Source organism: Lolium perenne, chromosome 4 (genome assembly GCF_019359855.2).
Source record: "Lolium perenne isolate Kyuss_39 chromosome 4, Kyuss_2.0, whole genome shotgun sequence".
Taxonomy (NCBI): domain Eukaryota; kingdom Viridiplantae; phylum Streptophyta; class Magnoliopsida; order Poales; family Poaceae; genus Lolium; species Lolium perenne.
In genome coordinates, this window is record NC_067247.2 from 278,253,096 (window position 1) to 278,382,926 (window position 129,831).

The 129,831-nt window shown below is 45.4% G+C and overlaps 9 protein-coding genes across 10 annotated transcripts; 5 read left to right on the forward strand and 4 right to left on the reverse strand.

Moving 5' to 3' along the window:
- Positions 1-5,231: 5,231 nt before the first annotated feature.
- Positions 5,232-6,692, reverse strand: LOC127347654 (uncharacterized). Its single transcript, XM_051373821.1, has one exon. It carries the CDS (start codon positions 6,690-6,692, stop codon positions 5,232-5,234), a length of 1,461 nt encoding a protein of 486 aa, XP_051229781.1.
- A 22,608-nt stretch (positions 6,693-29,300) lies between these two features.
- LOC139830166 (uncharacterized) lies at positions 29,301-32,583 on the forward strand. Its single transcript, XM_071818168.1, has 5 exons — positions 29,301-31,121; positions 31,211-31,303; positions 31,378-31,479; positions 32,116-32,397; positions 32,500-32,583. Exons 1-5 carry the CDS (start codon positions 29,358-29,360, stop codon positions 32,581-32,583), a joined length of 2,325 nt encoding a protein of 774 aa, XP_071674269.1. The 5' UTR covers positions 29,301-29,357.
- A 19,268-nt stretch (positions 32,584-51,851) lies between these two features.
- LOC127347655 (uncharacterized) lies at positions 51,852-52,298 on the forward strand. Its single transcript, XM_051373823.1, has one exon. The coding sequence runs from the start codon at positions 51,852-51,854 to the stop codon at positions 52,296-52,298; it is 447 nt and encodes a 148-aa protein (XP_051229783.1).
- A 2,084-nt stretch (positions 52,299-54,382) lies between these two features.
- On the forward strand, positions 54,383-57,439 carry LOC127295498 (uncharacterized). The gene is made up of 3 exons (XM_051325456.2): positions 54,383-55,242; positions 55,365-55,436; positions 57,112-57,439. The coding sequence occupies exons 1-3, from the start codon at positions 54,676-54,678 to the stop codon at positions 57,190-57,192; spliced, it is 720 nt and encodes a 239-aa protein (XP_051181416.1). The 5' UTR covers positions 54,383-54,675; the 3' UTR covers positions 57,193-57,439.
- Positions 57,440-57,479: 40 nt separating this feature from the next.
- On the reverse strand, positions 57,480-61,596 carry LOC127295497 (uncharacterized). Its single transcript, XM_051325455.1, has 10 exons — positions 61,371-61,596; positions 61,108-61,279; positions 59,307-59,467; positions 59,127-59,213; positions 58,976-59,032; positions 58,819-58,899; positions 58,335-58,369; positions 58,102-58,191; positions 57,852-58,008; positions 57,480-57,749 (listed from the first exon to the last, which is right to left on the reverse strand). The coding sequence occupies exons 2-10, from the start codon at positions 61,232-61,234 to the stop codon at positions 57,633-57,635; spliced, it is 912 nt and encodes a 303-aa protein (XP_051181415.1). The 5' UTR covers positions 61,235-61,279; positions 61,371-61,596; the 3' UTR covers positions 57,480-57,632.
- A 634-nt stretch (positions 61,597-62,230) lies between these two features.
- On the reverse strand, positions 62,231-63,014 carry LOC127295500 (probable E3 ubiquitin-protein ligase RHA1A). Its single transcript, XM_051325457.2, has one exon. It carries the CDS (start codon positions 62,909-62,911, stop codon positions 62,366-62,368), a length of 546 nt encoding a protein of 181 aa, XP_051181417.1. The 5' UTR covers positions 62,912-63,014; the 3' UTR covers positions 62,231-62,365.
- Positions 63,015-63,269: 255 nt separating this feature from the next.
- Positions 63,270-67,779, reverse strand: LOC127295501 (14 kDa zinc-binding protein). Its single transcript, XM_051325458.2, has 5 exons — positions 67,620-67,779; positions 65,485-65,542; positions 64,342-64,431; positions 64,100-64,217; positions 63,270-64,012 (listed from the first exon to the last, which is right to left on the reverse strand). Exons 1-5 carry the CDS (start codon positions 67,673-67,675, stop codon positions 63,945-63,947), a joined length of 390 nt encoding a protein of 129 aa, XP_051181418.1. The 5' UTR covers positions 67,676-67,779; the 3' UTR covers positions 63,270-63,944.
- Positions 67,780-70,052: 2,273 nt separating this feature from the next.
- On the forward strand, positions 70,053-71,007 carry LOC127295503 (uncharacterized). Its single transcript, XM_051325459.2, has 2 exons — positions 70,053-70,209; positions 70,317-71,007. Exon 2 carries the CDS (start codon positions 70,345-70,347, stop codon positions 70,681-70,683), a length of 339 nt encoding a protein of 112 aa, XP_051181419.1. The 5' UTR covers positions 70,053-70,209; positions 70,317-70,344; the 3' UTR covers positions 70,684-71,007.
- A 31,408-nt stretch (positions 71,008-102,415) lies between these two features.
- On the forward strand, positions 102,416-107,670 carry LOC127295504 (uncharacterized). Of its 2 annotated transcripts, none has more exons than XM_051325462.2 (5): positions 102,416-102,684; positions 103,333-103,687; positions 104,204-106,154; positions 106,471-106,677; positions 107,054-107,670. In XM_051325462.2, exons 2-5 carry the CDS (start codon positions 103,356-103,358, stop codon positions 107,387-107,389), a joined length of 2,826 nt encoding a protein of 941 aa, XP_051181422.1. In that variant the 5' UTR covers positions 102,416-102,684; positions 103,333-103,355; the 3' UTR covers positions 107,390-107,670. The 2 variants fall into 2 exon arrangements, with proteins under 2 accessions (XP_051181422.1, XP_051181421.1); XM_051325461.2 differs by having other exon boundaries at positions 103,336-103,687.
- The last annotated feature ends 22,161 nt before the right edge of the window (positions 107,671-129,831 follow it).

Below are 129,831 nucleotides of genomic sequence, written 5' to 3' on the forward strand. Positions count from 1 at the left end.
ATTCCGGCTTATTTTAGCCAATAATTCTTCAGCTTCGTCTGGAGTTCTTTTCCTGAAAACACAACCAGCACAACTATCCAAATATGCTCTAGATTCAATGGTTAGTCCACTATAAAATATATCAAGTAGATCATTCTTTTCTAAATCATGTCCAGGTCGAGCTCTGATAAGAGAACAAAATCTTGCCCATGCCGCAGGCAATTTCTCTTCATCTCCCTGGTCAAACCTATAAATTCTCTGTAAAGCAATATGTTGAGCACTAGCAGGAAAATATTTTCGAAAGAAAACATCACGCAAATCAGTTGGACTTTTAATAGAACCAGGAGGCAAATTGTTATACCAAGTTTTAGCATCATCATTTAATGAGAAAGGAAAAATTTTAATGACAAAGTAAGTACGCATCTTGTCATCATCAGAAAACAAGCTACTCATAGAAGAAAGTTCATTCATGTGTTCTACAGCACTTTCTTTTTCAGTACCACAAAAGGGTGCTTTCTCTACAATAGCTATATGAGATAGATCAAGAGAAAAATCATAATCTTTATCCTTAATGCATATAGGAGATGTGGCAAATTTAGGATCAGGAGATAGCTTATGTCTAATGTAAAGATATTGTGTAAGAAACTTTTTAATTTTACTTGCATCAGCAGTAGCATTGCATCTATTAATAAAATCATCATTAAGCTCCACATAATCTTCATCAGGATCATCACTAGAATAATCAAGTTCAGGTGAACTAACAGGTGTAGTGGCATTTTCATTAGGAGTTTCAGCATTTTCAATTTGTCTAGACCTAGCAATTGTAGCATCTAGAAAGGATCCCAATGAACCACTATCATCAAGCACAACAGAAACATTATCAATATTATGAGAGTTTTCAGATTCAGCAGTAGTACCAGCAAGTGAAGCTTGTGGCGGTGAAACAAGTTGACTTATCACAGATGGTGAATCAAGAGTAGCAGAGGTACTTAGAGTTGTACCTTTTCTTGTAGTGGATGGTAATATGGCGACTATAGAATCGCGAGCTTTACTCATGATGGAGAATTTGCAGCGAACAATATCAATCCAAGTGAACTTCCAAATAAAGCTATGCTCCCCGGCAACGGCGCCAGAAAACAGTCTTGATGACCCACAAGTATAGGGGATCGCAGCAGTCTTCGCGGGAAGTAAATCCCAATTTATTGATTCGACACAAGGGGAGACAAAGAATACTTGGACGCCTTAACAGCGGAGTTGTCAATTCAGCTGCACTTGGAAACAGACTTGCTCGCAAGAGTTTATCGAGTAATGCTTTTATAGCAAAGAGTAGTGAAATAACAAGAAGAGTAACAGAGACAGCAGTAGTGATTATAGTAAACAGCAGGATTAAAATACTGTAGGCACGGGGACGGATGACGGGTGTTGCATGGATGAGAGAAACTCATGTAACAATCATAGCAGGGCATTTGCAGATAATAATAAAACGGTGTCCAAGTACAAAGCAATCAATAGGCATGTGTTCCAATTATAGTCGTACATGCTCGCAATGAGAAACTTGCACAACATCTTTTGTCCTACCAGCCGGTGGCAGCCGGGCCTCAAGGGAATCTACTGGATATTAAGGTACTCCTTTTAATAGAGCACCGGAGCAAAGCATTAACACTCCATGAACACATGTGATCCTCACATCACTACCATCCCCTCCGGTTGTCCCGATTTCTGTCACTTCGGGGCCATTGGTTCCGGACAGTGACATGTGTATACAACTTGCAGGTAAGATCATAAAACAATGAATATCATGATGAAACAATAACATGTTCAGATCTGAGATCATGGCACTCGGGCCCTAGTGACAAGCATTAAGCATAACAAGTTGCAACAATATCATCAAAGTACCAATTACGGACACTAGGCACTATGCCCTAACAATCTTATGCTATTACATGACCAATCTCATCCAATCCCTACCATCCCCTTCGGCCTACAGCGGGGGAATTACTCACACATGGATGGGGGAAGCATGGCTGGTTGATGGAGAGGCGTCGGCGGTGATGATGGCGATGATCACCTCCAATTCCCCGTCCCGGCGGAGTGCCAGAACGGAGACTTCTGGCTCCCGAGACAGAGTTTCGCGATGTTGCGGCGTTCTGGAGGCTTTCTGGCGACTTCGACTTCTATCCGTGCATTTTTAGGTCGAAGGCAATAAGTAGTCCGAAGGAGGGCGTCGGAGGCCGGCCGAGGGGGCCACACGATAGGGCCGCGCGGGCCCCCCTGGGCCGTGCCACCCTATGGTGTGGGGCCCTCGGGCCTCCACCTGGCTTGTCCTTCTGGCTCCGCCAATATTCTGGGAAAATAGGGCCTTCTGCATAAATTCTGAGGATTTTCCTGAAAGTTGGATTTCTGCACAAAAACGAGACACCAGAACAGTTCTGCTGAAAACAGCGTCAGTCCGTGTTAGTTGCATCCAAAATTCACAAATTAGAGGCAAAACAATAGCAAAAGTGTTCGGGAAAGTAGATACGTTTTGGACGTATCAGTAAACATGTAGCAAAACAGTAAATGAACGGAGATTCGATGTTTGGAAACAAGGCCTAGGGATCATACTTTCACTAGTGGACACTCTCAACATTGCAATCATAAAGGAATATAAATAAGCACTTCACTATGCTATTCTGAATTACTCTCTGGCAAGATAACGAACACTAATTCATCATGTAGGCAAACCTTAAAGATGTATTCCCAAGTACTAATAAACACCCCACGCTGTCACTGTGAGCATTCATAGGAGGTACTAACACACCACAATTTCATAGAGACATCCAACTCAAATCATAACTCAGTGAACAAGTATTCTGTGAAATATAGCCTAAGAGACCCACACGGTGCACACACTGTCACCTTTACACACGTGGGACAAGGAGTCTCCGGAGATCACATAAGTAAAATCCACTTGAATAGCATAATGATACGTCTCCGACGTATCGATAATTTCTTATGTTCCATGCCACATTATTGATGTTATCTACATGTTTTATGCACACTTTATGTCATATTCGTGCATTTTCTGGAACTAACCTATTAACAAGATGCCGAAGTGCCAGTTGTTGTTTTCTGCTGTTTTTGGTTTCAGAAATCCTAGTAAGGAAATATTCTCGGAATTGGACGAAATCAAAGCCCAGGGGCCTATTTTTCCACGAAGCTTCCAGAAGTCCGAAGAGGAGACGAAGAGGGGCCACGGGGTGGCCAAACCCTAGGGCGGCGCGGCCCCACCCCTAGCCACGCCGGCCTATGGTGTGGGCCCCCCGTGCCGCCTCTTGACTTGCCCTTCTGCCTACTTAAAGCCTCCGTGACGAAACCCCCAGTACCGAGAGCCACGATACGGAAAACCTTCCAGAGACGCCGTCAACGCCGATCCCATCTCGGGGGATCCAGGAGATCGCCTCCGGCACCCTGCCGGAGAGGGGAATCATCTCCTAGAGGACTCTACGCCGCCATGGTCGCCTCCGGTGTGATGTGTGAGTAGTCTACCCCTGGACTATGGGTCCATAGCAGTAGCTAGATGGTTGTCTTCTCCCCATTGTGCTATCATTGTCGGATCTTGTGAGCTGCCTAACATGATCAAGATCATCTATCTGTAATTCTATATGTTGCATTTGTTGGGATCCGATGAATAGAGAATACTTGTTATGTTGATTATCGAAGTTATATCTACGTGTTGTTTATGATCTTGCATGCTCTCCGTTACTAGTAGATGCTCTGGCCAAGTAGATGCTTGTAACTCCAAGAGGGAGTACTTATGCTCGATAGTGGGTTCATGCCTGCATTGACACCTGGGACAAAGTGATGAAAGTTCTAAGGTTGTGTTGTGCTGTTGCCACTAGGGATAAAACATTGATGCTATGTCTAAGGATGTAGTTGTTGATTACATTACGCACCATACTTAATGCAATTGTCTGTTGCTTTGCAACTTAATACTGGAGGGGGTTCGGATGATAACCTGAAGGTGGACTTTTTAGGCATAGATGCAGTTGGATGGCGGTCTATGTACTTTGTCGTAATGCCCAATTAAATCTCACTATACTCATCATGATATGTATGTGCATTGTCATGCTCTCTTTATTTGTCAATTGCCCAACTGTAATTTGTTCACCCAACATGCTGTTTGTCTTATGGGAGAGACACCTCTAGTGAACTGTGGACCCCGGTCCAATTCTCTTTACTGAAATACAATCTACTGCAATACTTGTTCTATTGTTTTCTGCAAACAATCATCTTCCACACAATACGGTTAATCCTTTGTTACAGCAAGCCGGTGAGATTGACAACCTCACTGTTTCGTTGGGGCAAAGTACTTTGGTTGTGTTGTGCAGGTTCCACGTTGGCGCCGGAATCCCTGGTGTTGCGCCGCACTACATCCCGCCGCCATCAACCTTCAACGTGCTTCTTGGCTCCTCCTGGTTCGATAAACCTTGGTTTCTTTCTGAGGGAAAACTTGCTGCTGTGCGCATCATACCTTCCTCTTGGGGTTCCCAACGAACGTGTGAGTTACACACCATCACATAACGACATCTAGATTACAAAGCTCATCATATGGATCTCAATCATGTAAGGCAGCTCATGAGATCATTGTATTGAAGTACATGGGAGAGAGAGATTAACCACATAGCTACCGGTACAACCCTCAGCCTCGGGGGAGAACTACTCCCTCCTCATCATAGGAGACAACAGCGGCGATGAAGATGGCGGTGGTGTCGATGGAGATGCCTTCCGGGGGCACTTCCCCGTCCCGGCGGCGTGCCAGAACAGAGACTTCTGTCCCCGAATCTTGGCTTCGCGATGGCCGCGGCTCTGGAAGGTTTCTCGTACCGTGGCTTATTCGTATCGAAGATTTAGGTCAGGAAGGCTTATATAGGCGAAGAGTCGGAGTCGGAGGGGCCACGGGGCCCCCTCACAGTAGGGGGGCGCGCCCCCCTTGGCCGCGCCGCCATGTGGGGTGGGGCCCCCCTGGCTCCCCTCTGGCCCCTCTTCGGTGCTCTGGAAGCTTCCGGGAAAAATAAGATTCTGGGCGTTGTTTTCGTCCAATTCCGAGAATATTTCCTTTGTAAGATTTCTGAAACCAAAAACATCAGAAAATAGGAACTGGCACTTCGGCATCTTGTTAATAGGTTAGTTCCAGAAAATGCATCAAAACGATATAAAGTGTGAACAAAACATGTAGGTATTATCATAAAACAAGCATGGAACATAAGAAATTATAGATACGTTGGAGACATATCAATGTCCCTTTCGCCTTCCTTCGTGTTTAAACGTTGGTAGAGGTCCTCATACGCCCGACCCCTTGCTTCACTCACCGCCCGCTTTGCAGCCTTCTTCGCCACCTTGTACTTCTCCATGTTAGCTGCACTCCTGTCCAGATATAGGCATCTGAAACAATCCTTCTTCTCCCTAATAACATTTTGGACCTCAACGTTCCACCACCATGTATCCTTAGCTTCCCTTCTACTTCCCTTAGTCACCCCAAACTCCTCTACAGCGACCTTCCGCAAGCAGGTTGCCATAATCGTCCACATCATGTTTGCATCGCCTCCTTCCTCCCAAGGGCCCTCCTTAATAACCCTCTCCCTGAAAGCCTGGGATGCCTCACCCTTGAGCTTCCACCACTTTGTTCTAGCGACTTTGGCGCGCTTACCCCGCTGGACACAGATCCTGAAGCGAAATTCAGCAACCACCAGCTTATGTTGAGGGACAACACTCTCTCCAGGTATCACCTTACAATCAATGCAGGCGCGTCTGTCTTCTCTTCTAGAGAGGACAAAATCAATCTGGCTAGAGTGTAGACCACTACTGAACGTCACTAGATGGGATTCTCTCTTCCTAAAGAGGGTGTTAGCTACGACCATGTCATAGGCTAGAGCGAAGCTCGGGACGTATTCTCCTTCTTGGTTCCTGATGCCATAGCCAAAGCCCCCATGCACCCTTTCAAAACCTGTGTTAGATGTACCCACATGGCCATTGAGGTCTCCTCCTATGAAGAGCTTCTCACCAATAGGTACCCTCCTAACCAAGTTCTCCAGGCCTTCCCAGAACTCCCTCTTGGTGCTCTCATTGTGGCCTACTTGTGGGGCATACGCGCTGATAACATTGAGGACTAAGTCCCCAACAACCAGCTTGACAAGGATCATCCGGTCCCCTTGCCTCTTGACGTCCACAACTCCATCCCTGAGGCTCTTAAATACCAAGATACCTACCCCATTTTTGTTTGAAGTTGTCCCCGTGTACCACAACTTGAAACCGGTATCCTCCACCTTCTTCGCCTTCTGTCCCTTCCATTTGGTCTCTTGGACACATAGGACATCAACACGCCTCCTCACCGCCGTATCAACTAACTCCCGTAACTTACCCGTCAAGGACCCTACGTTCCAGCTACCTAAGCGTATCCTCCTAGGCTCGGCTAACTTCCTTACCCTCCGCACTCGTCGAGTCAAATGCGGAGACCCTTGCTCATTTTTCACTACACCGGGGCGTCGGTGCAGCGCGCCACTAAGGATGCGGCGACGCGACCCTTGCTCACTTATCACCGTATCCAGATCAAGATACGGCGCACCACCAAGGGGGTGACGGCCCGGCCCTTGCCCATTTGACACCACACCCGGGTTCCGATGTGACGCGTCGCTAAGAGGGTTACACCCCAATGAGGTTCCTTTGGGTTTCATCTCCATAAGAGTGGCTGGGTTTTTTACGTTGGCTCGCCCCGCCTATCACAACCCTCCTCCTTTACCCGGGCTTGGGACCAGCTTATTTTTGCCGGTGTCTTATTTACGAAAAGAGATCTCGTATCGATATACTTTAATGAGCTACTCCTCTTTTTGAACATGGTGGAAGTGTTACCATGTCACTGAACATACCTCTCACACCGTCACACGTGAACTGTCAAAAGAATGCTATGTTGATTTGATGCCATCAGCTACTACTTCTGCTCCTACTTGACAACACTTATGTATTACCTCAAGATTCACATAATAATATGTTTATGCGTAATAATACACCGTTCACTATTGGTAATCATTAAGCATTTACTTATCTTGTGATTTACTAACTTGTTAGCAAGCATAATATAATCAAGTGCATGTTGATGATGAAAATGTTCTGTCATAACATACCAAAATGTGATTTAGTTTCGGATTCCTTGCAAACGAACTCAACAAAATAGACATATCTTGAACTAGATTAGCTTTCAAGTTTTGTATTTAGTATGGGATGTGTTCAACAATTATGCATTTTGGTTATCTGGAGAACATGATGTATCAATAAAGAAAAACGGGGTGCATGCCAAGTTAGAATATCTCCATGCTCTAGCAGAAAATAAGTGATTTAATGTTTCATTAATTTCTAACGTATCTCGCAAGAAAATAATTTAAATATAATTGTCTAGTCTAATTTATCATATCATGCAATTTCAGTTGATATGAGACCTACAAGGTCCTAGGTTTAAATCCTAACCAACGTGGTATTAAGATCTAATGATCCACGTCTAAGGCCCGTTCGAGTTCTAAAAAGGAAAAAGGTGTGTTGAATATCTCTTCCATCAGATATATCTTTTGATTGAACTGGTAGCAAAGTATTTGGATTTCGCTAAGAAAAATTGGTACGTTTGAACTTGCTGACTAAAAACCTATGATATCAATACTCTAAAGCAGGAATTTTCCCGACAAGGCGGAAAGTCTTGCACCTTTTGATCTTGGGGTCTCGAGTGATCAATGTTTTTGTTGTTCAGTTTAATTTTATCCTAAGAACAAAAATCGCTAAATATCCAACCTGCACCAAACAAGATGGTCGTAGTGGACAAACCATTAAGACAATTAAGATCTTATGAAATATGATGCTATATTTATTTAAATCCATTTTGTTTGTGTTAAAGTTATTAATTAAGATTGAGATACTTTTTGTTGATTCGTCTGTAATAAGTTCTGAAATGATGAACGAAAAAAATTAAAACGATTCCCCCCCCCCCCCCCCCCCCTCTCATGTCAGCACGTAACAAACCACCATGTGTTCTGGAAGTATTCCCAGTGAATCAGGATATATAAAGCAATGTTTTATACCACATGTACTGGATATAATAAAGTTTTTTTTTGCCTCATCCATTTATTAAGCAGAAGGTGCCCGATTTTTAGGAGAAAACCGAGTAAAAACCAACAACAACTGTGCCATAGCACACCCAAACTACACACACCGCCACAAGGGCACACCCAGCCACCCTGGTTACCCACAAAAGCTAAGAAGCTCAAGCAGGCCTATGCCAAACAGATGGCTCTTTGGAGAGAGACCGGCAGCTCCGCTTTTGACGACGAGCCTCGGAGAGGAGATGCGCAAGACAAGCGCCGAATAGGACCTTCACCGGACCGCCCCACGCAGGTCATCGTACACCGCCCGAGGGTGGCTTCGACTTCACAGCAAGAAGAGATCACCACGAAGTCATTCGAACACGCCAGAACGGAGCCGACTAACATGACCTTGCCGCAACCAAACCTTGGTCACCACCATCGTCGTTGCCTCACAAGACTCCACCCGGAACACCCGGACCTCCGGTTGACCTCCTGCCAACCCAGAAGCCATGTGTGCCTACCCCGCCAGAGTGCGCGAAGGGGGTCACCACCTTCAAGACGACGCCCTCAAGAGGGGACACGACAAAGAATCGACGCCGTCGTCTGATCCCATAGGATCAAGGCTTTCACCCGAAGATGTGAACCCGAGGCAGCGAAGGTCGTAGAGCTCCACGATCGCCCCCCAAGAAGGACGGCGACATCCACAGACGCCACGCGGTCAGGCTTTCGCCCGGAGCAAACGAACCACCACACCCTCACGCGGCCGGACAGCGAGACGAAGATCGAAAAACGCTGTCAGCCCGCAGTCCGCAGACACACCTCATGTGCAGAAGCGGTGCCACCGCCACACACAAGCCACCACCACCACACACAAGCCACCACCGCCACCTCCACCAGACCAAGGAGCTCCGCGAGCTCGGCTGCCACCACCCGCACCACGCGGGGTTGAAGAGCCGAGTCGCACCATTACTGCCGACCAACTCACCGAGAAGAGCTCCGCGGACGCTGCCAACCGCCACAGAGAGGGAACTTCGACGGACGCCAACACGGGGGGTCCAAGGCAGAGCCGTCGGCCGCAGCAGCGCGAGCCCCCGGTCCAGCCACCATGCCGCCCTCGTGGCCACAGTGGCCGCCAACCACCGACATCACACCTGCAGGGCCGCCACCCCGTCATCCAGCACCGCCCCCACCCCTGCAGCAACGCCGGTGAAGGCCGGGAAGAAGGGCGCCGCCTCAGCCCCGGCATCCACGGGCCGAGCCAGCGCGAGCAGGGGCGATCCCGAGCAGGCCCGCCGGAGCCCATCTGGGCCCGAGCGTGCGCCGCCATGCCCCGCCCCGCCAGCATCGCTGCACCACCGCTGCGCCCCGCCCACGCGCCATCACGGCCGCCTGCGACACCGTCATCGCCCAGCCGCCGGCCCCAGCGCCTGCCGCCATGCCCTGCGCCCGACGAGCTCCCTCTCGCCAGGGAACGCGGGAGGGAAAGGAACCGCCCCGCTGCCACCTTCCCCGGGGAGCACGCGGCTTTGCCGGCCCCCTCCGGCGGTGGCGAAACAGGGAGGAGAGGTGGAGGGTGGCTACAGGCGGCGGTGGGTAGGGTTCCCCCTGGCCGCCAGAGGAGGGCGACGCGGGGGGGGGGGGGGGAGGGAGTAGCTGCTTTTATGGATACTAGGACAAAACCCGTGCTTCGCTACGGAGTAAATTATAAATCTATCCCACTGGGTTGTATTATGGATTGTCACCTAAGACACAAACATTATCCTTCTGCTAGCACTCATCACCCATGTCCAAGGTTATGTCATACACTCGTACGTGTTGTGCCTTTTGTTGCATCGTTCTCTCATTGTTCCTGTTGCACCACCCATCGAGAATTTATGAAAAACTAAAATGCGAAGCTTTTAAAAGAAACAAACAAAAGTGGCCATGAGTTGCATTGGGAGAAACAAACGCTCCATGAACAATGCGCGTAGTGAGGTGCCGACCACCATAACCGCCGCGAGAGTGGCCATCTAGCAGCTAGCCGTGGTTGACTCCAATCCGTGTCAGATTGACACAGCAGCCGCCTGAGCCGCGCATGCTGGACCACGCAAGTCGAGGTTAGTGCCCTTGGCTCTCTTTCTCCTTCCTTGAAAAATCGCCACTTAATCTCTCCCACGTGCTCTCCTTCTCCTTCCTACCAAAATCCCCACAAAATCTCTCCCCTGTGCTCTCTTTCTCCTTCCTGCCAAAATTCCCACAAAATCCCACGCCGCTGGTGACGGCGAGGTGCCCGTTCTCGGCAGCCTGGTTGTTCTGGTGAGCAACAGCACGCCCCTTTTGGTCGCGTGCCCCCTCCTTTTCGTCGTTGACCTCTCCGGATCAATTTTGGTCCCTGACTCTGGGTAATCAGGCCGAACGCGTTGGCGTCAGCACACATGTTTCCCCTGCTGGTGGCGCTTCCTCCATCCCCGCCGCTAGTCAGGCAGCGGCAGCAGCGGTGATGGGGCGAGCGGCGCAGCAGTCAATGGCAATCAGGGGCAGGTGGCGGCGTTTGGGGAGAGGAGAAACAAATAACCAACCGCTGTATTATGTGATTTGGTGGGAGGACAATTCTGTCTATAAAATGTTGGATGAAAAGTTTAGCAGAAACCGTTACAACGGGTGAAAGAAAAAAAGATACACTAACCACATGAGTAGGACTAATAATCGTGCACCACTCAGATCTATATCCTCTATATCACTTTTTGTGCGTGTTCTTTTTATTGCAATAAAGAACAGCATATTACAAGCTAAATTTTTTTTTCCAAACGATCCACGTGGGATCGAATTTTCATTACCATGGAGATAACGAAAATACAACATCAGTTTTCAGAGGGGGGGGGGGGGGGGAGATCGCCGCCTAATGCTAACGTTCAGGACAAATATTATAGAACCAGGAAGTATATTACATGAAAACGACAACCTTGTCAGCGACAAGGGAACAACTCAAAAGAGCGCAACAACAAGAGGACTGGGAACAGCCTAGATCGCACAGCAAACGACTTCAGGAGGTTGAGTCTTCATGAGTATCATCAGAGTTCTTATCCTCCAGGCGCAACTGATTAGCTCGTCCAGAACTCCTCGCAGGTGGATTTCCATCTCCCGCCGCAGCAGCAAGGCGCAGTAGTCCATCAGCTCCAGCACGAAGCTCCAAGGCATCCTGCTCACCATGGAGACCTGACCAATAATTCATGAAAACAGCAGCGTAACTGATGATATCAATCGGCGAGCTGATTAACTTTTTTTCAAAATAGGATTTATTTCTTAGTTTCCAAATGGCCCAGCAAACAGCAGCCAAACCAGCAATCTGAGTGTTACGACTAGCATGAGAGAACTGAGGGAACCACCAAAAAAATTGGGAAAAACTCCCAGGTCGAGTAGGAGCTTTGATAGCAGTGGCTATTGCACTCCACACAAACTTGGCAGCAGAACAGCCAAAAAAGAGGTGGATGATGGATTCATGTTCATTACAGAACTGACAGATGGGGTCCCCAGGCCAATTGCGTTTAAGCAAATTATCTTTAGTGGCAATAGCATTATGCCAGATCAGCCAAAGCCAAATTTTGATTTTTAAAGGGACTTTGCTTTTCCAGAGATGCCTAAAGGATCTATCTCGACCTCCACCACTGATCTGTTTATACACAGATTTTACAGTGAAGTTGCCCTTTTTAGTCCATTTCCATCTGGGGGAGTCCTTCTCCTGAGATAATTGAGATTGATTCAGTAACTGAAATAAGCCAGCCTCTTGAATAATCAAATCAGGAGGTAGCCATCTTCTGTAAGAAAATCTCCAACCCATATTGGCTGCATCAGCAACAGTGATGTGTTGTTCATTGCAGATATCAAACAAGGCAGGGAACATATCCTTAAGAGGATTGATGCTGCACCAAGAATCTCCCCATAAGCTAGTTAATTCCCCATTCCCAACTTTCATTCTCCTGCCACAGAGATAAAGATCTCTAACTTTCAACATATCACTCCAGAGGGGAGAGTCTCCAGGTCTGTGTTTTGCATAGTAAATGCCTTTGTGATTCAAGTATTTTAATCTCGTAAAATCTTGCCAGGGACCAGTGTCATGCTCCAATTTCCACCACCATTTGCACATCAAACTAATATTGAATCTGGATAAATCCTTTACTCCCAAACCACCTTTCTGTTTGGGCTTACAGATCCATCTCCATCTAACAAAGTGATATTTTCTTTTATCAGCACTACCAGCCCAGAAAAAAGACCTGATAGGCTTATCAATTTGTTCAATAGTTGATTTATGCAAAAGTCTCAGTGACATCTGGTACACAGCAGTGCTAGCAAGGCAAGCATCAATCTTAATCAACCTCCCCCCAATGGACATGGAATTTCCAATCCAGCCACTCATCTTTTTCTTGGTTTTCTCTCCCAGGAATCTCATGTCAGCTACTGAAGCTCTTCTGGCACAAACAGGAGTCCCCAGATACCTGATGGGCCAAGTACCTTTCTGACAATTGAATAATTCAGCATAGAAAGTTTGTTTAATATCATCCTCCAGAATCATCATAACTTCACTTTTCTCAAAGTTAATTTTCAGACCTGACATAGCTTCAAAGATATAGAGCAGGAGCTTTAAGTTAACAGCTTGTTGAGCATCATCTTGCGGTAGCAAAATAGTGTCATCTGCATACTGAAGAATTGCAGTGCCCATCTGCACCATGTTATCTGCCAGCCCAGTAATCAAGCCATTGGATTGTGCCAAGTGCACCACTTTGGCCAAGCTATTAGCAGCCATATTAAACAGAAAGGAGGCAAAAGGATCACCTTGTCTCACACCTTTATGACTAGTAAAATATGGGCCCACCTTGTCATTTACTTTGACACTAAGGGTCCCACCAGCTACAGATTTCTTGATCCAAGTCAACCAATTATCACTGAATCCCTTCTGTTCACAACAGTCAAACAGGAATCCCCAGTCCACTTTATCATATGCCTTTTCAAAGTCTATTTTCAAGACAATCCCCTGTTTTTTCCTGAATTTGCTCTCTCTCAGAACTTCTTGAAGCAACATTACTCCATCAGAGATGAATCTCCCCTTGATGAAGGCAGTCTGGCATGGAAGTAGAAGTTTACTCATCACAGGGTTTGCTCTAACAGTCAGGACTTTTGTTATTATCTTGAAGAACACTTGGAGCAGACATATGGGTCTAAATTTTTGAATAATGTCAGCATCAGAAGATTTGGGAATCAAAGTGATAATCCCATAATTGATCCTACTCAGGTCAATTTTGTGCTCAAACAAATCTTTGAAAACATGCAAGACATCAAACTTGACAATGTCCCAGCAATGTTGATAAAATTCAATGGGAAAACCATCAGGGCCAGCAGCTTTATTTTTCTCCATGTGGTCAATGACATCTTTAATTTCCTCCAAGGAAAAATTCATATCCAACCCAGCTCTATCAACATCATTCAGTTTTTCTTCATCAGACCATACATCTCCATTTAGCCTGATGCCAGAATCATTCACAGGACCAAACAAATCCTTGTAAAAATCAGTGGCATGCTCCAACAAAGCAGCATCACCAAGAACAATAGAGTCACCTTTTTTCAAAGAGAAAATAGTTCTCTTTCTTTTACACCCATTAGCAGCTTTATGGAAAAAAGCAGAATTGCTATCCCCATAAAGGAGCCAATTCTCTCTTGATCTCTGTCTCCAAAAGGATTCCTCATTATCCAGCACTTCCAACAAATTAAGTTGGAGGGAAGCCCTTGTTTCCCTTTGACTTGGAGATAAGGGTCCCATTTCTTCCAAATCCTCAAGTTCTTTTAATTCAGCAGTTATATCATTTTTCTTTTTAATATCTGCCCCTCTCAAATTGGCACCCCAACCTTTTAAGGATTTTTTGATATTTTTCAGCTTTTTAACTATTCTGTCCAAGCTGTTACTGGCAAACATCTGCTGTTCCCAACATCTCTTCACTCTGTCAAGGAAGCTGTCCTCTTTGAGCCATCTTTTTTCAAATCTGAAGTCTCTTTTTTTAACCTTGATATCAAGAGTGTCAAGAATTAATGGACTGTGATCAGACATATCTCTCACCAACTTGTGAACAGTTACAAGAGGAAAAAGATCTTCCCATGAACTGCTCATCAAGAACCTATCCAATTTCTCCAAAGTGGGATCACTGTGATTATTGGACCAAGTAAACTGGCCACCAGTCATGTGAATTTCTCTCAAGGCACAAGTGTTAATGATGGAATTGAATATGTCAGACCATTTATTATGAGTCATAGCCTTATTTTTCTCACTGGAAAATCTCAGAAGATTGAAATCACCCCCTACCAAAATTGGTAGAGTTTGATTACTACAAATATTCCCAAGTTCCACCAAAAAATCCTCTTTTTCAGAGGCTTGAGCAGCTCCATAGACTATAATCAAGCACCACTTCACATTAATCTTCAGGTCAAGCAAAGAAACCTTGATGTGAAATCTGCCCACTGAAGTATCACAAATGGTAAACCTGGATAGCCTAAAACCACCCAGGATACCCCCACTTCTACCCACTGAGCTGATCCATTTCCAATCAAAATCACCTCCAGGGTCAATTCTCCTGAGAAAAGCAGGAGAGTAGTCCTTTTTGATGGTTTCTTGGAGACCAATGAAATCAAGCTGTTGGCCCTTAATCAAATCAGCAAGATAAATGCTCATCCCTTTCTTCCCAACCCCTCTGCAATTTAAAGAGGCACCTATCATAGATACTTTGGATTTTTCTTCCTTCTCCTGGTTCCAGCCACAATGCCACACAAAGGGTGGTCAATGTTGGCTTTCACCTGGGCAGCACTTGATTTTGACTGTGCCCCCACAATGGTATCACTTGATTTTGACTGTGACCCATTCCTTCCAACCTTGCAAACCGATTTATTGGCTTTCTTCTTTCTTCTGGATAAAACAGGAGTGAAATCATCCTCCTCCAGATCCCTGTCACTCTCACATGAAATATCACCAAGACCCAGCAAGAGAACTTGGTCTGATATCTCAGAATTGGTATGGACAGAAGATTTTTGCATATTATTTATATTATGTCTAGCAATTTCTAGATCTTTCAGGTAACTAACTTTTTCAAGAGAGAAAGAAGCAGGATCAACACCCATCTCAAGAGCCCTAGACATGATAGTTTCATCATCCAGTAAAGCAAAAGAATTAAAGGTGTTCAGATTTGTACCTGGGATGTTAGAAGATTCAACAGTCCCCATGGTCCTAGCACCAATTCTGACAGTGTGAGTGCCCATAGATTCAATTCTGGAGCTCATCCTAGGTGCAGGCTGCTGCTGATCACCACCAGCATTGAGAGAGATGTTGCCACCTGAAGAGACATTATCAATTAGAGGATTATCAACCTGAGAGAGAGGGTCCTCTTGTGATTCTGGTTCAGGCTGGGAGCCATCAACAGGAATAACTACAGCAGTTCTTTCAGTTATAAGAGAAGGAGCAGCCAAAGCCAGAATCCCCTGTCCCTGTGTCAGATAAGGTGTATCAGACCCCTGTGAGTTATCACTGCTGCCATAGTCAACCAGCTCTTCAGAGGAATCATTATTTTCATTCACATTTTCCACAATAGGATCTAGGAGTTCCTTGTACTCTTTCTGAATTGTAAAAGCCTTGTCACTGCCAGATCTTGCCAGAGAGGTGAGGAACTGCTTATAAGAGTCAGCTGCCTTCTGAGAGGAAGAGCTTTCACCAGACTGAGATGGAATGGATGCAAGAGCACCAACCACCTCTTTGTGCACATCAGTAAGAGAGGAAGGGCTAGCAGTGGCACAAGAAGAGGGGTTCTCATCAGGATAGCAAGTGAGCTCCCTTTCAAATAGTTTCCTTTTGCCTGTATCTTTCCTAAGAACTTGAGAAGCTTGCATAGATGATTGTCTGTGTGACCCAATATGAGTTCCAGAAACCTTTGGAGGAGCTGATTGGGAGCCAGCATCTGAGTTTTGCAGACCCATTCTCTGTCTTTTAGGGGTGCCTTGATCACCCTCAGTGCCTTGGACATCAATATGAACAGCTGGTTTGTTACCAGTATTAGAAGATGGCTCAAACAGCTCTCTGGAATATTGAAATTCATAGAAACCTTTCTTGATCTCACCAATCCTGGAATTGGGAACCAGAGATAAGTCCTGGCTGCCAATCTTGACTCTCACATAAGCAAAGTGTCTGAGGTAATTCTTGTCAAGAGCTAGAGGCTTGCCAACAAGACTGGCAGCATAATAAGCTGTGGACTTGTTTCTGAACTTCATAGGGATCCCTTTTATTCTGAACCAAGCTTCTTGCATAACAGAAATAGGTTCAATATCCCCAGCCCACTTCTCCAGACTGATAATAGCACCAGGGACAGTTCTCATGAACAATTTCCCAAAATGGGCAAGTTCTTCAATTGCTTTTGCTAAAGGAAATCGAGTCCTGAACTCTGTAGCCGAAACTTCTTTAGCAAAAAATCGCCAGTTGATCTTCATCGATTCTGCCCAAACATTGAATTCATGCTCTATGTTTCTGCAATTCACCTCACCTTTTTCAACTGTAATGTGGGCATAATTGAGTTGTTCGACCGAATAATTATCTTCCTCAGGAACAGGAATGGAGTAGAACCCAGAGCCAAATTCCTCACTCCCGAAGAAAGGGGCATTGTATTCCCATGGATCACGTTCTTGACAAATGGAAATGTGATGATCTCCTCCGCAAACAAAGCATGCAAGATTTCTAATAGGAATATCAGGCCTTCTACTTGCAGAGGGCATGGATGCAGGAACTGGTGGTGGTACAGAGGACCCCACCGGCTCCGGCAGAGAGACAAGAGATTGAGAGCTGTCCGCGACCATAGCAGATCTATGCTGAGATTGATTTTGAGAGCCAGCTCCTAACGCATCTACATCAATAGTATTAGATGATGGCAAGGAGGGGGCTACAGGACTTACATCAGCAGATCGGGCGGAGTTGGGGTTGGAGGAAGCTCCAGGAACCATCTCGGAACGGTGCGCCCATCTATCACGAGCACGCAGATCATCTTCCTTGCGAGATCTTTCAGCCAGAGCACATTCACGCGCGACACGCTCTGAGATGCGAGTCGCTTCACGTTGACGCTCATCGTCGAGACGACGACGCTCATCAGATCTTCTGCGTTCCTCAAAGCGGAGACGCTCTTGATCCGCCTGTCGCCGCTCTTCATCACGACGCCGGATCTCCTCATCACGACGCCATTCTTCATCACGGCGACGCTCCTCTTCCCACCGGCGTTGTTCGTCTCTTCTATCAGCCTCAGATCCAACTCGAGGACGGTAGCCGAAGTAGTTGTTTCTCCTCGGAGGAGATCTGCGCGGCCCTCCGAACCGCCGATCCATCCGCGGAAGAGCGGTGATCTGCGCGTAGGATCTGTTGTCGCCGGCGACCGTTCCAGACCAGCGGCGGAGAGGCGGTGGTTGGGCGAGGTCACATCTGGGGGAGGGAGGCGATGCAACGAAGACAACTGCTCCGGTGCCAACTGAACTAGGGTTAACACGGACCCTCTCCGCATCTCGGTGAAAAGGCGATCCACCTTGAACAGTGTTGGGCTGAGGCCCAACAGAAGCCGCCATTGCCGCATCTGAAAAAGCTCCAGATCCATCGCGCGATGAAATCCGCGTGCAGCTGCGGACCGTGTTTGAGCGAGAGCGTTGGGCTCGACCCAGAAAAATTCGGTCCAACCCACAGCCCAGACTCGGACCAAACAAAATTTGGACGCCACCGAATTCCCGCGCGGATCCGATCGGGATATCTGCAACATTGAAATCAACTTCAGAGATGAAATTACGATTCAGATCGCAAAATCTAGCCACCAAAGAATCCCAGATCGCTATCCCCGGGGTTCGGATGATGATCCCATCACGAACAAATCGAAGGATCGCAGCTCGCTCGACAATCGGTCGCGAATCACCAGAAACCTGCGGAGCAGAGAAGGGAGGGAGCGGTTGTTGCTGTCGGAGAGGGGAGGCGGCGGCGATGACTGGAAGGGCAGGGGCGGCGGCGGTGGGCGCCGTGGAGGACGGCGGCGCTAGGTTACTTGGGGAGACGTCATCCTTCACTGACGATCCCGTCTTCTCTGCACAACAATCATTGGCTGAAAATCATGCCGGCTCCCTTCTGAGCTGGATGAGGATGGATCAGATCAAACCGAGATCGAGAGAAGTGGAATGGCTTCTTGGCCGCATTACAAGCTAAATGAGGAGTAACTAAAAATTGCCACAATATTCTCACGATTTGCATAATGCAAAAAGGCTATGGAAGCAAATAATAATACCAGGCAAGTTTGATCTGATTTAACATGAGTCAATGCAACCACAATGGAGAAAACCAAATAACTATGGAATGACGCTAGCTATGCAACCACAATAAAAAAAACTATGCCTATAGAAAATCGATTTCGTAAGCATGAAAACATTCGCTTGAGTAAATATATAGATAGAATATATAGATTAGGCCAGAAAATGTGAGGCAACCGGCACTATTCTTAGACAACAATTGTGGTGTTTTTTTTGCTTACTGGCTTTTTCCCTAGCATCCAAACCTCATATTTTTCCATGTTCTTAACGCAAAAACACTTACAAAAGGATCAATACCACATGAGCGAAGGTAGGTGCATATTTTAGGCCGTAAGTAGGGCTGAAAATGTGAGGCAACCGGCACTATTCTTAGACAACAATTGTGGTGTTTTTTTTGCTTACTGGCTTTTTCCCTAGCATCCAAACCTCATATTTTTCCATGTTCTTAACGCAAAAACACTTACAAAAGGATCAATACCACATGAGCGAAGGTAGGTGCATATTGGAATTAGATAGCCAGCGAATTACCTGACCATGGTGCGTGTTTGTGGTCGTGTTCCCAAAAAACGTATGCATCTATCTGCACTTCCTCCACCAAATGCAAGAAGGCCATTCAGATGAACTCACAATCCTGCCTGTAATAAAATAGCTCACAATCCAATCTGTAAAGAAATAGTTGACACATCCACATAATAAAACTGAACTTGCATCTGCACTACAATTGAACAGCTTTCAATACCGTATTAAAAATGAACTGTCTCTCAATCTTGTCCAACGACAGCGAAATTAAAGATCCATCTGTATTTTAAACCAAACTCTGTTTTCCCTTCTTTTCACAGCCAAAAACATGCGACAGAGTCTCTCAAGAAAGAATTGTCAATTTCCTCTCATAAATTCAGATAAGTTTACAGTACCATATATGCTACTGTCGATTCCTCTCACTGGGCTCGCGGTAGCCTGGCCATGGAGGAACGGATCTGGTTACACTCTTCCGAGGACGGCGAGCATGCGGAGGATGCTGATTGAATCGAATAGAGCGGCGACGATGGCCAAGACCCTCGCGACGGGCTGTACTCCTCCGCATCCTCCCTGGTCATGGAGGTAGGGGCTCTCCCTCTCCTCTCTCTCCCAGGCTAGCGCTACATGCTCCGCCGCCGGCAGCCTCTATATTCAGCTTCCTCTGCCTCTGCTCGCCACCGGCGCGGTCTGGACAAGCCACCGGCCAGAACTGCCATCAGAGCGCGCCCCTGATACGAGGAGGTTGAGTAGGCGCGCCCCTGTGCAGCTCGAGCCCTCCAGCAGCGGCGTGGTTGCGGACTCGCCACGGACATGGATCATAGCAGGCAAACAGTTAACCTCAACTCAAAGTTCTGAAATCAAAACATCAAAGAAGCACTCCCATCAGACAGGGAACTTTGGGCGCTCGGTGGCAGCACACAGTCCTCTCCGCGTGGGCATCACCATCGCCATGGTTGGCCATCCGGACGCGCTCCATCGACAGCGCGCGCCTTCCGCTGTCAGAAGCGGAGCGCCGTCGAAGGAGGCGTCGAGCATGATGGAGAAGCCTCCGAGGCCAGGCCGGCGCGGGTGATGATTTCGGTGTTCCGGTCGCCGCTCGATTGGATCTTCTCCGTTCAGTTACATGGACAGCGCTTACTCGATCGACCGGCTCCGAGCAAGAGAACTCTCTTGACGTACGGATACTCGGATAGTGGAGGCTTCATAGTCCTCAGGCTAACCATGTTGTCGTCCTTCTCATCATCTTCTTCGCAGGAGTGCCGGTCCGTGGTTATGACAGGGGGCAGGTGCCGAGTCCGCACACCAGCACCGGCGGCGAAAGCTACATTAAGCGAATAACTCCTTGGCAGCGGCTAGAGGCTCGGCTACGTCCTCCCCATACACATCCTTGAACATATCATCCGCAGGCCTGCAGCATGAACTCCTGCACCTCGGTGCCAAAGAGTACGCCGCCACGAACTTGGGTTCAATCGTATCCCGACGAAAAAGACCCTAACAGTAGTTGGAGAGTATATATTGTTTCAAAAAAAAAAAGTTGGAGAGTATATAATGACACGACCTGTACGGGCTGGGTACGGACTCCTGGTTAAGAACTGCCATGGGCCACGAGACTATTTTGTGGAAAAGAGATCGATCGGCTACGTGAGTGGACGAGGTATGAAAACACCACCAACGCGACGGACACGGAAGAAGGCGTAAACAATGTTGGACGAAAGCGTAAACATGACGGACCAAACCAAGGAAACGCTAGCTCCTTTATTATTAGGTATAGATATAGATATAGATAATAAAGTGAAGCTCGCATCAAAACAAAACCAAGAAATAGAATCCGAATCCAATATGTTTTTAAAAGATCCGAGTCGTACATGTTGGTGGTAAACGGAATAAATGCTTCTATGTGACGGCCTTTCAATGATCAAACTACGATGACACTTTATATAATCTGCCGAAAAGCTTTGCGGGAGACTCCTAAATTGAATAAGAAAAGAGTTCACATACCAGCTACCGAATACACTGCTCGTTAAAATGCAATATCATTGTTATGCATTAATCCTCTCTGCCTAATTTCGACTGACAGGCATGGCAGGCAGTATTACTGGCACTGAACGGGTAAGGTATCATCATCGCACAAACAAAACAAATTTGTTTACTTTACCATGAAGAAGCTTTCAGGAAAGATGGTGCTGCTGATAGATTTTACTTCGCTTTCTTCCTAACCACCCCAAAATTGACCGATAATATTCATAAGATGAAAGACAGCGACCAGCTTTGTTATCCACCTCCTTAATTATCCAACGACCAATATATTACTGTCATCCTAGTCAGCGTATTGGTGCACTACAGCATACAGAGCTGTCTAAGTCTTTTCTTTTCTCAACAAGAGTAAGTTCGTCTCCAGCGATCTAGAGTGAGGGCATCATTGGTGCGATCCAAACAAATCGATGGGCATGAACCGATCTATTTATGTCTTAAATTTGGTCTAAAATGCGTATCCATGCGTTCTCTCCGGAACCACTTGGCAGTGACCCAGTGCCCGCTCGTCTTCCGTGTCGCCATTAAGGGCACTACCGCTCGCCTATGACGTTCGCCATTCATGCTAGCCGCGTGCCCGTCTTTCCTAATGTTGCTTCCACCTCCAGCCACCCACATACCCTAGTTCCCTTTGGTCGGCAGCCGCAATGGAGAAATGCTCATGGCCATGGAGAAAGGGCGGCTGCAACGACCACAAGGCTGAGTCCTCGTTGGGACCTCGCCGCCGCGACCGCAACCGAGTCTATGTCACCATGGAGGTGGCTGGCTCGCACCTACAGGGAGGCAAAGAGGCCGGTGGCATGGCCAAATGCCAATCTCCCTCGTGGTTGGCACCTGAATCGGGATAGGATCATGGTGCCTCTAGTGCCACCAAACGGGCGGGGCACCGCCACGAGATCTAATGCTGACAACTCTATTATCGATGGATCTGCGGCACAACCCCACCTACAGCCTCAACTCGCCCGTGTAGGATAGGTGCCTCGAGTGGGAGCATGATGCACGGCGCCACGCCTACTTCCTGGGCTATGCTCCAGCTCCCAAGGAGTGGAACACCGACGAGGACCTGGGCCACGGTGAGGAGCAATAGGAGGACGTTCACGATTACACTGATGACTATGCGGCCCTCCTCCCGTATGGTCAAGAGCCGGAGGCGGTGGTTGTCAAGCAGGAGGAGGTCCCTTGCAACCGCCCGAGCTAGATGAGAAGGAGGACCTCGAGCTCACCTTGGAGCAGTTCGAGCTAGCTGGAGGAGCTCGGCAAGTGGTTCAGGCTGGCGGAGACTCTACGCAATCGGCGTTGGTGCAACAACGCACTGCCATGCCTCCGGTTGCACCGCAACAGCTGGTCCTAGTCCAGCCGGTCCGCCTGGCCACTGGCCACCCCTGGCTGCGGGCTGCAGCCCGGCGCTTTTGCCTCCTGTGTGGCTCCTGTTCAACCGGTTACCGTGATCCCTCTTGATTTTCACTCTAAATCGCTAGATCTAGCGATAGCGCGGAGGTTGGGTTCACCTCCGCAGTTGGGTTCACCCCCGACCTAGACGAACGAGAGAATAAACATGACCCCACTTTCTATCCGTGAACCGCTCCAAACAAACGAAAGTGAATACATTTGGTGCGTGAAATGGATTGCCCCGGCGACCATCACAGACATGTTTGCAGATCTTGCGGGTCTGTTTTCAAAAAGAAACTCACGTTGGTCGGTAGAAATCACACTCTGGAGTCCCGGATTTGATTTTTCATCAATATTTACCCTTTATCCACCCAAAAAAAAACACAACCTTTTTCTGGTGAGAGACATTTGGCTGGTGCACGAGTTTTATTTACTGTGGGTGGACATGCGGACCACCATGGTGGCCCGTGCAGCTAGAGGTGCAAAACAACACATAGAGCATATTTCCAGAACTCAGCCATGCATGTTCACACGATCACAGTCGTGGAACAGTTCATGAGTCGAAATGTCAGTCGATGCGGGCTTCCGGGCAAACGTTTAAACTTAGTTAAAAGCTTAGAATCAAAGGTAATTTTAGTAAAAATCTACTTTCTCATTTTGTCATTTTTTTGAAAAACATAGCAAATGGCTGTATTACTTGGATAAATTTCAACTAAATATCTGTTATTGTCTTTTATAATTTTACAAAACATAAAATGTGTTTTCCTAAGATTTAGAAAGTATAATTTTACAAAGCTATCTTCATTATTTGTTTATTCATTAGGAAGGATCGCCCAAAGGGAGCCCACATGTCCGTATGATCAGATTCACAATTCTCGACCAGACGTCTATATGTAAGCTTTGAATTCGATATACTAAGTGAAAAATTTGTTTTCATAGGGTCTGAGAGGTTACCCGGCGACAAAAGCGGGGTGGTGGGGTGCGGTGACCCAGCATACCACTACATGTTGTAGTATACAAGTTGTTGATATGATCTCCATGAAGAGACTTCTTCACAAATATCACATCCCTCGGAGTGGTACAACAGAAACATTGCAGGTCATAACACTCGAGATTATATTTCAATCACAGCCATAACAAGTTGGTATTCTCACAGGTCCGATGAGAACACCTTAAGATACTACTTAAGTTCATTACAAACCAGCAGAAATAGTAAAATGAGCTCAGCACAGTTTCTACGCTGCTCGGCTCAATGCTACTAGGGTATGTCACTACTCCTCCTCCTCATTGTTGTCGGGCCCGTAGACTATCCCATAGTCCACGCTTTCCACTCCTCCAGACAGATCGGGTTCTTCATAGACCAGTTCGTAGTCGCCTTCCGGTGCTCCGTCAGTGGTCTCCACTTCATTATCACAGTCTAGCAAAGGTGTCGAAAGAAAGTGAGTACAGAGGTACTCAGCAAGCTCAAAAGGAAAAATGTGTTTGATGCACTAGCTACGACCATTGATCAGGAAATCTCCGGTCAATGCATGTTTCACAAACATTTCTTCAAAAGGTTTATTTTATTCGGAAAACTATGCATGCCAGTCTTCACAGGTTGAACAGAACTTCATGGAGTTCCTTTCCTGCCGCGTTCGTAGTTCTCTTCCCGGAACAAGGAGTGACTGCCATAGTTTGATACCCTCTGCAGAGGTGCATTACTTTTTCCATAAGATAACTTATCCTTGATACCAACCGAGACGCGTTTCTCGTCCACACTTCCTTGGTCTGGGGCTAGGTGTAAGATCCAAGCCAATCACTGCCTTCTCCGTGACCTTGCATACCCACCCTTTTGTCCACTCGTACATTCCTGGTAGACATCTCACAATCATATGGCTTTACCCCCGATGTACGTCGGACAATCCCTCATAGACGATAGAGCCTCTCATCCACACAGATGGGGATTTTAAAGGATTTCCCAACCTACTGCAGTGTTATCCCAACACCCAGCCAGGCTCCACCAGGTCTGTTGATATGCAAGAGGGAAAAGATACAGCTGACTTCCCCAGAGCCATTATAAATCTTATGGTTAACGCGAATTGTACGACGCTAGAATCAGTAGACAACATTGGTGATTAGTCCTAGATTAATAGATCCCTTGCAATGGAACCTCCACCATATCAACACATATCATGGTTCCATTGCCCACCACATAGTCATATTCATAATTGGAAAAGTAACATTTTGCTTTTCAATGCAAGAAAGATAAGTGTAGTACTTTTGCGGTAAATTCATAGAAAATAATCAAAGTGACATGAGAAAGAGTGAACTTGCCTGGTGACTGCGAGATAATGCAGTTCGAAGTGTTGGATTGAACCTGAACCTCGGGTTCTGTAAAGAAGCATCATTGTCCGGTAAACACAATGTTATAAGATCCAAATGATGCATGTATGGATGTATTATTTTATGTTGAATCCCTTACCCCGACAAGGTTATTACAAATTTAGGGTTTGAGTTAAGGATTGGTGTCTTTGGCGGTACTTTATAAATATTTAAGTACTTTAACATGATTTGCTTTTCTAATAAGAAAAGAATGAAACATAGTTGATATTTTCCTTTGAAAAATATTTCTTTCAAATAAAGAATTTGAAAATTAAGGTTTCCCATATTTGGGAATTATTCATGAATTTGGAATTCTTAAGATTTTCCCTCTTTTTGGAAAATCTTGACTTTGAAAAGGAATAATTTGTAATAATAGAATTCCCTTTGAAATTATTTAAATAATAATTATTTGAATTTTCCTTGATTTTTAAATCCAAGGAAAATTTGTAATTTAAAATTTAGAATTTAAATTTGAATTCAAAAATTTCAAAATTTGAAATTGTATAACAATTCTCATTTCTTATTTTATTCTTGTTAAGAATATTTTATTATTCATTAATCATATTTTTCTTGGATTTTTAGAGGTATTCGTCATTTATTTTTATTTGGTAGAATTCACAAGTTATTTGTAAAAACAAAAAGACAAAAATACCCTTGCCTAATTGGGCCAACCCACCATCTTGGCCCAATTGGTCGGCCCACTGAGCCAAACCATAACGGTTCGGTGGAACCGAACCAGGTCAGCCCACCTCACTCTCTCTCGTTCTCTCCTCAATCGCGAAACCCTAATCCTAAGGCGATTCGATGGCGACATCGCCGCCACCATGGTCGCCGCCTGCTCCGGCCATCTCCGGTCGAGCTAGGTCTCGTTGTGGTGCGTAGATGAACCAGTGCGTGACGACGCGTCGATTCATCAGTCTCGATTCTTCGTTTGCGTCCTCGGTAGCTCGAGCGCGTGCGTGTCGCTCACGGTCGCCGATGAACTGGTGGCGATCTCCGGTGATCTAGGGTTTCTCGCCAACCCTGGATGCTCGCCGCTCTCTCTGGTGTTGTGCGAGGCTTGGCCTGGCTTGGCCACGGTCTGGCATCGCCGTGGTTGGCCGTGCCACCGTGCTGCCATGGCCGCCGCTTCACCCTTCACCAGGTAACCCTTCTCCTCGGCTACCACCTCTTCTCCTCCTTCTCGATCTATGCCTCTGGCTCTACTGCGTATGCTGCTGCTATGCTGCTGTGTTGCTCTGCTGCTGTTCTTGCTTGCCTGTGCTATGCTGTGGTGCTGCTGCGCATGCTTTACTCTACCCTAATCCTACCGATGTCATTCCTATGCCGATTGCCTTTTTGTGTTATGCTCAATCCATTGATTCATGCCCATATGTTGTGCAAATGGTCACTGGTCTTTGTGTAAATGCCTAATGGTCTTGTTCATATGCTTACTGACTTGCTCATCGGCTTACTAGTTGACTCATATGCTCAATGAATTGCTATTGTCCTAGGTTTGCTTCACTGACACTTGTGGTGTCAGTGATGTTGCTGTGTTACTGCTTGTGCTATGCTGCTGTGCATGCCATGCTATTCCTAAGCTTGTTGATGCTATCCTATGTTTTTTTGACTTGATCCAATGCTTATTGGACGTGTGATTGTCCTAGGTTTACACTACTGACACTTGTGATGTTAGTGATGCTCACCTATGGCTTGTACAAGCTTCAGTTGATCCACTTCTTGGCTGACTTGTCTGTGATGCTCTGCTTGGTCTTATGCTTAATCTACTTGAGCAATTATTTGCTAGTGGCTTACTTATTGGTTAATTCCTTGCTATATGGATGAATTGCTAGATGTTGTAATTACTGATGCATACTACTGATGCTTATGCATCTGAACATGTGTTGCCGTTGCTTTACAGTGATGCCTTGACATAATTCATGCATGGATTTGTTATGTATTCCTTCCTGGATGAATGGATTATTGATGAACTACTTATGCAGTGATGCTTAAGTGTTTTGCTATGCATGATTTGATATTTCCATGGATGATTTGGAAATGAATAAAGTCTGAATCCATTACTGGATAGTGATGGCTATTTGCTTTTGGTAAATCGATGGATTTGTGTTTGTTGTGACCTCAGTAGCCTTGCTACTGACTGGTTGCTCACACAATTGGATTAATCTTGTTGGCTACTCATCTCTGCTTGCATAATAGGGAATCATAGTTCATATGAAAGCCATTATGCTTGCCTGTGAAGAATTTCTAGGGTTTCTGATGGTTTAATTGCCTAGGATTTCATTGGGTAGTCTTTCACTACAACAAAATCAGCGTATAGCCACAGTTTAAGAGAGACGGGTTAACAAGTGCGTGTTAACCCAATCCCACCAAATCCCCCACCTATCCTGTAAAGACGAGAACATGCCACGACCTGACCACACCGTCTCTAGCGTTTCACATGTAGTTATATTCGAAAGACCGTACTTTTTTTAGGCTGAGCGTTTCGCGAAATTCAACCAAACTATAGACATAAAAGATACGGGCAAAAGCCCAACTCTACCGAATTCCCGTGGCGCGCGTCAGCGAAGGAAAAAAGGCGCGCCAAAGAAAGCTTTTTAGCGCCTAATATTGGGGTGGTTATGATCTAAAAATCATTTATCTCAGAGTACCTCGAACATAGCTTCGTTTCATAGAAACCTTCTTCCCTATTCTATCGCCACCGCCGCCCTCGCGCCGCCATCCGTCAAGGCCCTGGCTGGTCTGCAGCGGCACCGCGCCGTCGCAGGACTGGGACGATCCTACATCTAACAAGCTCCCGCAAACGAACCCTCCCTTGTGTGCGACGGAGCCACGACCTGCGCCTGGCCGGAAGGGACCAATCTACTTCAACCTCTTCAGCGAATCATCCAACACGAACTGGGATCCTCCTGCATATCCTCCCTTGTAAGTTTGATCCCCATCGCTGGCCCCCTCTGATCCCACAATATCTTGGATTAATCGCTGCACCCCAATTCTGAACCTAGAGGAAACGCAAGGTAATGCTGGCACAGCTTGAAGACAACGTTTCTCCACTTATTGGTTTCAGATTTCTTCCTTCTCTGTATTCTAATTATATCTGCATTAGTATATTTGCTAGTGCACACCAAGTGTTTGATACTTGTTCTCTCTGTATGGTTTAGAAATTCAAGGGTTGCTAAGGGGATAAAGGGAGTTGTTTCAGATCGGAATAATCTTCATCAAGGTCTCACCTTACCTCTCTAGTGCTTTTAAATGCTTTTATGTCACCTTTTATTTCCCGAAGTTTGGTACTTGTTCCTGTAGATGGTGTCCCTTGGTTTAGTCAAAGTTTTTTTTAAAGATCTGGTAGCATTTGATTTTGAGAAAGTACGTGCAGTTCTAAATCTAGGTCCAAACACAATGCTTAATTATCTCAAGTAATATTTTTTTACCAGATTGGCCAGATTAAACGACAAAGTTTAGTTTGTGTATTGTGTGTTCTGTACAATAGATACGAGCTATACTAGTATAGCGCCTGGCCTGGCAGCACTGGCTAGAGTTTCAAGCATGTCTAAATCCTTGTTAACTTGTCTGCAAACTGTACGTGCATCTATTGCAAGTTACTGTAAACCTCTTGCTGAGATTAATATATGAGGGCATGTTGATCCCTCATAAAATAAAATCATAAACTATTTGGTTGTTGGAAGCCAATTTTTCATAGAATAAGTAGAAAATAATGCTTCCTAGAGGAAACCTTTTTTTATCGAAACAACACAACTCGTTACCCCTCAACTGGCGAATCAGAAGTGCGGATTATAGTTTTTGTACAGTTGCACATACTAAGACACTGAGTTACTTGAGTTTTCATTATCAAACAATGTTCATCTGCGCTTCCATTGTATTCTAATTCCCATGTTATATATCTTTATCATTTCAGTTGGTGAGTACGGAATAATGGATAAGTCTTGGATTCATAAACCTAGAACTAGTATTGAATACAGAACAGGTGTTTGCCAATTCCTACTATTTGCATTCCGTGATGTGACAAACAAAGGAAAAGTACTATGTCCTTGTGTTAATTGCGCAAATTGTCTAATGAAGAGCTACAAGGAGGTTAGTGAGCATCTTAGGTGCGATGGATTCTTAGAAGGATACACGATATGGACTTGTCATGGTGAAGATCCACCATCACTCTCTACTAGTGATTTCACACACACAAATTTTGATTATAGTGAAAATGACAACCTTCAAGAGGATGACATGTCTGGTCTTGTACATGCAGCTTTAGGAGTTGTCAATAAGCAGAATGTATTAAATTCAACTGGTGATGACATAGATAATCAGGAAATACTAGTTCATGATGTACCTGAACCTAACAATGAGTCACAAGCTGAAGACAACACACTAGTTAATTTACTTAAAGATGCAAAGACAGAATTGTACCCAGGCTGCAAAAATCATTCCAAACTCTCTTTCATTGTGAAACTATACCAAGATAAATGCACATACGGATCAAGCAAAGAAGCATTCACGGCACAACTGAAGATGTTTGCTGAGACCTTGCCAGATGCGTCCAATGTTCCAGCAAGCTACTACCAAGCAAAGAAAATAATCAAGAGTTTAGGCTTAGACTATGTGAAGATTCATGCATGTCCAAATGATTGCATGCTTTATCGTGGTGAGAGAGAAAACCAAGAGTCTTGCCATATCTGTAAATCGTCTCGTTGGGTGACTAAGAAGAAAAAGGGGGTGATAGGCGAAGTCGTAGAAGGTAAGAAGAAAGCAGCAAAAGTATTCCGTTATTTCCCTTTGATACCAAGGCTTCAAAGAATTTATTCAACAGAGAAAACTTCACAAGATGCAAGGTGGCACGACAAGGAGAGAACAAATGATGAAAAACTGCGTCATCCAGCTGACGGTGAAGCTTGGAAATTTTTTGATGATCTATTTCCAGATTTCAAAGCTGATCCTCGTAATATTCGCCTTGGACTTTCGACCGATGGATTTAACCCTTTTGGAATGGCAAGTAGTAAGCATAGCACATGGCCAGTAATATTAGTTCCTTATAACATGCCACCTTGGCTGTGTATGAAGCAATCAAACTTCATCATGTCAATGTTAATTCCAGGTCCAAAAGGCCCAGGAAATGACATAGATGTATATCTCGAGCCATTAGTGGATGAGCTAATGCAGTTGTGGGCAGGGGTAGATACATATGATGTGGTCACTAAACAAAATTTCTTCCTACGTGCTGCATTGTTGTGGACTATGCATGATCTTCCTGCATATGCCTATTTGGCTGGCTATGGCACCAGTGGAAAATTTGGATGTCCAAACTGTGCTGAGCACACATCATCTAAATGGCTAAAAAAAGGCCGCAAGTATTGTTACATGGGTCATCGTCGTTGGCTGCCAATAAATCATGTCTTCCGTAGGAAGAAACAACCATTTTATGAAGATGTTGAACATAGGACTGCCCCTGAAATTTCAAGCGGGATAGCAGTCCTTGCTAAGTTGCGTGGAAGAACTTTCATTTTGGGAAAGCTGAATAAAAAATCAAATGTGGCAACAAATCCTAAGAAGAAAAAGGAGAAACAGAAAAGAAAGAGGAGTGGTGAGGGAGAGAGTTCAAACACTAGAGGTGGAGAAGGAATGAGTTCAGAGGATTCTAATAAGGAAAAGGATCCTAAGAACTGGTGGAAGAAGGAAAGCATATTTTTTAGACTACCATACTGGGAGTTTTTGAAATTGCGTCATAACCTTGATGTGATGCATATAGAAAAAAACGTTTGTGATAATCTCACTGGAACTCTACTAGGTGATCGAAAATCAAAAGACAATGTTGATGCACGTTTGGATTTGATTGACTTAGGAATTCAACCTGACCTTCATTCTGAAAAGTTAGACAATGGCCGCTACACAATGCCTGATGCTTGCTTCACAATGTCTCGAGAGAGTAAGGAGATTCTTTGTTCAATCATCAAAAGCATCAAGATGCCTTATGGATATGCCTCTAATATCTCAAGATGTGTTGACATGAAAGAATGCAAGTTCACTGGTCTAAAGAGCCATGATTGCCATATTTTAATTGAACACCTTCTTCCACTAGCATTGAGAAGTTGCTACCCTAGTGAAGATGTCATGTTTGTTGTTGTCGAACTATCCAATTTCTTCAAATCACTATGTTCTAAGGTGCTAGACAGTACTAAGCTTGACACGCTGAAAGCACAAATTGTGCTCACACTATGTAAGATGGAGAGATTATTCATCCCATCCTTTTTTACAATAATGGTCCATTTGATTGTGCACTTGGTGGATGAAGCTAAATTGGGAGGTCCTGTGCACTATAGATGGATGTATCCATTTGAGACTGTTGAGGAAACGCAGTGGAATACACTTGTTTCATATTGGTACTCAGAAGAGGCAAAGGTAATGTTATCTAGGTCCTTTCAATAGTTGATTAGTAAATTTTCCATTCATAGCATGTACTATTAACACATACTATGATGAATGGTCAGGCAATCAGCAACAGAAATAAAGATAATTCAAAGAACATCAAGTATCCACACACACTAGGACGAAAAAGTTTTGCTAGGAAGAGGAAGGAAGTGGTAATTATTGATTGCAGAATGTGTATTTCTTTTCACTTCTTTTGTTGCATACTTTGATATTTATATTGTTGCAGGAAGATGCTCTTGGAAGAGAGGTGGATCGAGCAACTTTCTTTGATGAATGCCATAAAACTAAGGATGGTGTGTATGTGAATGCCTTAACAGAGGAAAAAATGGTATTGACTCTTTTCTACCAGATAACTATGCACAGTTTGGTATTGTCTCACATTTCTACAAAACTAATTCTGATAATGGTGCCGAAAGTATGCAAATAGTTGCCCACATGTTTTCTTTTGGTTCCGTACTATGCCTTGTGAGATGGCTCCTCTAATCTCATGTGTCCTCTTACTGAACCATGAAACTAGCGTAATTCACTAATCCCAAAGATTTCTTTGTTTCACATATTGTATTATCGAAACTTAAGCAGAATGATGTGATATACAAAAGCAAGAATGTGAATATCCAAACTCATTATTAAAAGAACTCGTGCCATGTTTATTTTTTGGACACTGATGTAGCTAACCTATATTCTACACACATACACACGTGCCATGTTTACTCACGAGCAGAAGTATATGGCTCATCTTTAAATTAGTGCCCACATAAAGTAGTTTTCTTACTACACTAATAGTAAACATGCGAATGATTATGCTATACTATTTCCTTGCTGGATCTGATAGTCTTGACACAACTTGTCCATTATATAATCTTTTCAAGAGCATGTACATGGTTTTTCACTGTTTACTGTAATAAAATTGGTTGCCCTCTAATTAAGATATTTTTAGAATGAGGTATATATGAAATTGGCTTAGAAAAAGTTAGATGGGCATGAACTTACGGAGCAAGATTATGAAAAATCCATGAAAGAAGCATTTGGGAAGGACCACCCTGGCCGTGTTCGTGGAATGGGCCCAACAATTACTGCATCAAAATATTTTGGTGGGAGGTTTTCCACTTTGTCAAGAGATGAAGCAGGAACAAGCAGTAGTAGCACACAGGATGGACTCATGAAATTTGTGTTGTCCTATCTCGCTGAGAAGTACCCAGAAGATGACCTGCTTTCGCGTCTACCACCACATCTTAGAAGGCAGCTGGTATGTACAAACTGAATTATTTTTATGCTGACGTGGAAATGCATATTTTCTTACACATTTACAAAATCAGACAAGTAAAATGATTTTTCTTCTGAATGGTAGGTTGTTGACAGAAAGAGGATTCAACTAGAACATACCAGTTCGACGCCGTCTCCTGGAGAGTCGCCTGAAGCAAGTCAGGAGTAGAAAATATATATACCTAGAAATTTAATCATGGTAGTTCAGATTGCAGATATTTATTAGAAAATTCATGTCTGGTAGTCAAGAGTTTGCATTTGCGATGTTAACTTCTTTCCGGAACTATTTCTTTCTACGTTACAGATTTGATTTGTGTTGTGACTGAATATATTAGTAAAATTATCATTTTCTCTCTCAGTGTTCAGTGTCTTATATGATTTTGCTGATGTCACATGATGGGTTGTTGTGTGGATACAAATTGTGTGGGATATACCTATTGTGCCTAAATTATATTGATAAAGTAGAGACAGGTGTTGGTGTGTCTAGGGGAATAAAAACACCATCTCTAATAGTAAAATTGTGCATGTGCTCACATATACTAGAGACGGGTGTGACCGTGCTAAGCAAATGCATTACGTGACTGTTCTTTGGGCTAGACACAAAGAACCATCTCTACCAACATGATAGCCATCTCTAAGTATTTAATCTCATGTTTCACATTTCAAACTAGAGATGGGCATAATTTGAACTAGAGACGGCTTTTGTCATGTCAAGTGGATTGTATTGGAATTTGAATTCACAATGTAGCGACGGATTTGACCGTGTCTAATGATCGTCTCTAGTTGTAGACACGGTTATCAAAACCGTCCTTATATGTTTGACACGGAAGCTATGGCATCGCCCATAAGACGGGTGTTTCAACCGTCCCTATACCTTGTAGAGACGGGTAGAACCGTGGCTACAGGGCATAAAAACCGTCGCTACATGCAGTTTTTGCTGTAGTGTTTGGTAGCTATTTCTAACCTGTAATCATCTACAGGTGCTATTTGTGCATGTGTGTGCACATATGTGCATGTGTTCTAGGTTTATATGCACAAAAATTGTGTCTGGATGGTTTAGGTGCTATGGCTCCCTTTGTTTCTGCCAGTGATCCTTGGTCATACCAAGTGATGATCACCCCTTGAGCATCTGCTCAATCCCATGACCTATGTCATGCATAAATAATGGATTTTATCCAAAGGATCCTCTCCAGAAACTTGGTATACCTTGTTCCAGCTCCTAGTAAGAAATATTTGGTTGATGAAGTGCTTCTGGATGGTTTTTTGATCATAGCCCTTCTCCTCCTAGCTTCTGGTTGATCTCCTCCCTAGGTCATCATGGTTTCTGGTTGATTGGTTGGTGTTTTTGGATGAATGGTTGGTTTCTGTGATGGTTGGTGTTGTTCTTGAGCAAGTACAGGTGATGAACACTTGATGTTCTTCACTGGTTGCCTGATGAATGCTTATCTGGTCGACTATGCATAATTTCTAGGGTTCTGCCCTATTTATACCCCCATTACTTGTTCTCTGGCCATGCCACACAAGCCTGGTTTGGCCTGGTGACTAGGTTGTGCATTGCCTTGTTGTTGCTTGCACAACAACCATGAGCTGTGAGATCCTTTAGTGAAACTTGAGTCCATGTGCCTTGCTCAGTTTTGGTCTGTTGGTGATCATATCATGTGCTGTCCCTAGTTTGGACAAGCACAAGTGTCATTGACACTTGGTTCTCTGGTTTGGACAAACACAAGTGTCCTTGACACTTGGTTCAACCCTGGCTAGTGCTGAATTGTTTTACTAACCCCCTTATACATCATTCTTTCTATTTTGCAGGTTTTGAAGGTGAATATGACCACAAGATCAATACTTCCAAGGCATTAGTTTTAGGATTTAGTGTAGAATCAAATATTGTAATCTTCTTTTTATTTATTTACTTATTCATTCAATTCTTGTAATAAAAAATAATGTAAAGACATTGTATGTGTGTGTTATCAATAAAGCTCAAGTTTTACTTATGAGCTTATTTGTATTTGTATAATTTACTTATAAACATTTGTATATTCATATTTCAATTTGAAAGCCAAATTGACTTGTATTTATAAAATGTGTTTGAAATATGATAAGTATTTGAGTTCTAATTTCATAATTCAAATTCTATGTTGTTTATCATTAACTCTTTAGGTTTTGAAATTCAATGACTTGTCAAATCAAATCAACTCACAAATCAACAAGATACAAAATAGATCATGTCAAAATTCTTAATCTCTCGATGCCTAACCCTAATTGCAGTTGAGAGAGAACCTCGATCCCTCTTAGGTTTAGTTGCAATAAGGCGTGAAAATTTCCCCCGTTTTGCGATGAAATGCACATCCCGTTTCTAATCTACCCTTCGATGTTCCTATGTTGTGGGTTATTACACGGGGGCGGGGGTGGGGGAGTGTGGTGACCCTGCATACCACTGCATGTTGTAGTATGCCAGTCGTTGACATAACATTCACGAAGTACCATTCCGCAAATATTACATCCCTCAGAGTAGTACAATAGAACATAGCAGGTCCATAACTCATTCATTTATTATTACAAGCATAATGTACATATCATCTCGGAGCTCCTCTTGGGTCCTAAGAGGGATACTTGATGTCTACTGGAGCTTCTATTCTTGTAGACAGTGTTGGGCCTCCAAGAGCAGAGGTTTGTAGAACATCAGCAAGTTTCCCTTAAGTGGATCACCCAAGGTTTATCGATCTCAGGGAGGAAGAGGTCAAAGATATCCCTCTCATGCAACCCTGCAACCACAAAGCAAGAAGTCTCTTGTGTCCCCAACACACCTAATAGGTGCACTAGTTCGGCGAAGAGATAGTGAAATACAGGTGGTATGAATAAGTATGGCGCCAGAAAAGTGCTTGCTGGCATGTAGTTGATGGTGGTAATATTGCAGGCAGTAGAAACACAGTAAAACAGTAAACAAGCAGCGATAGCAGTATTTAGGAACAAGGCCTAGGGATCATACTTTCACTAGTGGACACTCTCAACATTGATCACATAACAGAATAAATAAATAGATGCTAGACTCTACACTCTCTTGTTGGATGATGAACACCACTAACTGTGTAGGATTACACGAACCCTCAATGCCGGAGTTAACAAGCTCCACAATATTCGATGTTCATGTTTAAATAACCTTAGAGTGCATGACAGATCAACACAACTACACCAAGTACTAACATAGCATGCACACTGTCACCTTCACGCTACGAAAGGAGGCATAGATCACATCAATACCATCATAGCAATATTTAACTTCATAATCTACAAGAGATCACAATCATAGCCTGCGCCAAGTATTACACGATGCACACACTATCACCATTACACCGTGCAGGAGGAATAAACTACTTTAATAACATCACTAGAGTAGCACATAGAATAGTAGTGATACAAAGCACATTGCAATCATAAAGGGATATAAATAAGCACTTCACTATGCTCTTCATAATAGTGAATAAGTATTCTGTGAAATATAGCCTAAGAGACCCACACGGTGCACACACTGTCACCTTTACACACATGGGACAAGGAGTCTCCGGAGATCACATAAGTAAAATCCACTTGACTAGCATAATGACATCTAGATTACAAGCATCATCATATGAATCTCAATCATGTAAGGCAGCTCATGAGATTATTGTATTGAAGTACATAGGAGAGAGATGAACCACATAGCTACCGGTACAGCCCTTAGCCTCGATGGAGAACTACTCCCTCCTCATGGGAGACAGCAGCGGTGATAAAGATGGCGGTGGTGTCGATGGAGAAGCCTTCCGGGGGCACTTCCCCGTCCCGGCGGCGTGCCGGAACAGAGACTCCTGTCCCCCAGATCTTGGCTTCGCGATGGCGGCGGCTCTGGATGGTTTCTCGTATCGTGGCTTTTTTCGTCTCGAGGTTTTAGGTTGAGGGCCTTTATATAGGCGAAGAGGCGGAGTCGGAGGGGCGAAGAGGCGGTGAGGGGGTAAGGCGGCGCGGCCAGGGCCTGGGCCGCGCCGGCCACCCTCCTGGGGCCCCTGTGGCCCAACTCTGGTCCTTCCCGGGTGTTCTGGAAGCTTCGTGTAAAAATAGGATGCTGGGCGTTGATTTCGTCCGATTCCGAGAATATTTCCTTACTAGGATTTCTGAAACCAAAAACAGCAGAAAACAGGAACTGGCCCTTCGGCATCTCGTCAATAGGTTAGTTCCGGAAAACGCATAAATATGACATAAAGTGTGCATAAAACATGTAGATATCATCAATAATGTGGCATGGAACATAAGAAATTATCGATACGTCGGAGACATATCAGCATCCCCAAGCTTAGTTTCTGCTCGTCCCGAGCAGGTAAACGATAACAAAGATAATTTCTAGAGTGATATGCCATCATAACCTTGATCGTACTATTGTAAGCATATGTAATGAATGCAGCGATCAAAACAATTGTAAATGACATGAGTAAACAAATGAATCATAAAGCAAAGACTTTTCATGAATAGTACTTCAAGACAAGCATCAATAAGTCTTGCATAAGAGTTAACTCATAAAGCAATAATTCAAAGTAAAGGTATTGAAACAACACAAAGGAAGATTAAGTTTCAGCAGTTGCTTTCAACTTGTAACATGTATATCTCATGGATAGTTGTCAATGCAAAGTAATATAACAAGTGCAATATGCAAGTATGTAAGAATCAATGCACAGTTAACACAAGTGTTTGCTTCTAAGATAGAAAGAAGTAGGTGAACTGACTCAACATAAAAGTAAAAGAATGGTCCTTCAAAGAGGAAAGCATCGATTGCTATATTTGTGCTAGAGCTTTGATTTTGAAAACAAGAAACAATTCTGTCAACGGTAGTAATAAAGCATATGTGTTATGTAAATTATATCCTACAAGTTGCAAGCCTCATGCATAGTATACTAATAGTGCCCGCACCTTGTCCTAATTAGCTCGGATTACCTGGATTATCATTGCAATGCACATGTTTTAACCAAGTGTCACAAAGGGGTACCTCTATGCCGCCTGTACAAAGGTCTAAGGAGAAAGCTCACATCGGATTTCTCGCTATTGATTATTCTCAACTTAGACATCCATACCGGGACAACATAGACAACAAATAATGGACTCCTCTTTTATGCATAAGCATTCAACAACAATTAATTTTCTCATATGAGATTGAGGATATTTGTCCAAAACTGAAACTTCCACCATGGATCATGGCTTTAGTTAGTGGCCTAATGTTCTTCTCTAACATTATGCATGCTCTAACCATTAAATAAGTGGTAAATCTCCCTTACTTCAGACAAGACGGACATGCATAGCAACTCACATGATATTCAACAAAGAGTAGTTGATGGCGTCCCCAGGAACATGGTTATCGCACAACAAGCAACTTATAAGAAATAAAATGCATAAGTACATATTCAATAACACAATAGTTTTTAGGCTATTTGTCCCATGAGCTATATATTGCAAAGGTAGAGGATAGAAATTTAAAGGTAGCACTCAAGCAATTTACTTTGGAATGGCGGAGAAATACCATGTAGTAGGTAGGTATGGTGGACACAAATGGCATAGTGGTTGGCTCAAGGATTTTGGATGCATGAGAAGTATTCCCTCTCGATACAAGGCTTAGGCTAGCAAGGTTATTTGAAACAAACACAAGGATGAACCGGTGCAGCAAAACTCACATAAAAGACATATTGTAAACATTATAAGACTCTACACCGTCTTCCTTGTTATTCAAACTCTTTACTAGAAATTATCTAGACCTTAGAGAGACCAATTATGCAAACCAAATTGAATTAGGACATACTTCTCATGCATCCAAAATCCTAATTAGCTCCTTGTGTTTGTTAAAACATGTGCATTGCAATGATAATCCCCGGGGTCATCCCATCCATGTCTTAAATCAGGAAATAGAATAAGAAGCTCATTGTCATCCATTATGCCTTACTAGTGTAAACAAGAAACAAAAAGATGCAATTGCAGGATCTAAAGGAAATAGCTTCGAGCACAAACACAATGGCGCTGTAAAAGCATTACACTGAACCGGAGTATGAGTGCCTTTTACCTTTCCTCCCCGGCAACGGCGCCAGAAAAGTGCTTGATGTCTACTGGAGCTTCTATTCTTGTAGACAGTGTTGGGCCTCCAAGAGCAGAGGTTTGTAGAACAGCAGCAAGTTTCCCTTAAGTGGATCACCCAAGGTTTATCGATCTCAGGGAGGAAGAGATCAAAGATATCCCTCTCATGCAACCCTGCAACCACAAAGCAAGAAGTCTCTTGTGTCCCCAACACACCTAATAGGTGCACTAGTTCGGCGAAGAGATAGTGAAATACAGGTGGTATGAATAAGTATGGCGCCAGAAAAGTGCTTGCTGGCGTGTAGTTGATGGTGGTAATATTGCAGGCAGTAGAAACACAGTAAAACAGTAAACAAGCAGCGATAGCAGTATTTAGGAACAAGGCCTAGGGATCATACTTTCACTAGTGGACACTCTCAACATTGATCACATAACAAAATAAATAAATAGATGCTAGACTCTACACTCCCTTGTTGGATGATGAACACCACTAACTGTGTAGGATTACACGAACCCTCAATGCCGGAGTTAACAAGCTCCACAATATTCGATGTTCATGTTTAAATAACCTTAGAGTGCATGACAGATCAACACAACTACACCAAGTACTAACATAGCATGCACACTGTCACCTTCACGCTACGAAAGGAGGCATAGATCACATCAATACCATCATAGCAATAGTTAACTTCATAATCTACAAGAGATCACAATCATAGCCTACGCCAAGTATTACACGATGCACACACTGTCACCATTACACCGTGCAGGAGGAATAAACTACTTTAATAACATCACTAGAGTAGCACATAGAATAGTAGTGATACAAAGCACATTGCAATCATAAAGGGATATAAATAAGCACTTCACTATGCTCTTCATAACAGTGAATAAGTATTCTGTGAAATATAGCCTAAGAGACCCACACGGTGCACACACTGTCACCTTTACACACGTGGGACAAGGAGTCTCCGGAGATCACATAAGTAAAATCCACTTGACTAGCATAATGACATCTAGATTACAAGCATCATCATATGAATCTCAATCATGTAAGGCAGCTCATGAGATTATTGTATTGAAGTACATAGGAGAGAGATGAACCACATAGCTACCGGTACAGCCCTTAGCCTCGATGGAGAACTACTCCCTCCTCATGGGAGACAGCAGCGGTGATGAAGATGGCGGTGGTGTCGATGGAGAAGCCTTCCGGGGGCACTTCCCCGTCCCGGCGGCGTGCCGGAACAGAGACTCCTGTCCCCCAGATCTTGGCTTCGCGATGGCGGCGGCTCTGGATGGTTTCTCGTACCGTGGCTTTTTTCGTCTCGAGGTTTTAGGTCGAGGGCCTTTATATAGGCGAAGAGGCGGAGTCGGAGGGGTGAAGAGGCGGTGAGGGGGTAAGGCGGCGCGGCCAGGGCCTGGGCCGCGCCGGCCACCCTCCTGGGGCCCCTGTGGCCCAACTCTGGTCCTTCCCGGGTGTTCTGGAAGCTTCGTGTAAAAATAGGATGCTGGGCGTTGATTTCGTCTGATTCCGAGAATATTTCCTTACTAGGATTTCTGAAACCAAAAACAGTAAAACAGAAGCGGCCCTTCGGCATCTCGTCAATAGGTTAGTTCCGAAAAACGCATAAATATGACATAAAGTGTGCATAAAACATGTAGATATCATCAATAATGTGGCATGGAACATAATAAATTATCGATACGTCGGAGACGTATCAATACTCCTGGGTTCGAGGCGAACCCATCTTAACTTACAATATAATAGTCTTACTAGGTGATACATTTATTCCCACGAGCAGTTAAGTACTTAGAGTTTGTACTGCTCGGTTACTACTACTACTTATCGGTCTAAGCTTGCTCTCCTCCGGAACCCTCTCCGGTTCCGTAGACTATAAGGTAGTCTACACCTTCGACACCTCCAGAGAGGTCTGGTTCTTCATAGCCGATGATGTCGGCTCCTTCAGGGTTGTCGTTGTCCTCCTCCAGATGGTTCAGACAATCTAAGCAGGGGATTTAAGAGTGGTATGAGTACGAGCGTACTCAACAAGTTCATTATAGAAAAGAGGTGTTTAATGCACTAGCTACGATATTAGACCAGAAAGTCTAATACCAATGCAAGTTTTGATAAAAATTTCTTCAAGAGGTTGCTTTTATTTCAAAGAACTATGTCCGTCAGCCTTCACCGGTTCACTAGAACTTCATGGAGTTCCTTTCCGGCAGCGTTCGCAGTTCCAAATCCCGGAACAGGGAGTGACAGGTCACGATTCATTACACTCTGCAGAGGTGTGTTGCTTTACCCATAAGAGATCTTAACCTTGGTGCCAACCGGGCAGCTTTCCCGTCCACACTTCCTATGGTGTGAGGCCCGGTATAAGGTCTAGCCAATCATGTTCCTCCGCTACCTCGAACACCCACCCGTTGTTGCAATCTCCGACCCTGGGTCCTCGCCGGTCCTCTTACACCAATTAAGGATGGACCCCGACCACGACGACAATGCAGAGCTCTATCATACATTCCTTCGCCGACAGTTGCAACCCATCATAGACCACATTACCGTGGGGACTTCTACGGGTTCCCCCTGCATCTTGTCTCTCGAAATCAAGTGCACCCAGTAATGCGCATCCGTTGATGAACGAGAGGTGGAAACACTTTTGACTACTCCGTCCCACTCCAGATCTTATGGTTAACACGGGTATTACGGCACAAGAATCACTGGACGACATTTGTTGTTTAATCCTAGATGGATATAAACCCTTGCAATGGAACCTCCACCATATCAACACAATCCATGGTTCCATTGCCCACCACTTAGTCATATTCATAGTTATGAAAATAGTGGTTTTGCTTTTTATGCAATAGTGATAAACATAGTACTTTGCAAGTAATTTGATAAAAATACTTGAATGACATGAGCAAGTGATGAACTTGCCTGAACACTGCAAAGTGTTGCAGTTGGATGGTGTGGACTGACCCTTGTCCTCTGTTGCTGAAAAATAGCATCATTGTCCGATAAGGGCAATAGTTAAAGAAGCATTTATGCATGATTCCAGTTTTAGGGTTTGTTCCCCCCTTCCGATGTCTTTATCATTTCATGTGAGAGTTTAATACTAAGAATGTCTTAGGGATACTCTATTTAGGGTAAAATACAACCTTGAAATGTTGTCAAGGTGTTTTTAAAGTCCAAAAGAATTTATGGACTTATTTTCATTATTGAAAATAAAAGGTGTGATTTAAATGATTATTTAAATCATCAAATTTGAACTTATTCTTGTTTAACTTCAAAAATTCTATTTCATATTTTATTATGATAGAGATTTTTATAATGAGTGGTTTTCATATTTTTAATTATTTTTTAGAGCTATTAAACATTTACTATGTATTTTCAAAGTTTCAACATTTTTAAGGAATTGTGAAATGGCACAATTGCCCCTGGGCCCACCTGTCAGTGGAGCCCAGTGGGTTGGGTTAGACCAGCTCGGGTCCAACCGACCCGTGTGGTCGCTCACTCTCTCCCCCACCGCGCCGCCTCGACGAACCCTAATCCCCTTCGCTCTAGCAACTCGTGTCGCCCTCGCCGTCGCCGGTCGATTCCGACGAGCTCCGCCGTACATGGCCCTCGCCATGGGGCGCAATCGAATCGCCCCACGACGCCGGTCATCCTTCTCCGCGTCGATCTAGAGCTGGCGTTGCTCCTGCTCGTCCCCGACCCCTTTTTTGTGGCTAGGGTTACGGGATCCGCGGCGATCTCGCTGCTCCCAGGGTTCCTGGCACTATGGCGCCGCCGTGAGCCTCGCCGTAGTGGTGCGGGGTGCTGCGGCGCTGGTCTAGGCGTGGCCTGGCCTGGCCAGGTGTTGTTGTGCGCTCGGCGTGCGCCGCCGTGGCCGCCATGGCCGCAACTGCTGTCTGCTCGCCCCGGGTACGTGCTCCACTCTCTCTCTCTCTTGCATGTTCTTCTTCCTCATTCTCTAGCTCTGGCCACGGCTGCTCCTCCTCGTGGAGATGCCTGCCGTGCTGATGCTCTGCTACTGTTTGTGCTGCTGTGCTCCACTGGCCCTGGCCATGCCAGTGCTTGTGATGCTGCCTTATGCAGCCCTGCCTTGATATTCATGATTCTGTGCAAAGTTCCTAAGCTATGTGCTTGATTAAGCTTGCATTTCTTGCTAGAATCCTTCCATGTGCCTCTGTTCTTGTTACTATTCTTGCTAGACATTCAAGTGTATTCAACTATGTTGCCCTGGCTTGATTACAGTGTGTATTCCTTGCAAATTTGCAAGTGCCAGTGCTCTGATGTGTTATATCTTGTGCTTAATTTCATGAGTATGCTCAATTGAGCATTGCTGTTGGCTTAACAGTATTATTCAGTGATGAGGGCTTTGTGCTTTACTTGTATATCTTGATCCAGTGGTTCATCATGCCTTTGATGTGCTTCTGGATACAATCATAAAGTCATTAATTCAGTATTTGTTTGATTCAGTTATGTCTTGGGTGTAATTCTTCAATAGCTAGCTCATTTTTGATGCTATGCTTGGCTATAGTAATCAGTAGCAAGAGCTAGCAAGCTCTGATGATCATATGATCATCATTTGCTTGATGGTTAACTGCTGTGCTTCCTTCTGTGGCTATCTGGTGCTCATCATGTGTTGTGTGTGCATCACACAGGCTTAGCCTGATGTGTGCTGGTGCTTGCTTAAGCATCAATTGATGCTTGCAATGATCCATTGGATCATCTGCAAGGCTCTTGTGCATCAATTGCTTGTGTAATTCATTTATCTGTTTATCTTGCTTTATTAAATGGATGAATGATGTGAACTGTGATTCAGTGATGATCATTTCAATGAATTTGTTAGGGCTAGTTGGATGCCAACCACTGGTTGGGTACCCTAGCCCACTACTGAACCCTACTGGGTGATGCTGTGGTGGTTTCAAGTGTTGGTTGTGGTTTGAGGTGGCCCTGGCAGCTCTGTGATGCTGTCATGGGTAGCTCCCCCTCTCTGTGGCTTGCTGTGGTTGGTGATTGCTTGCTGGAATTGGATAATTGCTCACTGGTTGATCCATTAGTGGACTTCCAGTGGCTTTTGATGCTGAGAAATTATATAGCCAAGAATTTGTCTATTGTCTGATGGCCTAGCTAGCTATAGGTGCTAAGTGTGTTGGGCTAGGCTAGCTGTGATTTCATTCTTTGCTGGATTTCCTTAGTTGTGCCTCTGATTTGCATAACTAATGTTCCCTTAGGATAATTACCTATTGGCCTTACCCATATTTGCTTGCACCAAATGGCTTTGTAGCCAGATGATGACACAAACAGGGTATTCTACCCTTCTGTGCTCCTGTGATGCATAGTATGCTTATTTATGAGCAAAACTTGGTTTTGCTCAGGATGATCTTGTTTATACCCCACTCCAGCTCCTAGATTATTTGTTGGTGTAGAGGATTGCTTCAGTGTGGTGATTCTGCTTGCCCTGCTCCTCCTTGCAAGCCTGTGGTGCTTGATTCAGTGCTGTGGTGACTTGACCAGGTTGAACAGCAGTGGCTGTTCTTCCTGTTCTTGTGTTCTTGGTTTCTGGTGAACTTACCCAGCTGCTTGTCGATGGAATGACTAGGGTTTACTGTGGAGGCTTTTATATCATCCTCACTTTGCTCTCCTGGTCGACAGCTGAGCCTGGCAACACTTGGTGACTCACTGGATGTGTGTGTGTGCTGTGGTGCATGCACACAGCCTGGTGAGCAGCTAGTGTGTGTGTGTGTGTCCTGGGCTTGGGACTTGGGCTGTGAGAAGATCAGCTCGGCAGAGCTTGGTCATATCTTCTCACATTTCACTTTCTTTTGGCTAATCTGCCAAGTGGCTTTGCCACTTGGCATAACTCTTGTTTTGTTTTGCTTGTGTGAAGGGACTTGGAGATGATCAAGATGAGACTCAAGATCATCTTGATCAAGGAATTCATGAAGATCACTTGTAGTTTAGGAAATTTTCATTAAGTTGTAATCTTTCTCTTTCTTTTTCCTTTTATACAATTCATGTAATATGTTGTAATATTTCATATTTCATTTCTGGATATTGTAAAGACAATGTATCTTATGTGATTATCAATAAAGCTCAAATTTTCTCTAATGAGCTTTACTTAATATTTGTATTGTTATATTGTTTATTATTTATAATTTGGTTAATGAATTACCTCACATTTGAATTATGAGATATTCAATTGATGTTTGAATTTGAATTTCAATTGCAACTTAGGTTTGAATTCAATCATACAACTTAAGTTTGAATTCAATCATGCAACTTAAGTTGTGATGCAATATCTCTCCTCTCTTCTCAAAACCCTAACTTAGTTGAATGAGAAACAAGTTTGTCGCACTCTCGAAACCCTAACCCTGTAAGGTGTCGAGAGAGAAACTTGTCCCCCTTCGATGCAGTTTTTTTTAAAAGCGCGAAATTTCCCCATAATTTATGATGCAATGCACATCCCTTTCTAAAATCTACCCCTCGATCGTCTCTAAACCTGGGACATTACAGGGAGGATGGGAAGGAATGATAATGAAGTAACTTGTGAGAGACTTAGATGCAGATAACCATATTGTTTCCTTCATGTTTTTTTTGGAGTAGACGGTCATCAATGAGTGCAGAAGAAACTAATACAAATGCAACGCACAACCATCAAGAAGAGTAGTGAGACCTTGTAGAAAATGTAATAGAGAATCATCAACAATGACGATAAAAAGTAACAGAAAATGGATTATGCAACTATCAATGTGGGTGAATATGGTATAAAATACAGAAAAAACTCATAGATGATGCAAAATAGAAACATAATTCAATGGAATTAACTAGTGTCGTTCAAACAGCTAGAAAATTCAATGGAGAAGCATCAAAGAAGTGAAGATTGCCATAACAATAGAAAATCACACACACAAAAGTACACAACCATTAAAAAAATGAACTGGAAAAATAAAGTAAACAAACATCAACAAATGCAGTAGAAACTAACAAAAAATACAATAGACAAACATCCATAAATACAGTAGAAACATTGGTAGCCATCAACATATTCGGTGGAAAAATAAAACGCTACCAAGAAAAATCGTTAACAAGTGGTAAGACAAGTGACTCAAAGTGCAGTAAACAAACAGAACTATGAAATACAACCAATACAACAAGAATGAGATAAATGTAGCATAAAAAGAGTACAAACTAATGTACACTATAAAAAATGAGTCTCTAAAGCAAATACAAGATCCGTATTGAGGATTTCTTCAAAACAAGAACATAATAAATCAAAAAAAATTAGGCTTCTGTTTGAAAACAACGACTTTCTCAAAGTTGGGTTTTGAATAAAAAATAGTAGCATTATCTATTTTAAAAGCTAGATGCTTCTAATCGATAAAACCTACCCAGAAGAAATGCAATAGAAGCCACATAGTGTAATGTGATAGCGGATGCACAAGCCATTCACTACATAATACGGGCGACTACTCGTAATTGATCCATGCAAAATGATGCTCACAACATATTTTGATAACCACTCATTGAGTGTGCTCTCCCTCCTCGCCCTTTCCATCAACCTAGCTCTCTATCACCTGTGTATTCTTCATGTTAGGTCAACCAATGTAGCCGCCATGGTTCACACACACGGCTGGTATATTCACACGGGGAATCACCCAGTTAAAGTAGCTATAAAATACATTGGGCAATCATAAATACATCATAAAAAATATCATAATGTCACAAAAAAGGGGAAAATAAAGTGCATAAGCGTCACCAAAGTGCACAGGGAAAGTAAAAATAGACAATCATCAACAAATGTGGTAGAAACATTTGGTATCCGTTGACAAATTCGGTAGAAAACAGAAAATGCTTTAGACAATCGTTAGCAAGTGCACGAAAAGGTCCTCAAATCGCAATAAAGAAGCAGAACTATGCAGTACAACTAATACGACATTGAGTGAGAAATGTAGTGCAAAAAGAATCAGAACTAATGTAAAATGCATGAAAAACAAATCAGAATCGGTTTTTTTTTGTCAAAACAAGAACACAGTTGACCAATAGGAGCAATACTTGAAATGGCAATCCATAAAAAAAACACCATTACTAAGATCGGCTAAAACAAAATGATATCCCAAAAGGATAACTAAAAAACTTAATAAAATGGATATGACTGATAGAGGGTCCAATACTAAATAAAGGAGTATCTCCTCGGGATGGTAGGATATCATCTTTAAAAAGTAGCTTAGTCTCATCTTCTATAGCTTGAAGCAGTCCTTGGGGGATAGCATATTCAGGACCAATACGTTGTTGTATTGATGCAGATATTTCTCTTTCTAACCACACAATTACGAGTACCTCTATTGTGATTCCCAAAAGGAGGTTTAAAATGGGTAGAATCGATATGAGTCCATAGACTTCTTGTAATAATTCTGATTTCGAAAAAGAATTGATAGTTTCTACTTCTACCCTATCTATTATCATTTCAACGGTCAACTTCCCCCCATAATGATATCTATATTACCTATATCGTCATGATATCAGCCAATTTCATTCTTTTAATTAGCTGAGGAAGAATTTTTAAATTAATAAAATCGGGCAGACGAATTTTCCATCTCCAGGGGAAAATACTATCACCTCCTACTAGATAAACTAGATAATACTCCGCGCGTTGCTGCGGGATCGTGTGGTGAAAAAATGAGGCTACCAAAGTTCAGCCAAAAAAACTTAAAGATTAATTAAAATATGTATAATTATACAATATCTCCACCGATTACATAATTTTGCTACGCACCAAAATATCTACATGCAATTAGATTGTCCTCTTTAGTTCAACGTGCTAGGCATGTAGGATACATGGTAGCATATGTAGGGAGAATATATTCCCCACTCTCACCAAAATTTATGAAGGAAAAAACATTATGAAATAAAAATTTCTCTTATCATTTAGATGTAAAACGCCTGCTAAATATATTGGAAAATAATATCGTAGCAAGCGACAATTTAATCAATGAACTGGCAAACTACTATCAAAAATGTAGTGGTGATGCAGAATGTTTAAAATGTTGATCATCATATACATAAATTCCGCAAAACCTGAAAGATAACTTTTTGTGTGAAGCAAAGATATTAGACAAAATAGGAGGATAAACAAAAAGGATCTAAATTGCGAGCCTATAAAACAGATATATGCAACTGAAGATTAGCACTGCACATGCTTTTGTTTATTCCTTCCATTTCTTTTTTGGAATTTCCCTTCCATGTTCTGATGCTCATTACTCGCTGACAATGTGCATACATCTCAACCAGGTGTATATGTAGAGAAGAACAACTCCAATTATTGGAACAAATTCTTGAGAAAATATGCAGGGCTGATGTGAAAGAGGAGAAAACTTCTTGTCATAAAACATGAAAAAGAATTACGTGCATGCATAGTTCTGGGTGAGGTTACAACGAAGTAGAACATTTGGCATGTAGGTAGAAGCGCACGGAGTGAGTTATCTGCTCTTGAATATCGTTGATCATCTTCACTCTTTTGGAATATGCCATAAGACTGCAAGCATATGCATACAACGTACAAATACTCAACACGCATGCATCCGAACCACAATTCCAAGACCGATCCTCTCGATGAACTCTTGATGCCAAGAAAGATACCACCATCGAAAAAAAGCGAGAAGACAGACAACGAAAAAGGTCAAAGCGGGATAGCTACCCCGGAGCTAGCAGATTCAGCGGATGCACGCATCGTACGATCGATCCAGAGCAGCAAAAATTTCATGTAGCTGGCGCCTAGCGAGATTGAGGAAGATGAAGAAGGGTGAGGTGGGAGAATGGGTACAGGGAGGATTTGTAAACCCCAACGGAGAGGAGAGGTCCTCAATACGTGGAAGTTTCAATTGCAGTATTAATTTTAGGATTAATGGAGGGAAGGGTAATAATGTGCGCAGCTTTTTTGGGAGAGGAATAGAGTGCGCCACACGGAGATTCATCAATTAATACAGAAGAGGAAGCGGGCAGGACGAAAAACTAAGGAGCCGGTTTGTGCGTTTAAATTCGCTGCATGCAGGTTGTTTGAAGCGGACTGCATGTGGGCATGCCGCTGCAATTTTGTTACGGAACGGGAATTACCAAACATAGCAGAATAAACGGGGTGACGTGGATGCACCACAGCTCAGAGAAATCATGTAGTGGGTGTCTCCTAAGAGATAGAAGATTCCTAATTCACCTTTTGGGGCTTCCACTTTTACATAAAGCTCTTGCTTTGATAATTCAAAATTGGGTGAAGGTTTTTTATCAAGAAATTTATACATTCAAAATCGTCATATGTTGTGTTTGAGAGCAACTCAAAATAAATATTTAAAAGTGGCGACACCTATTTCGAAACCTAGCTGCTTCTAATCAATACTCTATAAGCCTTGTGATAAATGCAACCGTAATCATCTAATGTAATGCTAACTTTAAATTAATTGATTCAACTTTATTTAGATACACGTGTATGTATGTTATAGAGAAGAAAAAAATTAAATGCATATCTAGTCAAAGTTGCGTCAATTAATTTGAAACAGGGAAGCACATAATACCGGCGACTGACTGTTCCTGATTGATCCATGCAAAATGATACAAGCAGCATATTTCGGCAGCCATAGCTTTGGCATCAATCAGCAGTGTGTGCTTCGTACTAGGTCAACTCTCTAACATAGCCGTTGTGGTTCATGCAACCGGTATATTCATTCACACGGGGGGGATTCGCCCCTGAATCCTTGTCGACTTTTGGTACCGCCCCGGAATGTTATGAACTTTGGATAAGAAATACGGTCTGATCTGACCGTATCGTATACTGTTTGCTAGGCCCAAATTCCAGGAGAAATATTCATGGCGGGAACGTCCGAGGACGGAACGGACTGTTCCGTGGGGCCTGGGAGGTACCTGGTTTCTGTGGCACTCAATGCGTCGATGTCACTCGCCTGCAGAGCGACTGCAGCACCCACCACAGAACCAAAAATTCGACCGGCCAAAAGAAAACAAAAGGCGACGGAATTGAATTGAAAGCAAAGCCAGGATTCGACATTGCTCACTTTCCCGTCGTCGCCTCGGAACCGGCTCCTCTTAGAGCATCTCCAACAGCGCGACGCATTTTGGCGTCCGCGCGCGTCCGTTTACGTCGACTTTTTTGGTCGAAATCGACCGTGCGTCCGTTTGCCGGGGGTGGCTCCAGCGGCACGACGTATTTTTTTATGACGAATCCTTTTTTTAAAACATGAAACATAGTTTACATACTTAAAAAATAAACCTAAAACGCCATCGCTCCTCGCGCCGTGTCTCCTCTCGTCATTGTCGAGCACGATGAGGTCCGTACGACCCAAGGCAGTTGGCATCCGGGAGAGTACGCCGGGCGCCGCGGTGCTCGAGGTTGAGGAGGCTGCGGCTGTGGCGGCGGTGGAGGGGCCCAAGATCGCGTGGCGTGGCGGTGGAGGCGCCTAGTACTGCGGCTGTGGCGGCGGTTGAGGCGCCCAGGCCTGCGGATGTGGCGGCGGTGGCGGAGGCGCCGCCGACTCCAGGAGCGCCTATCGAAGTGCTTCATCCGCCGACAGGCCCGACGGCATGACGGCGGTGGCGTAGCGGGGCAGCGGCGGCTGCACAGGCGCGTCGTGCTCGGAGACGAGGACGGCGACCTTTGCCATCTCGCCGTCCATCATGTTGTCCGGGAAGTCGAAGTTCCGGCCCTCCGCCAAGGCCTGCTGCCATTCGTGGCGACCTTCACCTCCTCGCTATGGTACGCGAGCGCCTCGACGTAGTCGTCGTCGTCGTCGTACACAGCGTAGGCTTCGTCGTCGTCGGCGGCGTCGTTGTGCTGCGTCTGCTGACGTCGCGTCCGCGCCTGCTGACGACGCGTCGGCGCCTGCTCACGACGCGTCGGCGCCTGCTCACGACGAGCCGGCGGTGCAGGGCCGAAGGGGTAATCCCTTTCGCCCATGAAGCCTGCCCTTCGTCTCCTGTCCGTCTCCGTGGACAGGTATGTACGCCAAAGCTCTGAGTCGATGGCGTACGCCGGATCGTCGCGGAGGTCCGCCGGCAGATACCGCCTCCTGCGCCGGATCTCCGCGGTCCGATCAGGCTCGCGCGCAGGTACTGGAGGGATAGGCACCCGGCGGCAGCTGAGCCACCAGGCGGTCGCACGCCGGGACGAGCGTCGTCGCACGGCATCCATTTGCCGTGCATGAGCCTCCCCACCGAGACGGGGAGCGGGATCTTCTTGCTGCCGCTGCCGGAGGCCTCGAAGTCATTCTTCTTCCCCATGGCGCTGCGGCAGTGGTGGTGGTTGTGGAGGTGTGGGCGAAGGAGCGACGCGGCCGGTGGACTTTTATGGGCGGGCGCGCGCGGGATACGATGCCATTGAAGGCGCCGTAGAAGCCCAGCCGCCGCCCGCCAGTGCGCGCGCAGAACAGGCAGCCGCGCCATTGATGGCGAAGGCTGCGGCGCAGACGCGGAAGCGTTGACCGCCTGAATCGATGCCCTCGATGCAGACTCGCTGCCAGGCGGGCCCGGTGGGGAAGCGAGCGGACACTTTGCGCGTCCGCCGAGCGTCCGCCGAGTCGCAAACCTGGCGCATATTTGGGCCAGGTTTGCGTCTCCGCGGACGGCCCGGTCACTTTGCGTCGCCCCGCTGGAACAGGGCCCAGACGCATTTCCGGTCACGGCGGACGCAAACGGTCGCTGAGCGTTCGTTTGCGTCGCGCCGCTGGAGATGCCCTTAGGGCATGTACAATAGTAGGGAAGACATGCCTTCTTTTAGTAGTCCACGTCATCTAGAGAAGACGATACATATTAGGGATACAATGCATTATCTCTTATTGTCATTTCTTACAATAAATGAGACTTAATTATTTTTAGTAAGAAATTATGTAGCTAAGGGAAGACAAGTCGTACAATGGGGAAAATAGTCTTCTCTTATTTAATAAGAGATCATCCCTTAGCTAAGGGAAGACAACCATCTCTTTCTTCCTTATCTCTCCTCCAATTAAGCAAATATCCTACGTGGCAAGCGTAAGGGAAGGCTGACGTCACCCCATTGTACATGTCCTTAGAGCATCTCCAACCGAAACGGTTTTTCAACCGCTTTTGGCCGCCCGCATCCTCCGCGTCTCCAGCGGACCCACTAAATCCGCGCGCAAAACAAAATTTATCCTGCGCGCGCTATCGCGACATCCCGAGCGGCAAAATTGGCGCGTCGCTTCGCGCGCGCTATAAAGCACCACGTGCATGCGCACCCAACAACCACGGAACGTTCGGCCTCGCCTCGCCGCTTCCCCGCGCCACGCGTCGCCGCCGCTCTTCCTCGCCGCCTCCTCCGCTCGTCCGTCGCCAAGATGCCACCGCGCAGCCGCGGATCGTCGGCCTTCCGCGGTGTCCGAGCGCGTCCTAATGGGACATTCTACGCAGAGATTCGCGCCGGCGGCTTCCGCGTCACTCTCGACACCTTCACCACGCCGGAGCTGGCGGCGCGCGCCTACGACGCGGCCGCGTGGCGATTCCGGCGGCTGCGACGCGACCTCAACTTCCAGGACGTCAAGTCGCTGGAGGAGGCCGAGTTTCTGGCACCCGCGCCGCGCCTCGTCACCGAGGAGGACCGCCACCGCCAGGCGCAGCGCCGCATCGCCATCGCCGAGCGCGGCGAGGAGGTGATGCGCCAGTGGAGGGAGCAGTTCCCTAGCGACGTCGATAACATGGAGGCGTTTTTCACGGACCTCAGGCGCAGCGTAGGTCCGCTAGGCGCCGTCGTCGCGTCATCGCCGAGTTCGAGCTCGAGAACCTGAACACGACCTGGAATGATTCACGCTGGGATGACATTTGGACTGCGACGACCTCCAACAACGATCATGAGTAGACTGTTTTTACTTTTTCTATGTATTTTCAATGTTTTTCGAGCTGTAGATTTTCTATTTGAACTAGTTTAAATCAAAATGTGTTTCTGCGCTGCATAATAGCGCTTCCGCTGCGAGCGCTATTTTCAGCGGACCTTCCGCGCTGCAAAATAGCGTGTCCGGTGGAGGGGTTTTCGGCGCAGCGGGAGCTAAATGTTTACAGCTCGCGAAATTGGTTTTGCAGCACCAGATCATTGCGCATCTGTTGGAGATGCTCTTAGCTCTTGCAAAGTTTGGCTAACATAGTCGTTGGATCTAAAACATGTACTGTAGATGAAAAAACTGTAGACTTTGGACTGTAGCTAAGACGACACTCTGGATCAGCCCTGTTTCTAACACTGTAGTCTTGAACCGTTCGCGTACTGTATAGTCACGTCTGAGCCATTCATTTACGATCCAATGGTAAATAACACACCAAGTCAGGGTACTGTACACCCTAACTTAGGGCATCTCCAGCGGCGCGACGCAAACGGACGCTGACGCCGTGACCGGAAATGCGTCTGGGGCCTGTTCCAGCGGGGCGACGCAAAGTGACCGGGCCATCTGCGGAGAAGCAAACCTGGCCCAAATATGCGCCAGGTTTGCGTCTTGGCGGACGCTGCGCGGACGCGCAAAGTGTCTGCTCGGTCCTCGCGCGGGCCCGCCTCGCAGTGGCACAACTGCTTCGTCTTCCGTGGTATTACTTCTGGGCGGCGCGCTGCAGCCTTTGCAGGGGCCGCGTTAATGGCGTGTTTCGGCTTCCGCGAGCGTGCGCAGCTAGTAGGCGTTGCACTGGCAGGCCATTGAAGGCGAGATGACGTCGGAGCCTTAAAGGGACGCTGCCGGCGCCCATTTCCCCGACCAAAACCATTGGCAAAATCCCACAGTAGCCACCACACCGACGCCATGGGGAAGAAATGCTGGCCGTTCCGGAAGACGAAGAACGACCAGGAGGCTAGCGGCTCGCGTTCCGGCAAGAAAACACGGGTCGGACGGTACATCCGCGTTGACCTCGCTCGGTAGCTATGGGAGGAAAACCGGCCGGTACCATGGCCGGACGCGAACTTGCCGGGAGGGGGCTGGTACCTGAACTCGCGGCGCGTGCCGGTCCCCCCCCGTGCCGCGCGAGGGCCGAGAGCGGCGGGACGAGGTACGGCGCCGCCGCGCGGTCTTGCCGCCGGATCTGCGGGAGGATCCGGCGTACGCGCTAAACTCCTACAACTGGATTTCCTTCGGGACGTGGGAGTTTGACGCGCGGCGCCGCGCTGCCTACCTCGCCGACATAGACTACTTCGAGCGCGAGATCGCCGCCGAAGAAGAAGAGAACGACCTCGAGGACGCAGACGAGGACGGCGACGAGGACGATGACGGCGACGTGACCATGCCGCAGTACGACCACGACGACGGCGGACCAGCGTGGGATCCGGAGACCCAGCCGCCGGACATTTCAGAGGAGGAGGCCATTGCCATGGCACTGGCCAACAGCGAGCAGGACGAGCTCAACGAGCTCGCTTTGTGGGATGGGCTCGCAATCCAGCTCCGCGAGTCAGCGCTCGCGCAGGGGAGGCCGGCGACTCCTCCGGCCACGCCGACGCGTTCCAATGTCCGCGCTCCGCCTGCTGCTCCAGCGTGGGATCCCTGGCCACAGCTTCCTGCCCGTGCGGCGGTACCTCCTCCACCGCCGGCGTACGAGCTTCCATGGCCGACGCCGCAGCTGATTGACCTCGTCAGCGACGACGACCAGTAGACAACGCCTATTTTAGCACCCCTTTCTGGCTTTTTTATGTTCTTTTTATTATCATGTAAATTATGGCGTGTGAATGAAAAAAAAATTATGCGTCTGTCGCTGGAGCCACCCCGACGCAAACGAACACCAGAATATTTTCAACCATTTTACTCGACACAAACGGATACAACGCATCCATTTGGACGTCCGAAATGCGTCGCGCCGCTGGAGATGCCCTTACCCAGAGCAAAGTTAGAGGAGCTCGTTCCGTCGCCTCCCACTCGCTCTTTTTGGATTCTTCCCATCTTGAGGCATCGCCTGTCTGCCCCCATTGGCCCAAGCCCAACACCCCCTTTGTGGAATCCTACAATTCTTGCCTCCCACACCCCAGCCTCCTCCTCTGCTTCTTCTTCTACCTTCCTCCCCTACAAATCTACAATACAAGGGAAAGGAGAAGTGAAGTGGAGCCAACACTCCCCTGCCTCCGTTCTTGCCATGCAAGTGTTCGTTCCTTGCAGGCGCGTGTTCGGCGGCCGCTCGGCAAGCGAGTGCTGGTGAGACTGAATGGGGGCTCAGGCAGCAATGCCGTCGTCCGGCGGGGCCATCTCGCGGCAGGGCTCGCTGTGCAGCCTCACGCTCAGCGACGTCGAGGGCCAGCTGCACGGCCTCCGCACGGTGGCCGGCCCCAGGAGGACGGTGGACGAGGTGTGGCTGGATATCCAGGGCGCCGCCAGCTGCGCGCGGCCGCAACCGGCGCAGATGACGCTGGAGGACTTCCTGTCCAGGTCCGGCGGCGGCAGCGCGGTGGTCGCCGCCGACGCGGGGGGCGGCGGCGGCGGAGGAGGCTGGGCCACCGAGCAGTACAACCCCCCGCCCCCGGTGCCGGAGCAGCAGCAGCGCCACAGCATCGGCCGCCCCCTGCCGCGGCCGCTCGGCGTGGGCGCCGGCCCGGTGCTGCTGGACGCGCTGTACCACGACCACCACGACGTGGCCGCCGCCATGTCCGGCCGGAAGCGTGCTGCTGCTGCCGCTGCTTCCGCGGGCGGCCCGGTGGAGAAGACGGTGGAGCGGCGCAAGAAGCGGATGATCAAGAACCGGGAGTCGGCGGCGAGGTCGCGCGCCAGGAAGCAGGTGGGCTCCTCCTCCCCCTCCTCAAACCCCAAATCTCAGCAAGTGCGTTTGGACTCTGCAGTCTGCACCCTACACCGTACAGTTCACTCACTCACTCGCTTGGACTTGGCTTTGGCTGGCAGGCCTACACGAACGAGCTGGAGAACAAGATCTCGCTGCTGGAGGAGGAGAACGAGCGGCTCAGGAATCACAAGGTAAAACACCAACATCCAACACACTTCTCAGCCTGCTTCCTAGCTAGGCTCGAAAAAGAAAAACAGGTCCTTCCAATTTCATGCCCGTCTTGTCCAATCATGTTTTCTTCTTCTTCTTGAGGCAACTGCTGTCTAATCAAGTTTATGTTGCTTAAACTTGATTTTTGAATCTATCCCTAACATAGGACAAAGCTACCACAACCGCTCTGCATGCGGCGGGGGTCCTCATGCCACTCAACTGCTAATGCTGCACAGATTAATTGCCTGTGCTAGTTACTGCTGAATGAGATAATGCACTGATCTGGTAGTGCCTTGTTTCAAAAAAAAAAAAATCACCTGCATAGTTAAACAGTTCATCTCTGAACATTTTTTTTACTCCTCCTGTCGTGCTGATGCATCTATAGGGTCTGCTGCTCCTGCTAGTGAGCTCTGTGTTTCTTTAGCTGTCTCTGCGTCATTGGCTTTGGCTCTGGAGTGGTTACAGAGGATGTCAGATCATGGATGGACCATAAAGTTCTGCCCAATCAAATGGCATTTCCATTTCACCTTCCTGTACAAAAACTTATCTCCTACTACTAGCCTCATGTCAAACTACTTTTCACCATGTAAAAACTACCTCTTGGAAATGTGTGGTGTTAGTTGTTTTGGTTTTTCCTTACAAAAATCATATGGCCTTTCCATTTCACCTCTTCTAGAAAAAACTTATCTCCTAGCCTTATGTCAAATTACTTTTCACCATGTAAAAACTACCTTTTGGAAATGTGTGGTGTTAGCTGTCTTGTTTTTTCCTTACAAAAATCAATTGGCCTTTCCATTTCACTTTCTTCTACGAAAACTTATCTCCTAGCCTCATGTCAAATTACCTTTCACCATATAAAAACTACCTTTTGGAAGTCTGCGGTGTTGGTTGTTTTCTTTTCTTTTCCTTATACAAGAAAAAAAGGACCACGGGTTAATGGATGAGGTAACATCTGAACGTTTGCTTCATACTTTATGGATGACACGGTGGAGGATCAATCATTCCCATCGATCTCACAATCTGTTAGCACAGTAGTCAATGCCTAAACCCTGCTCATTGGACACTAGACAGGCATCACCACTCACTAGGCTAAAAGTAAAAGAGGGGGTAGATTCTTTTTACCCATAGGATGGAATAAATTAGGGCTTTGGGAAGATTTGATCTCATTGTCTGCCAACTCAATTCTTTCATTATCAGTCAGCATCACTGCATCACCCTACTGCTACTTGCTGATAAGCTCCTTCCTAGCTACATGCTGATAAATAATACCATTGCCCATCTGCTTCAGCTTGGATGTGCAAAAAATACTATTATCCGTGTACTAGAAAACTTTGCACATCTACCTCGAAACACACATCTTTCATTTTCTGTAGTTCGTGTACTTGGCTTGTGCTCCTTTCTATGCCCGTGTCATGAAATCTGAAGACAGCATGTACAAATTTGCCAGTGACAACTTCTCCGAAAGCTGAGATTTATGTCCTACTCTGCATTTCTTGGGCGTATGAGATACTGACCTCAAAGTCTCGAAAATCCCTCCAGACGGTCAAACAAATACTCTTTCCGACCTCCCAAATGTAAATGTTGAGATGGATATTTGTGTATCTTCAGTTTTTGCTGAGCTGACGTGTTGATTTGTGTGTTTTGTGTTCCATTCAGGCATTTGAATCGGAAGTGCAGTATGTGCCGCAGCAGGAGCCAACGAACCAGCTCCGGCGGAGGAACTCGGCCAGCTTCTGATCATGTTAATAGTAGTGGCCAGCATTATGTTGGTTCAAGTTGTAACTGACTTCCCAACAATATTTAGCTAGTACTAAGAACTCTGCTGTCTCCAACTTGCTGTGTAGCAATTGCTGGTTGCTGCACTCGTGCCTTTTCTCCAACTAGTGCATTGCTTTCTGCAGCCTGTGATTGCAAGAGTAGGCTGTAATGTTGTGTCGCTCTCTCAAATGAAAACATAATTGCTAGCCTAGCGGCAGGGTTCGTATTTCAAGTTTTCAATTCTTTACCATCCTTGCAAAAGGAAGTTAGACAAAACAAACAAATTTTCAGTACGTTCTATTTTGTCATCAACAGAGAAGATCATTAAGAATTCATTTGTAACTATACTGTAAGCTATACATCCGTGTGCTCTTTGATTTATCAAAAACTAGGTGAACATAATCTCTCACTATAACATTTCAGCTGTAGTCAGGATCATCATCCGGGAGTATCAATCTCAGATCATCATTATCTCTGTAGACTTGTACCAAAGCTGCAGCCTTGTACGCGAAGAACCCCATCATCCCTGGAACAAGCTGCACAAAGAGAAACCATCATTCAGGATATCAGTTTGCAAGAAAATATACTGTATAGGTCAACATAAATCTGACAACAATAATAAAGAGCTGCCCTTTTACCTCAAAATTAAAAATGCTATTGTGAAAGTGACTAGAAAACGTTGACAGTCCAAAAATCACAGCAGGAATTATAAGCCTTGGGGATGAAAGAACAAATATAGAGCCACCCAATGTCTTCTCTACTGTATTCTTCAGATCCTCGCTTCGAATGCCAATTCTAGCATTTGCATATATACAATAATAATAAATCAAAGAATCAGAACGTGAGGGGTACAAGTCTGAGTATAGACAAAGACATTTCCAAACCTACTTCTTCACTGTCTTCCTCCGAAAAACTTCAGGCACATCTTCCTTTGACAAGTTATCTGCGCGTCGGTACAGAAGTTGAAGATACAACCAGCTGCTCAATAGAAAGTAAGTGGTAAGATTTATAATATTTTAGAGCATTGAAACACAAATTAAAACTTTATGTGATATTTGCCTATCTTTAGACAGGAGACGTAGCAACATCATCTTAAATTGCAGGAAGGTAACTGAGCTAACCTGAAAGCAACTCCAAAAGCATAACTGATACCAGCCTGTTCAAACAGAACATTAAAGATTAGTCAGATAATTCTTCTTCAATTTTATATAGTGATCGGTTACAATTATTTAGGTAAAGTTATACCATTTTGTCATTCATTAGTTTACTGGACGATATGAAATTAAAGATCATATGCTCTTTAAAAGTATGTCCTAAAAGAGCTTATTAGGTTTTCTAGGTGTCGATGGCAGACACTAAACGCCGAAACCATTCACAATGTCGTATCTTCAGATTCAAATACCGATGCACTTTTGTTATGTATCTTCACAATGTCTGGTACATTGGAGATTATTTTCATGTCAAATCAGGTTTGTTTTGGAAACGTCAGTTAAACAGGAGATTAATTAATTGTGACGCTAGTCACATGAAAGTATTTAATTACGTATTGTTAACACAAAAGAACGTGTCTACTTTTATGTCAGCTATAAAGTTCAAATCTAGTACCTGCAGAGAGAAGACTAGAGCACAATATACAGTGCAAGCAGCTCCAATTCCTGCTGTCAGGAGCAACAACTCATCCTTAATCTGTGAAAAATGACTAAAATGAGAAGATGGATATGCATTTCTTTTTTGTAACAAATCTATCAGGAAATGAAATTACTGCTTCATATTTCATAAGGTTGAATTCCCTCCTCTTGTCGCTCTCTTTCTTCCTTTCCTGCCATCATTCGCAACAACATTCCCATTTATCAGCTACCTCTACAACAAATATGAATAATGAACGGTGATCCCAAAACACCACCATGACAGACCATATAAGCAAGCCTCCTTCTGACACTTAGGCTGCCGTCAACGGACACCAGATCTCCAGTAGCCTCACCCGCAGCATCTTCCCTGAACTGCATTCCACTGTTTTATCAGTCAAGAGTAACAATAGCCTACACATGATTTTTGTTTGCCGGGATAGCATAGACGTGATTGCCACAGCTTACATCTGCATCATTTTCTTGATACGTGGTAGCCTCTACCGCATCAAGACCTGTGGCATTTCTCCTCAAAACCATGTCAGCGACTTTCGAGATGAAGTCCCCATTCTCCTGCCTGTCCTCAAGGAACATGCGCATGACCTCCTCCTCCCCGAGACCGTCACCAGCTATCAGTCCCAACAAGCAAGTCACGGGGTCAGTACCAACAAACAAATGCCAATCTAGTATGTCAATGCTTAGTTAGTGGTGAATAGCTCGTGGCTCGTCCCCGCGGGCGAGTCACGGGCGAAACCCTAACTCCCTCCTCCGCCCCAGACCTCTCCCGCCCCCTCCTCCGCCGCCGGCGGGAGCCGCCGGCGGCGGGCATCTCCACCATCCGCACGCCTGTAAGGGCGCGGGCAAACCCGACGGCGGCGGCAGGAGCTCCATGGCTGCCCAGCGACGGCGACGGCGCTGGGGATGGCGGCGACGGCGCTGAGTTGGCGGCGACGGTGCTGGGCGGCCGGAGTTGGCGCCGTGGCGGCGCGGGTCGGCCGGCCCAGATCTGGGCCCTTCGGGCCCGATCCGGGGAAGGCGGGCCCCGGCCGTTCCGGCCACCTGCGCTGGGTGCGGTCGCCCACCTGCTCCTCGCCCATCCTCCCGGCTCCGAGCGCAGTGGTGCTTCTTGCTCGGCCGGGTTGAGCTGAGCCTAATGCCATCTTGGCGTGGTGGCTCGGGGCGCCCGTGCGGCGCTGGCGGCGCGTAGGCGGTGCTGGGTGGCCGGCGATACCTCCCTGAGGTGGATGCGCGCAACCCTGCCGGCGAGCCCTCCCATTGGACGGGTCAGTGCGTGAGCTTTAGGCGATGGGCGGACGCTGCTTGCGGTGGTGAGGTTCTATGCTCCGGGCGAAAGCCCTGCCTTTCGGGGTCGATGACGGCGACGCCTGAGGGTGCCGTTTCCTATGTGGCGTCATCGAGGAGTTGTGGCTCCTCCCTCGCCCAGGGTCTCAGGTTTCGGGTGAAAACCTCAGATTTGGCATGCCAAATCGGGCGACGACGGCGCCTTTGACATCGTACCCTTCTTGGAGGCGTCGTCTTGGGAACTTGAGTCCGGGCAGTGGTTCTTCCTCGGAGTTCTCTGTGTTGGCCGCTTGGGAGGTGTCTTGCGATGTAGGTGGCGCGCCGGCCTCTTGAGGGGTATCGCGGTGGCTTGCGCGACGAGGATCTTCCTCGGACAGCGCGAGCGGGCCTCTAGATGAGCAGTGGTGGGCTGGCCTCTGTGCTTGATGGCGGGCTGCTGAAGACTGCACGCTTGCGTGTCCGTTGAGGTTGCTAGGAGGTAGCCGCTGCGCCGACGGCGTCCCTGGAGCAGCAATGCTCCCAGCTGAGCCGGGTGGGCTCACGGGATCCGGGTGGTACGCCTCTTGGCTGCGGCTGGCAGGTTCTTGGTAATTTCGATGATGCACAAGCACTGCGACTTTCATCGGCATGGGTTCTGTTTGGCGGAGGAGCTAACACTAGCGTCTTAGAGGAGCACTCGACGGATTGCGGCATTTTGTTGTAATCACGTTTTGAGTGTTGGGTGTGTGTGTGGGTGTCTCAGCATTGTCTTAGGCTTGTAATGTAAACTTCTTTTCTATCAATGAATCGAAACGCAAAGCTTTTTGCGTTTTCGCGTAAAAAAATGCTTAGTTAGTAGAATGCAAGTCAGTTTATCCATGCAGAGAGGAAGAAAACTGAATAGCAGGAACAGGCACAGGCTCACGAGTCGATGCGAGATTCCTCGACATACAATTTCTCTGCGAAATGGTGGAGCTAGGCGCCGTACCTTGGAGAGACGAGTAGCGGAGAGCTGGGACGCGCGGCAACCTGCGAGGGCGGAGGGCGAGGCCGAGGGGAGCGAGCGATCCGCGCGCGGCGAGGTCGCAACAACGGAGGCCGGGGAGCCTCGCCATGGCAGACTGTAATCTGTTCAACTGGCAGCGACTGCCTTGCTGAACCTGGAGAGGAGAGCGACGAGCCGTGAGGAAAGAAGGGGTTTGAAACTGCGCTAGGAGCGGGTGCCGCGGCGTAGTTCGAGCCACCACTCACCGCGCCTGCTTGCCGCCCGCCGCTGGTCTGCACGCGTGGCCGCCTCCGCACTCGATTGCGCGAGCCGCCGCCACTGCAGCCTATGCGGTCCGGAATCCGCCGCCGCCGCCGCTCTGTAGCTTGACCGCCCGCCGCGAGAGCTTCTACCCAAGAAGGATTCTCAGGAGAGCGGCCAGGACGGAAGAGAGGGATTGTCAGGGAGAGCGCCGGTGGAGAAAGAGAAACGATGGAGCTGGCGGGCTCAGGTGGATAAGAGTACGACGGAGGTGCAATCTGGGCCGTTAAGTGCACGATCGGGTGGTGCAGCCTCTCTCCCTCATCTCTTGCTTGTATCATGACAATCCTAAATAAATTCTACAGTGTGGAGTCAACATTGCTGTCAAAAGTTGCAGAAAATATCTCTATTTTGGAAATGTGTGCCACGGTCTGTCTAGCCCAGACGCCAGAAGGACAACCACTCATTTGGATTTTATGAGATTTGCTACTAAGTTCGTTTCAGTTAAGTCCTACACTCCCCGCAAACAAAAAAATCCTACACTGTTTGATTACATCGTGATTCGTGCATACGAGTTTTAGGTTGAGTTGCAAATGAGATTTTTCAGTTGCAAGTGAAAATGCAACTAAGAAAAATTATCTAGACAGTTAAATTTTCATCATGATTCGCTAATCATCAGTTACAACATGAACTGTAACTAAGATTTAATAATATCATCTAACGAAGAAGAAAATTAGTTTTTCAACTGAGAAATAGTCACACCCTGATTTTATTTGTCAAATGGTGCCGCTGCACATCGCAGTCGTAATTAGGCTCGTCCTGCCGCGACTAGGGGCCACAAGCCGGATTCAAAAAGTTATGTCACTGAATTATGGAACAATAATGTACATTCCCAACTGCAAATCCAGATGCTGATCACATCAACTTCATTTTGTTGAAAGCAACACCCTATCACATCCCCTCAATGCACGTACGCCGCCCGCCCGGCCGCCGTGGCATTCTAAACTGCCGGAGCAGAGCTACGCCTGTGCACGCAGGCCATGAGCATGACCATGCACATCCCCTCGATGCTCCTCCTCTCCTCCTGTTCTCCGCCGGGGAAGTACTTCGCCGCCGTGACCGTGAGGAGCTTGCCACGGCAGAGCGGGCACGTCGCCGCCGGCCGCGCGGCCAGCCACCGGTCGAGGCAGCAGCGGTGGAACAGATGCAGGCACCTGAGCACCCTCACCTCGTCGTCGTCCTCGATGCCGCTCAGGCAGAACACGCAGCAGCGCTCGTGCTCCGCTCCACGCTGCTCGCCGTAGCGCGCCACGGGGAGCTCTCGGTCGCGAAGCTCCGTGGAGCATGCCGCAGCCACCTCCGGACGTTCCTGCTCGGACGGAAAGGACGGCGCCGAACACGCCAGCCGGAGGAGGCGGCGGACGGCATCGACGACGAAGGAGAGGAGGTGCAGGATCGTGGCAAGAAGACTTGGCATTGGGTGGTTCTCTGCAGTGTCTTGTGGTTCTCTAAGTGTCGTGTTACTGCCTGAGATTAGGAGTAGCATGTATTGTGTGAGAGAGCAGAGCAACGTCAAAAACAGAAACGAGTGGCTGTTTCCTGGTACAGAGGACGAGGAGCATATTTTTCCTTGGGTACCTTTATATATTGATGGATTATAAGGACACAATCAGAGTGATACATTGCTTCTGTTTATATTAGGCCGTAATGAAATTGAAGCCTTACAACCACACAAACACGTTCGCTGCTTTCAAGTACATCGCACCCTGCAGTGAAGCTGTCACAGAAGAGCCTGAACATCATCGTCAGGAAACCTGGGGTCTAATCGCCAGATATTGTAATCCAGAGGGTTAGCTGACATTGAATTTCCGAAACGACACATAACCCGAAAGGATCCTTAAAAATCATACCAACTGATTCCCTCTAGATCATAATGCCAAAGGAAGGCACAGAACAACATGGTCATTGGGGCTTTTCATGGACAGGTAAAACAGGTTCACAGTTGTGCCAGACTAACAAGAGGACGAGGAGCATATTTTTCCTTCGGTATCTTTATATATTGATGGATTATAAGGACACAATCAGAGTGATACATTGCTTCTGTTTATATTAGGCCATTCGTCCGTAACGAAATTGAAGCCTTACAACCACACAAACACGTTCGCTGGTTTCAAGTAGATCGCACCCTGCAGTGAAGCTGTCACAGAAGAGCCTGAACAGCAACGCATTCAAGATACCCTCGGGCCTAATCACCAGATATTGTAATCAAGAGGGTTAGTCGACATTGAATTACTGAAACGACACATGACCCAAAAGGATCCAAAAAAAAAAAAAAAACTGATTCTCTCTAGATCATCATGCCAAAGAAAGGCACACAACACCAGGTTCATTGCATTTCCACTGACAGGTAACAAGGTTCACAGGTGTGCCAGACTAACAAGAACACAACACACGTCAATAATGCATAGATATAGCACAAGTTCAGCACACGGTCTGTTATGTCAGTTACAGGAACTCTTATTCAAGGGAGATGCAACTAACATCCTTGACATGAAGACTGATCATCAAGCAGGCGTTGCTTAGCCCGGTGGCCAGTTCATCTGCCTGCCTCCAAGAAGATGGACATGGATGTGATAAACAGATTGGCCTGCAAAACAAGGATATCAGGTCACTGATGGAAAAGGGGTCAGGAAATAGATATTCACTAATCCAAGGGTATGGAAAAGGGACATACATCCACTAGGGCCATCGTTGATGACGATACGATAGCCATCTTCCAGTCCTTCCTGCTTTGCGATAACTTTCGCAGCATAGAGGAGCAAGCCAAGTATCTCTACGTGCCTCTCTTCTGCCTGGGGACATGATTACAACAAAATTGCATTTTCTTTTTAGGACATCACACTTCTGGCAAGATTTATAGATCTATCGTAGGTTTAAAATGGAAACCATATACTGCTATAATTGATGAGCATTTACCTTTGAAAGGCCACTTAGTCCATCCTTGACTTTAGGAATGATCACAATGTGGATCGGTGCTTGAGGATTTATGTCTCTGAAAGCAAGAACCTGGAAAATGAACCCACAGTTCACTTTTATCATTTTAGTATAGGGTATAGCTCACAAATTCTATGGAGAACAACAAAGATACAAAAGCTTTCAGTCAAACCATAAGAATATAAGATCGATGAACTTCGAGGATTCAGCCGATCCCAAAGGAACAAACAGTAGTATTCAGTTCAACCCAGGTGGCCTAGTCAATTCCAATGGCACTTTAGTAGTAGAATGTCATACCCTGATAGTCTTGTACCCAAGTGGTCAAGTCATTCACAAAATGAAACTATGGCTTTTGCTCTCTTAAGGCCTACAAAGAATACTAATGTCCAACATGTGGTATGCATGGATGTGGGGAATGACTGGCAGAACTAAATATTAGTCACCTCCAATGTGTATGTGGAAACACTGGGAGAGAACAATTGAACATTGTGGACAGAATTGTCTCGTAAAATTATGTGTACATGATGTGTGTCCGCGTGAAGACTGGAGTATGTATGAGTAGCTATGCATATAGAACCTCAATCTTTCATTTATTCTATCTTGACGATGGCATTGTAGAATACTGACAAGGTCGACAAAACAAGAAAAGATGTGGGTCCATTTATTGCTGTTTCTCCTTAAAGTACATGTTCTTTTCTTGGAAATCAATACAACTCCAGAACTAAAGTGTAGCAGAAAGGTTCAGCATTTCAGATGACCATTCAGGATTAATCATATTGTAGTCTATAATGGTATCTGCAGTCCACGAATGGCTTTAACAACATTAGTAAGTGGTAACAGCATTATAGCTGGAACTGCTCATCTGCCTAGTTGCTCTAGTTCATTAACCTGAATGAGGCCATCCTAGTATCTCCTTATGCAGTACTTTAGAATAAAATCCTTAATGCATTCCGCAGGAATTGTGTATCACCAACTTTATACTAAGTACATACAAACAAACCCCTTTTCCAAGGAATATTTGCATATACAGTAGTACTGCAAAGCAGTAATTGATCAAGTTAACCTGAAATTAATTTTCCGCTTAAGTGAATATAGATAAAGGTGATTACTACATTTACACAATACCTTCTCATCTTCATACACCACATCGGAAGGTATCTCCTTTTTAATGATCTTGTCGAATCTGCACATGCAATAAATTTCAGAAATGGATGCACCTGCTCAACGACTTTGCTACACACAATTTAAATGCTAGAATTTTTTGTATCTCTCATGCAATAGCTGATCTATTTCAGCAAGTCGTCCTGAGATAAATTATTAGCACTCCACTGTAATCGCACCTCACTGATCCAGGCCATGTTCCTTAAGCTGTCATAATCATAATAAGGACTGATCATACAAATATGAAGAGGCTCCATTTTTTAGTGATTTGGGGATTACAAGGAATATTTGCATTGGTGCTACAGTAGCAAAAATCAAGTAGCACACACATAAATATTTGTCTACAATAGCAGTTGATCGGCATAATATAAGGGACTGAAACCTAACGGTTTTATCTAGAGGCCGTTTGGTTAGCAGCAGTAGTGAAACATGAGAGTGTTTTGTGGATGCCCACACCCTAGTTCCTGCTTCCACAAAACTGAGCTCCTGCCAGCAGTGGCGGAGCCAGGAAAAAATTGGAGCCTGGGCGAACTATAAGCTAAGAAAAAAAAATTGCAACGGCATATATGGATATATAAATGTACATATAATCAAAAAAGCGAGAATCGAACTCCATAACTGGACATATACAATCAAAATATAAATACTAAATTGAGAACCTTATATTTGCAATAGTTTGGAAGCATAAAAACCGAATTTTTGCAAGGAAATACCTTTGTAACTACAAAACTTGTTGGACCTCTCCAAAAAGACTATCCCAACCACTATCTCTCATGGCCGTCAAAAAATCTGACATCATTAACTAACTCCATGGCATGCATATTATTTGTACTTTTTTTTTACAAGAGATGTGAAAGCATAGTTGTAAATTGTAATACCAAAGAACTTCAACATAAGATTCAAAGCGAGAGCAAATATAAAACGCTTCATCTTTTTGATGCAATCCGCGGCACTACTCGACTTGGCCTTTTAATAAAATACATCCGCATTTTCTAAAAATAAAGATTTGATAAAATGATTCAACAATGTAAAATATTTAAAGTAAATTCCCCAATTTATAGATTAAAATCAGTCCTAGCGGATCAGAACTGCAGCCGTGACGGCGAGTAAAGGAGGGGCGCCGCCTGTGGCCGTCCTGACCTGCAGCCTGCAGCGGAGTCTTCAAGCGCCGCGCCGCTGTCGCCTGTGTGCAGCCTTGCCTCTGCCAGTGTGCGCGCGTCAACAAAGAGATAGATGAACAGAGTGGGGACATGGTAAATTGCTTTGGGTGAGTTGAGTATGGTTTGTGAGAATTACACCAAAATCATGTTGGTCCCTAGCCACAGAAGTCCTGGGGCTCCAGCCTCCAGGCAAGCAGCCCGAAGCCAAACAGAAAGGGCAAAACGGTAAGTCGAGGAGCAAAGCGAGGGTTTCTGGTTTTGGGCCTGTCGTGCTCTTTATCTACGGGACTCCGGCGGCGACCACCATCACCAGATTCTTCTTGTGCACTAGATAATGTTGCCTTCCTCAAATTACTTGTTATGGTTGCACAGGAGTCATAAACTTTAGTGGGTAAACATGAACCAGCTGTTGTAAATTTTGCGGTCTTAGCAAACAAATCAGATTAGTTCAAAAGATAACTACGATCACAGAAGCATAATACCAGCAGTGATTCGACTTAGTTGATAAATACAGCTTTAAGAAATCAATCAAGAACACAGTGAACATTCATGAGCGAATGGGCTTGTTGTAATGTCATTTTTGTGAAGGCTCCGGTTTGCACACTGCATCATCTTCAAAGTCGGTTAGGGACATGATTCATAACAGCGAGACTGGTGACCTCCCAGTAGTCCAGCACCACATAACCATTGCGCAAATTTGGGGACAATTAGGTCACCAACCCTGCACTAACCGTTTACAAGCACTAATCCTAGAAATTACAATTCCCACTCAATTAATCGAGACAGTACTGAAAAATCGCAGCCCAAATCTATGATCCCACAGCGTATACCAATGAAGCGCGCTCCAGTAGATCGAGTGGTCAACACAGGAACAGCTAAGCTTGCGACGGATCAGTGCGGGGTCTGTGACAGGAGGAGAGGGGAGTGCAGGGGACTCACATGGTGGGGTTGTCGTTGGGCACGGCCGCGAGCGCCGCCTCTTTCTCCGACGCCATGGTGCAGGGAACGATCCAACTCGCCGAGCGCCTGGTGGTGGTGGTCGCCGCCGGAGTCCCGTAGATAAAGAGCACGGCAGCCCCAAAACCAGAAACCCTCGCTTTGCTCCTCGATTTACCGTTTTGCCCTTCCTGTTTGGCCTCCGCTGGACGCTGGAGCCCTGGGCTTCTCGGTCAGTTCAGATCTCAGGGTAGGGAACACCAATTGACGCAAAGAGAGGCAGAAAGCGTGGCAGGCATACATCAGTTTTTTTAACATGGATTTTTTTTTTGAAACTTTCGGCAACTTTATTGGATAATAATTATACTATCATTTACGAGCACAGACGTAATAAAAACAGAAGATACTATATTGAACCAAGTCTTTGTTGTACCCTATTGAGCACTTCGACGAGCCAGCTCATGTGTCGCTCCGTTGGCCTCTCGCGAACAATGCTTAAAAGTTGTCATGCCTAGAGTCACCAATAACTCCCGGCAATTATCAATGGTAACAGCTCCAGTACCTCCGTATTCAAAGGGATATGTCACCGCTTCTACTACTTCCATAGAATCTGATTCTACGTACCATGATTGATCTTGCTCCAATCGCTTCAGCTAGTTGTAACCCAGCAAGCAAAGCAATGGTCTCCATTGTAGAAACATCAATTGCATGTTCATTATACTCACATTATGTGAAGCTGCAATGAAGTTTCCCCTGAATCTTAGATGATCGCTCATGTTGCTCCCGTTCCACTATCAGCAGAATAGGCTGCATCAACATTTTACTTGAGAACTCCAGAAGGTGGTCTGCACCATCCATGGCATCTGACCATGTTATTCAGTCCTGGACTTTATCGGCATACAACAGTTTTTTTAACATGGACTTTGCCGGGCTTACAGCCTGGATTTTTATAAATAATAACCACTCAAAGAATACACAAGGGGAACATTACAAGTATTTTAGATGACAGAGTCACCGAGGTGCTACGGGTGTTGCAGCGATAGGCCCAAAGCCTAACATCTTTGATGCATCAGCAGGAGACCAGAGAGATGGTATCCACAACGCCATCGAAAGTGGGAACGTTTCTCCTCTTCCAAATGTTCCAAGCGATGGTTGTGTAACTTGTGTTGATAGTGTATTCCTCGAAGCTGTGGCAACGCGAGTGCCAAAGGTCGATGAAGCTGGTGAAATCGTGGGCGTCGAAATCATGGTGGAAGAAGTTCCGAACTATCTGGTCCGGGGACATGAGAGAAGCAGGCGGTCCGTATCTTCATCTTGAGGGCAAAAGAGGCAAGTAGCAGAGACATTGAGTTGATGCTAAAACCGCTGCTCATTGGTGGGGAGGCGCTTTTTCCTAGCCAACCAGCAGCTGAAATTCCGCACTTTAAGGGTCAGCGCTTCTCCATACCTTAGTCGCCACCTACAGCATTTCTACATCTTATATTTCAAAATTTAGCATTACGGCAATACGGCACAAGTGTTGAAAAGAAAGAACACAAAATGGGAGGACAGGCAGAAGAAGCACCAACCTTTCTGCATGCCTGCTTATTCACTCTTTGCTAAAGAAAACACACACGATGAGCAAAGCATTGTGTTTTCTTTTCTTGGAGAATCAGTATGTCATCGCATATGTTCGGCTGATGGAGTGGAGCACAGCCGATCAATCGTGTCCGATGTAAGAGTATTCTTTAATCAGGATCCTGTTCGCCAGCTAGGTTAGTCAAAGGCTGCTCTGCTATGCACCTACCTTTCTTGAAACGCCGAGCAATGTGGAGACGGGGGAATCTTGGAATGTCCGATTTGATTATCGTGGTTTCAGATGGACGCAAAGATCCAAGAAATGGAAGCAGCCATGAAGTCGGCCAACAGCAAGCTGTGCATGCGTTGGCTACCTGCGCTTTTGTTGCCTTCTGGAACGGCCAAAAGAAGGTTCTAGCGAATGTTTAGTTACGTACTGTGCTAAGGGCATGTACAATGGTGATAACTTAGCTATCTGTAAAAGGTAGTTATAGGCGATTTTGGTAATATTGAGGAAAGAGAATAAGGAGAGAGAGGGAGGCTGTCTGTAAAGTTACAGAGACAGCATTTTTGTTGTTGTATGAAGGGTGTCTATAACTTATAATCACACATGGTTATGGCTAAAAATAGATAGCTTACAGTCAGACCTATACTACTGTCTATATATGATATGAAGTGCTATTACAAACACCACCTGTCTAGACCATTGTACATGCCCTAATGCGATTAATTTGCGCGGTTTCTCGGCTAGATTACTGGTGATCGAGCCAAGCAGAAGTTTCTTCAGTGGACCGATGATGGACATGTGGCCGTGCACCTGGGTGCGGGTTACTTGCTCGGTCCAAAGAAACGGCTTATGTTGGATGCGTCAACAACCACACGACACATCACAGCCGACGTGGCATATAGTATGCCGCCCCTTGCCCCTTCCGCTATTAAAACGGGGATTTCCTGCTGTTTCACCCAGTTCTGAAGATTTCAGCAGGCAACCGAAGCACGAGCATCCCCTTCATCCCAGCAATCACCAAATCGTGAGGTAAATCTCTCGGTGATACTCCTGCTAAATTCTGGATTTGATCTGATTGTACCTCTGCCCATACGGTAACTAAAATCATCCCTTGTTCTATCTGTTCTGATGATCAGATAAGCAGAAGAGACCGGCGGAGCGGCCATGGACAGCGGCAGCCCGGTGATGACGGAGAGCGAGCGGCGCGCGTACCGGTACGCGCAGGCGCCGAGGGTGCAGGGCCTCGGCGTGAGGAAGTCGTGGTCCAACGACTCCCTCTTCAGCCTCGTCGGCTCCGCCAGAGGGGTCACCGTCCACTCCTGCGTCTGCGCGCCCACCACGCACCCCGGATCATTCCGCTGCAAGCACCACCGACAGAACCAGAACGCCTACCAGATCGGCGGCGCCGGCCAGTCCACGGCCGACGCCGACGCCGACGTGAAGCGCGGCGACGAGGCCCACCAAGAAGCTTCGTCGTCCGCGGAGCAGGAGAAGGCGTCCTGAAGGCGACCGCGCGCGCCTTCTTCTTCGCAGGCCGGCAGGAATGTGTCGCCGCTCTGTGTGGTTGTACCTCTACGTGTACGTGCGTCTGGGTGATGTGACCACCGTGGACGGACCCCCGTTTACCGCTGAATATGTGGACAGCTTTTTTCCTCTGTAAATTTTCAAGAGTTGGTTTTCTTTGAAGTGTATTTGATTTTTAGTTATCTTCTTGAGAGAGGAGGGTGAATTTCACTTTTTTTCTTAGTTATGTAATACGGAATAGAAACATGAATATGGCTTATAAAACAAAAACAAGTGAAAGGTTCTTGATGAGAATTTAAGAAATCTGTCCCCGACAAAATTTTAACTCTGGTTACTAGGTAAGCCACTGCAACCTCAACCGCTGGAACCAGGGGTCCTTAATATAGATTATAATATCATCTAGCATGAATACCCAACTATACCCGATCAGGGGTACCTGATAGGGCACCAAAATCCGTATTTCCTTACTTCCAAAAATTTCTAACAAAATTTCTGCATGTATGTGCATGCGTGCTATTTTTTAAACCCAAATTTAAAATTGATAAGTCCTGAATAAGCAATCTAAAGAAAACACCTCTTTCCCAACATGTCGGTAACTTAGGGATCGCTACACTATACTTGATCCTAGACTAAGTAATATCGGGAATTCGTTAACTGGTAACGGCTCGCTGGACCACTGAATAGCGATTAATCGGCCAATTCCCCAGTTAGTCGCCCGATTAATGGGGTAATCAGCATTTATCGGCTATTCAGTGACCCACTAAGTAGCGATTAACTGGCCAGTTAATCGGTGATTCGGTCGAATTCTTGGACAATGATATCAAGAGTACCCACTTTGTTCGCCTTCTCTTTCCATGACATGGGGTATCACTCCTGATAATTCAACGATCTTTGGTGTTCGTCCTTGTTTTGCAAGCTTTGTCATACGTCTAGATATGTAACTTTTCCAACTATAAATAACTTTACTTAGTAAAATTTAAAGTTTTGAAGATATTAAGATGTAAGCAATGTTGTAAATTTTGGAATACTAGTTAAGAATTTTTTGAAAGCTCATAGCTCCACAAGATTTTAACTTCTCCCTACGAGAGAACTCAATTCCATTAGCAAATGATAACAGAACATCGAGTTCCAGGCACCTCGTGCCAAATGCGATAAAAGGAAAAAAAAGGTGCGGAGCCCAAGTAACAACTGCCATACCTTAAACAAACTACAACGACCCACACATTTTTAACAACTAGGAATATCCTATTGCGAAAATGTAATCAACCACGGAAGCTGTTGGGGGGATGACCCCCGGTATGCCAAAGGCATGCCAAACTGGATGGTTTAGGCCATCAGGATACCGGTTTAATGTTCATACCGGAGCACAAGATAAGAGTTTGGCTAAGTTGTTGTCGTCAGAAACCCACCGGCGGGCAGCGACGGGCAACACCGTAGAGCCGGGAATAACCTAGAGCTGCGGCTGGCTGAGGTCCCTCCGAGCGACGGCCCGCAAAGCCTTCTGGTCACACGTCCGATGCTGATTGCAAGGGCGTGCCACCTGACCTATACCTGGTCAGGAAGGTGATGGAGATGCCTCGCTTAGTTTCCTGCATGGCATACACGTAAACATTAAATACGAGCCTCGATCGGCTCTCAGGTTATCCTGTGAATCGGCTCAAGGAGCCGATCCACCCATGATTCGTACGGGGTGCACGAATATATGGTGGTCCTGCTTGATCAAGATAAAGCTAATGAGATCTACGACGATTTAGGGTTTTCACCGCATAATCGGATCATCCTACTCCAGATTGGGCCTCGCGGCCACGCACGGTGATCGTAAGCCGATCCTAGACAAGGCCTAAAAACCAACACGAAGTTGATCCCCGGAACATCCTGTTTAGGACTAGCGAACGACACCCTACGTGCCGCTGGATCCTCCCCCCCTTTGTAAGGCCTAACTATTGCAGATATTAAACTAATCCTTGTAGAACAAGGAGCAACCGTAACGGATCAGATCTACTAAATAATGATCAAGCGGGGTGCCGCCACCACACCTAAGATAGGTGTGAGGGCGGCTAGACATGCAAGGGTTGCACTACGATAGCATGTTACGCGAAGAACTATGCTAACCCTAACACATCTATGATAACTACGTTGCTCGCCATCAACAAGGCTTCAGTACGAGCAACGCATGAACAACGTGGAGCTTGTGCTGCCTAGATCGCAAGATGCGATCTAGGCAGCATGTCGCTTACCGGTAGAAACCCTCGAGACGAAGGAGTTGGCGATGCGCCGAGATTGATTTGTTTGGTTGAACGTTGGTTGTTGTTTATTCCATAAACCCTAGATACATATTTATAGTCCAAGGGACTTTCTAATTCAGGCGTGCACCTAACCGTGCACGGGTAAAACTCTAACTTCTAACTTAAGATACGATCTAATATATTACAGATACAAGGGCAAACTAGCCCAAACTTGGTACACAAGGCCGATTCACGTATTTCTTCCATGTACATATCTTCAAGTCCATCCTGATCGCGGCCCACCTCTGACTCGGTCAAATTCTGGTGATAACACATGCCCCCCTGGTTTTGGAAATAACATTTCCAAAATCATTACGCTTTCTTTCGTCGGGTCATGTCGTGGCAGAGCAGAACTGCCGCAGAATCTTCCATCATTTCGTCGCGCCCCCTTGGCCACTCTGCAAAATCTTGACAGCCTCAGCATCACTGCAATAGCATTAAATTTCCACTAGGCTCCTCCTTTATTTAACCATGCCGATTGATTAGCCCCCTTCATCCTCTTCCTCTGTTCTAGCTATCGGCACCAAAAAACCCCCTCCTCCTGTAGCAATGTCTTCCTCTTCCTCTTCCCTCTCAGGCCTCCCCCTCCAATCCTCGCCGAAGAGGAAGAACGAGGACAACCTTCACTCCGAGGTGAACCCCCTCTCCTTCGACAATGAGAAGAAAGAAGGAGAAGTAGCGAAGGCCAAGGCCTCCCCCTCCGCCAAGCTCCCGCCGAAGAAGCGCTCCCGCATGTGGGCGGACAGCGAGGACAAAGATGACGACGAAGAAGGAGAAGAGGAGGAGGAAGATGAATCTTCCTCTTCCGCTGGGTACCCGCCGACGAAACGCTTCCGCTCTTGGGCGGACAGCGAGGATGATGATGATGACGAGGAAGATGAAGCTCCGACCAAAGGCTGGGGCAGCAGCGACGAGGAGCTTCCTGGGAGCAGCGCCGACGATATTGACGACGGCGATGATGAGGACAGCGACGACTAGTAGATTAGGACTAGTAGTAGTAGTGCACTAGGCACCAGATCCCTCTTTTGAGAGCCATCGGTTCTTCCTTGTAAAGCTGCTCCTTTGAACTAATGAAAATTGTTCTCCCGATTTATCTTTCAATTAGTTCAATTTCAATCCTCCATCTTGTCTCACCAAGGCCGATAGCAACGTATCAGACCCCTCCTCTTTTAGACGCCCATGAAGCCGGGCTCAGATATCGATTAGACCGTCAGTCAAGTACTTCTCAAATTCAGACTGTGATTTGATACTCCGCAAATCTATAGCCGATGACTGTTCATCGGCCATTTTTAATAATCCAGTCTTCCTCCCTTTCTTGTAGCAACAGGACGGTCCAAATCCTGTCAAAGACGACAGCCTCCCTTTCCAGCTCCCCTCCGTAGCCTTAGCAGTCTTCCTCTGCAAGCAGTTCAGCGTTTTTGGAGAAGGCCGCGATACAGGGTCAGCCGATGCAACTCCAATCGGCTCCCGAACAATAAAGCATCCACCAAATTAGCTGCCCCCCGAGCCTTAATCAAGGCGAGAACATCAGCGAGGATGCACAGATCTAACAGGAAAGGCTTTGACTTCAGGTAATCTGGTAATCCGAGACAGCCAAACTTGCCCCATCGCAAAAGGGTCTCGTGTAATTGTTCTAGAGTCGATGGCGGCGGCATCGGCTTTGTGTCCTTAAGTCGACGTCTGCGCATCGGCTGTACCTTGCGAGAAACTGCGTGAATTTTTTTTTTACAGGCCGATTTTTCTATCGGCCCCCGATGTTTCGCTGCACATGCACATGTTCATCTGATCAGGTGCCCCCCGAGCCGATTCTGCCAGGTAACTGCTGAAATCGGCTCTGTGATGAACCAAGGTACTTTATGCGAACGTCGGCTTGATTAGGACCAGTGTGGACTTCTTCTAGCTTATTAGCCGACGTAACCCTATTGCCCATTGCGTTGAATCCAGGCAGAATAGATGGTGAGGATAATTTTGGCCGATTGCTGGAATCGGCCTCCACGTTGCTTGCTCGATGAAGGTTTTGTAATGTTCCTCCATAAATTTTTTGGGGCCGATCACAAGGATCAGCCTCGCCACGTTTGCTCATTGATTTGCTCCAGCTACATGGTTAGGCCAGTGGATAAAACCAGCCCAATCTCTGACTTTACCATGTTGGTGCGCTTGCTGTCGTCCACCTCGAGTGCATCGTGTAATCGTGGAGCACTAAGCTTCGTCGGAAGGACGAGCACCATGTTTGTGCCAGCCGATGTATCATCATCGGCTTTCATTTGCTTGGGGCGCCACTCCATTTTCCGTGGACGACCCTCTTCATCCAGGGTCCGCTGAACTTTCGCAGCCAGATCAGGTCGTGCCTTCCTTAAAGTATGCAGGTATAACCTTTCGGCTTCCTCCAGGCCGCGCAATCGCTGAACCCTGCGCTTTTGTGAACGGCTGAGTCCATCAGGGCACCACCTTGGACGGTGGTACCTGTCTTCTTCTTCTTCTTGTCCCTCATCTTCGGAATCCTCGAGATCTGCCCAGCGAGGGGACTCAGCACGTTTGCTTTGTGGCGGGAGAGGCCCTAAGCGCCTGAACACAGACACGTTGGCTGCCTCCTTCTTCTTCTGGTTGCATTCTGGGCAATTGCCGATTGTGGGCAATCGGCTCATTCCTGAATCCCAGCAGTGTCTGAAGAAGGGGCAGTCCCAGTGCCTAGCGTTGTCATCTTGCTCCCTTGATTTTTCCGTGGCACGGCGCTCGTGCTCCTCCTCATCGCGATCGTGCCGACGATGTCTTCTGGCTTCTCTAGCCAGACGATCTCTCTCATCATCATCGGTGGATCGTCGGTGTTGGTCATACTGACTCACATACTTGTTGAGGAGGTGATCAGAGAGGGGTCGCTGATATCTCATGTTCTTCACTTCTCCCTCTGTGACGTAGCGCTTGCCATCATGACGGAGCCGATCGCGTGGAGCGGCCTCCTCTGTGTCCTTGCTACGAGAGCAGCTGCCCTCGTCTCCCTCTTTGCCAGAGTGGTTCCCAGGTCCTACCATGTTGATGATGAACGAGGATCCTGGCTGGCAACCTTCAGGGTAAGTGCACTCTACCATGTTAACGGCGGGGAAGGGCTGGGTGTCGACCTTTATGGCGTATTGGTTGAAAATTAGACGCCCTTTTTCTATCGCCGCTTGGATGTGCTGACGCCATACCCTGCAGTCGTTGGTGGCATGGGAGAGCGAGTTATGCCATTTGCAGTATGGCTTTCCGTTCAGCTCTTGCACCGTGGGGAATTTGAGACCTTCAGGAATCGTCAACTGTTTCTCCTTGAGCAGGAGGTCGAAGATTTGCTCAGTCTTGGTCACGTCAAAATCAAATCCCCTGGGTGGGCCTGGTGGCTTTACCCATTTGCAGGACACGGGGTTCCTCCCCGAGTCCATTCAGCCACTGCTACCTCTTGGTCTCCCGCAGGAACTTCGTCTTCCTCTGCATCGACCAGGACTACTGCACGCTTGAACTTGTCTTGGTACAGGTCCGGGTGGCACTGTTCATATGCTGACAGTTTCTGAACCATGTGCGCCAATGAGGGATAATCTGCTTGAGAGGCCATGTCCTTGAGCTGTGTTGCAAGGCCTGCTACTGCCAACTCGACTGCTTCTTTTTCAGTTATACAAACCGAATAACATCGGTTCCTTAGATTCCTGAAGCGCTGGATGTATTCTGTCACAGTTTCTCCGCGCTTCTGACATAGTTGTGCTAGATCGGCAATGCCAGACTCGGAAGCCTCTGAATGGTACTGCATATGGAACTGCTCTTCCAACTGCTTCCAAGTCCGGATGGAGTCTGGTGGCAAAGAGGTGTACCATCCGAAAGCCGATCCCGTGAGGGACTGTGAGAAGAGCCTCACGCGTAGTTGATCCGACACCGAAGCCGGTCCTAGTTGCGCCAAATATCGGCCGACGTGCTCGATGGAGCTGGAACCATCGATCCATCGAATTTGGAGAAATCAGGGAGCCGATATTTGGGTGGTAGCGGGATCATCTCGTAGTCGTCGAGTACGGCTTGGAATAGCCGATTGCCCTCCTTTTTCGGCACCATGCCGAACTGGTCTCTCAAGTATGGTACTGATCTGATCCGTGTCTGGGCTGCAGGAGTTGAACTTCGAAGATTCGCCGGGGTGGCGTACTTAGCCAGCCATGTTTGCTTTTCCAGCTCTCGAGCCAACTGCAGGAGCTGAGCTACGGAGGTTCGTCGGGGTGGCGTACTTAGTTAGCCACGTACGCTTCTCAAGCTCTGTCGCCGACGTCCCCCCGTTTTCCCGAAGTCCCTGATGTTGTGGCCTGGTTTGTGAGTGCCCGGTTGCCACGATCGCACATACGTGCACGTGTACCCGTGAGGGATCTCCTTAGGCGCCTCGGGCAAGAACTGGTAGTCACTAGGGTCACCACCGATCTTGTAGACGACGAATGCCGGTGTAGCCGGCACTTCTGGTGCTGCCAACGCAAATGGCAGCGGTGGACGGGACTGGAGTGGCAACTCTCCTTGATGCGTCCCGAGAGCTGGTCCTGACGGCGAGTACTGGTGCCTCATGATTTCCTGGATCACGCGAAGAGCGACACGCTCCAACGTGTTGACCAGGTTCTCGAGTGACGGTGTAGCGAGTGAGCCACCAAGTAGTTGATCTCTGCCGCAGGGACCTGGTGCGTTCCTCCGACGGGGCGAGAGGTCTATCCCATCGAGTGCACCTTGCGGTGAGAACCCCTTCCATCGATGCCATGTGAACGGGTTCTCTGAAAAGAGCCGATGAGGTCGGCTTCGAGGGTGACTTTGATCTCGTCATACCTCTTCTTGAGCTCGTCGGGCAGCTCCTCGTAGGTGAGCGGCGTGCCGTCCGCCATCTCGGATGTAGATGGCGATGTGGTTGATGTAGAAGCTTGTCCCACCGGCGTGCGAGAATGTGTTGTCGTCGAAACCCACCGGCGGGCAGCGACGGGCAACACCGTAGAGCCGGGAACAACCTAGAGCTGCGGCTGGCCGAGGTCCCTCCGAGCGACGGCCCGCAAAGCCTTCTCGGTCACACGTCCGATGCTGATTGCAAGGGCGTGCCACCTGACCTATACCTGGTCGGGAAGGTGATGGAGATGCCTCGCTTAGTTTCTCGCATGGCATACACGTAAACATTAAATACGAGCCTCGATCGGCTCTCAGGTTATCCTGTGAATCGGCTCAAGGAGCCGATCCACCCATGATTCGTACGGGGTGCACGAATATATGGTGGTCCTGCTTGATCAAGATAAAGCTAATGAGATCTACGACGATTTAGGGTTTTCACCGCATAATCGGATCATCCTACTCCAGATTGGGCCTCGCGGCCACGCACGGTGATCGTAAGCCGATCCTAGACAAGGCCTAAAAACCAACACGAAGTTGATCCCCGGAACATCCTGTTTAGGACTAGCGAACGACACCCTACGTGCCGCTGGATCCTCCCCCCCTTTGTAAGGCCTAACTATTGCAGATATTAAACTAATCCTTGTAGAACAAGGAGCAACCGTAACGGATCAGATCTACTAAATAATGATCAAGTGGGGTGCCGCCCCCACACCTAAGATAGGTGTGAGGGCGGCTAGACATGCAAGGGTTGCACTACGATAGCATGTTACGCGAAGAACTATGCTAACCCTAACACATCTATGATAACTACGTTGCTCGCCATCAACAAGGCTTCAGTACGAGCAACGCATGAACAACGTGGAGCTTGTGCTGCCTAGATCGCAAGATGCGATCTAGGCAGCATGTCGCTTACCGGTAGAAACCCTCGAGACGAAGGAGTTGGCGATGCGCCGAGATTGATTTGTTTGGTTGAACGTTGGTTGTTGTTTATTCCATAAACCCTAGATACATATTTATAGTCCAAGGGACTTTCTAATTCAGGCGTGCACCTAACCGTGCACGGGTAAAACTCTAACTTCTAACTTAAGATACGATCTAATATATTACAGATACAAGGGCAAACTAGCCCAAACTTGGTACACAAGGCCGATTCACGTATTTCTTCCATGTACATATCTTCAAGTCCATCCTGATCGCGGCCCACCTCTGACTCGGTCAAATTCTGGTGATAACATAAGTAAAGCTAGGCCGGTATCCCCAAGAGGGGTATACCGGAACCGGGTAAAGAAGACACCGGGATGCCGGAAAGAAAAGCATGTCGGCAGGACTAGTCAAAGATTCTCTCCAGAGCTAGAGGACAAAGATGAGCTAAGCAAAGAAGCTTTATACGAAGGCATGACGATAAAGAGGAGGATGACGATGAAAGAAGCTGGAGGACGTCAGCCTCCCTGTTTAAAGAAGGCCCCGGCGTCATCTATGATTAAAGTAACTTTGTAAAGTAGTTTGTCTAGTCAAAGATGCCATTAGGGTTTCTTCCCATGTAAGCCACCCTCTCCCCTATATAAGGAGAGGGGGCAGCCTCCTTCACGGGCGCGGAACATAGAGAGATAGATCCTGTAAGGAAAAACCTATAACCTGTGGAGATCAATAAAGAAGATGATCTAGAGCGAGTTCTTCCTTGTGTCTTTCTTCTTCAACCTCTAGCCTTGGCTAAGTTCTTGAGGAAACCATCCGGAAGTTCATCCCGTCTAATCACAAACCCTCCCCCGAATCCTCTAGCCTCCATTCGGCCCCAACTTAAGCCATCCTATGGCATCTGTCTGTTCACCACGACGACAGTTGGCGCCCTCCTTCTGTTCCGCCTCCAGCCGCGCGACCTTGTCCTCGGCTGCTTTCTGCGCCTTGGCGGCCTTGCCCTCGGCTGCTTTCTGCGCCTTGGCGGCCTCTTCCAGCTCAGCCTGCAACACCACATTGGCGTTGCCGGCATCCTCCAGCGCCTCATTCAGCTTGGCCTCTGCGGCGGATTCAACAGCCTTCAGCGCCTGGGCATGGTCAAGGCCAAGCTGGATAAGCTGGTCCTTGAGCTCTTTGTAGCTGGCCTTCTGGGCGTTCAACTCCTCCTGATGCTTCCGGGCAAGTTTGTCCTTCTCCTCTGAAAACCAGAAAGAAAATGTTAGCAAAGTTGTGCTAATACAATGCAGAGAAAGCAAGTTAACCGGAAAATAGGAAGCTGTACCTTGGGCGGCGGCGAGCTGCGTCTTGAGGGCCTCGATAGAAGCTTCCGGGATGGCTATTGAAACAGAAAATCATAAGTGTTAAGAATTGAGAGAAAGAAAGCCTTCCGGTAAAAAGATGCCGGAAGCGCAAAGATTTACCTTGGCACTTGCTGTGTGCCTCAGCGAGGTCCCGATGCTCCCAAAGAAGCTCCTCAAAGAGGACCTTCCGAGCGTCAGCCGTGCTCTGTTCAAGGAAATGATGTTAGCAAAGAGCAAAGATCTTAACCCGAAACTCGGGGACTGGCTATGCCGGTTTTGCACGTTTCTAGTTAAGTTTCGCGCTAAGAGCAAAGATCTTAACCCGAAACTCGGGGACTGGCTATGCCGGTTTCGCGCGTTTCTAGTTAAGTTTCGCGCTAAGAGCAAAGATCTTAACCCGAAACTCGGGGACTGGCTATGCCGGTTTCGCGCATTTCTAGTAAAGTTTCGCGCTAAGAGCAAAGATCTTAACCCGAAACTCGGGGACTGGCTATGTCGGTTTCGCGCGTTTCTAGTAAAGTTTCGCGCTAAGAGCAAAGATCTTAACCCGAAACTCGGGGACTGGCTATGCCGGTTTCGCGCGTTTCTAGTAAAGTTTCGCGCTAAGAGCAAAGATCTTAACCCGAAACTCGGGGACTGGCTATGCCGGTTTCGCGCGTTTCTAGTAAAGTTTCGCGCTAAGAGCAAAGATCTTAACCCGAAACTCGGGGACTGGCTATGCCGGTTTCGCGCGTTTATAGTAAAGTTTCGCGCTAAGAGCAAAGATCTTAACCCGAAACTCGGGGACTGGCTATGCCAGTTTCGCGCGTTTCTAATTAAGTTTCGCGCTAAGAGCTACGCTCTCAACACGAAACTCGGGGACTGGGAGGATAGACAAGATTCAGCAAAAAAGAGAAACCGGCATAAAATTGAAGGTTCAAGGAAAGATAGAGAAAAGCCAAAAAAGAGGAACCAAGATAAATCGAAAAATAGAACAGGCTTTGTGAGACTCACCATCATGTTGTTCGTGGCATCGAACCACGCGCTGTCCAGCTCCTTGACGGCTCGACGCAGCCGCATGAAGTGCTCTTCGGAGCACCGCGCGCCAACAGGGTCAGGCGCCGGTAGCCGGTCCTTGCCCAGGCCGCGGGTCGCCTTGGACATGTCCGCGGCATTCCACTTCTCTGCATAGGGCAACAAGTGCCCCAGCTCCCGGCCTTCGCGCTGGAATGCGGTGATCCGGCCAAGCAGGCCGGTGGCCTTCTCGACGGCTGCGCTAGCGGCGCGGGAGACGTGCAGCGCCAAGGGCTGCTGGCCGCCGGAGGAGGCGCTAGGGGTCGTTTCCTTCCTCTTGACGAGTGTCAAGGTCTTGGGCGGCGATGCCGTGGGAGTGGCACCGGCTGGCTCGGCGTGAGGAGCTTCCGGTGGTGGCGTTGGCGTGGTCCTGGGAGAAGGGGGAGCGTCAGGCGCGTCACCCGGGTTGGAGTTTGCCGGCGCGGAAGTTTCCGGCGCGGCTTTGGAGGGGGAAGACATCTTGGTCTTCTTATTCTTCTTCTTTTCTAGGACGGGAGGAACCAGAGGTTCCGCCCGCCCGGCAGCTTCTTTTCCGGTGCCGATGTTGCTGGCGCCGGTATCCTGGGTCTCGGGAAGGAAGGCAAGGTCCTCCTCAGTGCGGTGATCTGGCGATGTAGGGGCCGCACGCCCCGAACTTGTAGTACCTCCCAGAGGGGAGGCAGAGGTGATGCCGACACCAGAGGGTGCCGGGCTTGAGTGAGGAGGAGGAGTTGAGGTCCTTGCAGGTCCGGCAGAGCCCTCAGGCCTGGGGCCGAGCTTGAGCGCGGGGCTGAAAGAGAGAAAAAGAAAGGGTTGGAAAAAAGCAATCGGAAAAGAGCTTGGTAAAAACGAAACAAGCAGAGGAACGGGGCCTTACCCAGAAGAGGTTGGCATCTGCTTGCCCTTGTAGCGCCTCGTGCCTACTTGTTTCCCCGCAAAGGGTTCAGTCCGGAAGCGCTTGGATGCTGGGGCTTGGCTCGAACCGGCGTCAGAGGCCGGGGTCTTATTCTTTTTGCCCTGGGTCATGAGTTTCTCCACAAACTCTTGGCCAGCCTCGGCCTGCAGGGGGGCGACGTGCTCATGGACCTGTGGGTTGATGTTGGCTGAGGGAACATCTACAGAGGAACAATAACAGAAGAATATGAGAGATCAAAAAGAAGAGCTACCTCAAGCAAGGTCAGGTCGTCAGACGAACCGGATGGTTCCGGTGGAGACTTGCCGAGGCGCGAGGCTGGAGTCCGGCCCATCTTCAGATCCCGCCAATGAATGACGGGGTCCGGGTTGAATTTGTCTAGAGCACGCTTCCGGCAAGGGCCTCGCCGGTCAGATTCAATGCCGGGGAAGCGGTCCTTGGCCTGAAAACAAAAGAGGAAAAAAGGGTTAGTCACAATATAAAGATTACCGGTAAGCCGACCCGAGTTGCGTAATTTCTTACTTCTTGGGTCGGAGGGTTAGTGGAACTGAGGGGCCGGAGGCCCCATTCCCAATCTTCCGGCATGGCAGTCTGGCAAATCTGCCTAGCCTTGAGGACAACGTCCTTCTTGCTGAGAGGAAGTCCGGTGATCTTGGTAGGATCACCGGGACCGTACATCTCGCTCATCTTATGCGTGCGGCGCTTAAGGGGAAGCACTCGGCGCGAGATGAAGGCGCGGATAATATCATCGGAGCAGATGTTAGTGTCCTTCATCTGCTGCTTCATGAAGCATATAATCCGGTTGGTCTCGATATGAGACTCCTTCGGATTGTAGCTCCAGTTGGCCCTCGTGGGCGGCGCCGGATTAAAAGGCGGCAGGTCGATGAGATCTGCGGCGCCCTCGTTCTTCACGTAGAAGAAGGTCCCTTGCCACAGCCGGCAGGACTCGAGACCGGAAAACTTGAAGAAAGGGCTCCCTTGGCGGGAGCCGATGATGCAGGACCCGCATTGTACGGGGGGTTTCGGTTTAGGGATTTCCTTGCCCTGAGCGGAATTGATCTGAAGAGCAAAGAAACGGGCAAACGTCTCGCGAGTGGGACGAATGCCGATATAAGCCTCCATGAAGGTGGCATAGCACGAGAGGTAGAAAACAGCGTTGCCGGGAAGATGGTGAGGTTGGAGTTGGTAAAAATCAAGGAAACTCCGGAAGAAAGGAGAGGCGGGGAGGCCGAAGCCGCGCTCGAAGTGAGCGAGAAAGACAACGCGTTCGCCGGGTTTAACCACCGGTTCAATCTCGTCGCCAGGGAGCCGGCAGGTTACTCCTTCCGGAATCCTCCTGGACCGGTAAAGCCAGTCGATCTCGTACTGGCTAACGTTGGAGCCCATCCAGGCCCCGCGTGTGATACCGGAGGAATCTGCGCCGGAAGCTTCGCTAGAGCTACCGGTTTCTTGGTTGCTACCGGAATCAGTGTCCATCTGGACAAGATCAGCGGTTAATCCGTCGGAGGATTTGCTACGCCGGCTAGCGGAAGAAGAGGCAGAAGAAGAGGTAGAGGAAGATTCCTCACTAGACATGAAATTTGATGCAGAGAAACAAGAATCCCACGATATACCCCCGCGCGAAGATCTACGAAAGAGAGAAAAAGCAAAGAAAAAGAAGAAGTAAATACACTACCAACTTGAGATCTGGAGAGCAAGCAAAAAAGGGGGTAAACACAGATTGAGCCTAACCTGAGGCGGCGGAGTCATAGAGGAAGTGGTTCGCAGGTGGATTGGCGAGCTTGCCGTTGGCGAGGGAGTCCATCGACGGCGAGGTGGAAAGGAGCTTGAGGAAACACCAATGCTGCAACCGCGAGAGGAGCACCACAGAGGTACTTCGCGCGGCGAAGTTCGGCGATGTTCGGCGGAGCAGCAGCGGAAGTTCGCCGGGCGGCGGAGCTTGAGCGGCGAGCGAAGCGGCGGAGGCGCAGAGAGCAAGGGCACTGTGCGCGAAGAAGTGGGGAATGCGAGAAGAGGAAGAAGAAAGGGCGATTTCCCCTTATAAAGAAAGAGAGAGAAGTGGGCCGAAAACCGCTGGGCCGCGACGGTTCGCTCCACGGGCCGCCACGTGGCGCGGCGATACACGCGTAAAAACAGAAAGCCACAGGGAGGTACACACGGATCCAGTGTAGTGGTTGGGATCCGCTGTGGAGCAGTTAATACGCACGCGGAAGCCGAAGGGAAGTGACCCCAGACACTGACGCGTCAGTCATAGTGCGCATGTCACTGACAGGCGCGGGGCCCGATATATTCTCGACTTCGCCGAGGAGGTGTTTAATGACTAAGATGCCGGAGGATAAGGTACCGGAAAATGCCTTGCAAACAGAGAGAACATGAGTCCGGGGAAAGATGCCGGATCAAAGCCAGGCGCCGGATAAGTTAAACTGGTATCCAAAGACGTGAGAACCTGGCATGGTCTGTTGGATAGAATCCGCCAGACTATACCAGCTTCGGGGACTAATGTTGGGGGGATGACCCCCGGTATGCCAAAGGCATGCCAAACCGGATGGTTTAGGCCATCAGGATACCGGTTTAATGTTCATACCGAAGCACAAGATAAGAGTTTGGCTAAGTAAAGCTAGGCCGATATCCCCAAGAGGGGTATACCGGAACCGGGTAAAGAAGACACCGGGATGCCGGAAAGAAAAGCATGTCGGCAGGACTAGTCAAAGATTCTCTCCAGAGCTAGAGGACAAAGATGAGCTAAGCAAAGAAGCTTTATACGAAGGCATGACGATAAAGAGGAGGATGACGATGAAAGAAGCCGGAGGACGTCAGCCTCCCTGTTTAAAGAAGGCCCCGACGTCATCTATGATTAAAGTAACTTTGTAAAGTAGTTTGTCTAGTCAAAGATGCCATTAGGGTTTCTTCCCCTGTAAGCCACCCTCTCCCTATATAAGGAGAGGGGGCAGCCTCCTTCACGGGCGCGGAACATAGAGAGATAGATCCTGTAAGGAAAAACCTGTAACCTGTGGAGATCAATAAAGAAGATGATCTAGAGCGAGTTCTTCCTTGTGTCTTTCTTCTTCAACCTCTAGCCTTGGCTAAGTTCTTGAGGAAACCATCCGGAAGTTCATCCCGTCTAATCACAAACCCTCCCCCGAATCCTCTAGCGTCCATTCGGCCCCAACTTAAGCCATCCTATGGCATCTGTCTGTTCACCACGACGACAGAAGCACCATATATACATGATCACAAAAGATTAGCAAAACAACAAAGGGCACCCCACAAGTTTTTTTCCTTTCATGCCCAAACTAGAATCGCTCCCAAAAAGTGTAGTCATCGATCCTCAACACCACGACGATCTTCATCTTCAGTCGCAGCATCAATGATCCTTGCAGTCGACGTCCTCGTCATTGCCATCGCAGTCTGTTGAAGGAATTTGGTCCAATATCCAGGTTGCACCTATCCGCTTCATTTTGCAGTCTTGCACAATAGAGTAAAAAGATACACATGTAACAAATGAGTTAAAAAGATGATGCCATGATATGGTTTTGTCTTCGAAACAAGATCAATTATGAATTTCTCGTAGTGCCCAACACAAGGCTGTCACACCTGCAACATGCATGCTAGTCCATAAGGGAACCATATTCGCTATCCACCACAAATATTGTGTAAACCAAGAAGGTATAGTAAAAGCACCAACAATAGATCTTATTGTGCTCCACCTCCACCCGAACACAACAACTATAGAAACACAAAAAAGAGATGTTGAATGGTCTAATCATCATGGCAAAAACGTCAGGAACAAAAATTCCCACCATTTCCCTTTTTTCATGTTATCTTTGGTCGCAATTGCATTGTGTTGGATTAGAAAAAAGGCATATCCTCATTTTGAGAGGTAATTTTGTCTTCCACAGATGCTTAAATGACATGTCTGTAAGGGTATATTGCCTCTATGTGTGGTTTTGGTAATTAATGACAACCCCTATGGACTAATGTTTTCATTGAGTTTATATGAAGGAATATTCCATAGGTACTACTTGTACTCCATGTGTTGGATTCAAGTATGGATGCCATGAAGATAAAGATATACCTTGTGTATTGGCATCAAGATCATCAATTTGAAGATATATATGTGATATGATCAAGAAGAATAAATGAAGATGGAGTTCTTATGTGGAACTCAATATTAGCCATGCTCTAGCTTATGTGATAAGCAATGAATGATCAAGATCTTGAGTGCTTGATTCCAAGTGAAGAATTCAAGTTATGGCTCTAAGTCAGTGTCATGATAGTCTCATAAGTTGAGCTATGGTTGACTAAGATTTAGAGCATGCAAGCAAATGAAGAATTCTATATACGCCTCAAGATAGTATGATAGAGCATGAGAAGATACAAGGTTGACCAATACAAAGAGTGAAGAATAGATTCAAGTTTGGTCAACACATGAAGCATGAAGAATGTGCCACGAGAAGTCATGTGGTAGGGTAAGCCGTGTCAATTATGCTTTATGAACTAACCCATCATATATGTTCCCTTGTGTTGTCTATGTGGGTTAGGTATCTTTCCATGGGCATGCATCAAAAGTGAGATCTCATATAGCCCATGAGAGGATGACGTCAAGTGGTGATCGTCATCAAGGTTGAGTTGGGCAAGTTCAAGACTGAGCATCTCAAGAGGATCATATGCTTGAAGCTTGCCGTCCATTTTGGTGATAATGGACATATGAAGATGTGCATCAATGGAGCTTTCCCATCATGGTGTATGGGGGAGCATTTGTGAGTCTTCACGAAGCAACAATGATCAAGTGAGGCATTCCGGCTTGAGTGGAGCTTGAAGAGCTATCATCGAGAACAAGCGGGATGCGCAAGGCAAAGGTATGACCTTGCTAGGTTTTCCTTTTACCGGTCTCAAGGTGGTTGTTGGGAGACCGGGTTATAGGATACATAGCCGCACTATCAAGAGGGGCTTTCGGTTGGGTAACTTGATCACATCGTCTTAGGGAGCTCAACCCTTTGCATGCTTTGCATTCCATAAATCTATTGCTTCTTGGTGTTTCTCTGTGTGAGGTTCTTGAGCTTGTTGCTAGCTTTACAACAAGCCCAAGTTCATCGAAAACGGAATCCATATGCATCTTCTATTGCGTTTTCAAGCTTGGAGGTTTTACCGGTGTCTCTTTTATAGATAGGTCAAACATTCATCTTATGGTTTTTACTCCGTGGGTGGACAATGATGTTTCTATGCATAAAGTTGTAGGGCTTGTTGTCCTGATTCCAACAAGCCCAAGATCATCGAAATCGGAGTCCGGACGCAAAAGTTATCATGGTTTTTGTAAACCATGTTTTCATGTTTGGCCCGGTGGCGCCGGCTGTCTGACCGACTCGTCCGGCACAGACCGGCTCCCCAACCGGTGCCAACCGGACGGTTTCCAGGGGGCTTTCAGGGGCGCCCGGTCCCAGGACCGGTCTGACCGGGTTTTCCGCCAGGCGGCCCGGTCCTAGGCCCGGTTTGGCCCGGTTTGGACCTGGCTGCACGAAAATATCTCAGATTTGCTCCCAACGGTTATATCTCCACTTGGGCTATAAAAGGGGCTTCTTCCCCAACAGTTTTCTAGGGTTCTTGAGCACGTTTTTGACCACCATTGTTGAACCTCTTGAGCTTGCTTCCTCTCCCTTCCCTCCCATGATTCTTGCTCATTCTTGAGGGATCTAAGAGAGGAGAGCTAGATCTACAACCTCCACCAATCCATTTCTCCTCTAAGTGAGGGGAACTCTTGGGATCTAGATCTTGGAGTCTTTTGTTGACTTTCCCCATTGTTCTTCCTCACCAATCTCAACTTAGCATTTGTTGCTTGGGTGGAATTTGAGAGTGAAGGACTTGAACACCTCTAGTGTTCTTGCTTTGCATCATTGCATAGTGTTGAGCTCTCCACCACGATTAGTTCGAGTGAGAGACCGTGAGCTTGTTACTCTTGGAGGGAAACCTCCTAGTTGGCTTGGCGGTTGGTGCTCCGGTGATCTCTTCAAGAAGATTGTGAAGAGGCCCGGGCTTCTCCTTCGTGGAGCTTGTGAAGTGGTTGTGGAGCTTGCCATCTCCGGAGCGGAGGAAAAGCTAACCATAAGGAAAGGGCCATTATCCTTCGTGGGTGTGGTTCAGAGAATGGGGTGAGCCTTCGTGGCGCGGGGAATCCTTCGTGGGACCTCCACTCCTCCAAACGTGACGTACCTTGTTGCAAAGCAAGGGAACACGGGAATACATCCTCGTCTCCGCGTGCCTCGGTTATTTCTATACCCGAGCTCTCTTTCCTTGTGATAGCCATCGTGCTTGAAGTACATATATCTTGCTATCACTTGTGCTACATATATCTTGTGCCTATCTTGCTTAGCTCTAGTTGCCATTGTTACACTTAGTTGAGCTTAGCATTCCGGCTTGAGTGGAGCTTGAAGAGCTATCATCGAGATCAAGCGGGATGCGCAAGGCAAAGGTATGACCTTGCTAGGTTTTCCTTTTACCGGTCTCAAGGTGGTTGTTGGGAGACCGGGTTATAGGATACATAGCCGCACTATCAAGAGGGGCTTTCGGTTGGGTAACTTGATCACATCGTCTTAGGGAGCTCAACCCTTTGCATGCTTTGCATTCCATAAATCTATTGCTTCTTGGTGTTTCTCTGTGTGAGGTTCTTGAGCTTGTTGCTAGCTTTACAACAAGCCCAAGTTCATCGAAAACGGAATCCATATGCATCTTCTATTGCGTTTTCAAGCTTGGAGGTTTTACCGGTGTCTCTTTTATAGATAGATCAAACATTCATCTTATGGTTTTTACTCCGTGGGTGGACAATGATGTTTCTATGCATAAAGTTGTAGGGCTTTTTGTCCTGATTCCAACAAGCCCAAGATCATCGAAATCGGAGTCCGGACGCAAAAGTTATCATGGTTTTTGTAAACCATGTTTTCATGTCTGGCCCGGTGGCGCCGGCTGTCTGACCGGCTCGTCCGGCACAGACCGGCTCCCCAACCGGTGCCAACCGGACGGATTCCAGGGGGCTTTCAGGGGCGCCCGGTCCCAGGCCCGGTCTGACCGGGTTTTCTGCCAGGCGGCCCGGTCCCAGGCCCGGTTTGGCCCGGTTTTTTCCTGGCTGCACGAAAATATCTCAGATTTGCTCCCAACGGCTATATCTCCCCTTGGGCTATAAAAGGGGCTTCTTCCCCAACAGTTTTCTAGGGTTCTTGAGCACGTTTTTTACCACCATTGTTGAACCTCTTGAGCTTGCTTCCTCTCCCTTCCCTCCCATGATTCTTGCTCATTCTTGAGGGATCTAAGAGAGGAGATCTAGATCTACAACCTCCACCAATCCATTTCTCCTCTAAGTGAGGGGAACTCTTGGGATCTAGATCTTGGAGTCTTTTGTTGACTTTCCCCATTGTTCTTCCTCACCAATCTCAACTTAGCATTTGTTGCTTGGGTGGAATTTGAGAGTGAAGGACTTGAACACCTCTAGTGTTCTTGCTTTGCATCATTGCATAGTGTTGAGCTCTCCACCATGATTAGTTCGAGTGAGAGACCGTGAGCTTGTTATTCTTGGAGGGAAACCTCCTAGTTGGCTTGGCGGTTGGTGCTCCGGTGATCTCTTCAAGAAGATTGTGAAGAGGCCCGGGCTTCTCCTTCGTGGAGCTTGTGAAGTGGTTGTGGAGCTTGCCATCTCCGGAGCGGAGGAAAAGCTAACCATAAGGAAAGGGCCATTATCCTTCGTGGGTGTGGTTCGGAGAATAGGGTGAGCCTTCGTGGCGCGGGGAATCCTTCGTGGGACCTCCACTCCTCCAAACGTGACGTACCTTGTTGCAAAGCAAGGGAACACGGGAATACATCCTCGTCTCCGCGTGCCTCGGTTATTTCTATACCCGAGCTCTCTTTCCTTGTGATAGCCATCGTGCTTGAAGTACATATATCTTGCTATCACTTGTGCTACATATATCTTGTGCCTATCTTGCTTAGCTCTAGTTGCCATTGTTACACTTAGTTGAGCTTAGCATATTTAGGGTTTGTGCTTGTAAACTAAACATTAGTTTAATTCCGCATTCTTACAAGACAAATCCGCAAGAGTTTGTAATTGCCTATTCACCCCCCCCCCTCTAGGCGACATCTCGATCTTTCAATTGGTATCAGAGCAAGGTCTCTCCTTGTTTAAGGCTTCACCGCCTTGAGAGTAAAGATGTCGGCTAGTAACTTAGTGCACAATGACACAATTATCTTTGTTGGCACAAATTATCTTTTGTGGCGAAATTGCTTGCTTTGCAAACTTCGGACCTTGTGTCCAAACATTGAGCAATTTCTAGATGTAGGTTTTTCTCCTCCGATGGATCCTCAAAATCTATCTTTAGAGGATAAGAAAAACTTACATCTTGAAGCTCTAGTATCTAATGAGCTTTTATTCTCCTTGAGACCCGATTTTCGTAGGTTCTTGATATATATAAAGCGAAAGTCGTCTCATGAGATGTGGATCAAGCTTAAAGAAATGTTTGGTGGATCCATTTCTTATTTGGTCGGTGGTGTCTCCGAGGAGCTCTCTTCCCCTTCACATCATGAAGAGCTCCAAGTTGCCTCCACCTCCGGCCGTGATGATATATCATCTTCTTCCACTTCACCAACGTGTTGCAAGACACAAGGTAATGATATGGTGAGTGGTGAGGAAAATTGCAATGTTGATATTGTGTTCAATATTGATGACTCTTCATCTCTATCTCATTACAATGTTTCCTCTTTGGACTTAAACACATCTAGCATTCAAAATAATTTACATGCTTGTGTTGATAGTCCTTGCATATCATGTGTAAATTGCTTACATAAATCCCATGATGATATGCTTGCCTTGTCTTGCTCCCATAATCAAAATGCTTCTATTTCCTCTAGTTGTTTGTTGACTAACAATGTAGAGGAAACCGAACACTCTATGGATCAAGACATGTTTTCAAATGAGGATTCAAGAATTTCTTCATCTTCATCCTCCGGTATGCACATGTGCCTTATGGCAAATGGATCAAAGGTATCTCCTACTTTGACTCCTAACACTTCCTCTAATGATGAGAGTGATGATGATGATAATGATGAAGAATATAATATCTTGGTGCATAATATGGCAATGGTATATGCTTCTCTTCATGGTAATAAAGAAGCTCGTGCTAATCTCGAACACTCTATGGATACCTTGAGTAAATATAGGGAAACCATAGTGGAGTTGGAGTCCCATGTTGAAAATGGGGAAATGAGATTCACTCTCCTCAAGCATGAGCTAAAAGATGAGAAACATACTAATTTTATGCTCACACAAAAATTTGAATCCTATATGCATGAAAATGAGAAAACTATTGTTGATGCTTGTGCTACTAACTCTAATTCTTGTGAAGCATCTACCTTAGAGGAGAATGTTGAGCTAAGGGCTCAACTAGAGTTGCTAACTAGCAATTATAGGGAATTGGAAGAAAGTCATAAAAAGCTCTCAAGCTCTCATGATGATCTTCTAATTTCCTATGATGGGCTAAAGTTAGCTCATGAGGCAAGTATCACTAAGGTAACATCTTGTGAGCCTCATATGGACATTAGCACAATCTCTACTACAAATGCTATATTACCATGTGCTAGTCCTTGTAATCCATCTAGTCAAACTAGTGACACACCTTGTGTTGGATTACTTGCTTTGCCTTGTTGCTCTAACAATGAAGCTTCTACTTCCTCTAGTACTTGTATTTCTACTAACCATGTAGAGGAAATCAAAGAGCTCGAGGCCCAAGTCCTTTCTTTAAATAAAGACTTGGAAAAGCGTCATGAAGGGAAATCCGCACTTGACAAGATGTTGAGTATGCAACAATCTCCCAATGACAAGAGTGGACTTGGATTCAATTCCAATAACAAGAACAAGTCCAAGAGCAAGAGCAACAAGAAGAAGGGCCAAGACAAAGTCAAGGATCCGGCCAAGTTGGTTTGCTTCAAGTGCAAGGTTGAAGGGCATCATGTTAGATCATGCCCGTTGAAGAAGAAGAAGCACTTGAGTGAGAAACAACAAGGGAAACGGCCACAAGGTCAAGGTCAAGCTCATGCTCGACCTCAAGTTGAAGATAGGCCACTTCCCAAGAAGAATCAAGAGATTGTTCCCCAAGAGAAGAAATCAATAAAGAAGAGAAAGGGGAACACTTGCTACTTGTGCCGTGAGAAGGGGCACTTTGCTTCTTCATGTTTAGGTAGTACCTTATCTAACCCTATAATTGTTGATGATGATTATTCTCTAGGGAAGGATAAGGATGGCAATGTGTTTGCCAAGTTTGTTGGAACTCAAAGTGGTCTCAAGAAAAGGACCATTTGGGTTGCCAAGCCTATTGTGACTAACCTCTTAGGACCCAACTTGGTTGGGGACCAACAAGCTCAAACGTGATCAATAGGTACATATGGAGGTCATTGGAGACTTGGCTACTTCATGAAGAATTAAGGGATCTTCATATATTATATTTTGACCAAGCCAAGTCGTATGGATCATTATCTATATCTTACATCCAATGTTCCTCCTTGCGGTAACTTATACTTCAACTCTTCATATTTATTGTAAGTTACTTGCCCCCTTGCATGTTTGGTTTTGTTTCAAATATGTGTTTGTATGTGTTGAGTCTTACTTACCTATCTTGTGTATTCAAGTATGTTTGTTTGACTCATCATATACTTGTATATTGTGTTAAGCCTAATGCATCTTGATAATATCTTATTTGGCTCTCTTTGAGTGATTAATGGAACATCCCATTTTGGGGGAGTGATATGCATTGTGCATCTCTCTTTCTTTAAAATGTGTGTTCATGTGTACCACCACTTAGTATTGATATTGCAAGATTATCTAGTCACTATGTGGTGTGTCATACTCACGAGAAATTCAAATTCTAAATGTCCATTAATCATCTCTAGTTGAATTTTAGTTGCCTCTTGTTTAGAATAAATGTTTTATCACATTATGGGGGAGTAATATGTTTTGTACATATCACAAGCCTAGAAAATGTGAACATATGAGGTTATGCCACTTAGAGTTGATGCTCTTAATTATCTTGTTCCTAGGTGGCATGTTTGCTCAAACAAGCTCCACTTCTATTAAAAAGCTTTTATTGGCTCATCTTATGGATTCTTGTTTGATTAAGAAATTCTTCGTACGGTTTTCCTCAAATACATATTTCTATATCCTATTTGGGACACCGTTTGCTTCAAGTTATTCTAATCATTGCCGTGCGTGATTGTTTGACTAATTGAAGCTATCAAGAATCTTCATCCGTGCATAGTGCTTAAATCTATATACTTATCCTATGCCTTTTATTGTGAAGTTGATCCTTACTATTCTTGTTGATATACCACCGGAAGTTAATTCCAATATTCTCATTGTCTTTGACAATTGATAACCTTGTATGTGGTTGAATTTATGGATCACCTTCACCTTGGATTGCTTCTTATTGCCTTATTTTATTTCCAAGAAATCTTTGTTGCTCCCATGTGTCTTCCTTGTCCCTTTGAAAAATCTTTTGATAAATTCTCTTAATTCATATCAAGTGTTTGTTTTGGAAGACAAACCTTTTCCTTAAGGTACATTGTGCCATTGTGAAAAGTGTAGAGGGTTTGGTTTATTTGTTCGAACCTTGCTCTTTTGGGAGTTTGCTATCTCATTCCTTCTTACATGCTTTATTTGCTTGAATGAGATAAATCTTTGAGCATGTTTGCTTTATTTCATCATTTATGCTCAATGGTTTCTTCTTAGTTCATTTGTTGAACTTTGTTGAACAAATCTTTTGTGATTTGCGTCTTTGATATAATTTGGACAACAAACTTGTTTGGTCACACATTTATGCCTTATTTAATTCATTTGGTGTTTTGTCCAAAGTGTATCTTTCTTGGATCTTTAAAAGTCTTTTTGCGTGCTTATATGTAATTTATTTATATTTATAGCATGCTTTCTTTCTTCGATCCATTATATAGGGTATACTCCATCAAATCCTAAACGGCTAAGATGTGCATGAAATTCAAATTTCATCTATAAATATACACATATTTATATGGAGTGTGTCCTATGTATTGTGGTTAGTCTAACCATTTTGGACCCAATAAGTTTGGGGACCAAGATGTACTTGAATGTTGTTTTAGGTACATTGGAGATGCAATGGAGGCTTGTCTTATCTATAAGGAAGGTGTTGTCACCATATGAAAATTGGAGTCAAGCTAGGATGATCGATGAACTCTTATCTACTACATCATGCCATTGCTATCTCGGTAACAAGTATCTTATTCATGCATACTCCTATAGCATCCAACCTCTTGTAGGTTGCATCTTGGCATGAAATTATTTATTTCAAAAAAAAATATTGTGGTTCGTGAAAAATTCTTTTTAAAGAAAAACTTCTTATTGTACATTTGAATAATTTGAGAAGATGCATATGATGGGGATATATATATATATAAATCATGTTCATGATTCACCCACCCAAATATGCCCTCTAGCAATTTATTGCATATCAATTCCTCAAAGAACTCTTATGTGCAACTTTGATGAAATTGCGAAGTAAATCCATACTTGTGATACTTGTTGCCTCTCTCAAAATATTCCAACTAGCTTTACTTCCCTTATTGTTAGTTGTGATGTTTTTTTGAGATTCTCTTGGTTGAAGCTCATTTATATACCATAAGTGAAAATTGGAAGCCATAGGCTATATATGCTTTTTAAGCAAACATTCTTGGTATATTTTATGACTTCATCTTGGATATCTTGTCTTATTTATTTTGTTAACCTCTTGTGTGTGCATGTTTCTTTATGGATCACTATGTCCACTTTAGAAACTTATATACATGAGAGCGTTAATCCATCACCTTGATATCCTTGTTCTTTGCCAACCATCTTTTACCCTTTTGTTTTTAGTGGTGTTGGTAAAGAAGATTTATGAGTGCTTGGTTTACTTGTTTTTCTTCATGCACTCATATCTCGTAATTGTTGGACCCAAGTTATTCTTGATAAGCATATTATCTCTATCTTGGTTGTGTTCTAAATGATATAGAGGGAGTGAGGATTCCATGTTTATGCATATTGTATTCAAATGCAAACATTATAAATTATGCACGAACCTTGGGGAGCTTCCTTATTTTTATTTAGAGGACTATATCTCTCTTATCATGATATCTTTGTTCGTCCAATTGGATCTTTGATTGCTTGCTTTATTTGTTAAAACTTCCTTCACCATGATATCCTTGTGCAATCTTTGATCCTCAATATAGTTTGAATTCCTTCAAGTATTCATCATTGGATATGTGCACTTGATTCCACTCAAATTATGAGAAGTGCACACTTTGGGGAGGAACTCACATTATATTGGCCTTCTAAATTTTTCACCCATTTTGGCAATCGATGCCAATGGGGGAGAAGTTTAGAGGGTTTAAGGGAATGGTTTTATACTTAAGTTTGGTTTGTGCTTAAGTGTTTTGTCCTCTCATGCATTCCATATTTATATGTCTTGCATGGTTGTATATATATGGTGGAAACTATCCCAAAGGTTAACCTTGACAATATATGCAATGAATTCATGTTCATCACACGTGCATACATTGTGGGGGAGTTTTCTCTATATATATTGGTTCTACTCACATCTCTTGCATTTGTTGTAGTTGTGTGAGTAGAGCCGGTTTTGATATGGGCTAGTAGCTTTGTGTTACTTGATCATATCAAATACAACCTCTTGTATACAACTTATTCTCGCATAAGTTGCGTACTTATTTCTAATATTCATTATATAAACCCTCTTATTGTGGTTGTCATCAATTACCAAAATGGGGGAGATTGTAAGGGTATATTGCCTCTATGTGTGGTTTTGGTAATTAATGACAACCCCTATGGACTAATGTTTTCATTGAGTTTATATGAAGGAATATTCCATAGGTACTACTTGTACTCCATGTGTTGGATTCAAGTATGGATGCCATGAAGATAAAGATATACCTTGTGTATTGGCATCAAGATCATCAATTTGAAGATATATATGTGATATGATCAAGAAGAATAAATGAAGATGGAGTTCTTATGTGGAACTCAATATTAGCCATGCTCTAGCTTATGTGATAAGCAATGAATGATCAAGATCTTGAGTGCTTGATTCCAAGTGAAGAATTCAAGTTATGGCTCTAAGTCAGTGTCATGATAGTCTCATAAGTTGAGCTATGGTTGACTAAGATTTAGAGCATGCAAGCAAATGAAGAATTCTATATACGCCTCAAGATAGTATGATAGAGCATGAGAAGATACAAGGTTGACCAATACAAAGAGTGAAGAATAGATTCAAGTTTGGTCAACACATGAAGCATGAAGAATGTGCCACGAGAAGTCATGTGGTAGGGTAAGCCGTGTCAATTATGCTTTATGAACTAACCCATCATATATGTTCCCTTGTGTTGTCTATGTGGGTTAGGTATCTTTCCATGGGCATGCATCAAAAGTGAGATCTCATATAGCCCATGAGAGGATGACGTCAAGTGGTGATCGTCATCAAGGTTGAGTTGGGCAAGTTCAAGACTGAGCATCTCAAGAGGATCATATGCTTGAAGCTTGCCGTCCATTTTGGTGATAATGGACATATGAAGATGTGCATCAATGGAGCTTTCCCATCATGGTGTATGGGGGAGCATTTGTGAGTCTTCACGAAGCAACAATGATCAAGTGAGGCATTCCGGCTTGAGTGGAGCTTGAAGAGCTATCATCGAGATCAAGCGGGATGCGCAAGGCAAAGGTATGACCTTGCTAGGTTTTCCTTTTACCGGTCTCAAGGTGGTTGTTGGGAGACCGGGTTATAGGATACATAGCCGCACTATCAAGAGGGGCTTTCGGTTGGGTAACTTGATCACATCGTCTTAGGGAGCTCAACCCTTTGCATGCTTTGCATTCCATAAATCTATTGCTTCTTGGTGTTTCTCTGTGTGAGGTTCTTGAGCTTGTTGCTAGCTTTACAACAAGCCCAAGTTCATCGAAAACGGAATCCATATGCATCTTCTATTGCGTTTTCAAGCTTGGAGGTTTTACCGGTGTCTCTTTTATAGATAGGTCAAACATTCATCTTATGGTTTTTACTCCGTGGGTGGACAATGATGTTTCTATGCATAAAGTTGTAGGGCTTGTTGTCCTGATTCCAACAAGCTCAAGATCATCGAAATCGGAGTCCGGACGCAAAAGTTATCATGGTTTTTGTAAACCATGTTTTCATGTTTGGCCCGGTGGCGCCGGCTGTCTGACCGGCTCGTCCGGCACAGACCGGCTCCCCAACCGGTGCCAACCGGACGGTTTCTAGGGGGCTTTCAGGGGCGCCCGGTCCCAGGCCCGGTCTGACCGGGTTTTCCGCCAGGCGGCCCGGTCCCAGGCCCGGTTTGGCCCGGTTTGGACCTGGCTGCACGAAAATATCTCAGATTTGCTCTCAACGGTTATATCTCCACTTGGGCTATAAAAGAGGCTTCTTCCCCAACAGTTTTCTAGGGTTCTTGAGCACGTTTTTGACCACCATTGTTGAACCTCTTGAGCTTGCTTCCTCTCCCTTCCCTCCCATGATTCTTGCTCATTCTTGAGGGATCTAAGAGAGGAGATCTAGATCTACAACCTCCACTAATCCATTTCTCCTCTAAGTGAGGGGAACTCTTGGGATCTAGATCTTGGAGTCTTTTGTTGACTTTCCCCATTGTTCTTCCTCACCAATTTCAACTTAGCATTTGTTGCTTGGGTGGAATTTGAGAGTGAAGGACTTGAACACCTCTAGTGTTCTTGCTTTGCATCATTGCATAGTGTTGAGCTCTCCACCACGATTAGTTCGAGTGAGAGACCGTGAGCTTGTTACTCTTGGAGGGAAACCTCCTAGTTGGCTTGGCGGTTGGTGCTCCGGTGATCTCTTCAAGAAGATTGTGAAGAGGCCCGGGCTTCTCCTTCGTGGAGCTTGTGAAGTGGTTGTGGAGCTTGCCATCTCCGGAGCGGAGGAAAAGCTAACCATAAGGAAAGGGCCATTATCCTTCGTGGGTGTGGTTCGGAGAATGGGGTGAGCCTTCGTGGCGCGGGGAATCCTTCGTGGGACCTCCACTCCTCCAAACGTGACGTACCTTGTTGCAAAGCAAGGGAACACGGGAATACATCCTCGTCTCCGCGTGCCTCGGTTATTTCTATACCCGAGCTCTCTTTCCTTGTGATAGCCATCGTGCTTGAAGTACATATATCTTGCTATCACTTGTGCTACATATATCTTGTGCCTATCTTGCTTAGCTCTAGTTGCCATTGTTACACTTTGTTGAGCTTAGCATATTTAGGGTTTGTGCTTATAAACTAAACATTAGTTTAATTCCGCATTCTTACAAGACAAATCCGCAAGAGTTTGTAATTGCCTATTCACCCCCCCCCCCCCTCTAGGCGACATCTCGATCTTTCAATGTCCACGCCCAAAAATGACATTTTTCTATACATGGATTTGACAGTTAATTTTCCACTCTTTGAGAACTTCCACTTTGGATATCAGGTTGAGCACCAAGGGCCATACACATGGCAACATATTCCCCGAGTTTGTACATTGAGTTTGCAAAGGAACACCCAACCACCTCCAACATAAACCTCATCTTCCATCTATTAATAGCCATTTCTCTAATAATCAAGTCCTGGTCCAAATTGATTTCAAGCGGGAAAATTTTCTGAGACGAAAATTTATCTATCGTATAAATCATGCCCAAAAGATGTATCGTTCCCACCATTAACCCCCATACACCTCCCTTGGAGATACAAATGCTTGATTTTGATCAAAACACCACACACAGGGGAATCATAATGTTTATGTGTCACATTACAAACCCCACATTGTATTTTGTACTTGGCCTTAACTAATCTTTAATCTCTAAATAGTAGCTCCCCACTACCTTATTTCTCTCAACATGCAAGCTACCCACATCAGCAAGCCTCTAATTGGTCACAATCATTTAATTGTAAGTGTTTGGTGATGCCACATCATCTTGTGACGCCATGGATTCAGTCCATTCACTCTGTGCCATCTATTCGTCTCATCTTCCCCGCATAGCCTCCTTAATTACTCCCGTAATTATTTATTCCGATTTACCTCTTCATTTTCTACATGACCAAATCTCGTCCCTCTGGTGCGCACTATCGTTTTGCAAAAGAAACTGATAAGAGTTTCAATCTCCTTCGTGTTCCCCATCGAAGAACTGCAGCAGTAATTACTGAAGAGTTGCTCTCGAGTTTAAATACTGCAGCTGTTTAGTTCCCGTCCACTCTACAACTCATGCTCGCCCCTGCTCGAGAGCTGCTCCATTCCCGTCCCCCGCTGACGAGATTTCACCGGTCGAGCTATTGCTGTAGATCATCGGATTTCTCCCAGGGAAAGCGCTATTCTTGATTGGACGAATTTCAAGTCTCATCATCGCTCATCGCCTGCTGGTACGGAGCTGCTGAGGAGACAGATCTGTAGACCATGATGCCCCGCGCGACCAGTTTCAGTCCACTACCAGGTTCTTATTGATACCACGTTTTCTTGGTTCTAATTGCATGATGTTCTCTGTTACAGTTAAGAGTATAAACTGAATGGCAATATTCTGGCTATCCGTGTGCTTTCTGCAGCTGACACTCACACTGGTGTCAGCTACCGATCTTATTAAGGAGCATTTGACCAACCATTTGTTCCGACTTCTAGCAGGTTGTGTCTATTTTTCCTGTAACAATTCCGTATATAGCATGTTAAATTATAGATGGCGTCACAATAGATGACACTTTTTTGTACTGGCTCAGATGCGACAGTTTTGGAATTTATTCTCTGGATGCTGCAGATGATGATAAATCATTTCAAGAAGCAGAATGAAAGACATGGTGGACATACTCACTCCCTGCACATGAGCCAGTCCTTTTGTTGGTGTTTACTGTTTTCTATCCTTGTGCCCTCATCTTGGTCCACTCATATAGGTGATTATTGTGCAATATTTGTATCAAGTGTTATTTCCTTGTGGTTACATAATTGGGATCCCTACATAATTGTTTTCTGGTGCTCTACAATTCTTCTGGGTGTTTTCTTCATTGATAGCAGGTTTTTTATGGAGGGTTCACAGATTGGAAGTGTTATCTTGGTATCACGGAATGTATGAGCACATGTTTTGCACGTCATTTGCTTGGAAGGTTATTTTGGATGTCTATTTCCCCAACCGTCGTCTACTTTGTTTTATTGCAAAGACATGATTTCCCTATTTTCAATTACAGAAGTACAGATGCGCCAGTATATGTAAATTGTATGCATATTTTCCGCAGTAGACAAGACCAACTAGATCCTGCTATAAGCGTCTAGGAGCTTTATCATGCAATGTATATTTGTAACTCATACTAATTAACATGCAATACCATCCTATGTACGAAATTTGTCAGATTATAAACATAAATTGTCTTTGTATTTTCTACACTCTGCCACCAAGGAAAACCATTAACAAATGCCCGTAGCAACGCGCGGGGTATTATGTAGTTGTTGTCATGGGCCCTCCCCACTTTCTAATTTCCACCACCCCTTTTAGAGTAGACCTATATTGAACAAAGTTAGGTTTTTCACCCCTAGTCCTCCTTTGGATTTTGGCTTACATATTAGATCTTACTTAACCATGTGATACTTTTTTTAGTCCCACCACCTTGCTAGAAAATTCTCCTTTCAATCTTAGTTTCTCTAACATAACTCACCAAATACATCGACATATGGTATATGGAAATGGTACTGAGAGAAGATTGTAACAAGATTAACATAGCGCCAGTAGATGAAGCATTCACTATGATCTTTTACCTCATGAGTTATATTGATAATTTTAGACCTACCAATCCCAAGTTCCGTCAGTAACTTGACCACCTCTTGAGCATCCGATTCGATTTCAACCCCTTGGTAACCCCTCTCCATCTATAACTGGACAACATCACGAACAACTAGAGCTTCCATCGCCATGAGCCTAGCAGCATGGTGATAGCAAAAAGTTTGTGCCACAATCAGCTCTCCTCCATGGTCGCTTACCACTAGGCCAATCGCCCCATGCATCTCCACCTCTCTGAAGATCGAATTGACATTGAGCTTAAATATGTCCTAACTAGGTTTCTTCTACCGTTCTTTCACACAAGGAGGTTTATCTACCTTACTTTCGCCCGCACTAGCAAGATCCATTGTTGTATAAAAAGTCAATTTCACCGACTCAATTATGGGTCTTCATCTGTCTCCATGCCACACCTTGTTTTGTTCTGTCCAGGTCGCCCAAAACCCACATAAAAGGACACCTGCCTTTTCCTCGGTAGTGACCTTTCCTTCCACCAAATCTATTGCCTAAGATATAGGGTATGATTGCTGTACTTTGACCCTCAGAATTTCCTTCAACTCTTGCCAAAACTTATTCGGCCATATGAAGAGCAAAAAGTTGTTTCCTCTTCGGCACCACATGTTCTGTAGTAGGCTATTAGTTTCATATGACTTTGTTTTAGTACTTGGCGACATGGTACAAAATCTTGATGACCCTCCACAAGAAACAACAAACTTTAGGTGGAACCAAGAGTTTCCACACCTTTTCCAAGCGTTTTCATCCCTTCACCTAAGCTTGATGTTAGCAAATTCTTAGCTCGCCAGCTAATCAGCAATATGTAGCATCTAATGAACGAATTCCATGGAATTCCTTTTTGCATTATTTTAGAAGTTCATGGAATTCCAGCAGTTTGTGTCCACACCAATCAACTAATGAACGAAGATAGTTGTTTGGATGCCGCTAGGGCTAGCCCTGCCAATTCACTGGTGCGCGACAGAAGTTTGGTGAAGGAATCGGGCGTTCGCTCCTTGCCAAATGTTGGCTTGGAATAATGAGCTCGAAAGCCAAGCGAGCAAGGGCACACCAATTTATCAGCACTCAACCAAACATATGCAACAAACCGTTCAATCAATGGGCGGCTCGAGACTCTAATCCAGATAGATAACCCCTACAAATTTCATCGGGAAACGTAGAATCAGTCTTAATTTTTGCCCAATAATGATCCTTTATACCCATCTTTCGCAGCGATCTTGTCTCCCCAAACCCCTTCTCTCGATTTTATACATCAATGAATTACACTATGGTTGTTGATGTGGTACCTGCTTCTTTTCCTTTTTCCCCCAAAAGACAGAAAATCACGAGATGAACGTTGGTGATGGATTGGGCGTTTTGAATCCCGTGCCCAGATAAAGCAGAAACCAACGGCCAACGGCCTTCTTCCGCGAGCCCCACCACAACTTCGGATTCTGGCCGCCGCCCGCCCCCACGATTCCCACCTCCGCTCCCCGGTTTCAAATCCTTTTCCCCTCCCCACGGAATTCCCGTCCCTCATTCTTCTCTTCCAAATCCGAGGCAATTACTACTACGATTCATTGCCACTCCAATCCCACCATCTCGACGGTTGCCGCTGCACTCCGCTCCTGTGCTCCGCTGCACGGCGACATCGGCGGCCCCAGCCCGCCAGGACCGCCTCCGCCGGCCTGCTCTCTAGACTCCGGCTCGCCGGTCCGATCCTCTCGCACCGAGCGCCGCCGCGGCGGCCGGCCTGACGAAATAGGCAACTCCTCACCCTCCCTCTCCCTCCCAGGTAGGTCTCCACTGCCCAGTCCACCGTGATTATTACTTATCTCAACGTCATCGGAGATTTTTCAACAAAAAACGTGATCCATGGGATCACGCGGCGAAATTTCCGTTCCCAGTGTTGCTTGCTGTTCGGCGATCATGGTCTGCTGTTTCGATTCGTCCAGAAAATGGATCGGCTGTCAATTTTTACTGTTTGGTGTCGGACTGTTTGTACTGACGCGGCGAGATTGTACTGACGCGGGCGGAGTGAGCTAGCTAGCTGCCTAGTTGGCTTCTAGCATTTCCTTGAACAAAATCTCCAGGCCTGGTTTCACGTTCCATGTTGCCGCTCAGTTTAGTCGGTCTCAGTTATTTGAAGAGTACATTCGATTCCGTTATTCTTCCCTGGTTCTTGTGTATACGTTTTCTTGTTCCTTTCCCAATATGATCTATGCCTGCATCCCGTTCGACGAATTCCCCCCCGAACCAAAATTTAACCGGTGGTAGATAGGCACTGAATAATGGCTGAATTGTCACGAATTTACCCATATTTCCGCACTCTTCAACTGTATTACTATCTATCTCTAACAGCTACCGGCCTTATCACCATTGCTATGTTTTGCGCTACAACAATTCCACTATCCTTTTTTGACCCCAACCTTTCTCCATGCAGCAGATTACTAGACGTTTTGGGAGATGAGAAGATTCTTTCCATTCCGCTCGTTCACAGGCAATGCCGGGAACGACAAGCCAGCCACGGGACACGATAAAAGGAACGACAACATATTGGATGAGGGTGGGACTGATGCTGCCTCTCATTCCCCAGATACCAGGGCGTTCAGATCAAGAGGCCGGCATGGAAAACCGGGGAAGGAGGAATCACCTGATCCGCAGCTCAGGAGATGCCTGTCGTTCACAGCCACAGCCGCTGACCGTCCTTTGGATGAACGCGCAATGAGCTTTTCGGGCGATATTCCGTGTTCCGTGCTTGATAGTTCTGACACGCCTCGTCATGTTGCTGATGTTGAGTAAGTGGCTTGATTATTGCTGGAACAACATCAATTTTGCAATAGTATGCTATCACCTTGCCATTTCCTGGATTTCAAAACGTGGAAACGTCTTCAATCATTCTATACGATTATAAGTAGTATGCTATGTTAAAATCAATGCATTCAATCAATTGAAATTAAAATAAAATCTGATTGTATATTTTTGTTAGGTTTGGCTGTGTGTCATAAATTGTACTTTAGCGGTAGTTTTAGTTTAAGTGAAAGTTCTTCTTGTACATGTACACCGTGCTCATTCTTTGAATTAAATTCCTCATGGCCATACTTAGCGTTGTGTACATATGATTTTCTTTGGTGCAGACAAACTGCAGCCACCAGCTCATTCGTTGGATTAAAGTCCTGTTGGCCATACCATAACATTTTTGTTACACAATCTCGTTTGTTCTAGTCAGTACATAACTGCGTGCATTTACTTGCATGCTGTTCTTCCTAGCATGCTGTCTAGAATTTGTTAGTAATACAGGTTAATGTCTGCAGGTGCTACTCATGGCCACCAGAAAGACATCCTAATCCTAATCTAGGGGAATACACGATAAAGGTTCCGAAAGGACATGACGTACAGGAAACTGATTCACCACGTTCAAGAGGCTACTCATGCTCATCAACAGGACACTCTCCTCTTAGCTCTCCTGTTGCATTAGAATGCAGACCTGCTAGGTTGACCAATTCATTGCACAAGAATGAAGTGCTGGACCTGTACATTGATGGGGATCAAGAAGCAGACAGATTAAATGAGAAGCATAAGCAGAAATTCCCCATCAGAACTTCAGCTTCTCATTTGGGCCGTGGACGGCCACCTCGACCTCATTCTACAGCTCCATCTTCACCAAAATCTTGCAAAGAAATATATGAGAACTACTATAACATCGACAATAATGATGCCTACCACCATCAACTTTCTCAGGAAGGGACAAAGGGCAGCTTGAATCACAAAGTTGCATCTATGTGTGATTCAGATGGAAATGGCACAAGTCTATTTGAAGGATCTTCTGATAATTTTTCGCACCCAGAGGAGTGTAAATCACAAAGCATGACTACAGTGGAAGATATCTATGAGGACTCACGAGATCCCCAACCTCCATGTTTCTGTGGATCTTCAGTGAATCCGTTTTCAGTAACTACCTCAAGATGCTTTGCTGCCGATACTTGTCATCATGATGAATCTTATGGTTTTCATGACAAAAACTTGGAACAAGACACTGATGATAAGTTGCTTAGAAGAGCTGAAGAATTAGATGCGTGTTTTATGGTTCCTTCTGAAGAAGTGAGTGAGCTTAAAATGCTCAGGGATAAGAGACTGAACTCAACTGACTTAATGCAGCTGATTCAGAATTTGATTGAAGACAGAAAACAATTAGCACTCGAACTGTCTTCACAGATTGAGTCACGTCTTACAGAAAGGTTTGTGGCCAAGGAACAATATAAGCGGTCCAAGCTAGAATTGGACACCAGAACTAGAAAGCTGAACAATGAGAAGACTGAAGCACAAACTAGCTTGGAACTGGAGCTTGACAGAAGGTCAAATGATTGGTCAGCCAAGCTGGCAAGATTTCAATCTGAAGAACAGAGACTACGTGATAGAGTAAGGGAGCTAGCAGAGCAGAATGTGTCATTCCAGAGAGAAGTTACTTTGCTTGAATCAAACAGAATCGATGCTTCTAAGAGGATTAATAGTTTGGAACTGCAAAACAAACAACTGAATGATGAGCTGGAGAAAGTTATGAATGAGCACAGCAGTCTTTACAGATCCTCAGTAGAATTGCATGATAGCCTTACAAAAACTGCAGAAGAAAGGGACCAAATCCAAGAATGCTTAAAATCCAGGGAAGATAACAGCAGGGCGTTGCACAAGGTGATTGCAAGGTTACAAAGGGCATCTAATGAGCAGGAGAAAACAATAACTGGGCTCAGACAAGGATTTAATGCTGAATTAGAAAATAAATCTGTTGGAAATAGCGAAAGCACCAACAGGATGCAAATGGAACTTCTGAGACTTACTGGAGTTGAGCAAAAGCTGAGAAAAGAAATTCAGTCCTGTACCCTTGAAGTAAACTCTCTTAGGCAAGAGAACATAGGGATTTTAAATCACCTGCAAAGCAGTGGGAGCGGATTAAGCTTATCCTCACTTCGTCTTGAACAAGAGCTTAACGCTAGAGTGGATAACTTGCAGATTCAAGGCCTATCATTACTAGATGATTCTAGTCGGCTTTGTGGCAGATTGTTGGACGTGCTGAAATCTAAGAGTGAGAATATTGTTAGTGTTGATGCACTAGCAGTCATCGAATACAGTTTGAAGTACCAGAACATAAAAGAAGGAATGGATAATTTAGCACTTGGTCTACGAAGAATTAAATCTCTGTTGGTTGAAAAGCACAATGAAGAGGACATCGCATTGGGTATTCCCTCAAGACATGATACATCATCTAGGGTATGAAACCTCCGTTGAATTTTGATGTTTTGAGTGAAGTGTATGAGTCCAGTGTGGGTTTATCGTTTTGCTATAGAGAACGATATACAAAACACTAATAACATTATTTAATGCTTGTATTGTAAAACATGTGCTACCCTGAAATTTGCTCTAAAAGAATCTGTCAATTTATGGCAAAGTATACTACAGTATTATGAAGCGAAATTGCTGAATTTAAGGATCACAGTAGAATATCTGGATTAGCATGACCGGCTGAAACTAGTAGCAGTAGCTGAAACCAAAGCAAGCTTTCTTATTTTACTTTTCTGCAATGTAGGATGACTTCGAAATTAAGCTGAAAGAAGAAGCTCTGATCAATAGAGTATTAAAGGAGAAGCTATTGTCAAGGGAACTGGAGATTGAACAATTACAGTCAGATATAGCATCTTTAGGGCGGATCCAAGATGTCATGCAAGAAGAGATCTATAGAGCTCAGGACGAATTATGTTGCATGACCCAGAAGTCCAAGCAGTTTGAAGTTGAGGTAACCTTACACATATCTGATCATGCCCTGATTGGCCCATATTTTGAGGGGCAATCAATCTAGCAAATCCACTCTCGTCATGTATTATCCTCTAACAATGAATGATCAATTGTCTTGGGAGTTACATTGTGTTCTAATCCCTCTGAAGTTGTTCTCAGCTATTTCTTTATGTATATGTTCCCCGACAAGTCTTGTTTGTTGGTTCAGTTAATAAATTAGTAGAAAGGAAGAGCTTTCTACCCTCTTGTAAAGAAAATTGAACAAATTCTCATGTAGCAGCTAATCCGCATCTAAAATCTTGTCGTAAGTTCCCGTTAATCATCTGATGCATCTGCTTGTGCATGTCTCTAACATTACATTTGGTTTCAATTTGCAGGTTTTGAAGAAAGCCGAGAGCATTAAACAGATACAACAGGATTTTCAGGAATCTGCAAAGGAGCTGACTGCTCTCCGGTGCGCACTTAAATCAGTGAGCGATGAAAGGGATTCCTTGTGGCAGGAAACAAAGCATTTGCGGAATACTGTTAGTGACTTGCAAAACGATGTTGCCTTGTTCAAGCAGAAGATCAAATCGCTTGACGAAGACATACAGCTGAAGGAAGGGGAGATCCTGCTTCGCGAGGGGGAGATCTCCATATTACGGGACAGTATCGACAGGCCATTCGACATCATCTGCAGTCCACGGTCAATGAAACAGTTCGACATGGAGTGAATTTGCACATAAGAAATTGGAGAAGTTGGATTCTCAAATAGCCTTTTCCTTCCCTCTCATACAGAAGACAATTCACATCGTATCTCTCTTTAGACAACGTTCTCTGTGAATAGTGAATAGGTCGTTGGATAATTTTCCCATCCTTTTTGTTTACACCATGATCATGCAACCTGTGTTGCTACTCTCATTTAGTTTAACGGTACCGCACTTCGCATTTTGTCTAAATGTAATTGTCTGTTAGAAGAAAATAGTTCGATAGTTTTGAGTTACAGTTTCCTAAACCGTGCTTTACCTTCCATTCAACTGTGCCAATTTAAAACAGAAGGTCTTACGAGAGGCATGATGAACAGAGTACATAATTTCAATATTCAAGTAATGAAAATGGGCTAGTAGGGCCTAGTTATTCTCTGATATTTGCTAATACTAGTGATTGTGTATACTAATTTAAGTACGGTCTGAAACCAGCATCGATTCTCTTCATTGTTTCATGGGCCATACTCTAGTTGAACTATAGAAACATTAATTATGCTCACTTCTCAAGTGCTAATAACATCAGGACCAGAACCCAGACAAGTATTGATACAGCGTTTTGCTCTCGCAAAGTTTGCGAGGCAATGACCAGGGCCGGTCCATACATTTTCAGGGCCCTGGGTCAAGTCAATAAAAAGGGGCCCTTGTTGACAAAGAAGTTTTAGAATGCATTGAATTTCAAAATCAACCCAGTACATAGGATACATCCATGGTCTTTGAACTACAAAAATCACACAAGCAAGTATTAATTTCTAACGGCCCAGAGAATTAAAAAAGATTGATCTTCTAAGTGGCACAATGAGATCATCGTTTCATCAATTCATCTGCAAGACAAACAACATTCTCAAAAATTTCACTTTGTTGCTCTTCAACATTTACTAGACTAATTGCAGGGAGTTCATGGAAGAACTACCCGTTGTAAAAAATTGTCAATTGAACCTCTCCGGGATTCTACTAGTTCATCTTTTTTTTTTCCTTTTCTTGTTGCTGCATAATTTTTTCTAGAGATGTACCACTGCTATATCCATTAATGGCTGCAGCCGTGCAGCGGCCTCGGAATTGGAAAGACCCGGGGGCGGCGACGGCGCTATTCTATCTGGATTGGAGGATTTGGGGAGCGGCAGAGAATACGAGTAGACGAGAGCGATGAATGTTGGGTCAGTAGGCGTTGTTCTCTCAATCGATTGGATTAGCAGTACCAATCTACTATACGTGTGTGAGTAGTAGCTTGGGCCATCTTTCTTGGACCTAATCCTACTGAATTACGACCTGGGCCGGGGCCCCTAGCTCCGGAGGGCCCAGGGCGGTCGCCCCATTGCTCCCCCTATGGGCCAGCCCTGGACAAAATGCCGATATGAACAAAAACAAACACATGATAGCTAGACTTAAAGTCGTTAAGAACAAATGATTTGGGGTCTTACTCATTCGGAGTGGAACAGGAGACACTATTGGCCCTAATCAGCCAAACAAAATGGACATGATTACACATAATTAACAAGTTTAACGGGTCGCCATAGTATTGACTTCTTCAAGTTGTCTTTGTTGGTGGTGAATCATTCATCATCAACATCATCTTCATCGTCGGGGTTCCCATTGCCCTCCTTCGGGCTTCATTAGTGCCCACCCTATGACGATATAAATTATATAATGCAATTGTTAAATTTCGCTAAGTAAAATTATCTGCAAAAGAAATCATGATCACTATAATCTACCACAATCGTTCAATTAAGTATTCATAGAAAGCTTCCACATACCGTATCAAATTAGGACAAACGGACATATGCATACACTTGTGAAAGGATCGTATGCCGCACCTAGAGGGGGGGGGGGGGGGGGTGAATAGGTGCTAACCAATTTTTAGTTCTTTTTCAATTTAGGGCTTGACACGAAGGTAAATTCTCTAGATATGCAACTATGTGAATTTACCTATATGACAAGGTCAACGACTAAGCAAGATATGGCTACGCAATATATAGAGGAGATAAAGGATAGAGGTAACCGAGAGTGGAGCACACGGAGACACGGAGTTGATTCCCGTAGTTCCCTTCCTTTGCAAGAAGGTACGTCTACGTTCGGAGGAGTGTGGTCGCTACGAAAGCCAGACCAACAGTCACGAAGACTTCACTCGGGTCTCCTGTGAGCAACGCCACGAAGGCCTAGCCCACTTCCACTAAGGGATTTCCTCGAGGCGGAAACCGGGCCTTTACAAGGTTCTTGGGGCACACATCCACAACCAAATTGGAGGCTCCCAAATCTGTAACAACACAACAATCAACAACAATACATCAACAACAAACAACTAGGAATCCAAAGAGGAACACTAGCAAGAGGGCCCTCAAGCATATGAGGGGGAAATGAAAAACGCTTCGGTGAGGATGTAGATCGGGGTCTTCTCCTTCGATTCTCCAAAGCACAAGGGATTTGGGTGGTTGAGGGAGGAGATCTGGCTATTTTGGTGTTCTTGGTGGCTCAGCAATGGTGGATGAAGATCTTAGGGTTTGAGCACCCTTCCAAGGTAGGGGAAGGGGCTATTTATACCCCACCAACTTTTCTGCCCGTTGGAGGAGAATTGCCGGCAGTGCCGGCCTTGAGACGCCGGCAGTGCCGACCAACTTTCTGAATCAGCAGGTCGACAGGTAGGCCGGCAGTGCCGGGCCAGAATCGCTGGCAGTGCCGGGGTGCAGCCACCGGCAGTGTCGGCCTTCAACCACCGGTAGTTCCGGGGTGCACTCACCGGGCGATCTTAAGACAAGATATCGCCCGGCGGTGCACGGCCAGGGACAGACTTCAGCTTCTTCTTCTTCTTTTCTTCCTTTTTGAGTGGGTCGAGATTTACCCGTGGTATCTTTTCTATATCTGTAATCCACTTAGCACATAGTTAAATTGTCACCGGTGTTGTTAACAAACACACAAAACTCAGAGATCATGAAATGTTCTTTCAATCTCCCCCTTTTTGGTGTTTGATGACAATACCGGGATTTTGCAAAGTATAGAGCAAGAATAGCATTGTGTTTGACATAGGAGAGAAACTCCCCCTAGATGTGTGCATACAAGAAATTTAGTGCTTGAATATATATGCACACATTAGGTATAGAGCAACTTTAACTTTCAAGGTAGGGAGCACAATGCTTATAAGACAAATATGACAGATAATGGATGGAAGATGATAAAAGTTGAGATGTGAAGATCATACCCTTTCATAATGACATCCTCAACATGACAATAATCTCAATTTCATGAACAAGAGTCCCATAAACATATCAAGTATCAATTTGAGATAAATCCATAGACAAGTTGAGATATATAAGATGATCATACCATTTCATGACAATACTCTCAACCATATTGAATACCGAAAACCATAGCAATAAGTCACTCACTAAATGGTTTTGCCCACCACACATAGAACATAGTTTTAAACAACATAAAACACATGATAAGGTTCAACATAAGCATAGATGGTAAACGGAGGAACACAAGCTTTAACGGAATGATAAAAAGCAAATGCTTGTGCCCTCAACCCTAGCAAATCCCGTGCAAGTCCTACTAGACCTTCTTCTCCCCCTTTGGCATCAAGACACCAAAAAGGAGAAAAGAAGCGATGCTACATCGTCTCATGAAAGCTCACTCATCCTCGGAGGATTCCTCCATCTCTTCATCGTCTTCAGACTCGGCGGGCTCAACTTCATCACTAGTGGGGCGCTGACGGCGAGAAGGACCGGGAAGCCCAAGCTGTTCAAACTCAGTCACATTGCCATGCTTAGAGAGCCATTCTTCTTCAGGAGTAATAATTTCCTCAGATCCACTCTCAACAGGAATATCCAACTTGCGCATGATGAGCTTTGTGTTCCTCCTCTCCATTTTCCTTTCCCTATGAGCTTGATACTAACGCCTGTTGATGTCAGACTTAAGACAAAACATCTTGGCCAACTTGGCCTCTATGCGAGCAACCCAGCCACTGTCAGCAGGAGGAGTATACTCCATATCAGAGTCTTCTTCAGCAGAATCCTCATCACTGGGAAGACGAGGACGATTGGGATGAGGCTTGACCCTGAGATCTTTGGGCTTGTGAGGTACAAGAATAACATCATCAGTGAGTTTGCCATACCCAACACTATCCCAACGAGAGCAAATGAAGAACATGAAGTAGGGAGCAAACACAGGAGCCTTGCGAGATATGATGCATGCCCAAAACTCATTCCACAGAAAGTCCATCACATCAAGCCGAAGGTGAGAGTCACAGTGCTGGTGAGAGAGATACAACAAATTTCCAAGGTACCAATAGATCTGATCAACGCAGCCAACCTTGGGATTTAGCACCTCTCGGTAAATGCGGAGAAGGATGTCATACACCGGGCGAAGAAATTTCTGCGATCCATACACCACTTCTCCTTCAAGATAAAGATCAGCAAGGAGAGTCTTCTCAATGGGCTTGGGAGTGTTGTGAGCTCTAAAAAATCCGTCTTCATTGGCAGGGAGCACTGGATAACCAAGACATGCTGCAAATTGGTCCCAAGTGCCATGTAACATGCGACCCTCTGTCATCCAAGTCATAGTCTTGGCATCATCATTATCAACATAGACTGTGGCAAAGAGTTTCCCAATCACATCAACACAATAAGGATGATGAAACCCCATCAGCGGAATAAGACCAAACTAGTCACAAATCTCTCGAGCTTCTGCAAAGTATTGGGCGTGTTTATCCATGTGAGAAAAGTTGATATGATGCATAGGAGCAACTTTATAGGTGGCATTAGCATAGAGATCATCGAAAATCTTCTCTTGATACTTAGTCCAGAACAGCGTAGAGCAATTGTCGGCCTTGGGAGTGGTGTAGGTGTTGGTCTGACGCAGCCGAGCATACTCATGATCCGGCCACTTCCCAGCAGGCATGCCTCGCAGCCTTCGGATGATGTTAGCGCGAGGTTCAGCAGCAACCATGCCCTTCTCCCGACGAGATGATTTCTTGACAGGTAGGATTTCAGCTTCAAAGTCATTAGGTACCGCCCGTTTGCCCGAGCTAGAGCGATGAGGACCACCTGCACCTGTGAAAGCAATGGGTAGAAGGAGCATATGATAAGGTACACTAAAACAGAGAAAGCAAGACAATCAGTGCATGGTGAATGATATGTTTGAGATACAATAGAAGAAGCTGACGGAAATCTGGCATCAGCTAGGCCGGCAGTGCCGGGGTGGTCTGGGCGGCAGTGCCGGCCCAACCGGCAGTGCCGGTGCGAAGGTGGCGGCAGTGCCGGCCCAGCGGCAGTGCCGCTGAGGTGTGGCCGGTAGTGCCGGTCAACAGGGGAAACACCCAGATCTACCGCAGACTCAGCCATTGTTTCTCAAAATTTCACAACACAATGTACTACATCACCTACCTCAGTGGCAAAACCTAGGGAGAGATTCATCCAGCCTTCTTTCTTCTAGAAAGGTCTACCCATTCTAGAGAGGGAGAGAGGGAGGAGAGGAAGCTAACCAGAGGAGGAAGCCATGGAGGAGGTTGCTCTGCCTGGATCCAGCCGACCAGAGGAGGAGGGAGGGCCCGGGACGGCGGCCGGAGGGCAGGGGCGGCGGCGGCGACAGCTGGAGTCGGGTGGGAGGAGAGGGACGCAGGGTGGGGAAGAATGAGGCAGTTGCCCTAACTCCCCCTGCGGGCCCTCAACTTAACCCACGCCCACAACGGCAGTGCCGCCCAGCCGAGGCCGGCAGTGCCGGTGCCACCGGTAGTGCCGTGGTGGAACAACCGGTATTGCCGGGGTGTCACCACCGGCAGTGCCGGGGTGAAGGCACCGGCAGTGCCGCCAAACCTGCCCAAAGCCTGAAAAACCTCGAAAATTTTCAGAGTTTTAGTGTATATAGATTGGAATTGTTTCTTTAGGAAAGATGGGGCTTAGGATAGAAAGATCACACTGTTGATGGTACGATATCACCCATATTTGCAAAACATTGCAAATAAAGACCAAACATGAGTGATTTCCCATAAGAACAAAGGATAGTCAAATAAAATCCATGAAAGATCCAAACAACTCCAACTCTTCACAACGAAGAGTGTGGTGGCCTAGGCCACCATATATGAGTGTTATGGTATGGCACCGCGAAGATATATCTTGGGCCCAAATAATTACTCATCATTGAAGCTCACATATCAACACATGATATAAAGAGAATGATTTCTTAATGTTGGCATTATGAGGGGAGGGATAGCTCAATCGTTTAAACCGCACTCCCCCTATTTCCATGCCCACATCTAAACCAAATAAAGTTTTGAGACAAAGGTGTGTTTGTAAGATGGTCAAGCTATACTCCTTGAATCAGTGATATTTAGCTCATTCCTCAAATAGCAAAACCTTGCTTCATCAAGAGGCTTCGTGAATATATCGGCAAGTTGATCTTTGGTAGGAACATAGATAAGCTCAATATCACCACGGGCAACATGATCCCTAATAAAATGATTCCGGATCTCAATATGCTTCGTTCTTGAATGTTGCACCGGATTATAGGCAATCTTGATAGCACTTTCATTATCACATAATAGAGGCACTTTGTCACAAATGACACCGTATTCCTTTAAAGTTTGCCTCATCCATAACAATTGAGTGCATCCACTTGCGGCGGCAACATATTCGGCTTCGGCGGTGGAGAGAGATATACAATTTTGCTTCTTAGAAGACCAACACACCAAGGACCTACCAAGGAATTGGCAAGCCCCGGAGGTTGACTTCCTATCATCCTTCTCTCCCACCCAATCCGCATCGGTGTATCCATTGAGAATAAAACTTGAGCATTTAGGATACCAAATACCATATCTTGGGGTATCAACTAAATATCGAAAGATTCTTTTGAGAGCCATCATGTGACTCTCCTTAGGAGAAGCTTGATACCTTGCACACACACCAACACTCAACACTATGTCCGGTCTAGATGCACAAAGGTAAAGCAAGGATCCAATCATGGAGCGATATACCTTTTGATCCACCTCTTTACCATTGGGATCTGGTGCAAGATGACATTTAGTAACCATAGGAGTGGCTACACCTTTCATCTCGGTCATCTTGAACCTCTTGAGCATGTCTTGGAGATATTTTGCTTGATTGATGAAGGTCCCTTCTCTCAATTTCTTGATCTCAAAACCAAGAAAGAACTTCATCTCTCCCATCATAGACATCTCAAACCTGTCGGTCATAAGCTTTGAAAATTCATCATTGAAAGCTTTGTTAGTAGAGTCAAAGATAATATCATCAACATATAATTGGCAAACGAAAAGCTCCCCATTGACCCTCTTAGTAAAAAGAGTGGGATCGATTAGCCCAACATCAAACCCACGGTCTATCAACAATTCTTTAAGGAGCTCGTACCAAGCTCTAGGAGCTTGTTTGAGACCATAAAGTGCTTTATAAAGCTTATAGACATGGTTAGGAAAGTTGAGATCCTCAAACCCCGGGGGTTGCTGACATAGGCATCCCCAATGGGCCTGCCGAAGATGGTACCCGAGGTTTACTGAAGGCCCACAAGTCGAAGAATATGAAGTTCGGAAGCCCAGTTAGTATTAAGGAAAGCTAGAGTTGTATTAGGAAATATAGAGACTTGTAATTTTACGAGACGGGTTAGAAACCCTCCAGGACTTTGTAACTTGTGTATTACGAATCCCTCGGCTCCGCCTCCTATATAAGGGGGAGTCGAGGGACAAAGAGAGGATCGAATTCATTGTTAGTAGAACCTTAGTTTTATAATCGTCAAGTACTTTTCGGCTGAAACCTTCGAGATCTACTTGCCCTCTACTTCCAACAAAACCCTAGTCTACAATACGTAGGCATTGACAAGTTAATACCTTGTCAATTGGCACCGTCTGTGGGAACTAGAGGAGACAAGGAGCTGATCTCGATGGCACGTTCAAGATCGTCGACTTCGTCGGTAGCAAGCAACGCGATGGATCGAGGTAAACAGATCGAAACTGGTCTAGTTGATTTTGTTCCTCACCCGCCCTCCCGTTTGGATGCATATGCGTATCTGGAGGAGCCCATGGAGATGACGTTCGGAAAGTTCCGATTCTGTGTCGAGAAAGAAGGATCGTATCGTCTCGAAGTTCCGACCTCGTCGGGATTATCAGCGGTCGGTTCCGACTTTTCGTCGGGCGAAGAGGAGATTTCGTCACCACGCTTCATCAACAGCATAGCAAGCGAAAAGCTCGCCCAGATCTTCAGCAACATGTCCTTCGAGTCGTCTGCGGACTCTGATATAAGCAGCGACTCAGACAGCATCGACAGCTTCAATTTCATCGACAGATCTATTGTTCTTGGAAAGGTCTTCACCAATCTATACGATGGTGTCACCAATCCTGACAAAAATCAAAATTCAAAATATCATCAGATCTATGCAATTGAAGAAACAAATCGAGCAGAGCCGGAGACATCAGAGGCTTTCGACGGTGCGGGAAACCCATATGTCGATCCAGCTGATCTCAGGCGAGGTTTAGGCACCAAATATGTCGGGCCTACACCGCGTTTAAGGGTTCAACTCCCGCAAGAAGCATGGGACAGAGCTGCAAAAGCCATGGATGGTACAGAACCAATGACCACAACTGCTACAGCAGAAGAATTGCAAGGTTACCAATATAGACTCGCTCGTGTCAGCAGAGAGTTAGAAAAACAGACTGCTGAATTAAATAGAAGAAGGGAGGCAGCTTCCGCGTCAAGCAGGCGAAGGGCGGATTTAAGTCGACAATCAGGAAATTCGGGAGATAGTCACAGAGAAGCTCGAAGGAGAGCAAGATCTCTCGGTTGCAAAATATCTGAAGCAGAGAGAGAGAATTTAGTTCAAAACCTCGACATGTCTTTTATGTCAATCGACACAAGAGGAAATATTATTCCCAAAACACCGGAAGCTGGATACATGGCGCAAGCTTTCATCCTCGCGTCCAGACCACCTCCTGGGGACCCGAGAGAAGCGTTGTATAACATGGCCATGGCAGGAGTCAGAGCCATGGGAACAGCATTCGCAACTACACCTCCCGAAGGAGCTGCAAGGCAAAATAGTCCGCGACCTACTGCAGCAGTGCAGAATCCACCGAGAGCGAGCGGAGCAAGAGATACAGAAACTCAGGCAAGGGTGGATAGAGCGTGACAGGACAGAAGAGAACATCGGCAGTCACCAGAAGTTGATGAGGAAGATATGTGTGGACTTCCGTGTTTTACGAGACGAGTTCGAAAAACTCGAGTCCCGTCAGGGTTTAAGTTACCTGACAATTTCAAAAAGTTTGATGGTCTACAGGATCCCGAGGATTGGCTAGTTGATTACCTCGAGACGGTGAAATTGATAGGTGGAACCAGGGCAACAGCCATGCAGAGCATCCAAGTACACTTAAGTGGGGCAGCACGATCATGGATAAAGAAGCTACCTCCGGGGTCCATCGACATTGGGATAGTTTCGAGGATGTTTTCGTAAAGAATTTTCGATCCACATGCAAAAAACCCGCGTCACTAGAAGAGTTGAGGGCTTGCAGGCAGAAATACGACGAGCCAATGAGAAAGTACATCCAGAGATGGAATATCATCAAAAACTCGGCAGAGAATAAATCTGACGAGAGGGCAATAGATGCGTTTGTGGCGGGAATTCGGCGAAGAGACTTTGTCGAAGATTTGGGGAGAACCAATCCAAGGACAATATCAGCATTAATGGAAATAGCGAACATGTGGGCAGATGGTGAAGATGCCGTTCACAACAAACGACATAGGTCGCCAGAGGAGGACCACAGTCGAAACTTCCAAAATAGACGACGATTCTCTCGACAGTTCTCGAGTTACGATGCTCCTGGCCACATATCGGCTGGGTTCCGAGGAAATACTGGAGGAAACAGTCGAGATGACTATCAAAGAAGTAGCGAGCAGCAAGGTGACAACAGAGGCGATTCCCGTAATAATAGACAAAATAGTGGACCAAGGTTCCAGAGACCATATGTGTCTCCCGAGGATATGATGAATGGACCGTGCCAGATGCATTTTTACCTTGATAATAACGGAAAGAGACAGTCAGGGCATCTGCAGAAGGACTATCGAAATTTTCAAGCAATGTTGAGATTTGCAGGGCAAGCTAATGCTCAAGCAGCGAATAGAAACCCCCAGGGGCCAAGGAGTGAGATCCACCTTCCACCTCCTCCCGCAATTACGGACGAAAATCGGCACCAGCTCAGAATAGCGGCAGCACCACACCCACCTCCATATATCGACCCCAACGCCAACGGCGCGGTCTCGATGATTCAGAAGGCCAGGCCATCCAACAGAGCTCAGAAAGTGATTTCACGACAGGTTTTTATGGCAGAGAAAATGCCGCCACCTACAATAGAGTATCTAAACTGGTCGGGACAGGACATCGGTTTCACTATAGCGGATCACCCGCAACATGTTCCTCGACCAGGGCAGTCAGCCTTAATCTTACCTGCAGTGATCCCAGGATTCGACGTGTCAAGAGTCTTTATAGATGGCGGCAGCAGTTTAAACCTTATGTACGCAGATACATTGAGGAAGATGAACATATCCCTGGCAAATTTAAAACCAACGGATACGTGTTTCCACGGTATTACACCAGACAAGCCGAGTTATCCATTCGGAAAGATCAATCTCGACGTTCAGTTCGGGACCCGAGATAATTACAGGATCGAGAGGCTGGAATTCGAGGTCGTAGATTTTCCATCACAGTACCATGCTTTATTGGGGCGACCCGCGTATGCGAGATTCATGGCAGTACCCCATTACACGTACTTGTTGTGGAGGCTACCTGGACCTAAGGGACCAATCACGGTGAAGGGAAGTTTTGCGCTAGCAGACAAGTGTGACAAGGATTTCCATCGACTGTCAGAAACTTTCGGGATGCAAGCGGAGTATATGGCATCAAAGCTGACAACAGATTACGACGTATTACCAGACGTCGGGAGGCCGCTCAAGGAACCAACCTTCGATACCACCAAGAACTTGAAAGAAGTGCAGATACACCCGACAGATCCCAAAAAGACGACAGCTATCGCCACCAATATGGACCTCGCATAGGAAAGCGCGCTCGTCGAGTTCCTCCGTGAGCGCTGGGAAATCTTCGCATGGTGTCCAGCTGACATGCCAGGAGTACCCAGGGAACTTGCCGAGCACCCTCTAAACTTGGATCCATTGGCTAGGCCAATCAAACAACCTTTACGGCGTTTCTCGGAACCTAACCGCAAAGCTATGTTATCAGAAATTAATCGACTCAGAGAAGCTGGGTTCATTAAAGGGATACACACAGAAGCCACATGGGTAGCAAACCCAGTGTTGGTCCCGAAGAAACACACGGAGGTCCTTCGCATGTGCGTCGACTTCACGTGTGATACGTCCATTTTGCATCACTATTTTATATCATAATTTACTGTTATTCATTGATATATTTCATATTGGGAGATGATACTTATGTTATTTCATCTATTTTGCATGTTTCATGATTATTGGAGGATCGCGCACCGGAGTCAGGATTCTGCTGGAAAAAGCACCGTCAGAATGCAATATTTCGGAAGATCAGCAATTGACGGAAATTATACGGAAAATCTTATTTTTCCAGAAGACGGAGACAGCCAGAAGGAGGAGCCGAGGAGGGCCGCCATGGCCCCCCCATAGGCCGGTGCGGGCCCAGGCCTGGCCGCCCCGCCTTGTGGGGAGGGGGCCCACAGCCTCCTCTGGCCTCCTCTCTTTCGCGTACTTCTTCGTCCCGAAAACCTAAGCTCCAGAGGTAGTCGCGAAGAGTCACAGCCGCCTCTGCGGGGCGGAAAACACCAGAGAGAAAAGAGATCTCCGGCGGGCAGGAATCCGCCGGGGAAATTCCCTCCCGGAGGGGGAAATCGACGCCATCGTCACCGTCATCGAGCTGGACATCATCTCCATCGACATCACCAACATCTCCATCATCATCACCGCCATCTCCACCGCTGCACATCGCCACCGCTGTAACAATTTGGGTTGGATCTTGATTGTTTGATAGGGGAAACTCTCTCGGTGTTGATTTCTACTTGTTATTGATGCTATTGAGTGAAACCATTGAACCAAGGTTTATGTTCAGATTGTTATTCATCATCATATCACCTCTGGTTATGTTCCATATGATGTCTCGTGAGTAGTTCGTTTAGTTCTTGAGGACATGGGTGAAGTCTAAATGTTAGTAGTGAACTATGTTGAGTAATATTCAATGTTATGATATTTAAGTTGTGGTGTTATTCTTCTAGTGGTGTCATGTGAACGTCGACTACATGATACTTCACCTTTATGGGCCTAGGGGAGTGCATCTTGTAGTCGGTTGCTAATTGTGGGGTTGCCGGAGTGACAGCAACCTGAACCCCCGTTGGTATATCGATGCAGGAGGGATAGCAGGATCTTAGAGTTTAAGGTTGTGGTTAGATTTATCTTAATTACTTTCTTGTATTTGCGGATGCTTGCAAGGGGTATAATCACAAGTATGTATTAGTCCTAGGAAGGGCGGTGCATTAGCATAGGTTCACCCACACAACACTTATCAAAACAATGAAGATTAATCAACTATATGAAGCGAAAGCACTAGACTAAATTCCCGTGTGTCCTCAAGAACATTTGGTCATTATAAGTAAACAAACCGGCTTGTCCTTTGTGCTAAAAAGGATTGGGCCACTCGCTGCAATTATTTCTCTCGCATTTTACTTACTCGTACTTTATTCATCTGCTATATCAAAACCCCATGAATACTTGTCTGTGAGCATTTACAGTGAATCCTTCATCGAAACTGCTTGTCAACACCTTCTGCTCCTTGTTGGGTTCGACACTCTTATTTATCGAAAGTACTACGATACACCCCCTATACTTGTGGGTCATCAAGACTATTTTCTGGCGCCGTTGCCGGGGAGTGAAGCGCTATTGGTAAGTGGAATTGGTAAGGGAAACTTTTACTGTTTGTGCTGATTTTATTTCTGCCTGCTGCTATAATTCATTATGGAGAGATCTTCTCTTGAATTCCTATTTGGAAAATCTACTACTACTGCAAAGGTAGTGGATGAGGCGTCAGGTGAGAAAGAGGTTCCATACAAAATACCTATGAAAATTATTGAACGTGTTATGGATAACCGCTATGAAGGGGATGGAACTGTCCATCCTGGTGATCATTTACTGTTTTTACATGAATTATGCGGGTTATTCAAATGTGCAGGTATTGCTATGGATGAAGTTAGAAAGAAACTATTCTCTATATCGCTGTCTGGTAAAGCGGCGCATTGGTATAAATTGCTGAAGAATGGTGATTCTCTTGATTGGGAGGACATTGTGCCCTTATTTTATTCTAAATTCTATCCTGCAAGTGAAATTCACAAAGACCGAAACCGTATATATAATTTCTGGCCTAATGATGGAGAGACTATTGCCCAAGCATGGGGGAGATTGAAGTCTTTAATGCTCAAATGCCCCATTCATGAGCTTCCTGGTAATATTATTATTGATAATTTCTATGCAAGACTGTCTTTTCAAGATAAGACTTTGCTGGATACTTCTTGTTCTGGATCATTTACGCGCAACAAAGAAGAGTTTAAAAGGGACCTTCTTGATCGGATCCAAGAGAATACTGAAGGATGGGAGAACGACAAAGGTAGAGAGTCAGGTATAAATTATGATTATGAATGCATTGAAACTTTTATGGATACTGATAAATTTCGTAATATGAGTGCTACTTATGGTCTTGATTCTCAAGTTGTTGCAAATTTTTACAAAGCTTTTGCCTCTCATTTTGAATTGCCTAGGAAGAATTTTGATAAGTATCATGAACCTTACAAAGATAAAACTGATTCATCTATAAATAAATGTGTTGAAATTAAAACTGTTGATCATATTCTTCCTGAAGCTTATATTGAAAAAACTCCTTTCCCTGTTAAAATGAAGGAGTATTCTGTTATAACTAGTGCGGTTAATAAAAGTGCAAAGAAACCTATAGAACCTGAAGAACAAATAAAGGTTGAACCTGCTATTGCAATAGTTAAGGATCTTGTGACTGAAAATGTAGAAGATGGTCATATTATTTTCTGTGAAGATGCTTCTAATATTGTTTCGCATCCTAATAAGTCTAGGAAAGCCAGTGTTCCTGTGCTCTCTGTTCGAATTGGTGATCATTGTTATTATGGTTTATGCGACATTGGTGCAAGTATTAGTGCCATACCTTATGAGCTCTACACGGAAATCATGCATGAAATTGGTTCTTGTGAACTTGAAGATATTGATGTGGTTATTCGGCTATCTCTCCCATTGGTATGTTCGAGATGTGGAAGTTCTATGTGGTAAGATTAAATATCCTGCTGACTTTTTGGTACTTGGTTCTGCTGCTAGTAAGTCTTGTCCTATTATTTTTGGTACACCTTTTCTGAATACTTGTGGAGCTATTATAGATTGCAAGAAAGAGAAAGATTGTTACTAAATTTGCTGGTGAATCTTATGAGTTTAACTTCTCGAAATTTGCTAAAACTCCTTATAAAGCTGATTTGCCTAATGATGATTTTAGAGTTGAACAGTGTGCATCTATTGCTCTTGCTCCTATTAATCCTTTGCAGCAACATTTGGAGGATAGTGAGAGTGAAGTCTTTAGGGAAGAAAGGGATGAGCTTGATGAAATTTTCCTTCGTCAACCTATTCTTAAACATGACTTACCGGTTGAAGATCTAGGTGTAACACCACCACCAAAGGAAGATCCTGTATTTGATTTGAAACCATTACCTGATAATCTTAAGTATGCTTATATTGATGATAAGAAAACATATCCTGTTATTATTAGTGCTAAGCTTTCAGATATTGAGGAAGAAAGGTTATTGGAAATATTGAAGAAACACCGAGGAGCTATTGGCTACACTCTTGATGATTTGAAGGGGATTTCTCCCTCTATTTGCCAACATGCCATCAATATGGAAGATGATGCAAAGCCCGTTGTTGAACATCAACGTCGTCTAATCCCTAAGATGAAGGATGTGGTAAGGAATGAGGTATTAAAACTTCTTGAAGCTGGTATTATATATCCTATTGCTGATAGTAGATGGGTTAGTCTTGTGCATTGTGTTCCTAAGAAAGGAGGAATGACTGTTGTACCTAATGATAATGATGAGCTCATCCCTCAAAGAGTAGTTGTAGGGTATAGAATGTGCATTGATTATCGAAAAGTTAATAAGGTTACTTAGAAAGATCATTACCCTTTACCTTTTATTGATCAAATGTTAGAAAGGTTGTCTAAAAATACTCATTTTTGCTTTCTTGATGGTTATTCTGGGTTTTCACAAATTGCTGTTAAAACTAAGGATCAAGAGAAGACCACTTTCACTTGTCCCTATGGAACTTATGCTTATAGACGTATGCCTTTTGGTTTATGTAATGCTCCTGCTACTTTTCAAAGATGCATGTCTGCTATTTTTCATGGCTTTTGCGAGAATATTGTAGAGGTATTCAGGGATGATTTTTTTGTCTATGGGAATTCTTTTGATAATTTCTTGTGAAACCTTGATAAAGTTTTGCAGAGATGTGAAGAAACTAACCTTGTTCTTAATTGGGAGAAATGCCACTTTATGGTTAATGAAGGAATTGTATTGGGACATAAAATTTCTGAGAGAGGTATTGAAGTTGATAGAGCTAAAGTTGAAACAATTGAGAAGATGCCCTATCCGAGGGATGTTAAAGGTATTCGTAGTGTTCTTGGTCATGCTGGGTTTTATAGGAGATTTATTAAAGATTTCTCCAAGATTTCAAAGCCTCTTACTAATCTTCTTCAAAAAGATGTACCTTTTGTTTTTGATGATGATTGTAAGGAAGCTTTTGAAACTCTAAAGAAAGCTTTAACAACTGCTCCTGTAGTTGAACCTCCTGATTGGAACTTACCTTTTGAAATTATGTGTGATGCTAGTGATTTTGCTGTAGGCGCTGTTCTTGGACAACGAGTAGATAAAAAATTGAATGTTATTCATTATGCTAGTAAGACTCTTGATGCTGCTCAAAGAAATTATGCTACAACTGAAAAAGAATTGTTAGCTGTAGTCTTTGCTTGTGACAAGTTTAGATCCTATATTGTCGATTCAAAAGTCACGATTCATACTGATCATGCTGCAATTAGATACCTTATTGCGAAGAAAGATGCTAAGCCAAGGCTTATTAGATGGGTACTTCTTTTGCAAGAATTTGATTTACATATTATAGATAGGAAAGGTGCTGATAATCATGTTGCTGATAATTTGTCTAGATTGGAAAATATTACTTATGATCATGTTCCTGTTAATGATAGTTTTCCAAATGAACAATTGGCTGTAATAAAGGTGAGCTCGCGAGATAGTCCTTGGTATGCTGATTATGCTAACTTTATTGTTTCCAAGTACTTGCCTCCAACCTTTTCAGCTCAGCAAAGGAGAAAATTCTTTTATGACTTGAGGCATTATTTTTGGGATGACCCACACTTATATAAAGAAGGAGTGGATGGTATTATGCGAAGATGTGTTCCTGAATATGAACAACAAGAGATATTGAGTAAATGTCATGGTAGTGCTTATGGAGGACATCACGCCGGAGATAGAACTGCGCAAAAGGTTCTACAATCAGGTTTTTATTGGCCAACTCTCTTCAAAGATGCAAGGAAGTTTATTTTATCCTGTGATGAATGCCAAAGGGTTGGTAATATCTCCAGACGCAATGAACTGCCTATGAATTATACTCTTGTTATTGAACCATTCGATTGTTGGGGATTTGACTTCATGGGTCCTTTCCCTTCTTCAGAAGATAACACTCATATACTTGTCGCTGTTGATTATGTTACTAAATGGGTGGAAGCCATACCCACAAAAAGTGCTGATGGTGAGACTTCTTTGAAAATGCTTTTAGATATTATTTTTCCTAGATTTGGAGTACCTAGATATATTATGACTGATGGAGGTTCTCATTTTATTCATGGAGGTTTTAGAAAAACTCTTGCTAAGTATGATATTAATCATAGAATTGCTTCCGCTTATCATCCTCAAACTAGTGGGCAAGTAGAATTATCAAATAGAGAGATTAAATCTATTTTGGGAAAGACTGTTAATAAATCTAGAAAGAATTGGGCTAGTAAATTAAAAGAAGCGCTATGGGCTTATAGAACTGCTTATAAAAATCCCATGGGTATGTCACCTTATAAAATGGTTTATGGAAAAGCTTGTCATTTACCTTTAGAACTAGAGCACAAAGCTTATTGGGCTGTAAGGGAACTTAATAAAGATTTTAAACTTGCTGGTAAGAAAACATTGCTACAATTGAGTTCTTTAGATGAATGGTGAAGTGAAGCTTATGAAAATGCTAAACTCTTTAAAGAGAAAGTTAAGAAATGGCATGATAGAAGAATTATCAAAAGAGAATTTAATGTTGGAGATAAAGTCCTATTGTATCGGTCTCGTCTCAGATTCTTTGCAGGGAAATTGCTCTCAAAATGGGAAGGACCATATGTCGTTGTGGAGGTGTATCGTTCAGGGGCAATTAAAATTAGCTCTCTACAAGGTGATGCCACACAAGTAGTGAATGGACAAAGACTCAAGCACTATATTTCTGGAGATTCTTATAATGAAGATGTTGATGTTATCCAAGTGGTGACTCCGGAAGCTTTCATCAAAGGGAAAATTGACAGTTCTGCAGAGTTCGACTTTGAATAGGTAACAGTACTGGTAATAAAAAGTTCGGGTTTAACTTTACGAACAATGTTTTTGCTATTTTCGAAAAATATGAAAAATTACGAGATCGAAATGGAGTGGAGGAGACGCACGAGGGCGTGCCCCCATAGGCCAGCGCGGGCCCCAGCCTGGCCGCGCCGCCCTATGAGGACAGTGCCTCGTTGTCCCTCTCCAACTCTGGTTCGACCTGGTACTTTCCTTCTGTCGTGAAAATTTCTGCTATATAATCCCCCGGACCCCTGGAGGTCCGTATATCATTTTCTCGTCGTGTTTTGTTTCGAGCTGTTTCTGCCAGGAACTGCTTCGGATCTAGAGCCAGCATGTCTTCGTCGGGGACTCCGAAGGACAGCTTCTTTGAGGACGTCGTCAACCCGTACATGAACGAGCTGAAGATGCACCCCAAGGAATTGCTGCTCGTAGATGGAGAGTTGCAGATCAAAGATGTCCAGGGTCCTAAAGGAGAAGGAAGCTTGGAAGACAGGGTGGAGAAACTAGAGCAAGAGGTCTTCAACTACAAGAAGATGGTTGAGCGTGAAGTGGACATCTTCCACAAGATTGTGTCTGAACTTATTGACGGACACAAGAAGGAGACTGCAAAGTTGTGGGAAGATATCTTCTCGCTTCACGACACTACCAACAAACTCCAAGCTCAACTCTATGATGTTCAGAATCAAAACTGTGAGTATGAAAACAGGTTTAAACACATAAGTTATGCTGCTAGTTTCAGGATTCCGGAGACCAAGATGTCGTTTGTTGATGGAGAGCCTCTTCCTTGGAAGTCTTATGATGGGAAGGATTTACCATCACCACCAAAGGAGTAATTCATCATCGGTATTGGCATCCCCTTGGTTTGTTCCAAGCTTGGGGGAGTGCCGCGGTATCACATCATCACTATCTTCTACCTTTTTACTATCAAGTAGTGTCATATCATGAGTAGGGAAGTTATCATATAATATAGTTTGCAGTATGTAAGTGTCTCTCTTTTAGTTGGTTATCTATGTATTCCTTGGTGTGAGTTATCGTTATGGAATATTAATGAGAAGTTTTATCATTTACATATTGCACATCTTATTTTAGTTTGCAATCTCTATTATGTGATTGATCTTGTTGTTAGTATTGATATCACTTTGGGAGCATCAAGTAAATCTATTTGGGTTTGGCAAACTTAGCATTGGTCAATAGCAACAACACTTTGAGTTTAAGAAGAAAAGAGGAAATACATGTAGATATGTTAGTTCATTATACTTCTTTCTTGATTAGCTATGAGCTTGGTATTCTGAAGTTAAAATTGTTTGTGCTTACAAGTAAGATGCATGATTGTTTCTATCACATGTATATTTGTTTGTTTTCCCTCAACTCTTATGCTTGCTAATCAACCTTGTTAGCCAAAGACCTGTACTGAGAGGGAATGCTTCTCGTGCATCCAAACCTTTAAACCAAAACCCATGCCATGAGTGTCCACCATAACTACCTATTATGTGGTATTTCCTGCCATTCCAAGTAAATACTTCATGTGCTACCTTTAAACAATTCAAAACTTTATTACTCCTTATTTGTGTCAATGTTTTATAGCTCATGAGGAAGTATGTGGTGTTTATCTTTCAATCTTGTTGGGAAACTTTCACCAATGGACTAGTGGCTTCATCCACTTATCCAATAACTTTGCAAAAAGAGCTGGCATTGGGGTTCCCAGTCCCAAATTAATTAACTTTCATAATTTTACAAATAGACACTCCTCCATGGTATGCGATTGTTGGACGGCACCCGAGGATTCGGTTAGCCATGGCTTGAGAAAGCAAAGTTGGGGAGGAGTGTCATCTAAATAAAACTAAAATAAAAAGGCACTCCTTCATGGTATGAGATTGTTGGCAGGCACCCGAGGATTCGGTTAGCCATGGTTTGTGAAAGCAAGGGTTGGAAGGAGTGTCAACCAAAAATAAAACTTTATGGGAGCCGCTCTTTGAGAGTTTGTCTGGCAAGGGGTTAGAGTACCCGCTACCATTCGTTGACAACAACAAACACCTCTCAAAACTTTACTTTTATGCTCTCTATATGATTTCAAAACTTGAAAAGCTCTAGCACATGATTTAATCCCTGCTTCCCTCTGTGAAGGGCCTATCTTTTACTTTTATGTTGAGTCAGTCAAACCTATTTCCCTCCATCTTAAGCAAGCAATTGAGTTGTTGTGATCCAACCATCTATATTGTGATCTATTTAATCATGCCTTTTATTCTTCCTTGTTTAAGTACGAGTTTTATCCGAATGAATATAGCTTTGAGAGTTATCAATGATTATGAGGAGATTATTATGATTGAGTATGCAAGTTGTGCTATATAAGCTTTAATATAAGAGCGCTGCTCGACGAATAAGGATAATATGTTAATTGTTCTTTGACCAAGAACGAAGTTTGCCATCACCAACTATGATTACCTATGCACCTTTATTTGTGATTTCCTTTTACTTGCTTCAAGTTGAATTATATGAGGGAGTTGTTCACTATAATGTCTTGTGTGAATTGATATGATGCTTCTTGTCCGTATTTTATTTATCGACTCTTCACTCCATAAACATGTGGTCTTGTTTACTGAGTTCAGTTTCGCTTGGGGACAAGCGAAGTCTAAGCTTGGGGGGAGTTGATACGTCCATTTTGCATCACTATTTTATATCATAATTTACTGTTATTCATTGATATATTTCATATTTGGAGATGATACTTATGTTATTTCATCTATTTTGCATGTTTCATGATTATTGGAGGATTGCGCACCGGAGTCAGGATTCTGCTGGAAAAAGCACCGTCAGAATGCAATATTTCGGAAGATCAGCAATTGATGGAAATTATACGGAAAATCTTATTTTTCCAGAAGACGGAGACAGCCAGAAGGAGGAGCCGAGGAGGGCCGCCATGGCCCCCCCATAGGCCGGCGCGGGCCCAGGCCTGGCCGCGCCGCCTTGTGGGGAGGGGGCCCACAGCCTCCTCTGGCCTCCTCTCTTTCGCGTACTTCTTTGTCCCGAAAACCTAATCTCCAGAGGTAGTCGCGAAGAGTCACAACCGCCTCTGCGGGGCGGAAAACACCAGAGAGAAAAGAGCTCTCCGGCGGGCAGGAATCCGCCGGGCAAATTCCCTCCCGGAGGGGGAAATCGACGCCATCGTCACCGTCATCGAGCTGGACATCATCTCCATCGACATCACCATCATCTCCATCATCATCACCGCCATCTCCACCGCTGCACATCGCCACCGCTGTAACAATTTGGGTTGGATCTTGATTGTTTGATAGGGGAAACTCTCCCGGTGTTGATTTCTACTTGTTATTGATGCTATTGAGTGAAACCATTGAACCAAGGTTTATGTTCAGATTGTTATTCATCATCATATCACCTCTGGTTATGTTCCATATGATGTCTCGTGAGTAGTTCGTTTAGTTCTTGAGGACATGGGTGAAGTCTAAATATTAGTAGTGAACTATGTTGAGTAATATTCAATGTTATGATATTTAAGTTGTGGTGTTATTCTTCTAGTGGTGTCATGTGAACGTCGACTACATGATACTTCACCTTTATGGGCCTAGGGGAGTGCATCTTGTAGTCGGTTGCTAATTGTGGGGTTGCCGGAGTGACAAAGAACTGAACCCCCGTTGGTATATCGATGCAGGAGGGATAGCAGGATCTTAGAGTTTAAGGCTGTGGTTAGATTTATCTTAATTACTTTCTTGTATTTGCGGATGCTTGCAAGGGGTATAATCACAAGTATGTATTAGTCCTAGGAAGGGCGGTGCATTAGCATAGGTTCACCCACACAACACTTATCAAAACAATGAAGATTAATCAACTATATGAAGCGAAAGCACTAGACTAAATTCCCGTGTGTCCTCAAGAACGTTTGGTCATTATAAGTAAACAAACCGGCTTGTCCTTTGTGCTAAAAAGGATTGGGCCACTCGCTGCAATTATTTCTCTCGCATTTTACTTACTCGTACTTTATTCATCTGCTATATCAAAACCCCCTGAATACTTGTCTGTGAGCATTTACAGTGAATCCTTCATCGAAACTGCTTGTCAACACCTTCTGCTCCTCGTTGGGTTCGACACTCTTATTTATCGAAAGTACTACGATACACCCCCTATACTTGTGGGTCATCAACGTGTCTAAATAAACATTGTCCAAAAGATCACTTTCCCCTCTCTGCAAGAAGGTACGTCTACGTTCGGAGGAGTGTGGTCGCTACGAAAGCCAGACCAACAGTCACGAAGACTTCACTCAGGTCTCCTGTGAGCAACGCCACGAAGGCCTAGCCCACTTCCACTAAGGGATTTCCTCGAGGCGGAAACCGGGCCTTTACAAGGTTCTTGGGGCACACATCCACAACCAAATTGGAGGCTCCTAAATCTGTAACACAACACAACAATCAACAACAATACATCAACAACAAACAACTAGGGATCCAAAGAGGAACACTAGCAAGAGGGCCCTCAAGCATATGAGGGGGAAATGAAAAACGCTTCGGTGAGGATGTAGATCGGGGTCTTCTCCTTCGATTCTCCAAAGCACAAGGGATTTGGGTGGTTGAGGGAGGAGATCTGGCTATTTTGGTGTTCTCGGTGGCTCAGCAATGGTGGATGAAGATCTTAGGGTTTGAGCACCCTTCCAAGGTAGGGGAAGGGGGCTATTTATACCCCACCAACTTTTCTGCCCGTTGGAGGAGAATCTCTGGAAGTGCCGGCC

Coding starts and splice junctions, on each gene's coding strand:
- LOC127347654 (XM_051373821.1), bottom strand. CDS start 6,692: ATGAAACCCAAAGGAACCTCATTGGGGTGTAACCCTCTTAGCGACGCG.
- LOC139830166 (XM_071818168.1), top strand. CDS start 29,358: ATGCTTTATCGTGGTGAGAGAGAAAACCAAGAGTCTTGCCATATCTGT. Junction 31,122..31,210: donor GGTACTCAGAAGAGGCAAAG/GTAATGTTATCT, acceptor ATGAATGGTCAG/GCAATCAGCAACAGAAATAA. Junction 32,398..32,499: donor CACATCTTAGAAGGCAGCTG/GTATGTACAAAC, acceptor TCTGAATGGTAG/GTTGTTGACAGAAAGAGGAT.
- LOC127347655 (XM_051373823.1), top strand. CDS start 51,852: ATGCCACCGCGCAGCCGCGGATCGTCGGCCTTCCGCGGTGTCCGAGCG.
- LOC127295498 (XM_051325456.2), top strand. CDS start 54,676: ATGGGGGCTCAGGCAGCAATGCCGTCGTCCGGCGGGGCCATCTCGCGG. Junction 55,243..55,364: donor GGTCGCGCGCCAGGAAGCAG/GTGGGCTCCTCC, acceptor TTTGGCTGGCAG/GCCTACACGAACGAGCTGGA. Junction 55,437..57,111: donor AGCGGCTCAGGAATCACAAG/GTAAAACACCAA, acceptor TGTTCCATTCAG/GCATTTGAATCGGAAGTGCA.
- LOC127295497 (XM_051325455.1), bottom strand. CDS start 61,234: ATGGCGAGGCTCCCCGGCCTCCGTTGTTGCGACCTCGCCGCGCGCGGA. Junction 59,468..61,107: donor CCGCTACTCGTCTCTCCAAG/GTACGGCGCCTA, acceptor TGGGACTGATAG/CTGGTGACGGTCTCGGGGAG. Junction 58,009..58,101: donor CGGAGGAAGACAGTGAAGAA/GTAGGTTTGGAA, acceptor TGCAAATGCTAG/AATTGGCATTCGAAGCGAGG.
- LOC127295500 (XM_051325457.2), bottom strand. CDS start 62,911: ATGCTACTCCTAATCTCAGGCAGTAACACGACACTTAGAGAACCACAA.
- LOC127295501 (XM_051325458.2), bottom strand. CDS start 67,675: ATGGCGTCGGAGAAAGAGGCGGCGCTCGCGGCCGTGCCCAACGACAAC. Junction 65,543..67,619: donor CCCAACGACAACCCCACCAT/GTGAGTCCCCTG, acceptor TTGCATGTGCAG/ATTCGACAAGATCATTAAAA. Junction 64,432..65,484: donor TGGTGTATGAAGATGAGAAG/GTATTGTGTAAA, acceptor TTCATTTTCCAG/GTTCTTGCTTTCAGAGACAT.
- LOC127295503 (XM_051325459.2), top strand. CDS start 70,345: ATGGACAGCGGCAGCCCGGTGATGACGGAGAGCGAGCGGCGCGCGTAC.
- LOC127295504 (XM_051325462.2), top strand. CDS start 103,356: ATGAGAAGATTCTTTCCATTCCGCTCGTTCACAGGCAATGCCGGGAAC. Junction 103,688..104,203: donor CGTCATGTTGCTGATGTTGA/GTAAGTGGCTTG, acceptor TAATGTCTGCAG/GTGCTACTCATGGCCACCAG. Junction 106,155..106,470: donor GACATGATACATCATCTAGG/GTATGAAACCTC, acceptor TCTGCAATGTAG/GATGACTTCGAAATTAAGCT.